Raw genomic sequence first — 144,179 nt, 5'->3', positions numbered from 1 at the left:
CCATTAACCCTATCCAGGCTATGCGATGCAAAGACATACTAGGTCAAATGTCATATGCTGAGGATACAATGCAATATGCAAATCTTAACAAGTCCATAAATACCATCAGCTATATTCAGGCTATGCGATGTAAAAGACATGGTAAGTCAAATGTCATATGCTGAGAATGCAATGCAATATGCAAATCTTGACAAGTCCATATATACCATCAGCCATATTCAGGCTATGCGATGTAAAAGACATGGTAAGTCAAATGTCATATGCTGAGGATGTAATGCAATATGCAAATCCTAACAAGTCCATAAATACCATCAGTCATATCCAGGCTATGTGATGCAAAAGGAATGACAAAGCTAGTGTGTGTAGTCAAGATGATAGTACGTGGTATCGCAAGTTGTGGGGTTCATCACAAGGGACTTCTATCCAAATCAGCCTCATACTTGATTTGGATAGCTACACTCAATGTGGTAAACTCCTGATCTCAGGTTAGTCGCGTACCTAACCAAAATCATGGCCATTACGAATGTGCACATAATGATTTAGTTACGCACCACCAGCCTGAGTGGATAGTGAATGAATGAGTCAAATGTTGAACATGCAATTCCTACTCAGTAAGTCCACATTTCAGTACAGTTATCATCACCAGGGTCTAGTACACACCAACATCGGTTGCTGCCCCATCGGGTGCATGACCAAGTGAGTGGAAGAGACATCACTATTCACCTTGCCAGTGGTATGCCAATGCCCAACCGGCTCGTCGATAGCAAACCCATTTACGAGCTGGTCAAACTCAACCTAGCTTACAGCCCCCTACCCTCGGGCAGATAAGGTCACACCCCTTTCCAACTGACCACGAACAGCGGGAGACGCAGCCTACTGGTATTTGACACTCGGACGCTCATGTTATCCACTCGATCTCGACGTTGAAGCATCCTGTTAGCCCTCAGGGTTTAGGGACTTTCACTCAAGGACATCCTTAGCGCCCCAATGCTAGAACAGATATTTTTGATGTCCAGTCTGGCCACCTACGATATGCCAGTGGAGGCCACAACCCTGATGTCACTAGGGTGTAATGCAAATGCATCATGCAATGCTTGAATGCATGAGTCCATCATCTGAGTCATGCAACCATGTCATGCAAGTCATACATACATGCAGGATGACCCCATATCTTATGGGTTTCCTGAAAGTGTCTCAAGCATGTAAAGTCATCAATGCGGCCTTGCCACGCATAGGCAAGCCAAAAATCATGAATTAGCCATCATCCAAGTCATGCACACATGATACGAATGAGATATGATAACATACAATCATAACCACTATGCATGAGGTGTGTAATACCATATCAAGCATAAATCAAGGCTAAATCAATATAAAGTAATGTTAACTCGAATGTAAAAGCAATGTTACATCTAACATAAAATAGTGTCACATCAATATAAAGAAAGCACTATGTCAACATAATGGAAGTGTTATAGCAATCATGAGCATAAACATCGCATAAATCACTAAGGTAATACTACATAAATTATCAAGGAAGTATTGTACCAACACACATGTAAAATATCGCACCACATGAAAATTCATCATTCATAACAGTTAGAACCTATTTGGAAACCAAGTTTATCGAGGCCCATAGGGCTATACTTAAGTGGTCTTTCGAGCTAATGGGCCCACTTAGCAAGCTTGCACCTAAGCAGCGAAAACATATAACTATCAGCATCCAAACGGGATAACAAATTATAGATTCCATAAAAAATCATAGTGGGCCCGAAATGGTCATTAAAGTGGGCCCTACAACTATCCCTAAGCAAGGCCCAAGAGGGCTGCTCGCAACCAACCAAACACAGGCCTATAATGGGCTCAATACATGGAATGTGTGGAACCTAAATGGTGGTTCAATGGTGGAAACACGAGATAAACCACAGGTTTGGCCCATGGTACGGCCACTACATATTGAAAAGGCTAAGCTATACGTCTCAGAGGGGGGGTGAATAAGACTATGCCAAATTAAAAAAATAAATGCGAAATTTAAAGAATGATAGCACAATCAAATAGGAAATAAGCACAAGTAAATAGCAACCTTAAATGTACTAGTCTTGAGAAGTTGATACAAACTTAGTTCTAAGGACAACCTAACACCAAAAACCAAAGGCTTATGGCAGGACAACCTTACTAGAACGTTTGTAAGTGTCAAAAATTCAAACCAATAAAGAGGCCAAGGAAATAGCAAATAAAATAAACTAAGTTATTACAACATTCCCACAAGTGCATAAAATAAATTACACCATTCACCACAAATGCTGAAAATAAATTACAACATTCACACACATAGGCACATTCAATCATCCACCACAACTTCAAAAATTATAGTGGTTCGCTTGTGTGTACACCAACTGTTAGAAAACAGCCACACAACTACTCCACTCCCAATATCCAATCCCTCGGGATATTAGCGTTCACTATGAAAAAGGTTTTCCAAGATTCACCTTAAAACCTTCACAATTGTGTCTTTGATTAAGCTTACACAATTCCAAAAACCCCACACTCTAAGATTTTCTGAATCACCTCAAACAAACCAAAAGGAGATTTTTCTTACATAACCTCAAAAACTTTTAAAAAAAAAAAAAAAGAATGTACAAAATGTAAATATACTTATCTGAAAATTCTCCTTTGAAGAAGCCCGGTAAAATCGATCTGATATAGACGAAGATGTTCAATGTCCAGTCTCACAGATGAAAAGGTTCTAATTCTAAATAATTTTTAAATTAAATTAACCTGGGCTAGCTTGATTTGATTTTGATCTCAAAAGGGGAAAACACAAATCCCTTCTTAAAGTAAGATTGGAATAAAGATCTCAAAATCAATTAACAAAAGCAAATTAAAGAGAATATTAAATAAACACAATATAGCTTTAAAATATCACAAAATTATCTCTCAGAGTGGTGTCTTGATTTTGCTTTAATGAATGAATAAACTCTGAAATTCGTACTCTATTTATGGGTGAAAATATTGTTCACTCGACTGGTTTAAGGGTCGGTTCGACTGATCGAAGGACCAACAAAATTTTAAATTTTCTGATGTAATAAGATAAGGTCGTTACTCAACTAGTCGAGTCGCCTGTTCGACTGGTCGAGCAATGCACTCGACTGGTCGAGTGGGACCAGAAAAGCTTATTGGACTTAATATCGAGCCTGCAGGACCGGTCGAGCACTGTTCACTCAACTGATCGAGCAGTCTCTAGGATTGGTCGAGCAGTGTCTAGGACTGGTCGAGAGTTCAACAGAAAATTCTAAAAATTAGCAACAAACCTTGATCTAGTCGAAAAAACTCTTAGACTGGTCGAGCCAGTAATTGGACTTGTCAAACAAGGTCTAAGAATAGTCGAGAAAATGACCTATAAACATAGGAAATGACCCACATACAATATGCAATGAATATGACACAATCTAGGGTCAATCTAGGGTCATCCAAACCTGTTTGTGAGTAGGAACAAATGAAACATCATTCGCTTTCAAATCTTAATATCTTGTGATTCTTGAAGCTTGAATTCGATCTCTTGAACTTGATCTTGAGTTACGCTTGATTTCTTGAATCTTTAGCGTATAGGAGTTGAACTTCAAACTTGAACTTGAGTTCTTGAGTTTGAGCTTGAACCCATGAACTTCAAAACTCTTTACTTCAACTTGAAGATGTAGGTAAGTTCGATGAAGATCCAGAGAACTTTGAAATGTACGAACCTAATCACTTCAACTCAAAGTATGATACAAATATTAAATGGTTTGGCACAACACAATTTGACAACACTACGGGTGATAGATTTATACAATAGCATTTACAATCTCCCCCTTTGTCAAATTTATGACAAAACCAAAAGAATCATGCACAATAATGAATTATGCACCATATGAGTAACAAATGATCAACAGACACAACTCCCCCTCATTCCATTACTCCCCCTCAACCCAGGAGAGGTGATTTACAGAACCTGTAAAAAAAAAAAAAAAAAGAAATTCATACATACTACACTTCATTCCACAATCACACATCTCTACAATTTCTCTTCCTTTTTGTCACAATATGACAAAGGAAAGATATATAAATAAAAGAGAAGTAAAGAAAATAAGATAGAAAATAGCATCACCATGATAATCAAAATATAAATGAAAGGCACAATACTAAAAAGTAAAAGTATGTCCAAGAAATATCCCAACACACATGATCCCAACACAAATCCAAGAGTAGAAAGTATTAATACATGTCCAAAAAGAAATAAACAGCTAATCAGATCCAGATGATGGTGCAGGAATAGAAAGATCTATCTGATGCAGTCCCTTATTAATGCGCCTAAGATATTTGTACATGTATTTAAATTGATTTTCTTAGGACACATGCATACCCTCTGCTTTCTCCTCAAGGGATCATAAACGCTCATCAAAGTCAGACAGCTGAAAATCAGGATCAGCTGCAGATTCTGACTCAATCTCATCAAATATGTCATCCATATTGACATCATCTGGAGGCAAAGCATCCTCTTCTTCAGTTGCTTCAGCTGCTCTTCCAGCACCCACATCAACTTGGCCTGGAGCCAACCTCAAATTCATCTTATTTATGTTCGAGTTGTTAAAGGAAAAATGGTTAATGGGAGCTTCTCCAACAAGCATAGCCACAAGAATATGGGTGGGTAAGACAGTCATAAGATAGGCAAATGGTATATCACTATGACCTAGATGGAGACGAAACTGAATCATGATATAACAGATAAGAGATGGAAGACATACAGAGACACCAGTAACAATAGAGTGAAGGATGCGAACCATGAAAGTAGTGAGCTCAGTCTTATTACCAGACTTAAGATAGACATTAGAGATGAAAATTCAATAGAGAACCCTATATCTGGGTAACATAAATTTGGAACTGAGCGCATTCCCGGAACTCCATTCCGCATTCATGTTGCTTAACACTCTAGTGAGCATCCTTTTCTCAGACTCAAAAGGTTTTGTTACAAGAGTAGAAATGGGAATACTGTCATTATTAACTAGAAGATCCATCAATCCAGATATTAAATGACGGTCCACTTCAATAGGACCTTCTCTAGTTGTAATTGTAACAGTTAGATTCTCAGATGAGTAGTCAGTTATGCAAGCATACATGGCCTGCGCAATGGAACGGTATGCCTGACCGCCCCAATTTAAAATGTTATCCCATCCGACAATTTGAAGGAGGGGAACAATGCCAAATGGTTCCAAGTGATTAGAGTTGATCATCCGTTCAACAATCACGTTGCGAAGACGTATATCCCTCACATACTCGGGGTCTTCTTCGGGTGACCGAAGATGGCGCACCGTGATTGGAGTGGAACAAGAAGAAGAAGGACAACGAGTGGGTTTCTTCTTATGTCGACCTTCCATAGCAACAAGAAGACAAGGAACACAAGCAATGCAAGAAAGGAAGAAAGGATTTCAAAGAAATCAGATTTTTAGCAAGAAAACCCAACAAACCACCATAAACATTGAAATAAGCTACCAAATTAAAGAAATGGAAGTGCAAAGAACTTAAATCTACAAGAAAATCGAAAATGATGCACTAACCATGAAGGAATCGAAGGTGGGTTCGACCGGTTGTGGTAGGGCTAGTTGGGGAAGATGAAACAATTGAAGAAAAAGTGCTTTTTGCACAATAAAACCCCCCAAACCCGAGTGGCTCGACTAGTCAAGTACATACGTCGAGTGTCTACTCGACTGGTCGTGCACCACAAAAATTCTGCGATGTTACATATTTTTGAAATTTAAAAATTTACAAAAATAAATAAAATAAAAACATGCAATATATTACAAATAAACACAAATATTTTAGTTCATATTGCACATACCCATATCCAATTTCAACTTAGTAAACCTATTTCTGTCAAGCGACTTTGTAAATATGTCAGCAAGTTAATTTTCAGTCTGAATATAATCCGCTGAAATAATCTTATCTTCTACTAATTCACGAATATAATGATATCTAATGTCAATATGCTTAGTTCGTGAATGTTGAATTGAATTTTTAGAAATGTTAATTGCGCTAGAATTGTCACAATACAAAATCATAGTATTTTGCGTAAATCTGTAATCACTTAACATCCTCTTCATCCACACAAGCTAGATGCAAGCATTACCGGCTGTAATATACTCAGCCTCAGCTGTGGAAAGTGATACAAGACTCTGTTTCTTACTATGCCATGAATTTAGACAGTTTCCAACATAAAAACATCCACCACTGGTAGACTTACGGTCATCAATATTACCAGTCCAATCAACATCTGAATAACTGGATAATTGAACATTAGTATCATGAGGATACCAAAGGCCAAGTTTGGCCAAACTTGCGACATATCTTAAAATGCCCTTTACAGCAATCAGGTGAGACTCTTTAGGGTCCGATTGATATCTAGCACAAATTCCAATGCTGAATGCAATATCAAGTCGGCTCGTAATTAAATATAATAAACTACCTATCATGCTGCGATACAACTTAGGATCTACACTTTTACCTGTTGAATCCTTAGAGATTTTAAGTGTCGTACTCATAAGAGTATCAAAATTTTTACCACTCTCAAATCTAAACTTTTTAACCAAGTTTAGAGTGTATTTGGTTTGAGAGATAAAGAACCCATTAGGAAGTTGTTTTACTTGCAAACCTACAAAATAGTTCAGTTCTCTAACCAAGATCATTTCAAATTTCGACTTCATTAAATCTATAAACTCAACAGTCATGTTAGAACAAGTAGATCCATAGATAATGTCATCAACATATATTTGTACTATCAGTACGTGATTTGTGTTTCTTTACAAAAAGTGTCTTATCGACACTCCCCATTATAAAGTTATGACTTAGTAAAAACTTAATCAATTTCTTATACCATGCCGTGGGAGCTTGTTTCAATCCATAGAGTGCCTTTTTCAGGCAATAAACATGATCAGAATGTTTAGGGTCTTCAAAACCAGTAGGCTGTTCGACATATACTTCTTCATATAGATCACCATTCAAGAAAGCACTCTTAACATCCATTTGGTAAATTTTGAACTTTTTATAACAAACAATGGATATAAACAGTCTGATAGATTCAAGATGAGCTACTGGGGCAAAAGTTCCATCATAATCCATGCCTTCTATTTGAGTGTACCCTTATACAACCAGTCTAGCCTTGTTTCTTATAATGTTATCAAGTTCATCAGACTTATTTTTAAAGATCCATTTAGTTCCAATAATGTGTTTATCATTAAGTCTAGGAACTAAGTACCATACATCATTCCTTACAAATTGATTAAGCTAATCTTGCATAACTACTATCCAGTTTTCATCAACAAGAGCTTCTTTTACGTTCGTCAGCTCAATCTGAGATGTGAAGCACACATAATTACAAATATTTTCTAATTATCTATGAGTGCGCACACCAGTGAGAGGATTTCCAAGAATTTGATCAGTTGGATGGTCTTTAACTGACCACAGTTCAGGGTCATTTTGACTAGATGAAGAGTCTGGTTTATCAAATAAAGAGACTTCATCATCTTCTGAACTTGAGACAGGTGTATTCAAGTGATCATCTATAACCAAATTAATGGATTCTTGAATAACACCGGTCCTCTTGTTGAGAACACAATACGCTCGACTATTTAGAGCATATCCTAGAAAAATACCCTTGTCACTTTTAGTGTCGAATTTTTCCAGATTTTTTCGATCACGTAAAATGTAGTACTTGCTGCCAAAAACTCGAAAGTATTTAATAGTAGGCTTCTTATTGAACCACAGTTCATATGCGGTCTTATTATTAGACTTTCTAGTATAAAACGTTAGTGATATAACATGTCGTGTTCACAGCTTCAGCCCAAAGATTTTTAGAAAGTTTTATACTATTTAACATCACATTGGCCATTTCTTGAAGTACTCAATTTTTCCTTTCAACTACCCATTCTGTTGAGGTGTCTTGGGTGCAAAATACTCATGTAATATTCCATAATCACTACAGAACTTCTCAAAACTGCTATTATCAAATTCGGAACCATGATCACTACGGATTTTGGTGACATGTGATTCCTTCTCAGTTTGGATACGCTTGAGTACCCTTTTCACTTCATCGAGAGTCTCAGATTTCTCTCTCATGAAAACTACCCATTTATACCTGGTAAAATCATCTATTATGACCAGTATATATTTCTTACCGCCTCGACTCTTCGTTATAGTTGGTCCAATAAGATCCATGTGGAGAAGTTCAAGGGGTTTGGATGTGGCGTTGGAGTTCACTTTCTTATAAGCACTCCTAGTTTGTTTTCCAATCTAGCATTTGCCACAAATTTTATCTAATTTCTTAATCTTTGGTAGACCTCTTATTACTTCACTTTTGCTCAGTTTATAAAGATTATGGTAGTATACATGTCCTAGGCGTTTATGCCGTAGTTCAGTCTCATCGATTTGGACCATGTAACACGATAACCTAGACGAGCTTGAATCACAGACTATATAGCAATTCTCGAATTTTCTACGACCAGTTAATATCGTAAAACCATTCTCATTAGAAATTTTACACCCTTGGGTGGTGAATTTTACGCTATGTTTATTATCACAAATTTAAGAAATGCTTAAGAGATTATGCTTAAGGCCCTCTATAAATAACACATTCTCAAATGGAGGAAGATTAAAGAGTTAAACCGTACCTTGGCCAATAATCCTGCAATTGCTACCATCACCAAATGTGACTAAGCCATTAGTCATATCTTTAAGATTGGTGAACAAATCTTTATCACCTGTCATGTGTCTAGAACAACCACTATATAGGTACCACTTTGATTGACTCGAAGCCTTGAAAGCGGTGTGAGCAACCAAACAAGCAACCTTAGGAACCCATTTCATTACCGTTTTGAGTTTTGGAGTATAATTGGTCTTTCTATGCTTGTAGTTGATGTATATTCTACCATTCGAGTTAGATTTTTGAAGCTCCTTAAACAGATCCACAATTTTCTCAGCTAAGGGGTTATGATTCTGATTTCTATAGTTGATATGGTTGTTTTTAAGTTTCAGAGCCTGAAAAGTTTTAGGATTTTTAAAACTATTTTGATTCAGACTTTTTCCTTTTGAGTTAGAGGACTCTCCTTCAACAAATTTAGGAGGAGTAGTCTTATATTTAGGAGGGGTATTTTTATCGTAGATCGATCGCCACCTTTCCTTGATCTGGATAGTAGTCTTTCTAGTTTAGGATTACCCTAGGCATACCTCCAAGTATCCTTCAAACTCAAGAGAGGAGACTTCTAGTTTTAGTTTTTCATTTTTAGATTTTAGGTTTTCAATTTGGAAAGTTTTGAAATTAAATCACACTTAGCTTTTTCAAAACAATCTGAAAAATGTAATTTTTCTAAGACTAGATTATCAAATTTTTCTTTTAATTTCAAAAACTTTTCTTTTTGAAGTTTTAATTTTACAGCTATCTTATAACTTTCCCTGTATAGGGCATCATAGGTATTTTGTAAATCTTCATCATTTTCAGGATCATTTCTCAGATTTTCTTCACTAGTTGAATCACAACTATCTAAGAAAGTGAATTTGGCTAGAGTCATTAAGGCTTTGACCTCATTAGTAGACTCAGGTTCAGAATCATTTGACTCAAAAGAGGCTTCAGAGCAAGACAATTCATCCCATGTGGCTAACATGCCTTTCTTTTTAGATTTGTCCCTCTTTGGACATTTGTTTGCTAGATGTTCGTATCCATGGCAGTTGAAACATTGGCTATCTTTCATAGATTTTTAATTTTTAAATCTAGTTCTTTTCTTTTCTGAAGGTTTTTGAAAATCTACCCTCTTTTTACTTTTGAAAATCTTATAAAACTTCTTGGCTAATAATGTCATATCATCTTCAAAGTTTTCAAAATCAGAATTACTAACATTTTCATGAGAAGTATTTTTAGAAGACTTAAGGGCGATTGACTTACCTTTAGGAGCTTTAAAGTTTAACTCGTAGGTTTGTAACGAACCAACCAGTTCTTCAACCCTCATATTATCTGTATCACGAAATTCCTGAATGGCAGTGACCTTTGAATTGAACCTTTTAGGCAATGAGCGTAGTATCTTTGCACAGACTTTGCTTTCTAGGATTCTATCACCAAGACTCCACATAGAGTTGACTATGTCATTTAACTTAGTATAAAAGTCTATGAAAGTTTCACTTTCTTCCATACGTATTTCCTCAAACTGACTGGTGAGGATTTGAAGTTTAGATTTCTTAACAATAGTCATACCCTCGCGTGTCATTTCTAGAATGTCCCAAGCTTGCTTTGTAGAATCACAAGATATAATTCTTTTAAATTCATCCGGTGATAGTGTGCAAGTAATTGCATTTAAAGCCTTTACATTGGCACTACTCTCATTTTTTTGAAGTGTGGTCTAAGAAAAATAAGGTGCAACCTTCATAGATTTAATTCCATCAGTGCATAGAACTTCAGTGGTAGGAGGGGTTCATCTAGTCACTGTGGCTTGCCACACGCTCTCAGACCTTAAAAAGATCTTTATTCTGGCTTTCCAATAGGCATAATTAGAGCCATCAAAAGGTGGAGGCCTAGTGATTGAAAGGCTATCAAAATTTGACATCTTATAAGCTCACATCAGTTAGCTTAGGAAATAAATCCAAATTTAAAATATAAAAAAAAAAAAAAGCTATTAGGCTTTAATACCACTTGAAAAGGCCGAGCTATACGTCCTAGAGGGGGGGTGAATAGGACTATACCAAATTTAAAAAATAAATGCAAAATTTAAAAAATGATAGCATAATCAAATAGTAAATTAACACAAGTAAATAGCAACTTCAAATGTACTAGTCTTGAGAGGTTGATAAAAATTTAGTTCAAAGGACAACCTAACACCAAAAACCAAAGGCTTATGGCAGGACAACCTTACTAGAACGTTTGTAAGTATCAAAAATCTAAACCAATAAAGAAGCAAAAGAAATAGCAAATAAAATAAACTAAGTTATTACAACATTCCCACAAGTGCATAAAATAAATTACACCATTCACCACAAATACTGAAAATAAATTACAACATTCACACACATAGGCACATTCAATCATCCACCACAACTCCAGAAATAATAGTGGTTTGCTTGTGTGCACACCAACTGTTAGAAAACAGCCACACAACTACTCCACTCCTAATATCCACTCCATCGGGATATTAGCATTCACTATGAAAAAGGTTTTTCAAGGTTCACCTTAAAACCTTCACAATTGTGTCTTTGATTGGGCTTACACAATTCCAAAAACTCCACACTCTAAGATTTTCTGGATCACCTCAGACAAACCAAAAAGAGATTTTTCTAGCATAACCTCAAAAACTATAAAAATAAATAAAAATAAATAAAAAGAATGTACAAAATGTAAATATACTTATCTGAAAATTCTCCTTTGAAGAAGCCCGGTAGAACCGATCCGATATAGACAAAGATGTTCAATGTCCAGTCTCACAGCTGAAAAGGTTTTAGTTCTAAATAATTTTTAAATTAAATCAACCTGGGCTAGCTTGATTTTATTTTGATCTCAAGAAAGGGGAAAACACAAATCCCTTCTTAAAGTAAGATTGGAATAAAGATCTCAAAATCAAATAACAAATGCTAATTAAAGAGAATATTAAATGAGCACAATATAGCTTAAAAATATTACAAACTTATCCCTCAGAGTAGTGCCTTGATTTTGTTTTAATAAATGAATAAACTCTAAAATTCGTACTCTATTTATAGATGAAAATACTGTTCACTCGACTGGTCTAAGGGTCAGTTCGACTGGTCGAATGATGAACAAAATTTTAAATTTTCTGGCGTGATAAGATAAGGCCATGCGATAAGATAAGGTCGTTACTCGACTGGTCAAATGGCTTGCTCGACTAGTCGAGTGGCCTGCTCGACTAGTCGAGCAATGCGCTCGATTGGTCGAGTGGGACCAGAAAAGCTTGCTGGACTTTGAATCGAGCCTGCACGACCAGTCGAGCATTGTTCACTCGACTGGTCGAGCAGTCTCCAGGACTGGTAGACAGTTCAACAGAAAATTTTAAAAATTAGCAACAAACCTTAGACTGGTCGAGAAAACTCTTAGACTGGTCGAGAAAACTCTTAGACTGGTTGAGCCAGTACTTGGATTAGTCGAACAAGGTCTAAGACTAGTCGAGAAAATGACCTACAAACATATAAAATGACCCACATACAATATGCAATGAATATGACACAATCTCGGGTCAATCTAGTGTCATCCAAACCTGTTTGTGAGTAAGAACAAATGAAACATCATTCGCTTCCAAATCTTAATATCATGTGATTCTTGAAGCTTGAATTCGATCTATTGAACTTGAGCTTGAGTTCTTAAATCTTTAGCGTATAGGAGTTGAACTTCAAACTTGAACTTGAGTTCTTGAGTTTGAGCTTGAACCCATAAACTTCAAAACTCTTCACTTCAACTTGAAGATGTAGGCAAGTTCGATGAAGATCCAGGGAACTTTAAAATATACGAACCTGATTACTTCAACTCAAAGCATGATACAAATACTAAATGGTTTGGCACAACAAAATTTGACAACACTACGGGTGATAAATTTATACAATAGTATTTACACAATAGCATTTACACATATAAATACAAGCAGGCCTAATGGACAGCCACAACATGAACAACAAGGCAACTCATGGTGTGGGCATTATTTATTCACTAAAGAGGATCTACAATTAAGTTAGATTGCAAATAAAATCACTATGGGCTCCACAAATCTAACATCGATATGACTACGTGGGATCCACTCAAATCTACCCCTAATGGGCCCTGCATGCTCCTACATAGGTGGGCCTATAGTCGAAAGGCCCACTCATAGCGAGCCATGTGGGCACATAAAGAGTCCAAGTTGGGTGTCAGTCGTAGCCTCTAATTACAACCCAAGCATGCTCATAACAGCCTAGAAAGGTGCAACATATAGGGTTCACCGACAATCATGGTGGGTCCCCTAAGTATCTCAGCCCAAAGGCATATGCTATGATCAATCATCACCCCACAACATGCATACAAATGATGCGTATGGGTATATGTCTGGGCATGATGTCATTATACTAAGCATGTTCTTAGTGTGTCCTATGAGGCCAAGTACACTAGCATGTTATTAGACATATCAAGCAATAATCGGCCTTAATCGGCACATCATATACAGAGAGTGGGAACTGAACGACATGCCCCACTAGAAGTATAGAAGTCTATATGGTGTGGCCCACGTTAAACTAACATCAGCTCCTCGTGTAGCCTGCAAGGCATGAATAAAATATATATAACAAGGCAAGGTCCACTGGGAATGACCCGGATGGACACCCACATATACAACACGTGTGTCACTAAGCTACCAATCCATTTGGGTACATGGCCCACTAATGATGTCCTGAAATAATCAGATTATCAATGACATCACTATAATTACTTTAGTAGAATGATCTGCACCATCTGATCATTGCTAACGTAAATTTATGGTTACAGATCATTGGTTAGTCACTAAGATGTGATCATATGCTCATGGCCCATCTAAGTCTTGGGATTTCATCAGTTCAAGCAAAGTATATGCTTAAATGGATTTAATAAAACCATATTTCAACATTCACACCAAGTAATTTAAGGATTTGAATCCACGATGCCAAACATAACCAAAGACCTAAGGGATCTCGATTCCAGGGATTCTCAGTCCAACGGATCCCAAAACTAGGGATTCCCAGATCCGAGGATCCCAAAACCAAGAAATCCCAAGTTTAATAGGTTTTTACCCCCACATTACCCTATGGTACGGCCCACCTGAGATCTGGATCAACTTGAGTTTTGGGCTCATGGCCTAACATGATCTGACAAGATGGATGAACGGAGTGGATAGGATACATACATCATGTAGGGTCCCACATCTGGGGGCAGCCCAAGGAGGCTTCCGCCCTGATGTCACTGGAAAAACCACCCAATAACACCTTTCCTTGGTTATTTCTTCTTCTTTTTTTTATACTTTCGATGCGGGCCCCAGGTGGATCTTCTACTCTGTTTACCGCGTAGTTCATCTCGAACGGGTCTAATGGGCACTGATTTGGGTTGATTAGGACGAACAGGGACTCCACAAAGGGGCTCGAAAGATTTCAACAGCGATGGTTCATTTCCCTCATTGCGGCCCACTTGAGACCCGAATCTGTCTCATCTTTTGGCCCATGGCTTAAAATGATCTTAATAAGTTGGTGGACGATGTGGATTCAATATAAACATCAGAATGGGGTCCCACTTGTGAAACCCAAAATTAGCAAGGAATGGGTTACCGCCCATCGTGCATGGTATTTATATATTTTATTATTATTATTATTATATATTTGTGGTATTTTTGCACACACTATTAAGGTGGGCCCCAAGTGGATAATCTAATCTGTTCACCGTCTTTCCCACCTCGAATGAGGTCAAATAGACTCTGACTAGGACTGGTTTGGATGATCAAGGACTCCAAAGCGGGCCATAGAAGGTTTCAACAGATGAGCATTAACACCCTTAGTACGGCCCACTCGATACTCAGATTTGCCTCAAAATTTGGCACATGGCCTAAAATTATATGAAGAAGATGGTGGAGGGAGTGGATTAAACAAATTCATCATGATGGGGTCCACGTGTGGGGGCAGTCCAAATAGTCTTCCGCCCCTCACGTCATTGAGCAATAATGCCCAGTGACACTTTTTGTTGTTTTTCTTTCTTCCTTTCTTATTTATTTTTTTGCCATGTGGGGTCCACTAGTGAATAATCCATTCCGTCCATCATATCGATCAGCTCTCTATGGACCAAAGAAGTCCAATGATTGGTAGGTCCACCACCTACACACACAACAATCGGCCTTAAAAAGTTCAAAAAGTGGGACTTTGTTTCTTTCGGTGCAGTCCATTAGGAACTTAGATTTGTCTCATTTTTAATCTCGTAGCTTATAATGACATGGAGAAGGTGGTGGATGGCGTGGATTAAAGAAAATACATCAAGGTGGGGTCCATGGTTGGGATGCCCCCACCCCACGTCCACATGGTTGACGTGAGTGGGTGCTCCCACCCCACCATCAGTTGCAGTGTGGTCCACCTGATGGTTGGATCAGCTGGATTTTTGGGCTCCACAACTAAAATGAGCCAGCAGATGGATGGATGGTGTGGATCTAAGAAATACATCAACATGGGTCTCACTAGTGAAAACTCACTCCAAACCTCCCATGCAAAGAAAGAGATGACGTGGGTAACCCAACCCCATAGCATTTGTGGTATGGCCCACTTGGGATTCAAGTTAGCTTCATTTTTTAGCTAAACGCCTAAAATGAGAAAGGAAATCGGATGGACGGTGTGGATGATACACACACACACACACACACACATCATGATGGGGCCCACTAAAGAAGCCCACATGGTGGCTTTATAAGGTAATTATGCCAGAGACATGTCTCTGGACATTATTGTGTCTAGGGACACGATGTCACTACCCCTCTCCCTCTCTTTTGTTTTAAAGGTGAGGTAGGGCCCACCTAGGAAATCCACTCTATCCATTTGAATGTCCAACTCATGGTGGGGCCAAGAAGTTTTTGATCACATCTATTTTTGGTGCATTTTCACCATCCAAGTATGCTTACATAATCGATTGGTTTAAATCAAAAATAAATATCACAGTGGGCCACACAAGGTAGTCCACGCTATGATAGCGTGTGGGACACGCTCTCCAATAGCGTGGTCCACTTGTGGGTCCTACAACATCACGAGAATAAGAAAAGAAATAGAAAGGAAGGGAAATAGAATCTGGCCATCGGGGTGGCCCCCTCATGACTATGGGGTCCACCACATCCTCAATACATGATTAAGGTGAGACCCACCCTTATGGGCCCACCAAAATAGAGAAATCACAAAGAAGAGAAGGATTTTAACCCTCCCATGCACCACCTAAAAGGATGGACGGTTGGATCGTCTCGAATTGGCGATCGGATGGCCCACCAAGCTCCTCTTCACCCCTAACCTCCTCTAATCACTCTTTTCTCTATTTTCTTACTCTTACTCTCTTGATCTTTCTTAATACTCTCACAAGCTCTCTTTCTTTTCTCTTAATCACTTTCTAATTTTTCTTTCTTTTCTCTCTTTCTCTCTTAATTTCTCCCTAATCTTTCTAATATTTTTCTCTCTCTTAATCCTTCTCTACTCTTGCTAGGAGAATGGTAAAAATGAGAGGGAGTTAGGTAGTTTTTATGGTAGAGATTTTAAGATAGGGAGGGAATAAGGGGAAGATGGAGGGGTGAAATGGAGAGAAAAAGAATAAGAGAATGATGGCTAGCATAGGTAGGAGTATGAGTTGCATGAGAATGGCATGGGTTTGTTTGACTAATAGGGAGAGAGTGACATGAGTAATGGATGGCTTGATTGATGGATTGATTGATTTGATAATATGGGGATTTGTGTAAGTGGGACCCGCGCGCATTGCGTGGCCCACATCGAATTGTGCCAAAATTGTAACTTCTAATTTATGGGTCAAAATGGAGCGTGTCGCATGGCGTTGGAAGCATAACGCCCCCGTGGTCGCTAGGGTACAAGTCTCGGGTTATTGCGATATAAAAATAGGGTAACAATCAAAACTCGTAGATTCGGTCCGCTGGAAACATGCCGACATCGAAAACAAAACATACAGAGGGTTAATTAGGGTACGCATCTTACATATCATTCGTCCACCAAATTAGACACTTCCTTTTGAACTAATGTGCGATGCAAGTGATTATGTCATAGGGGCTGTTTGGGGCCAAAGGAAAGATAAACAGCCCTACGTTATTCACTATGCGAGTAGAACTCTAAACTCAACCCAAGTGAACTACTCAACAACTGAAAAGGAGTTACTTGCTGTAGTTTTTACTTTGGATAAGTTTAGATCCTACTAACTGGGATCCAAAGTGGTCATTTTCACGGACCACTCGGCTTTGAAATATTTACTATCTAAGAAGGATGCAAAGCCGAGACTTTTGAGATAGATCCTCCTACTCCAGAAATTCGACTAAGAGATAAAAGATAAGAAAGGAGTAGAGACCGTAGTGGCCAATTGCCTTTCCAGATTGGTGTTAGATGATTCCACTGAGGAGATGCATATCCAAGACCCTTTTCTTGATGAACAATTATTTGTAATCTCCAAATTTCCTTGGTATGCTGATATAGTGCACTATCTTGTGACAAGAAAAATGCCATATCATTGGAAGTCACAAGATAGGAAGCATTTTGAAACTGAGGTTAGAAACTTCTTCTGGGATAACCCGTATTTATATAAATACGGGACTAATCAAATTTTTAAACGTTGTGTCCCAGAGGATGAAGTTCAGAGTGTTATTTCCTTTTGCCACACGGAAGCATGTGGTGGTCATTTTTCTGCTAAAAAAACTACTGTAAAAATCCTACAGTGTGGGTTTTACTGGCCCACCATGTTTAAAGACACCCATGTTTTCTGTGTTTCTTATAATAGATGTCAAAGATTGGGAAGAGTATCTCGGTGCAACATGATGTCTTTATCCCCTATTTTACCATTGGAAATTTTTTATTGTTGGGGTATTGATTTTATTGGCCCATTTCCATCTTCTTTTGGATTTCTTTATATATTGGTTGGTGTGGATTATGTTTCCAAGTGGATTGAGGCAATTCCAAGTAGGACCAATGACAACAAAGTGGTTATATGATTCCTCAAGGAAAATATTTTTTCTAGTTTTAAAACTCTAAATGGTCATCATTAGTGATGGCGAGTCTCACTTTTGTAATAAGACATTTGAGGCATTGATGAAGAAATATAGCATCAATCATAAAGTGAGCACCTCATACCACCCACAAACGAGTGGGCAAGCTGACATTTCTAATCGGAAAATCAAATACATTTTGAAAAAACTATAAGGCTAAATATGAAGGATTGGTCCCTTAGACTATCCGACTCTTTATGGGCTTATAAGACTGCTTATAAGACCCCGATTGGAATGTCCCCATATATATTGGTGTATGAGAAGGCTTGTCACTTGCCTGTGGAATTTAAACATAGAGCATATTGGGCAATAAAGAAGTTAAACTTTGATATGGACCAAGCAAGTGGACAAAGGAAATTAGAGTTAAATGAATTAGAGGAGCTGGGGAGAGACTCCTATGAAAACTCTAAAATTCACAAAGAGAGGACCAAAGCTTTCCATGATAAAAACATTTTGAGGAAGAATTTTGAACCTCAGCAGAAGGTCTTATTGTATAATTCCCGTCTCCAGTTCTTTCCTGAAAAGTTAAGATCAAAATGGATAGGCCCCTTCATTGTGAAGAATGTATATACTCTTGGGGCTATTGAAATTAAGAATCCATGTAATGGCAATGTGTATAAGGTAAATGGTCAAAGATTGAAGCCTTATATAGAAAACTTTCATTTGGGAGAGGAGTTCGTCCCTCTTCATGAGCCAAAATATTCGAATTGATGATCCTAGTCTAATAAAGCATTTGTGTAAGATTTGTATAATATTTAATTTTTTTTAGTGTCACCTAGCAGATGAGTTCTTCATGGCAGGTATTATCCATCATTTCTTTGATTTTTATTGTTCTCATATTTTTTGCATTACATGTATCATTACATTGGGTACGATGTAGATTTTAGGTTGGGGGGTGTGGATAGTCATCCATGTGAATTTATATTTTAGGACTAGTAAAGTCTACTTGTTTTTGGTTTATGGGAAATTTTTCAAAATTTTCAATTTTTTTAATAAAAGAATGTGAACATGATGTTATGAGGATTCCATAGGCAAAGTTAATACTTAGTCTAGGTTGATAGTAGTCAGAATTCTGATAATTGAAAATTATAGACTTAAGTTCAATTATCTAATCATTAGTTTAGAGTAAGTTGTAATTTGATGTACTGAATTCACAATACACCCTAGCTAACTAAGTGAGGAATATGATATGTGAACTAGAATAACAAACTTTGATTCAAACAAGGTTGAATGAACTAGTACCATTGATATATGCTTAAAACAGAGAATATAAATAAATTAAAAAATTTAATGACTATAACAATCGTGTCAGTAATCCGGAATAAGGATACCTAAGTATCCATTACTGTTACTATTACAATTACGATACCTTAGGTTATGACACAAACCCAGTGGGAATCTTCATCTAAGGGTGGTCTATAATAATGAAGATATGATGATAAAAGAAGAAAGGGCATGAAGGAAATGAGATAACTAGAGATTTCATATTCTTGGGATGATTAAAAGGAGTTAAGATAGGGAACATGCATATTTCTCAAAGTTAGACTAGTGTCACCGAGCACCTAAGTATATTGGATATAAATATTTTAAATTTTGATTAAGTCTCTGAACTCAAGGATGTAATGGATTGGAAAATTGAGATTCTAAATAACTTCAGACTTAGGATAAGTGTTGTTTTGTTTTGAAATTCATATGATGAATGGAGGCATAATTATATAAATTTCTGAGTTTTGAACTATTTTTCATGTTTTCAATGTTTATGGGTAGCATTTTTGGAAACCCTCACAAGACAATAACTCATCCACTAGGGGAAACCTAGGGGTTTAAAGGTTTGTTGCATATGCTAAATGCAATCGAGATTCCCTGCGAAAGTGGTTAGTTAGAATTTTTGTTTTCATTTTATTTTGTTTCTAGAATTAGTTTTTTCTTATTTTTATTTAAATTTTTTTTTTTTGCTTATTTTGCTTGAGACTAGCAAAATGCTAGTTTGGGGTGTGTTGAGACTCAAATATTGCATATTTTTCCCATTTATATCTTGGTTTTATCAACATGATAATGCTTAATGGTATATTTTATACATGTTTGTGTTGCAAGGTAAACTTAAGAGCTTAGAGTGAAAATAATGTTAAAAGTATGGATTTAATACTCGAGAATCACCAAGGCAAAAAATAGACCTTTGGAGACCAAGAATGAAGATTTTAAGACTCCAAGAGTCAAGAAAATCAAGTGGAAAAGGAAGTGCAGAAATTTGCAAGATTTGAGCTTAGATGACATCGAACGAGTCATAGATGACATCGAAGAATTACAGAAAAATAAGTTTGGTTGCTGGACAAATTGGATGCAGTTTTTGATGACGTCGAAACCAGTTCAATGACATCGAAGCCAGTTTTAGATGACATCGAAAGGAGTTCGATGTCATCGAAGGGTTTAGGTAGAGACTATACGGAGTGAGAAAATTTGAAGCAGTTTTTGGATTTTTCAAACCAGTTTAAAGGAGGGAGTTCTCCACTTATAAATAGGGATTCTCAGGGCATTCCTAAGCATCATTCAGAGCATTCGAGGGCAAGATCTAGGATTTTTTTTTAAAATTTTTAAATTTTTATTAATTTATTTTCTTACTTTCTTGTTGCTTTTTCATTCTGCAATTTAGTTATATTTTTTTAGTTCCCTCTAGGCCAAGTTAGAAGGGAAGCACATTGGTTTAATGATATCATAATTTATGATGATTAATTATTTTTAATGATGAGATGAATGGTATATGCATGTTATCAATTATCTAAGTTTAGGTTTTTGATCCTCATGTGAGATCCATATGTTTTCATCATGCGAGATCCATATTGGTGGATAGGCTTAACCTAAATGAATTAGATTCTTAGATGGGAGATGTTCTCAACCTGCTACATTTCTTTGATTCATAATTTATGATGATTAATTGTTTTTAATGATGAGATGAATGGTATATGCATGTTATCAATTATCTAGGTTTAGGTTTTTGATCCTCATGTGAGATCTATATGTTTTCATCATGCGAGATCCATATTTGTGGATAGGCTTAACCTGGATTAATTAGATTCTTAGATGGGAGATGTTCTCAACATGCTACATTTCTTTGATTCATTATCTCATAGATATTGAATGCTTAAAATCACTGGCGCTTGAGAATATATATTAATGGTGTTAATCCATGATTCTCTAATCTTTTATATCATTTATTAAAATATTTAAACTATTTTATTTTCCGATTAGGTCGACTATAGTGCTCGGATCCTAATTGTGTTATCGAAGTCATCATAATTTATTGATCATTAACTTATGTGTGGAACTTTGAAGCTTGAGTGTTGTTTTAATTCTGTTAAATTTCATACCTTCAAAACCTTCAAAATTATTTCATTTATTTAGTTTTCATTACTTAGTTAATTTTGCATTTGATTTTCTCATTTTCATAGATCATCTCCCTGTGGGATCGACCCTGTATCGACAGGATATTACTTACGAACCTCTGCTCTTTGAGGCAAGTAATCAACTCTCTCTCTCTCTCTCTCTCTCTCTCTCTCTCTCTCTCTCTCTCTTGTTTAGTTTCCATTACTTAGTTAATTTTGCATTTGATTTTCTCATTTTCATAGATCATCTCCCTGTGGGATCAACCCTGTATTGACAGGATATTACTTACGAACCTCTGCACTTTGAGGCAAGCAATCAACTCTCTCTCTCTCTCTCTCTCTCTCTCTCTCTCTCTCTCTCTCTCTCTCTCCCCCCTTGATGGAGGGATGGGATGGATAAATAGTTAAGGCCTTAAGGAATTAGGAGGCTTTTTCACACCAATTGATAATTCATTGATGCTTGAAATGGGAAGGGAAAGGGTTATTTATAGCTCACAGACCCAATTTTCTGGTATTTCTTGGTAATACAATGGGTAAAAGGTGGTTGAAGGGCTAAGATTTGAAATTGCCACGTGGCATCATCTCACGGGTTGGATGAGGTGGTAAAAGGGTAAATTTGGATAAGGATATGAGCATCGGAGTATATACACATCAGCCGTACATTTGGGTTTAGAAAAGAGAGACTCCACATGCTTGAGGGACTTCACCCCCAAAGAGGGGAGAAGGGATACCATGTGGCTAGCGATAAGCTGGTTGTTGCCAGTATCCACCTAAACTCCCTTATTTGGCACGCAACCTCTCCACTCATGTGGAGGCTCTGCCATGAAGGACGTTGCAAAGAATTTTTGCATGGTACTCCGATTGGGCTTGATTTTGGGCTTTTGCTTTAGGCTTAGTCTTAGGCTTAACTAGGTGAGTTAACTAAATTCTTGGACTAGGTAGGCTGACTAGATAAGTTGACTCAGCGATTTGATTGGGTGAGTTAACTCGTCGAGTTGACTCAAGGCTCTAGGGTTGTAGGTTCCTAGGGTTTAGTATTAAGTGGACTGGGTTGATTGGGTTGAGTTTAAGGTTTAGGATTGAGGTTTTAGTTGACCATCCACTAGTTCAAACTCAATCAGTTTATTGGCCTAGGGGGGGATGTTTAAAGATGCCACTCTATAGCAGAGGTAGTGTACAATCGAATGCTAAAACGAGTGGACACTCCACCTTTACCAGTCAGTTATGAATTGCAGTCTCAATTCATTGTTTACCTTTGTGTCCATGTTAGTTGGTTACTTGGAAGTAGATAACTCATACATATCATGAGGGTCTTAGGAAAATGTTGTTATTGTCCCTGCATGGGCCGCCAATTGCAACCCTTTCGCTCCTGATTGGCATTAACATCGGAAAGGTACAGCAAATCCCTTGTACTTTATGTAGCCTTACAAGGGTACTCACCTAAACTGAAATGTTCATTACTTCATATATCACCCCAAGAGTACTTGTTTTGCTTGATCATCAAAGTGGTTAGTTGTCATGCACTTTCTGTGGCCTTATGGGGAACTCACTACGCAGACTTAGATTTGATCAAGATCCACAAGTATCCACGCCTTGGTATGTACGTATGACATTTTTCCATAAAATCTTATAATTTTGACACTTAGGTTATAATGTCTTTTTTGTTATTTAAATGATTTCTTCTTACTAGTCTTGTCCTATCATCTTTCCTTAGCATTAGCATATGATATGATGGATCTGACACTGGAGTTCAGTCCTTGTACTTTGATGTGCATTTGGATCCCCACGAGATATCGGATCTTCATTGATTTTACGCTGGCTCCCACCTGGAGATATGGAAGATCTCTTAGTGCCTCGAAAGCCTAGCATTTTTTATTCTGAAAATATTTTTGTGTTTTTGAAGTCACCCCACTTTAAGGAGTGATACTTCATGGGGGTTTTTATTGCAAGATAATTTTGTAAATGGGTCTAGCTTAATTGGTTGTTTCCACCGAAGATGCATATGGGACTTCAAATGAGATAATTTTTATTGAAAACATGCAAGATGGTAGTGCATATGATGGTTGTGATGAAGATTGTGGATTTTCAAGATTTTGTACTTTATTGCTTGGGTTTTGGTTATCGCACTCAGGATTAAGATCAGTTGGGGATGGTTCATTTGGTGCAAGTCTGATTAGAGGTAGTGATCAAGAGTCTGATTTGCAACTAATTCGGTCTGTTGCCCCATGAATCAGCAGTCAAGATTTCGATCTACAACCAATCGAGTCCGTCGGCTCGCAAGGTTAGCGGTCAATATTCCAATCTACAACCAATCGGGTCTGTTGTCCTACGCGCTGTGGATCTCTGGAGATTTGAAAATGTTTTTGGTATTTTTGCAAGACAATCTAGTTCATTGGATCACGAGTTGATAGTCGTGATCGATGTCAGTTATTTTATTGGGAATATTTTTGTGATTTTCAAAAGATGATTCGGTCTATCGGATCGCGAATCGATAGTCGGATCGATGCTAGTTTTTATTAGAAATATTTTTGTGATTTTCGAAAGATGATCTGGTCCATCAGATCTAAATCGACAGTCGCGATTGATGTCATTTTTTATTGAAAAGTTTTTATGAGATTTTTGAAAGATGATCCGGTCCATCAGACCTAAAATTGAAGCTCGCGATCAATGTCAGTTTTTATTAAAAATATTTTATGATTTTTGAAAGATGATCTAGTCCATCAGATCACGAATCAACGGTCACAATCGATGTTGGTTTTTATTGTGACAGTTTTGAGATTTTTTAAAATGATTCGGTTCATCAAATCACGATTTGATAATCGTGATCAATGTCAGTTTTTATTGGGATAGTTTTGAGATTTTTTAAAATGATATAGTCTATCGAATCACGAATCAATGATCATGATCTATGCCGGGTTTTATTGAAAAAAATTTAAAATTTTTTGAAATGCATGGGATTTTCTCTCTTCCCCAAACTCTTTCTAATTTTCCCTCAATTTCTCATGAGATATTAGATTTTGAATTAAATTTTGAATTTTCCCACCATCTCCCTCATTTACTTTCTTTCTCTCTTCCATCACTTCAAACCGTGCAAGATTCCTTGCAGGAGGTCTTTCCAAGTTCCCTCTCTTCCCAAGGGGAGAAGGCTAGGTCAAGTCCTTTCACAAAAAGGGGGACTGGTGGCAAGCTGGCTACCGCTAGTCCCCCATTTACCCCCTGGTTTCTTCCATGTGTTGGATAATGCAATGGCTCCACTTCTTCTATATATTCTGGGCTATGGTGGCCCTTCTAGTTTACTTAATTCCCATAATTTCTCTCTTTCTTTTCCCCTTCTCAAGCCCTCTTTCTTCTTATCTTTTCCTTCCTTTTAATTTTGAGTTGGTTCCTTTGGAGTTTGGACAGCAAGGGTGGTGCTCCTTTGGTGGCAAGAGGTAAGTGTAAAGGTAAGGTCCATTCATGATTCCTTTTCCTTCCATTCATCCCTTCTTTCTACATCTTCCTTATACTTCCTTTTTTTTCTCTTCTTCTTTTATAGCTGCTCCCTTGAAGATCGAAGTGGTGGAGAGCAAGGGCTTGGTGGATGGAGTTGCAAAAGACTTTTGATTCTTTCATTTCTCCTTTTTCACTCTCATTTACTCCCACCTTCCAACATGTACAAATAATACCCCTTCCATGTACATCATGCTACATGTGAGGAATGTTATTTTTGAGAGCTTCTTATTGTGTAAAAAATGGTTCTAAAATGATTCCTTGGGCCCCATGTGTATTTGGGTGGGCCCAAGTTCAATTTTGGTTCCCCTTTTCATGCTCTTCTTTCATGCTTCCATGCTTTTTCTTTCTTTTCTTTTTTAAAGTGGTTGGGCCCATTGAAATGGGAAGGGCCCACATCAAATTTTTGGGTCCCATAATTCTCCATGATGACCCAAACTTCCTTTGGGAATCCTATGGACAAAAGGATGTAACCCACACTACCTTTATGCTCTTATGTTCAAGTGGGCTAGAAATTCCATGTTTGGCCCAAGTGAGGCAAGTGACCCATGATTATTTTGAGACTCTTGGATTTGCTTGCACTTTTAGTGTCTTTTGGGCTCAAATACCTTGGGCTAACATAGCTAAGCCCTTTGGTTTTCTTTGGTGGGCCCTAAATAGTTTTTATAACACATGTAAGAGCTTAGCTTCTTGATGTCTATGTATGGCCCAATCCCTTTTATGGGTTCACTTTGAGAAGATCGTTCACTTGGCCACCTCACATGGGTCTCGACTTGGAATTCTCAAGTTCATTTGTACATGTAAATGTGGCATGTGCCATCCTTGCTCGTAGATGGACATTGACTAGTCCATAGGAAACCACTTGTAAGTGTGACAAATGGGGCATCCTTGATCTCCCTTTTTTTACTTTTCCTTTGACATGGGCTTATGGAATCTTTGATGCTTGAACGGATTTGCACTCGACCCTTCTCATGTGCCACATTAGTATACCTTTGATTCCTGCATCATTGCCATATATTTTTAAAGATGTTGATCTTGTAATGTGGCACTTAACAAGGTTTACCATCGGTGGTGAGATGAGTCCGTCATGACTTTGGATGTTCCATTTCCCACCTTAAAACCATTTGTGGGCTCATGCTCGAAGTTTGCATCCTGAACAGGTTTTTCTTCTATCATCAAGCACCACTTTGTCCACATTACCTATCTTAAAGTGGGGCATGGGACAAACTCCTGTGAGATGTGTTTGGATTTGATATGTCTTGTGGAACCTTTTTCATGTCCCACCTAAGCTAGTCGTTTGAATGTCTGAAGGAGATGAAATGGGATACTTACCTCGACCCATTTCCATGTAGATATGCCTGACAGAACCTACGATCACAATAGTTCTTCTTTCTCGTCCAAGCTCGATTCCACTCATATTTCCCATGAAAATAATCATCTTTAATCTGGGGCTCATCCTAGTTTATCATTGCCTTCTATCAGGGGTTGGGGGGGACCCGTGAGAACTAGGAACACTAGTTTCTTGGCCCTTAACCCCAACTGGATGCCATCTTGGAGGCCTCTCCCTTCATTGGATTTCTCACCATCCGATTTCCTCAAGCCAATAGGATGTTGGTTGCTACCGTTTGTGGGTGTTGGTGGGACAACACTCACACTTTTCAGCTACCTTTTGGTGAGTGGGGGATTACCCCATTAGACGTCTTTATGCATGTGGATCTCCCTTCCTGTGGTGCATGCATGCCAAGTACTGAGATCCAACCAGCCGTCAAAGATGACTTCTGGCTGAACCTTCTTAGTGTTATCCCTCCCAAATCAAAATTCTATTATAATCAACTGAAGCTTTGATGGTTGATAGCTACCTTTGCTCACATCATACTCGAGGATGATCAAACGACCGTTTTCAAGGCCAAAGCCACGGTGATGCTTCTCTTGGGGTCCCTTATATTCTGCCACAAAAATGAAATGATGAACCCCAAATTGATCTTCTTGCTGGAGGATTTGTTGTTCCCATATAATTGGAACGTTGCTCTATTGGCTCATCTATATCATGACTTGGACAAGGTTAGCCACGACAGTCGCTCTCTCATCAAATTTTGGTCGCTCCTTGAGGTGATTTTCATGTCTCTAGCCTTGATCTCTTGCTCCTCTGAAATATGACCGTGCTCATCTCCTTTTTTATGTTGACCCTTAAACTTGCTTTTATGACTATTTCCCTCATCTAGCCCCACCATTGAGAGATCTGGACCCGCCTTGCTGCCGTTTTATGCTGTGGTACATAGAAAATTGATATCTCACCCCTCAGATCTCAGAAGAAAACTAGGGGGCTAACATCGATGGCCTCACTATGAATGATGCATGGATTGGTCTTTAGCTACAAACTGTTGATTTCTGATTGCTTGTCAACTGACCGATGATTCTCGCCCCTTGCATAGTTTCAGATGACATTATACACTCGTCTTCATATGTTCTTGACTTTGTCAGCCATAATGGCATTTGAGGCGTCTCACCAGCGTCGCTTCCTATATAATCCTGACACTTACGGGTGGTATCTAGGCTAGCGACTATTTGGTTAGCTTACCATGGTTCCTTGTGTCCACCTTTTGCCACCTCTGAAGCCTGTATGTTTGGGTCCTATTGCAGCGGACAACTTTACTAGGATGCTTGCTCGAGACTTCACCATGCCCAATAGAGATTATGCTTCATGATATCAGTAGTTTAGCCAAGAGCCGATCTTTCCTCCTCGATGGGCATATCGATACGCTAGCATTTCGGTGATAACGCCCCTAGCGGATGGGTTTCATACAGGGTAGAGGGAAAGAGGTGATAATGATGAGTACATATGCCACCCTGTCCTTCTTTTCATCATATGCATCCTCTTGATATTTCTTGTATTCCTCCTTAAAGGACCATGCACTTGTTCTTATTTTATACGGTTCTAATGGTCTTTATTAATGAAATTTGCATTTCTGCTTCATATCTCAATCATTTGATGCTTGCTTCTAATATTTTTGGGCTTGAGGAAGTTGATTGGTGGCACGGATCGTGTTTTTGTGTCGCTTCAATGATCTAGATCATCCAGTGTCCTCCTTGATCATCAATTGAGCAATTTCGAGTCTGACAAGCCTATTTTGGGTCCAAATCTTCATGATTGGTCACTTGGGGAAGGATCTGGACGATGTTGATCACATTTTGGCCAAATGAGAGGTCCATTTGAAGTATTGGCGGCGACTGGGGTGCCTCTGACTGATGTCACATGTCATTATCACCTTCCTGAGCTCCAGAGCCAATCCCACGTGAGTGGGGTCAGAATGTATAGACCGATGGTAAGTTAGCAGCCGTCGGTTTCCCTTTTGGCGAGATTTCTTGTCCTGTTCTACTTCAGACAATGCCAACACTCCCCTGTTGTTGTCCCCATCATTCCCTGTATTACGAAGCTTCGATTCCTACGCGAATTCTCCCCTTGTCTCCTTCTTTCTCTTTGTCCTTTCTTTATCTTAGCCACCCCTTTCATGGGCCACCCAAGATGGGTTGTTGAACGCTCTTATTGTTAGAGTAGGTGGAGCCTCATCATTATATTGGTTAATGGCCTTGAATGGAAGTGATACCTCTCTCATTGATAGTTTAAATGATGCCTTGTTTGGAGATTTTAATGGTAGAGTTAATGAAGGCTTAGAAACAGTGGTTGGGGCTTAATTAAGTGCCTCAATTAATGGAGGATTTGTTGTACTTTTCACCATTAATGGGGAGGCCATTGATAAAGGATTTGATGGTGGAGATGGCCTTGAGATAACAACTATGGGTGCTTTGGGGATGGTCCATGAGGAAGTGAATTTAGATGGGCAGGATGAAACCATGATTGATGTAGAGGAGCAGATTTACCCTTTAGATGGTTTAGATAGCATGAAGACCACTTTGGATGGGTCCGATCATTGTATGGATGGTCAGGATGGGGGATCTTTTTATCTGGGTTGTTTTGATGCAATCCCGACCATGATGGATGGTGAGGGGGTTGTTCTTCTGACATTGGACAGTGTAGATGATTTTGTGGATCTTTTGGATGGTTTGGATGTTGATTAGATGCCCACCTTTACTCAGGAGGAGCTGATGCTCTTGGCTGGTTCAGATTATCATTTGTCAGCTTTAATGGATCATGGCACAGCTTTGAACGGTCGGATCGGCCCGACAAGGTTATTATGTTACGCAGTCTTTAGTGACATTTCGATGGTCAGCGTTGACGGTGGCGATCGTCTGTTGTCTTGGCTCCTCTTCCTTTTGAGCTATCATCTGTAGTGGTTGACATATCCGATCGAGATATGGTGTGGTCCACCTGTGAGATAAGTGAATCCTCCCGGGCTATCAAGGAGAGAGTTGTGTTGTTAACCATGTCTCGTGGAGTGCTTGATGATGCGGCTGTAGGGCAGGGCAGCATGGTGCCATTTGATGTCAACATTCTCCTTGGTTCGTTCCCATCTTCAAAGACTATGTTTACCGAATTCCTTCAGGAGGATGTTATCATTAACCTTCACGATGAGGGGATGCCTCACTTTGACTTGTCGTTGGTTTCATCTAAGATGACAGTTATCAAGTGCGTACCCATGCACACTTGTTGACCTGTTCGTGTTTGGTCTGCTTTGACTGTTTGTGGTCCTGGGTTGGGAGTTTGCCAGACTTTAAGCTTCATGAGATGAGGTATTACAACTTTGGCAGGGTCCTTCAGCTGATTCAGGTAGATGTTTACTAGAGGATGTTATGGGTAGCCTTAGATGGTTGGGTTCAACGATGACAACTCATTTTTCTCGATCCATTCATTGCGCTAACATTCCTTGCTATATCACAAGGAGGCTTTATCGTACTGCAAGTATGAGTGAGTCTTTGTACCATTAGATGTTTGCACAGTTGCGGAGTTTGGAGATCCGTTGGGAGTCTTCCTGGCTCGTGATTCCACTGTTCATATATAGTGCCCATAGACAGTATCTGATCATTGTCGGGTTACAGTTATATTTTTCATATCACCCGATCAAATTCTTGTGCTAGTTCAGATTCTGGCAAGAGATTCCGGCTTTCGCCTTCTCAGGCTTTGGCCGTTGTCCCCTTCCACGGATGACCCAGGTTCTTAGCTCTCGGGTCCAGTTACTCTAAGATGGTTGTTTGATGTCTGATGCGCTCGGATTAGATTCATGGGGACCACCTTTAACGACCGTTCCATATCTTCGATGGGTGGCAAGCAGTCCCTTTAACGACGTCTTCTGGGTTAGCTTCTGACTGACAAGATCGAGGAGCTTGATTTTCCTAATGTCGGATCAATTTTCAGTTTATACGAGTCAGCGATCATTTGATCATGATTTCCTCACATTCAACCATGGTCATTTTTTGTTTGAGATCTCCTTGTTGCGCTACCTGTATGATGAGATGTCTCAGTGGCTTTCGACTTCCCACCAGGGGGATGAAGAGGAGAGAGTCGCTCGACAGTCTAAGAGGGAGGAGTTGTACTACCTGCGCATGGAGATCAGCAAGCTAAGAGAGAGGTTAGCTAAGCATAAGGCTAGGGAGTGGTACTTACCAAGTGAAGATGAGAGCTAAGAGTTTATTTTCTGATTTGGGTCGTTCATACGCTCCTTTTGTCTAGTACATGAATGGCTTGGGAAAACTTTTGTATTTTGTTTTTTTTTCAAAAAAAGAAAGACATGCACGTAAGTACAATTTAATGAAATGGAAAAAAATATTTTGAAAAACTTTGCGCCTTGTATCATTTGTGTGTGTTTGTGTCTAGATTTTTGTGATAGGGTGTAAGAATCAGAACTATGGCTCAACTAGTGTTTTGACTTGTGACTTAGGGTAATGTCTTAAGAGAATCCTTTATTCCCTAGGGGAGTATATAGTTGAAACCCTTGCCTTCATATACCTGTCCGATGTTATAGAATCCTTATTTCTGACTGTATTTCCTCTTGTTCTTGACTAAGGCTGCTTGTTGAGCTGTCTTGGACTTGTCTTCTGATACCTGCTGTTTTATTTTTCTTTTCTTGAGCCATTTTTACATGTAGTGCTCTTTTGCGTTTTCACTACAGCCAGCTTTTCCCATCATTTTTTCCCATGGCATCCTTTTGGGTTTTCAACCAGATATTTGATCTTGCCTACCCCTTTGGTAGATATGTTGTTTTTACCCTTGGTGCCTTTTCGGGTTTTCACCAAGTCCCTCTACGTACCCATTGTTTTTACATGTAGGCACATTTCTTTTTTCTTTTCTTTTTCTTTTTTTGCAGCAGCTATGGGGTCAAAGTTCCATCATTATCAATCGACTGGCAGCTACTCCAACCTTATCTTGAGTTATAATGGCAACGTTTTTTTTTTTTTTTTTTTTTAGCTTGTTAGTCCACACCCCACTGTCAGTATACACTTCACTATTAACCACCCCAACTAGGGAATCGATACCATGACCTCAATGTTGCAACGAGGTATATTCACTCAGTCTACCACTTGAGTTATAATGGCAAAATTGTTTATGCTTTAGGGGTCGATTTCCAACTTTCTTTTGGATTGTGCGCTCTTTATTTTGCCTTTATTTCCTTTTTCTATGTATTCTCACTCCTTTTTTCTCATTTGTTTTTTTTTCAACCCTCTATTCAAAGCACTTTTTGGTGGATAGGAAGGGGCAATTTTCAAGATAACTAGCCCTAGTCTTTTTTTATTTTAGCTTTACTAATGTAATTATAAATGAGATTAGATTGGCTTATTCATGAAAGATTTTCACATTGTCGATGCTGATTGGCTTCGGAAGATCCTTTCCCTTCATGTTAGTGAGTCGGAGGGCACCTCCCGGAAGTACTTCTTTAATGATCAGCAATCCTTCCCACGAGGGTTTGAATTTTCCTTGAGGATCTAGGAGATGCAATTGTAGAATGCACTTCATGATCATCTCACCCACCTTGAGCGCTTCTCTTTTGGATTCTCTTGTTATAGGGTCGAGTGATCCTTTTCTGATAACATTGGGAATGACTTAGCGCATGCATGCCCTTTTCATTTATAAGGTGTAGTTGATCGTATCTAGCTTTGAGCCATTCCCCTTCCTCAACTTCACTCTCACGTATCACTCAAAAAGATGGTACTTCTACTTCAACTGGTAGAACTGCTTCCATTACATATATAAGCTCAAAAGGAGATACACTTGTAATGAACCGTACAGATGTCCGATAGGCCCAAAGTGCGTATGGGAGCATCTCATATCAATCTTTGTATGTCTTGACCATCTTCTTGAGTATCCTTATAAATGTCTGGTTGGCAGCTTCCACTCATCCATTCATCTGGGGTCAATTGTCGGTGTTGAATCTTGAACCTTTTGAGGAATTCATCCATCTTTTTGTTGACAAAAAGCGAACCATTGTCGGTGATGATGGTGTGTGGAATCTCATATCGGCTGATGATATTGTTCTTTATAAACTTAATTACTTGAGACGATGTTATGGTAGTGTAAGATGTTGCTTTTATCCACTTGGTGAAGTAGTCGACTGCCACGAGTACATACTTGTGACCGTTTGAAGCTTTCAGGTTTACCTTTCTGATGATGTCGATACCCCACATAGAGAAAAGTCACGGCATAGTCAAGTTGTATAGCTTTGAGGTTGGGGCATGTATTTGATTTGCATGCTCTTGACACTTGAAACACTTCCTAACATGTCGACAGTAGTCTGTCTCCATCGTCATCCAGTGGTAGCCGAGTCGTAAAATCTTCTATGTCATCATATGTCCGTTCATGTGCAAGTCACACACTCCGTCGTAGATTTCTTCCATAATCTTTGTAACTGCATATTTGTCAATGCATCGGAGGAGAACTTGATTATAGGATCTCTGGTAGAGAATTTCACCACTGATTGTGAATTGCCCCACAAAACGTTAGATGGTTTAGCAGTCGGTCGATGTAGCCTCTTCCGGATACTCCTAGCTTTCCAGATATCGATTAATGTCGGCATATCAGGGTTTGTTGATAGGAGTGGCTTCAACCTCTTTAATTTGTAGGTAGAAGATAGGTTCATCTTGAAGTTCAACTGTGAGCTCCCATTCTAAAGCTCCTCTTGGAATTACCAGCATCGATGCTAGGGTGGCAAGAGCATCTGTAGATCGATTCTTTACTCGTGACATGTATGAGAAGGTGACTTCTTTGAATTCTTTGATCAAATTCTTGAGGTATTTGTGATATGGTATCAACTTCTCATCTTTAGTCTTTTATTCGTCATTTGTTTGGTTAATGATAAGTTGTGAGTCTCCAAACACTCATAGCTTCTTTACGCCCAAGATTATGGCTTCTTTTAGACCGACAATGAAAGCTTCGTGCTCCATCATGTTATTGGTGCACTCAAATACTATATGCTTGGAGATAGGAATTAGGACATCGTCGGGAGAGTAGAGGATAGCTCCGATTCCACTTCCCTTGGAATTTGTTGCGCCATCAAAGAATAACATCCACTCATCTTCCTTTCTTCATTCTTCTTCCTCGATGAGTAAGCAATTTCATCATGGAAGAAGGTCTTCAGTGGCAGATAATCTAGCAGTGAGTGGGCAACAAGGTGATTAGCTAGGGCTTGCCTCTTGATTGCCTTCTGAGTGACATATGTGATGTCAAACTCATACAGAAGTAGTTACCATTTGGTTATCCTTCCAATAAGTATTGACTTCTTGAATAGGTATTTGAGCGGATCCATACGAGTAAGGAGAAGGATAAGATATGTATCAGGTATTACCGAAGTCACTAAGTTACCCAGACTAAGGCCAAGCATGTCATCTCAAGTACCGAATATCCAGTTTCATAATCAGTAAACTTGTGACTTCGATAATATATTACTTATTCTTTCCTTCATGTTTCATCATGTTGCCCGAAGACGCAACCGATGGCGTCTGTAGCTACCGAGATGTGTAATAGTAGAGGTCGTCCGAGAGTTGGTGGCACTAGAACTAGTAGATTCATGAGATATCTTCTGATGCAGTCGAAAGCAACTTGACAATTGTCATTCCATTCCTTGGGTGAATTTTTTCGAAGGCTTAAATATCGATTCACAGATGGGAGTGAGTTGTGTAATGGAATGACCGATGTACTGAATTTTTTGGAGAAAGCCATGAATTTCCTTTTCTATTCTTGGAGGTGGCATTTCGATGATGGATCTTGTCTTTATTTTGTCAACCCTGATGCCTTCATCACTAACAACAAAGCCGAGAATTTTTCCACTCGTTGCACTGAAGACATATTTCTAATGGTTAAACGGGGCTTATACTTTTCCAACCTATCGAAGAGCTTTTCCATGTCTTCAAAGTGTCCTTTAATCATGCGAGACTTAACAACCATGTCATCTACATATACTTCCATTTTCTTGTTCATCACATCATGGAACAAGCCTATCATTACTCGTTGGTATGTAGCTCTTGCATTCTTCAAACCGGATGGCATAAACCTATAGCAAAATGTTGCCCATGGCATGATAAACGAAATATTCTTGCAATCTTCGACGACCATCTTGATTTGATTGTAGTCCGAGAAACCATTCATGAACGAGAAGATCTTGATCCATACGATGTTGTTGACCAAAGTGTCGATTTGTGGTAGGGGAAGTCACCATTAGGACTATCCTTATTGCAATCTCAGAAATTGATGTACAGCCAGACTTTGCCATCCTTCTTTGGCGTTGGTACAATGTTAGTGAGCCATTCGGGGTAGTCAGGGACTACCAAGAATCCCGCGTTGTATTGTTTGATGACTTCATTATGAACTTTCAGGGGCCATTTTGGCTTCATTCTTCTAAGCTTCTACTATACTGGCTTCATCTTTGGTTTAGTCGGCAGATGGTATGCAACAATTTCTTCATCGAGCCCTGCCATGTATTCCTATGAGAATGCAAAATTGGATAGTCTCGGACTCAAGAATTCTATCATTCGTTGCTTGAATTCTAGTTGGGGACTTTAGGAGTTCCTAAGTTTACTACCTCGAAGTCGTCGACTACGACATTGGCTTTGGTTTTGAATTTCTTAAGAAAATTCTCAAGTTTAAGGTTCGAATCATCATCTTCCCCACATTGGACTTCGTCTATACCCATAAGTTCAAAGTCCAACTCGATGTTGGAATCATATGTGTCAACTTCAAACTTAAGTGGCACTTCAGATGAACCAGGCACATTATTGAATGAAGAATTGAAAAGTTTTTTATTTTTAAAATTTTCAAGAAATCGGAATGCTTATTGTTTTTGGTTTTTGAAGATGTTTTTTTCTTTTTTAGATTTTTGGGTTCCAAGGGACCCTAATTAGGCCGATATTGTGAACCATGACTGATTCTAACCTAGCTCAGGGTGTCAAATGCTATTTAAATTGGTTTTTTTAGATCGGAGCCCTTGTATGGCTCACTGCCTGATTTTATGGTTATGGGAGTAGTTGTCCAATTGAGACCCCGTATTCCCTACCCTGAAGAGGCGGGGTTTGATGTATTGAATGGAGGGTTATGGTCTGGCATGATGACCATGATTTCCCCTTGGTCAGGTTCAGGATTTGGGTTGTACTCAGTCTCTCCCGGATCATTTATTTGGCATTAGAGCTCTTCCGGCTCCGTTATCCGGTATTGCTTTTAGATTTACACATCGAACCAATCTAGGGTTGGCCATTTCCACTTCTTGGTCCAATAAATTAGATTGCCGCAGTCATGACTGGATGATGGGGATCTCTGCCCCTGAATGTTAGTGGATGTTGTTGGTGTAGTTGATAGTGTAAGTGGCGTGGGCAAGGCATGCCCTTGGTTGATTGTTGAAGCGAGGAGGTTGTCCCCTTGATTGAATGAAGTTGAGACGAGCAAGGTGAGCCCCTTGTTGGTTGTTGAAGTAGGGAGGTTGACCCCTTAATTGATTGATGTTGAAACAGGCAGGGTGTGCCCCTAGTTGATTGCTTGAGCAGGGAGGTTGTTCCCTCGATCGATTGATGCTGAGACGGGTAAGGTGTGCACTTGGTTGATTCTTGAAGCAGGGAGGTTGTCCCCTGAGATAGGGAGGGTGTACCCCTAGTTGATTATTGGAGCAGGGATGTTGTCCCCTCGATTGATTAATGCTGAGACAGGCAAGGTATGTCACTGGTTGATTGTTAGAGTGGGAAAGTTGTCCCCTTGGTTGATTGATGCTAAGACTAGCAGAATGTGCCCCTGGTTAATTGCTAGAGCAGGGAAGTGTCCCCTCAATTGATTAATGTTGAGACAGGCAGGGTGTGCCCCCGGTTTATTGTTGAAGTAGTTGTGATGATGGGTATCAAGGCATCCTGATGATCCTCGAGGTGTTGCACTTGATTTTTCTTTTGGTCCGATGCTTCTTCTTTTAATATAGGCAGTTCATTCTCCACTGGTCCTAGGATTATTTCCCAACTGATAGGAGGCCATAAAGCCTAGCTCATGCATAAAGGAAGGCCTTTATGTAGTGCGGTCAATCCTTTTGATGTTTCATCCTTGTAATGAGCCCCAGGTCTGATGAAGTTGATTGGCGTGCATCAAAATTTCCTCTTCTTCCATTTCTCTTTGAGAGCAGGCATGTATCCCAGTCCCCACTTTCTTTTGTTGTAAGCCATCTTCCACTGTCCTTATTCTAAAGTGATTATTTGTATGGTACTTAAAGCTTTATCTCTCTTCCAGTGAGAAGACATACTCAACACTCATTAACAATGGATTGGTGATTGTATTCACTGTCCCGATCTCGAAACTGTGGTAAGGAATGTCTTCCTTTAAGTGTTGGATGTCAATGACTGGGACATCTAGTTCTTGTGTACCATAACTACTTAGAATGATAAACTCAGATTCAGTCAAGACGGAGATTACCTTATCGTCTGGGATATATTTTACCTAATGATGGAGAGTAGAAGGGACGGCACCGACTTTGTGAAGCCATGGCCTTCCCAGTAGCATGTTGAATGATGCAGATATATCCAAGAATTTGAAAGTGATGACTGAAATATTTGGACCGATTTGCACCTTAATATCTACTTCTCCCTCCACAATTCGGTGAGAGTTGTTGAAGGCTCTAATGCTCATGTTGCTTGGCCAGAAGGATGAGGGTTTGATTATGAGACGAACTGTAGTTCTGAGTGGGCACACATTCAAGTTTGAGCCTTTATCAAGGTGGACCAGTGGAACTCATAGGATCTTATAATGCAAAGCTATGTTGAGAGACCTTCCATGATTTTGGCCTTTAGGAGGAAGCTCCTCGTCCATAAAGGTGATGGCCCTGTGAGCAAGGAGTTACCCAATCGTTAGCGCGATCATCTTAGGCGGAGTGTCTGAGGTGATATGAGCGTTGGTCAATATTTTGGCAAAGAGCTCCTGGTGCATTAGTGATGTGCATAATAGCTCCATTCAGATATCTATGTAGGGATGGTCTTAAGCTGAGTTGTTACATCATATGTTGTCTCTCGTCCTAGCCCTCACAGAGCACCTTTGGGGTCTCCTTTATTCCTCGTTGTCTCTTTAAACACAATGTCCGTTAAGGTTCATGTTCCCCACTTCGTCGCACTCCGGATAGTGCCAAGGAATCGACTTGTAGCATGGAGGCTCTTTTTCTTGAGTGTCACTAGTTCTTCGGACGTTGGTGGTTGTGCTGATGTTATAAGGATAATCACCATCTTCTTTTCATATGGAACTCTTTCTTGTAAGACCACTCTATTGCCTATGTTAAATGGGATATGGTGAGGTTCATCCTCATAGATGATATGAGGCCCGGGCTCTAGCTTGACTGCTCTTGTGGTCAGAGGCTGCCATGGGATGAAGAAAGGTCTTTTCTCCATTACCGAGGGTTAGTGGGGAGGCCTCCTGTCATGAGCTAGCTAATATGGTATGCGGAGAGGTGCCCCAAGTGATCTATCGGTGATTGTTTGGGTTGCCCCTGGTAAGACAACTGGCTCATATGATGAGGGTGCTCCTTCCAAGACTGTCGACTCCTGATGCGTTCTTCTACGAGCTCCCTCTTGCCTAAAAGGTGGGAATGACGATGGATGTGGGGAGAAGGCCCCCTCCAAGACTATCGGTCTGTGGCTCGAGGGTGCCTCTTGCAAAATGACTAGTTCGAAGTTGGAGGGTGGCCTTCCAATACCACCAGTTCCCATAGTTGATTGCTGATAGGAGACGGTGAGGGGAAATAGTGAGTGTTCCTTCCTTGAATGATGACTAGCTTCGCTACTAGGAGAGGGGTCTGGGATGCCCCTTGTAAGACCAACGGTGCACTTGAGTAATCCTCCAAGATGGCATAGATATATCATATAGGAGAGAAGAAGCGATTGATGCTTTCCTTTTCGACGAAGTTGATGGTTGGACCGCTTAATGAATTAGGGTCCGACCGATGCTGTGGCAGGGGATTCTAGATAATGTTTATGAGAGATGATGGAGCAGTTCCAAGAGTTGAGATGGAAATCTTTTGATTGTCAATGAGATCTTGGATCGCATGCTTTAGGGAGAAGCATCGTTCTGTCGATTAAACTCATCTCTGGTGGAACGCTCAGTACTCGTTCACATCGTAGTTCAGCAGCAGAGGATTCAGAGGTGTTTTGGGTTATAGGGGAGTGAGGAGTTGTTTTTGCACTAGCATCGCCATGATCTGGTTGTACGTTCATGTAAGAGGGGTGAATCTCCTAAACTCCCTGATCATTTGTCGGTTTTGTTAAGGGTACTAGGCATTTCTCATGGGTTACTGTTGTTACTACTCCTATTGTGGTTGTGGAGGTTGTGGCTGCGATTTTACTATGGTGGAGGTGCTGGTTGATATCTTTGTTGTTGTTGGTGATGTTGAGGGCAGTACTGTTGGCATCCTTGTTGAGGTGCATGATCGGTTCCTTAAGTTGTGGTGGTGATGTTATTTGTTTTTGTTAGGCAATGGGTAGAACCATTACCATTTTCGTTCCCGTATCCCACAACTCTTCCTTCATTTTTATTACGTTTGGCTAAAGTAACTTGATGAGGCCATGAGAAGATCGTCCCCGCCCGTAGTCCCGCTTCTACTTGCTCTCCATTGCTGATTAGTTGAGCAAAATTCACATAAGGATGCGAGATCATATATGCAAAGATGCACGGGTTCGTTGAATGGACAATCATAGAGATTTGCTCCTCGTTGTCGATTAGGGTGCACATTCTGATGGCTATTGCTCACCATCGTCCCACATATGCAGATAACATTTCCTTACCTCGCTGTCTTAAGGTTGCCAGGTCTGCTCTCCTAGGAGCCATGTTCAGGTTATAGGCAAACCTGTCGATGAACGCTTGTGAGAGCTGCTCCCAAGTCTTAATTTAGTGATAATACAAGGAAATGTACCAGTCCACGACATTGCCATTTAAAGACTTTTGAAATATGCAGATCAGGGCTCCTTCATTCCCTATTACCACATTCAAATCCCCAAAGAATGCCTTGAGATGTGCCATAAGACACTCATTGTCATCGTATCTCTTGAATTTGGGTACCTTAAAGTTCTGAGGTACTTGTACATCTGGGAAGGGACACAAGTCCTTGAACTTTGTTAAGGGGAGATCTACCCCTTGCTGTCTTCAAAGTCAGTTTTACATAGTTTGGAGCTGCTCCTGCAACTCTATTTCTATGTGGCTCATTTAAGGAACTGACGTCTCTCGCAGTAAGTCTTGTTCCACTTCTTCGGCATAGTGATCGATTTCTTCAATCATATGGCTCCCGTGAGGGGGAGCTTGTTGAAATATAACCATGTTCACAATTGTGGGAAATTGAAATTGAAAAGATTCCCAATCAGGGAAGTCTAAGATGATGGGAAGTGACCCCCTTGTTGGGTATTCGTCATGCTCCACTGGTTGAACAGGACTTAACATTGACCCCCATTATGGGCATTCATCAGTGCTATCATTGGGCTTCTCGTCGGGGAAGCTGTTGCAAAAATTTGATTTGAGATCCGATTCGCGTGATGTGCTAGAAATTAACTGGAGATCATGTTTGTAAGATCGGCTTGAAACCCCAACTGCAAGGTAGGCTGGAATTTGATTGGAGACCCTGTTTGCAAGATCGATTTGAAATTGATTTAAAACCCCAGTTGTGAGGTTGGCTGAAAATTGATTGGAAGCCCCGACTATGAGGATGTTTTGAAATTAACTGTGAATCCTGGTTGCAAGATTGTTTTAAGATTGACTCCCGGATGCAGGAAAGTACTAAAAGAAATGCCCCATGGTTGAGGGCTATGCTGGCTGGTGTCAGTGGTCCTATGTGGACTCCGATGGTTGTGCTTGATTTGAACTAGGAGTTAGACAGAGTCTTTTAAACTAGGCTAGCTTGGTTACTAGTTGTGTGGCTTGCGCCTACATGAATTACAAGAACATTTCCTGCATTGCTTTTACGCCTTGTGTCAATTCCTGCATGCAAGCCATTGGCGTGGCTTCTACATGCAGCAGCTGTGTAGGTTGAGCTTCTGCAAGATCGAGAGTGTAGAAGGGTTAAACATCTTCCTCATGTTGGGCATAGCAATTTGTGATTTAGTGTGGATTATGCTGCGATAAGAGGGTTTTTTTTAGGACTCCTGACTCGTAGAGGCATAATTTTGTTATTCTTTTTTTAATGAATGTCAATGCAAATGCAAATGTAAATGTGCGAGGAATGATATTCCTCAGGTATTTGTAAGATCTTATTTTTCAAGTCAGGTTGAGACTATCGTCACTAGTTAATCCATAATAGAGTCGTTATACTGTGAATATTGGATTCCGAGTGGTGGAATCGAATCACTTTTCACAAGTTGCCTCGCTCGAAGACTTTTTTAAGGATTAAGAGGGTGTTATGTTTGACTAGAGTCACCACTAACCAATTATTTCGATCCTACAGTCGGTTAAACCCTGTAAAAATGCTTAGGATTGAGAATTTGAAGATTCCTAACCCTAAGATGACTCTTGAGTGTGTGTTCTAGAGATTCCAAGTAAGGGACCACAGTTACAAAGAGGGAAGGTGTTAGGCAGCTACTTTGTCCGTACAGATATACGGTCTCTACTTCATAAGATCTGACTAATTACTAAGGAATAAGATTAATTTTCACATACAAAATATGTAATGCAATGTAATGTTAATATTGGCTAATCAATTTGAATTTCTGATGGGTGGGATCTGATCATATCAACAAACTACAGAGCAGGCGTTCGAATTAACCAAGTGTAGGGTACAAAGTATGTAGAAATGTGATGCATGGAATGCTTGATAATATGTTAATGTTTATTACAAAACGAAGGCTAACTAACTAGGTTTCTGGTGAGCAGGCTACGATTATATCGACAAGCCATAAAGCATACACCCGCCAGTCAGATACGAATAAATGATGAAATGCAATGCAGTAATGATGAATTTGAGAAGCAAAGGTATTAAGAAGGGAATGAGTATTACATGATGTTAATGCTTAGGCACAGATAAATTGATTGAACCTTAAATGGATGAATGAATGGTGGTGTCGCAAAGGGTAGATCGAGTGGCTCGGATTAGGCCTTAGGTGGCTCATGAGACTCAGGTTTTAGCTAGGCTAGGTTAGACCAAGGCTGGACTCTCTCTCTCTCTCTCTCTCTCTCTCTCTCTCTCCTTTATGGAGGGATGGGATGGCTAAATAGCTAAGGCTTTAACGGATGAGGAGGATTTTTCACACCACTTGATTATTCCTGGATGCTTGAAATGGGATGGGGAGGGAGCTAGTTATAGCTCCCAGACCCAATTTTTTGGTAATTCTTGGTAATCTTAAGGGCAAAAGGTGGTTGAAGGGTTAGGATTGGAGATCGCCACATGGCATTATCTCATGGGTTGGATGAGGTGGTAAAAGGGTAAATTTGGGTAAGGAGATGGGCATCGGAGTATATACACATCAGTCGCAAACTTGGGGTTTGAAAAAGAGGGGCTCCACAAGCTTGAAAGAAGCCAACCTAAAGAGGGTGTTACCACATGGTTGGCTGCAAGCTGGTTTCCACCAATCCCCACCTAGACTCCCTGCTTTGGTAGGAAGCCTCCCTCACTTATGTGGAGGATCTGTAGTGAAGGACGTTGCGTTGAGGTTTTCCATAGTACTCCGATTGGGCATGATTATGGGCTTTGGTTTGGGCTTGGTTTTGGACTGAGTTGTTGGACTAGGTAGGCTGACCGGATGAGTTGACTAGGTGAGTTGACTCAAGGCTCTAGGTGTAAGGCATATATCCTAGTTCGTACTGTTTCGTCGACTCCCGCGATCCTTCATGTCGAATTTCGACAATCCGTGACCTATAATCAATGTTTGCGCGCGACCCTAAGTCGTATCTCGTAGATCTGAGTCAACTCAATCCGAGACTTGTATCATTGCAACCGCACCATCGTCGCGGTTCCAACGCCACGTCTTGCATACCGATCTGGTACCCTAGCAGGGAGATGTGGACCAGCGTTCAGTTCGAGGAAAACACCACACGTTGTAATCCCAAGAGAATATCCCATCAATCACATCAAATGTCAAGTACTTCATCCCATCTTATGTCAAGTACACATTACCTTTCACCCCATCCCTAAGCAACCTCAAAGTCAAAGCAACCCATCCCTCTGTGGACCCCCATCATTCGTATGTATGTTGTGAAGAATGATTAATTAAAGCAGATGTCATTGGGCTAAGATGTTTATGGGACTCCTTGTGAGACGAAGTTATCCCCACATGATCGCGCGATACGTGCAGGTTTGATGTATGGCCTAGATGAGGTTGATGGTATTCGTGGCTCGTCAGGATTTGTATATTGCATTGTATCCTCGGCATTTATTATTCTCTTATGATGTTTTGCATCACATAACCTTGATATGGCCGTTAGCATTCATGTCTTATATTGCATAGCCTTGATACGGCTGATGGCACTCATGGACTTACCAGTATATTTTCGCTTACTCTGATATCGTATGATTCATGATCTTATCAGTATTTTCGCTTACTCTGATTACTCTGATATTACTTACTTGGCACTTACCTTGTGCACACACTTTCACCACCCACTAAGTTTTCTATAAGCTTATGCACGATAGATGCGTGCAGGTGGTGTTAGGTTGCAGCAGCGTGGAGCTTGGAGCGTACAGCAGACCTTTGGAGCTTTAATTTTTGATATATGTATTTCTCTTTCAGCACTGTATTCAAATGATTATATTAGTGGATATGTGATGATAATGTTGCTTTTGTGATTTAGGTAAACTTGTGGTTATGCTTATTACGAGACAAATGTACGTTAGAAAATCCTCCTTGTAGGATCCCAGGATCAAAATTTGGCATATGCGTGTTGGGAGTCGAGAATGGGATACTACGGAGGCTGTCGGCACCGGATTCGATAATCGAAAATTTTGTAAGCCTGGTTTCCAAGTTTGGGGTATGACAGAAGTTGGTATAAGAGCATAACTTGGGAATACCTGAAAATAACATCACATATCTGCTGATAGCTATCCTACACCATATGATTCATAAGAACTTAGAATGGTTAGATCCCCGAATTCGAATAACTTAGAGATTTTCTACTATAGCTCCCTTCTGTTGAGACTGTGAGGCTGTATAGTATTCCAGTTTCAATCATTTTCGATCTAGGATCTGAGGTTCAGTAGAATCATCATAGTGTTGATGAGGCGTTTTGGGAGCAGGAGCTGAGATTCACAGGCGTTGTCCCCATCTCTTAGGTGTTTGATTATGTTGGCATGTTGTGTTCGGATAGGATTTCTCTCACTTGGTGAGCTCTGTATTGGTTGTGTTGTAGTTTAAATTTCAAGGATGAAATTTTTATTACGTGGGGAGAGCTGTAAGGCCCGTATCGTAGTCCGTACTGTTTCGTCGACTCCCACGATCCTTCCTGTCGAATTTCGACAATCCGCGACCCTAAGTTGTATCCCATAGATATGAGTTGGTTTAATCCGAGACTTGTATCATTACGACCACACCGTTGCCACGGTTCCAATGCCACGTCTTGCATACCGATCCAATACCCTAGCAAGGAGATGTGGACCCGCGTTCAGTTCGAGAAAAACACCGCGCATTGCAATCCCAAGAGAATATCCCATCAATTACATCAAATGTCAAGTACTCCATCCCATCTCATGTCAAGTACACATCACCTTTCACCCCATCCCCAAGCAACCTCAAAGTCAAAGCAACCGATCCCTTATATGTCAAAGTACACATCACCCATCACTCCATCACCCATCCCTCTCACTCCTTACAACCTCTCTCTCTTTCATTTCTGTCTCATTTTTCCACCCAAACACCCAACGTCCATGGCTTCCAAGAGGAGAAGCTAGTGTGGCCCACCTTCCTATCATCCATTCCCACCCTCCAAAGACCAACTCAACCGTTGAAATTGTTCCTTTGGAGCTCTAGCATGCATTGGCAAAAGAAGGAAGAAGAGATCTAAGGTGGGAGCTTTATAAGCTAGATTTTCATGTTTTGATGATGGGCCAAGTGAGGCCTACCGATTGATGGTATGGATCTCACTTTAGACCTTAGGTGTGGCCGATGGCCCACCTTGATCCTCATGATCAATCCATGATGGGGCCATTTTCCATGGACCCCATCATGATGTTTATTTTCCTTACATGGATAGGGTCATCTAGACCTTGCATTTTGGTGGAGAAGTGATCTCCACCGTTGATTTTGATCGGTGGGCCCATATGTAATGAGACCCACTTGATGTATGTTGTAAATCGTGAGAGGGCCCATAGTGCCGAGGTCCCTCCATCACTCGATCTCTCTCTCTCTCTCTCTCTCCCTCTCCCTTTCATTTTTTTATTGTGTGTGATGATGTGGCCGTGTGGCCCACCCGGATGTAACCCACTTGTTGTATGTCTTATCTACACCATCCAGCCATTTGGTGGCCCACCTAAGTAGGGCCCACCTTAAACATGTGTTATGCCCAAACCGTCCAGCGTCCAGGGACGCTGGACATGAACTAAAACAAAAATATTAGCTTGATTCAACAAGCTTTGGGGTGGGGCTGTTCATGTAGGCCCCACCTTGATGTATGGCTTTAATCCACGTCGTCCATCCCGTTCCCCAGATCATTTTAGGCGTTGAGCCGAAAAATGAAGCCAATCCGACTATCTGGAGGGCCATGGCATAGAAAATAGTGTTTTTTTACCGTTGAAATCCACCTTGATGTTTCTGTACACCAAAACATATCGAATATTGGGCTTGATGGGTTTGTCTTGGGCCATAGAAACCAATGGTTAGGTTGGATTTTACTGATGCAGAACCCACTTATGAAAAACCGCAGAAAAACCATTTTTTATTAAAAAAATTATATATATATATATATATATATATATATGCAACCCTGCTGCCGCTGACGTCTAGAAGACGTCAGTAAGGTGCTGCTGCGCTACTGTGGCGTGCGCGAGCAGGGACCATGGGTCCCAGCCGTGGGCCCCATCATGATATGTGATCCACGTCAACACCGTGCATTTAATGGGCCCTTAGGGCGGTGGGCCCCCTCCCAAAAATCAACCATACCTGGAACTCAGGTGGCCCACGTCACTGGAAACAGTGGGATTGAACCGTCTGCCATTGAAATCCTTTTGGATTTACAGAATTTTTGGATCATTGTGAAATTTATTTTTACTCTTCATCCAGGTCTGTGTGACCTTATCAACAGATTGGATGGCAAATAAACGTTATGGTGGGCCCCACGTGGGACCCACTGATGTATGTATTATATTCACACCTTTCATTTATTATGCCGTCCATCCCTATGAGACCCACCATGATGCATGTGTTGCATCCAAACCGCCCATCCATTTGGTGTACTCGTCTTAAGGCTTAAGACTAAAAATAAGACAGATCTAGGATTAGGTGGACCACATTAAACAAAATAGTGGGTTTGAATGTCCACCATTAAAAACCCTTGGGCTACAGGGTTTGGACCAATATGATATTTGTTTTCCCCTCTTTATCCAGGTCTTTATAACCTTATGATTAGATTGGTTGGAAAATAAACTTTATAGTGGGCCCTATGATTTATTTAACGGTGCAAATTTACTATCTCCACTACTATTTGTGGCATGGTCGAAATGATCCTTCAATATGATTCTTTTTGGGATGTATGAGGCCCACCTATATATATATATATATATATATATATATATATATATATATATATATATATATATATAAGGCCCATGTGATGAGGCCCATCTTAATGTATTTGTGGCCCGTTGTTAAGGCCCACCTTGATGTGATGTATGAGGCCCGTTGTTGAGGCCCACCTTGATGTGTATAAGGCTCATTAGATGTATCTAAGGCCCATAGGTCGAGGCTCAATGGGATGTATATAAGGTTCATTGCAATGTGTGATTCCACCATAGTTTATATAATGATGTTTATGGCAGGTCGTGCCTTGGGAGCAATGATGGTTAAATGTCCACATTGATAGGCGATGATGGTTAAATGTCCACATTGTGACCCCTTAGGCCGATTCCGATTATCGAGGCTGATTGACGAGATCGATTATCAGTGCCGGTTATCAATACCGATTATGAGTATGTGACAGCATAGCATCATGATACCTACACCTTGGAGCCACCTTATGTATATATTGGGCCCATAGGAAAGTCTAGTTTATTGCGTGATAAAGAGGGTAAAGAAGCCCACTTATTGCACTTAGACTTGGATCTGCCCTCGGTGGGGGATATTGTGACGCTCTATCACTGTGATCACATGTGGGCAGGCGCACGTGGGCGGACACTGATGTGGGGGGGGCCTGAGGAGCCTAGGCGAGCTACTAGTGATTGGCAGGCTACTGTGCTGGCAGGCTACTATACACACAATGAAGGCAGAACTTTATCCCACATCGGTTGCATCGTCTGATGTTGTGGTGGGTATAAGTTGGATTCTTTTCTTAACTATCGTGACGCGTTTTAAATCAGTGAGCTTATCTTGATATTTGGACTAGATCCGCCGTCCTTCTATGGATCCCCATCATTCGTATGCATGTTGTGAGGGATGATTGATTAAAACAGATGTCATTGGGCTGAGATGTTTATGGGACTCCTTATGAGACGAAGTTATCCCCACATGATCGCGTGATACGCGCAGGTTTGATGCATGGCCTAGATGAGGTTAATGGTATTCGTGACTCATCCGGATTTGCATATTGCATTGCATCCTCGGCATTTGTTATTGTCTTATTATGTTTTGCATTGCATAGCCTTGATATGGCTGTTACATTCATGTCTTGCATCGCATAGCCTTGATACGGCTGATAGCACTTATGGACTTACCAATATATTTTTGTTTACTCTGATATCGCATGATTCATGATCTTGTCAATATTTCCGCTTACTCTGATTACTCTGATATTGCTTACTTAGCACTTACCTTGTGTACATACTTTCACCACCCACTAAGCTTTTTATAAGCTTATGCACGATAGAGCTTGGACAGTACAGCAGACCTTTGGAGCTTTGATTTTTGACATATGTATTTTCCTTTCAGCACTGTATTCAAATGATTATATTAGTGGATATGTGGTGATGATGTTGCCTTTGTGATTTAGGTAAACTTGTGGTTATGCTTATTACGAGACAAATGTACCTTGAAAAATCCTCCTTGTAGGATCCCAGGATCGGAATCTGGCATCTACGCGCTGGGAGCCAAGAATGGGGTACTACGAAGGCTGTCAGCACTGGATTCGGCAATTGAAAATTTTGTGAGCCCAGTTTCCGAGTTTGGGGCATAACACTAGGGTTCTAGGTTCCTAGGGTTTAGGATTAAATCAACTAGGTTGACTAGGTTGTGTTTAAGGTTTAGGATTGGGGTTTTAGTTGACTGGGTTGTGTTTAGGGTTTAGGATTGGGGTTTTAGTTGATCACCCATTGGTTCAAACTCAATCAGTTTATCATCTTGACATAGGGTGTCTACAGAGACAAGAAGCATAAGGCACTTGTTGTCGTGCCTCAGTGGTAGACTCTCTGGAGTTTCAACACGAGGTCATGAGTTCCAACATCCCTTGTGTTGCAAGTGCGTGAGAGTGTGTGGGGGTGTGAGTGCACGTGGGCATGTGGGGGGGGGTGTAAAAAAAAGTACAAGAATTTACATGATTTGGCAATATGCCTACTACATGGGACAACAACACAGAGCATTCTTCTTTATAAACAAGAGAAACAAAAATACAATACTTACCTCTCTCCCACCTATACAAGGAATCCCAAGAAGTTGAATACTATGGAATGCATCTCTTTATAAATTTAAAAAAAAAAGTGTCATCCATATATATACCATACCCATAAGAGAGAGCAGGTGGCAAAAAACTAGAAGAACTAGGCCTTCACAACAATGTACGTCCATACGTACGAACAAGCGGTGGAGAGAGAAGGAGAGAGAGAGAGAGAGAGAGAGAGAGAGAGAGAGAGAGACAGATCGTCTCTCAAAAGGAGACGTGTGGAAATCTCCACCATCTTAATATTCCCCCACTTGAAGACTAGTTTCTCTAATAGTGTGCAAAACACTCAGAATAACAGCTGCTAAACGTCACCAATCGGCAAGTAACAGCAAACCCGAGAGAAGTCATGTACCAAGCAAACTTCTCCCTTTCAATAGGCTTTGTCAGTATGTTTATTATGTTGCCATCGGTGTGAATATTCTGTAATGAGATCTAACCATCTTCCACCACATCATGAACAAAGTGATAATGAACATCGATGTGTTGAGCATGAAATACCGAATTTTTAGCCAAGTGTAACATACTCTAACTACCACAATAAATCACCACTACTTTCTACTTGAATTTTAATTATTATAGCAACCTTTTAAACTAAATAGTTTCCTTGCATACCTATGCATCTGACATATACTTTGCATCTGTATTTTTTTATTATTATTTTTTTAAAAAAAAAAAAAGGCTATCACTGAATGCAATCTTGACATCCAACTAGCCACACCACCGGCCAAAGAAAAAATTTAACATGTGGTAGATCATCATTTATCACGATATCCTACGTAATCCGCATCTACAAACCCAACCAACTCTAAATTTTTGCTGCTATAATAAATAACTGCCTCAAAAGTACCATTCAAGTAATGAAAGATCCACTTCACAGTAGTCCAATGATCTCTACCCAAGTTCATCATGTATTTATTGATTGCTCCCATTGCTTACACAATGCCTGGTATAGTGCACACAATGGCAAACATAAGACTCCCTACTGCCGATAAATATGATACTTAAGAAATATTTGCCTTCTCCGCTTGAGTGCTAGGACACTATTATAAAGACAACTTGCAACCAACAAGGAATGGAATACTGACTGGGTTAGAATTCCGCACATTAAAGCGAGGCAGGACTCTCTCAACATAACCCTTCTGGGTTATCCAGACTTTTATGTTCTTCATGTCCTTAAGTACAAACATCCCAAGAATTTAAGTAATGGCACCAAAATCCTTCATATAAAATTTTCTAGTCAAAAGATATTTTAATGTTGCAATAGTGTCTCTACTAGTACATGCAATCAATATGACATCCACATATAATAATAAGATAATAAAGTTGTCATTGCCATAGGTACGAACATAAGCACAATGGTTTACCGCACATCTCTAAAATCCCAAGCTCACAATGAAGAAATTAAACTGCATATATCAACACCATGGCACCTATTTCAAACTGCAAAGCAATCTATTCAGCCAACAAACTAGATTATTCTTATTTTCTTCAATAAAGCCCTCTAGTTGAATCATATAAATTTCTTCACCAAGATTCTCATGTAGAAAAGTAATTTTTACATTTAACTGCTCAAACTCTAAGTCAAGAACCACTGTCATACTCAACACAATACGAATAGTACTTAAATGGACAATTGGAGAAAAAAAATTTATTAAAGTTAATACATGATTTTTAAGTATACCATTTTATCACTAATCAGGCTTTATATCTTTCAACATTTTCATTAGTACCTTCTAAACTCATCTGCAACCATTAACCTTCCGCCTCTTGGGTAATTTAACTAATTCTCAAGTCTTGTTCTTATACAGAGCTTCCATCTCTTGATCCATGGACCATCTACATTAGCTAACATTCACAAATTCACATACATCTCGGTATGAACAAGGCTTGCCCTCTTCTGTCATGCAAGCGTAAGTCGTAATATAATCCTTGAGTCAAACAGAAATTTTTATAGCTCTCTTCAGTCGACCTTGATCACTTTGAGTTTCAACACCCGGTATCTCATATGCTTGCGCTTCATCGGCTTCATCTTTAGTGACATCATCAACTTGTTAATCATTTAAATAATAGGCTAATTTTGAACATTGTTCAAAATTTCTAATTTAATTATCTCTTATGACTTTGAGCTCGACAATTATATATCTTTTAACAATGAATCTTCATTAAAACCCACATCTCGGCTAATCACTAACTTGTGGTCAGTAGGGTCCCACAATCTATACACCCTTGTTCCATCTGCATAGACAAAAAAAATACACTTTTTGAACCTAACATCTAGCTTAGTCCTCTACTCTTTGAGAATCCATACATAAACATCACAACCAAAATAATGAAGAAATGAATAATTAATAGGTTATTAGACCATACATCTTCAGCGATTTTGCAATCTAGTACAGTCATAGGAAAATGATTAACTAAGTAATAAGTCGTATTAACAGCTTCCATCCAAAAACACTACTCGAACCTAGTCGAACTCGGCATGCTCCCAACAAGATTTATAAGTGTATGATTCATAGGTTCTGCAACTTCATTAAGTTGTGTAGTACCAGGGACCATGCAGTGCCTCTCAACGTCATGCTCCCTACAAAAATCCTTAATTCTTTTGAGGTGTATTCTCCTCAGTTATCAATTCTCATACACTTAATTTTCTTTTTCTTTTGATTTTCAATCAATGCTTTAAACTTGGTAAAACAAGTAAAAGCATCATTTTTTAAATATATAAACATATACCTTCCTAGAGAAATTGTCAATAAAGGAAATAAAGTACTTCAAACCTCACAAGAATTCGACTGGAGCTTCCTTAGATTCAAAATGGATTATATTTAAAACATCCTTACTTTAGAGAGTGGATGAGGGAAAACGAGCTCCATGGAGCTTTCCAAATAGATAATCCTCATAAAAAACTAAATTAACAGACTTTAAACCAGGAAGTACATTTCGATTAAGAAGTACATTTAATCATTGTTTGCTCTTGTGGCCAACCACCTATACCAGATTGTAGCAAAGTTTGTCATGGCATTAGCAACAATAGCATCGCCAACCACAGTATCTCTAATTTAACGATATAAACTGCCCATTAAATCTCATTTCACCAACACCATCGTTCCCTCTACAATTTTCAACCAACTCTTTTCACCAGAAAATTTATAGTCATCTTCATCAAACTTTTTCAATGACAAAGACTCTTTCGGAGGTACGATATGTGCCGCACACCAAAAATCGTACGCGTGATACCATCAAATATAGTAATTTTGACATCTCCAATCCCCATAATTTTACACATGCTATCATCACCCATGTAAATTGTGCCACCATCACATGATTGATATGTGGAGAAACAATCTCTATGTGAAGTTATATGAAACGAAGCTCCTGAATCAAGATCCATTTATGGCTCGATTTCTCTCCTGGAATCACTGTGGATAACACTTTCCCGTCCTCAAATAAATTGTCTTTCTTGACCAGATTTTCTGAAAACCCTTTTAATCTGATGTTTTATCATGCGAATTAGGTTTGTAATTTTTCTTATTTAATTTCTTGAGTATACGATTTTTACGCAAGTGACCCTTTTTTCCATAATTACAACACTTACCTTTTTTGTTCATCTGATCTCTCTCATTAGTGCCTTTCTCTCTAACCATCATAGCATCACTGGCAGATTCTCCATACATTTTTCTGCAAGACTCTTCAATAAGCAATGTGGGCACGACTGACTCCATAATGAGATTTAGACCATTGCTAAAATTCATAAGCAAACCATCCCACAAATCTGGCATCGAACAAAGCAGAAGTACGACTTTTTCTTCATCGTCAATCTTCACATCAACTGCCGAAATTTTCTAATTAGTGTGTTAAACCCACTAAAGTATTCTTGAAAAGAATTCCCTTCCTTCATCTTCAAGTTGTACAGTTGTCATCGAAGAAATATTTTGTTCGACATCGATTTCTCTTCATCTAAGTTTCGCAATTTCTCATGCAAACTTTTTGCAATAATTTGATCGGATGCGTTAAACAAAAACGAATCATCAAGAGCAAGAAGAAGTTACATCATAGCTAATTGATTTTTCTCCTTAAATACATCATTTTTCATATCGTCAAACTTCTTTTCTTTCCTTGATTCACAATTGCACATCCTTCATTCACCATTATCGTGTTCATTTTCAATTTTCACAACATGTAATTGAATCCATCGAACTTTAGCACCTCAAATCTAGTAGAACTCAAACCAACCATTTGAAACACGATTGTGAAACAAATGCCAACACTAATCTGATGCTAAAAGGTTTCTCAACCTATGGCTCTAATATCAATTGTTGAAGAAAAATGCCTGCACGTGATCAATGTAAGCAGACCAAAGCATAAAAGAAAAGGGCCAAACAAAAGCCAAAAATGTCAAACCAAAACAAAAGACAAGTGGCACAAGGATTTACGTGGTTCACAATATACCTACTACATGTAGCAGCAACACATAGCTTTCTTCTTTACTATAAATAGGATAAACAAAAATGCATAACTTATCTCTCTCCCACCCATACAAGGAATCTCACGAAGATAGATACTATGAAATGCATCTCTCTACTAAATGCTCTCCATATATATACCACACCCATAAGAGAGATCCGGTGATTAAAAAAACAAGGTGTACTAGGCCTTCACAAAAATGTACGTTCATACTTACAAACAAGAGGTAGAGAGAGAGAGAGAGAGAGAGAGAGAGAGAGAGAGAGAGATCGTATCTCAAAAGGAGACGTGTGGGAGTCTTCACTGCCTCCACAGGATGGACTAGATATCTGAACCACATCTCAGTTAGCCCTATATACAATCAAAGGTTTCAATGGGTGGGCATCCACTCTTAACTTTTGTTTGTGATGTGGCCCACCTAAGTCATGAATTGGACTGATTTTATGCCCATGGCCCACTAGGTGCACACACATCATGGAGGGGCCACTAAGCTCGACCGCATGGGAAGCTCCCATTAGGTTAACCATATAATACATTTCTTATAGGGTATTAGAGATCATATTTCTTCATGGTGAGGATTAAATGCAAAGAGCCCACATGCTAAGAGCCTGCCGGAAGGGCCAGTGTAAATAAACGATCTTAGGCGTGACATGTGGCAAGCACCCCTTGATACAATCACACCCCACCAAACATCTATTCACAGCTTTAACTATTGTGTTCAAATTATCAGACATTCCACAAGTGCGTTTATAGGGGGGAAGAAAGATCATCGGAGAAATGGGTGGTCAAATCGTGGAATCTCAATCCCCAAGCGCCAAAATAACCAAATTAGGACTAAGTTTATGAAAATGGGCCTGACTACTTAGCTGCCGATTAATAAGGAATCAGACAATTTATGAAGGGGAGGGCTAGCCCTTCAAGTGAATTATTTTTACCTTGAAGACAATGACGTTTATCACAACAGTAATAACTTTGTTGCATTCACAAACAAAGTAAGCACATAAAGAAAAAATAGGAAATATAAGACCAAGTATTGATTTTATTAATCTGAATGAGAATGCAAAACAATTGGCAGAAAAATAAATAAAGCAAAAGATATTACTGACGACAACTTATGCAAGCGACACGGCTATGAATGGTTAGCAATCCTCTAGACTTGAATAATTGTGAGACGGTTATCTAAATCTAGAGGGCTATAAGATGGTCGTAGTGTAGCCAACAGGCTGTGTCCTAGAGAATTACTGAGTAAAGACTAAGAGATTATGGGTCCAATGACAAAATCATAGATAACCTAAATTAAATCCAACTTATTACGGTGATATGTGGGACATAAGTGGAAAGGTTAAACTAGGCTAAGATAAGATAGATGTTCATGTTAGATGGAAAGATTTGACAAGCACCGTTGAGCTAAATAAGAGATCTGTTGAATTGGATTGGCGAGGGCCCCAAGCTCTTTATTTTCTGCTGCTTTTATAGACTTAAATTAGACAGTAGCTTTGTGTATGATCCCTTAGCTGATGGGATCAATGGTATGATCGGTTAACAACCTTGGCTTGTTACATTTCTGTTTTGAAGTTGGGCCTCTCAACTACTACATTATCTTGTATACTTACTGCACAGCTTAGTGGCCTACAGTTATGCATGTCCAATTAAATTTGGCCATGTGTCTCGGATACCACCTCCTTAATGTGATGTTGGGTTAGGCATACTCTTTTTGCATGTACGGTCATTTTGCATGTATAGCATGTATCTTCTTATCGCGTGTCACTGGGATAATGAACCTTTAGGCTTGGCTTTCAATCATACATTCTTCGTCCGTGAGTGCTATGGCATTTACATCATCTGACAGAAGTATCCTTCCTATCCTTGCTATCTTCTCTCTACGCTCCATAACTACCTTTTCTGGTTTCCATGCATTTTATTTTCTAAAGCTGGCCGTAACATGTCCCACACAAACCAATGGTCGGCATCCATCCCCATTGTTGGCTTTGGCATGGGCTACCTCACTAGTAAATCTCACTGTTTCTTTGCCCCAAGTCCTAGAATTGAGTATAGAACCTGATGGACGGAGCGAATTCTACATAAACATGGTAGGCCCCAAAAGCATGTTTTTTTACACGCTGCCCCAAAAGATGTGGCAGATGATCTGGTCTCCATCCCTGGTACAGCAGTTGTTTTTGCCTTTTTGGCACCGGGGATGCTGCACGTATATAAATCCACTGCGTCCATTAGGTGATCTACTCGATGTAAGATCATCCGGGAAAAAAAAAAAACCAGTCAGATCCACAATTTTGGTGGGCCACACCACACCGAACAATGGAGACAGATGCCAACCACCCTTTGGTTTGGACCATCTGATTTTTTTACTTCCGAGTCTGATTTGATGATTGTAGGGTAAATACAAGGGTTCCAGCTGATTGACTAAGTTGATTTTTAAGCGTACAACATGGTGGCCCCACATAGCTTCAGTGTGTAAAAGAAGTTTTGTATAGTCAAAAGAGGTGAAAGAGAGGAGAGAAACGCCTATCCAGGTCTACGGGGATTGTAGAGACAAATGAAGACCCTTGTAACAGTCGAAAAATGGGGCAACCCAACCATTGATGGCAACGCATTCAGCGTTTGTTGAGAAGAGAGATCCAATTTCTCTCAACAAAAGCTGGATGAATTTGCCACAAAGGAGCAATAAACCTGGACAAAGGAAACCAGGCTCCAACATTTCTTGCTACCAAACAGCTCCTAGTTCTTCAACAAACACAGGGGGCACGCTCTGGTGGTACAGTGCTGATATAGGACCCATGTGATATGCATGCATGATATCCAACCCGTCCATCATGTAGCAGTGCATGTTAGAAATAAGGTTTATGTGGACAAGCTCATCATATTAGAAATAAGGTTGAGAGGAGACGCCCACCCTTGAGTCCTTGATTCAATGAGGGTTCCCTCGTGCCGTTTATATGGAATCCCAACCATTCCGACCCTTCATTGGCTTGCACTAAGGGTCAGATCAAAAATGAGCCTGGTTTGCAATCAGGTGAGCTGCAGTGCAAACCAAGGGTAGACATTCCCTCCCAACTTATTCCATGTGCTGCCGCCCACCTGACTTTTGGATCGATCTGATTTTCAGGAACTACATGTAACATGAGTTCAAGCATCTAATGGAAAGGTTGGATGTTCCAAACACACCATGCACCCCACATCTCCCAGCGCCACCACAGGAGGCTGGTACCACTGGGGTCTACCCCTTACACAATGCTAACCATCATTTATCGATTTTTTGGCACAGAGAAATTCTAAGGTATATTTCAAGGAGTGTTTGGCTGCACCAAAAATTTCATGAAATATCATGAATTTCTGCACCAAATTAGACGGATTAATCGCAAAATTTCATGATACTCCGTGCAACCAAACACACCCTTAAAACATTTTCCACTATCACTGCCTTTGGGGTGCGTCCTTTGGAATGTCATCTGGGGTTACTTTGAAATGCAGCCTTAATCTATCAAGCAAATTCTAATATTTTGTGCTCGATACATTGGTTTGATATTTATGTGGACAAGCTCATCATATTAGAAAAAAGGTTTTCGCATAAAGGCCCACGTAACGTATGGTGTAGATGTTTATGGAAAGAAAAAACAGCAGCTGAGACTAATTACTGACAGTCTAATACCCATTTCACCATTTCACTAAAAGACTGGGGAACACAGACCCATCAATTTGCCTAATCATACTGGTACACCTCTATAACCTTGCCATCAGATGCACTTGGAAAACTGACAGGGAAAAAAAAAAAGGAAAGGAAAAGAAAAAACAAAAAGCCTCACGTCAGGTACTCCATCGGCAATACCAACTTGTAATAGTTCCGAAACCGTTGCATAAAACAATGCACAAGCCAATATGAAGATCAGCTGTATGTCTGGCTGCTCTCAAGTTACCTACCAAAATAGTGGAAGCCGAAATGTAGGGAGACTTGAATGAATGTGGGGCGTAAAGTGAAATCTAGGAAAAGGATTTTACCTGAACCTCTTGCAGGAGTTCTTCAAGTTCCACTGTTATCTGCGAGAAGGATGGCCGATCAGTAGGAGTTCCCTCCCAACATCTCTGCATCAAGTCTAACAGCTTGGGGTGCATGTTGTCAGGAAGTTCCGGTCGCAGACCCTAGAAAGCATATGCACCAGATCAGCCTTCTTTATGGCAGGTAGGAACGTCAAAAAAGGAAGGAAAAAAAAGGAACTACTTTGAATGTTTAGCTTTTAATCTCACAACATTGTGTTGTAAAGCTCGTGCAGTCATAGAAAGAAAGGGTAAAAAAAAAAAGAGGAACTACTTGGAATGTCTAGCTTTTATCTCACAACATTGTATTGTAAAGCTCATGCAGTCATGCTCAATACAGCCACTCGTGGGTCATCATGTGCGACACATGTACAGAGAATGTGGACTACACATCAATTTATCTCAACCATCCATTGTTTTCATACACCTGCAGCCCAGCTGACTACTAAACCTGCCTGAATCTTGGGGCATGGCACATACATGGTGGGTCCCTGAATGACCTGTATCTCACATGTGAGATCCAGATTTGGATTGCTACACCTATCCTATGATGATATAATATTTGAAGATATGTGCCAATTAGGCTGACCAATGGAACGAAGCCCCAGAATCATGTGACAAAAGGTGCATGACCTGAAAAAGAAAGTTCCTTACATGTTATGCAGCAAATGGCTTGTGCTGTACATATGTTCTCAGAAGTCCTTACTAATGCAAACTTGAGACGAGCCAGAAATTTTCAGCGATGATAACTATTGCATGGAAAATCTGATTTTTATGAAAAGAGTATAATACAAGATTCTCATAAGACAATGTGTCAGATGCGGAAAAGGCCCATCTCGTGATGCAGTATGTTCCTATTATGGTAAAATAGTTCACAAAAATTAAAGAAAATAAAAATCAATTCAATTGGATTTCAAGTCGACTCAAACAAAAACTCAAACTGATCAAGAGTCCATCCACTTGTCTGGGTTTCGCCAAGAATTACCAACAATGTTTTTTAACTATTAATTATCTTCCAACTCTTGATATTCCAGATTCAATTAAGACTTGACAGCCTTCAACAGTTTTCAGGTGACTAAACTTTTCTTTCTTTCTTTCTTTTTAAAACATAGGAACTGGATAAAATAATCCATTTGACAAAATCACAAACCTGTCTCACTCCTAAGGCAGCTTGTAAGGGTGTCAGGTTATCATAAGGGATCTGCAACATAAAATCGTAGCTCCATCATTTATCAAAGAAAGATTATTCACAGGCTTTGTTAATTGACCACTGAGTCGTTAATTAACAATGGGTGTGGGTTCTACCTTCGCTGTTGCTAGCTCCCACAGTACAATAGCAAAACTGAATACATCTGCTTTTTGATCATATGGTTGATGATTTATAACCTTGTGCAAGATGAATAGAATTCATTAATGAAATGAAAACAAGCACAGGAATATAACAATTTAGAAACATGATAAAAAGAAGGAATGAAATACAAAAGCACCACTAATGGTAGCTACGATAAGTTTTAAAGATAAATAAATAAATAAATAAAAAGGACTAGAAAAAACTATGGGGCTGTGATTTCCAACTTTTCCACCATTGCCCCACTAAATAATGACCATGACCTGCTGTGATTCATGAAACAGGAAGGGTCAAAATGTCAAGACGGAAAAATTATCTAAAGGCAGCTCTAATCATCTCGAGGTGAATTGGATGGTATTGGATTTGCACGTTTACCAAAAACCACTAAATTAAATGTTAACGTTGCAACAGTGGTTGGGCCAGTATGATTAAATAACTGCTACATGTCCTACATTTTATGTCCCCCTTTCTCCGTATCCAGCAGGAACTCTCACTCAGGAAATTAAAGCAATTTTTAATTTCAATGAGTGGGGGGGGAGAGAGAGAGAGAGAGAGAGAGAGCAACACCTCAGGTGCCATCCATCTGTATGTTCCAGTCTCTGCTGTCATTACACCCCCGTGACTTTCGAAGCGAGCAACACCAAAGTCTGCCACCTTTACAACCTTCATAAATAATTGAAATTAGATCTATTAGACCAATTTGAAGTGCCTTGTTTAATAGAACAGATTAACTATATAATGATTGTCAGTATCAAGCTTAGCCTGCAAACATTTATCCCAAACTAATAAATCCCGCCACATTCTTGACTGTCAAGTTGCCTTGACCACACTGTAGAAAATTTGCCGTTGGTTCCCACTAAGGACTGACAGTTAGATTAGATGCCATTGGTTTTCTTGAAATACTAAATCTCAGAACGGGTTTTTTTTTATAAAAAAAAAAAAACTATGCTAATGATACTTCTGGAATTACAAACTCATTCCCCGACAAAGTATAGCAGATATGCAACACTTAAATGCTTCCAGATGTTCCCCATTGTTGTTAATATAATGCAGACCTGTGTTTTATGGGACGCCATCTGAATGGTTAAATGGTTTTTCACGGACAGCCGTCAGTTCACCTTTGCAGAGTGGTAGCAAAGCTAAAAGACAATCAGGGCAGTTATCATTGATTCATTGTTGAGAATACAAACTCACCATTTTCCCAAGTTTTATTATGTCTGTGTTAGTTTCTTATGTTATTTCTTGTGGGTTTCGTCCTAACCAGTTCGCTGTAGCTTTTCTCATCATCATAACGCCTTAAGGATTTTAGGCCCATCGGCCTTTTTGGCAATGCCTATAAAATCATTGCAAAGATCCTTAGTCTTAGGCTTAGGGCTGTCCTCCTCAGGGTTATTTCCCTATTCTAAAGTGCCTTTGTTGCAGGGAAGCAGATCCTCGACAGCGCTCTTATTGCCCACGAGTGCCTTGACTCCTGCCATAGAGCTGGTAGGCAAGGTGTTCTTTGTAACCTGGATCTGCAAAAGGCATATGATCACATCAACTGGACCTTTCTTGATTATATGTTGGCCCGGTTGGGGTGGAGGTCTTGGATTAAAGCATGTGTATCCTCAGCCAAATTTTCAGTTGTTATCAATAGATCTCCATTTGGCTTCTTTAAAGCTTGGAGAGGCCTGCGCCAGGGAGATCCCTGCTCTCATTTTTATTTTTATTTTGCTTTTTGGTGGTTTCTGAAGCTCTGAGCAGGATGTGTCAGGGCCAGGCTGTTGGCCTCTTTGGAGCTTTGTGGTTGAGAATGTGTCCCCCAGCATATCAGCCATCTCCAGTTCATTGATGATACTCTGATTTTCTGTGAACTTGATGTGTCTATAGTGAACAATCTTTAAAATAAAATAATATAAAAAAAATCATTCACTGTTTTGAAGTTGTCTTGGGGCTTAAGGTCAATTTGGCCAAAAGTGAGCTCATTGGGATTCGGTTGCCTAAGAAGAGTTTGTTCGTTTGGCTGGTATTTTTGGGTGCCAAGTTGGATCCCTACCCTCCTATCTTGGTCTGCCTCTCTGTTTGGGTAAGCCTAACAAAAACCTTTTGGACAAGGTGGTTGAGAGAACGAAAAGGAAGTGGCCGCCATGGAAAAGTCGCCTTCTATCTTTTGGTGGTAGGATTACTCTGATCAAGGCAGCCCTCTCCATCCTCCCAGTCTACTTCATGTCTCTTTTCTGCTGTCCTAAATCTATCCTTGATCGGATTGATAAGCATCGAAGAGATTTCCTTTGGCAAGGGGGAGCATCAAAAGGTAAATTTCACTTGTTGAGTTGGAAGGAGGTGTGTAGACCCTTTGCCAAATGGGGTGCGGGTATCCGCCAGCTTGATGTGGTTAATTCTACCCTCTTGGGGAAATGGGTGTGGAGGTTGGGTGCAGAAGAAGGCAGCTGGTGGAGGTCAAGTATAGCAGGCAAATATGGCTATTCAGCCATGGGTTGGCGGATTAATGAATCATCACCATATAAAAGGCGCTTTTCTATGGAAAGCTATTGCTCGTACTGCAACTACAGTGCTCTCTAGGATGGGTTTCGCCATTGAGGATGGGTCAAGGGTCAGATTTTGGGATGATGCCTAGTGTGGTTAATTCTGCCCTTTTCAGCAAATGGGTGCGCGGAGGTTGTGTGCCGAAGAGGATAGCTGGTGGAGTTCAATTATAGCAGGTAAGTATGCCTATTCAGCCATGGGTTGGTGGATTAATGAATTATCACTGTATAAGGTGTCCTTTCTCTGGAAAGTTATCGCTCATATTGCTACTAAGGTGTTCTCTAGGATGGGTTTCTCAATTGGGGATGTGTCAAGGGTCAGATTTTGGGATGATGTCTGGTGTGGGGAGTCCCCCCGCTGTGCAAGGATTTTCCTGCCCTGCCTCTTGCTCTATTTCTCGATCAATTGTTGTTTCTCACATTCCGGTAACAAGGATGTGTGGGTTCCTCCGTGCCGTCGGAATCTTCATGACTTTGAAATCGATGATCTAGTTTAGCTTCTATCTCATTTGCAGGGGATCCATCCTTCTCTGGGTGCTAGCGACTCGCTGGTGTGGCTGAGGGATAAGTCAGGCTCTTTTTTGATGATGTCCTTCCATTTGTTTCTCTCAAAGGACGGGCCTTCTAGTTCTTCTCACACCAGTGTTGTTTGTTCCTACAGCATGCCTCCCAAAGTTGTTGCTTTTGCTTGGCAGGAACAGGGTCCTTACCATCAATAACCTCCGAAAAGGAGCTATGGCATTCCCAAACATCAGCCTTCTCTGCTTCAGAGATACAGAATCCATCAACCACTTGTTTATTCACTGTCCATTTGCTTCAGCTGTTTGGTCGGCCTCTCTGTCTTCCTTTAGTGTCAGTTGGGTTATGCCGTGCAACAACGAAGGTCTTTACGGATGTTGGCATGCTGGTAGTGTCAGCAAGAAGTAGGGGTGTACATGAACCGAGTTAGCTCGCTCGGTTCAACTCGGTTTGAAACTGAGTTCAAGCCGAGTTCGAGCTTGACTCGACTCGGATCGAACCCCAACTCGAATTGAACCAATTCGGTGACTTGGTTGGTTATTTTGATATTGATGTTGCTCAGCAAGTGTTTGATGAAATAACTCAACGAAGGCGAGAAAAGTATGGATATGAAACAAATACCCTTGTATCTTGATTTTTATGTTGTTTGCAGAGTGTTTGATGAAATACCTGTAAACTAATCCTGCTGCTTTACATTCTGTGAGAAATTGAAGGTGTACTCCATGTGTTTGAGAAAATGCCGCTGAGGCTCGATCTTGGCTCGACCTCGGCTGTAACTGGCCGGAGCTGCTGACCAAACCTAGCCGAGCTAAGTTTGAGCTGTGGTCAGTTAGTGGCCAAGCCGAGTCAAGCTATGCCAAGCTTGACTCGGTTCAACTTGTGTACAACCCTAGTGAGAAGGGTAGGGCCAAATAGAAGGCCTCTTTCCCTGCTACCCTGTGGTCCATTTGAGACAAAAGTAATAATCACTGCTTTTGCAACAGATCTTGCTCTATTTCTTAAGGTTATAATCGGGTTAGGTTGTATATTAGGATTGGGTGCCCTGAGCTCTAAGGTTGTTTTTGGTTTTATTTCTTTTTGTTTTCTTTGTTTGCTTGATGTTTTTCTTTGTGCCTTTTGGCCTTAATAAAATCGCACTATCTTTCAAAAAAAAAAAAAAATAGCCTTTTCCCAGCCAGATGGGTTGGGTTTACGGATATTGTTTCACCAATCATTCCTTAGTCCTAGCCTCCTGCGTCAGTTTTTGTAGAAAATGAACCGTGATCCTATCTACAAAAATGAGGCTTTGATCCTTTAAAATCTCAATTAATACAAACATAGCATCTTGCTGCCTTGAGAGATTTGTGTTAGCTCATCTCTTCTCTTATCATGGTGTCTCAGCTAGGTTAGGCCATCATCCTCTTCAAGGCCTCATTTCAATGTATCTCACTCTGCAAGATTTTTCACATCCGAAATAGGAAAATATCTCACTCTGCTATTGTTCAGCTCATATGCAAGAACAGGTTCCTTATCATAGATAACCTCCAAAAGAGCTATAGCACTCCCAAACATCAGTCTTCTATGATTCAGAGATGCAGAGTCCATTGACCACTTGTTTATTCACTGTCCATTAGCTTCAGCTGTTTGGTCGGCCTCTTTGTCTTCCTTTAATGTTTGTTGGATTATGCCATGCAACATCAAAGGTCTTCTCAGATGTTGGCATGCTGGTGGTGTTGGTAGAAAGGGTAGGGCCAGATGGAGGACCTCTTTGCCTGCTATTTTTTGCCCCATTTGGGGCGAAAGGAATAATTGCTGCTTTCGCAACAAATCTAGCACTATTTCTAGGATTATTAGTCAGGTTAAGTTGTATATTAGAAATTGGGTGTCCAGATTCTTTTTCCAAGGGTGTTTTTGGTTTTGTTTCTTGTTGTTTTTCTTTGTGCGATTTGGCCTTAATAAAATTGCATTGTCTTTCAAAATAATAATAATAATAAAAGCCTTGTTCCAGCCAGATGGGTCGGGTTTACAAATATTGTTTCGCTAATCATAATTTAGTTTTAGCCTCCTAGGTCAGTTTTTGTAGAAAATGATGTGTGATGTGATCCTATCCACGTAAATGAAGCTTTGATCCTTTGACATCTCAGTCAATAAAGAGGTAACCTCTTACGGACTCGAGAGATTTATGTGTTAGCTTGTCTCTTTTCTTATCGTGGTGTCTCAGCTAAAGGTTAGGCCAGCATCCTCTTCAAGGCCTCATTTCAATGTGTCTCCCCACCAGATGAAAGAAGAAAATTTCGGGCTCAGACTCTAACACTAGGAAATCGTATGTCATATTAAAGCATCCCGCCACACTGTTGTGTGCATGCATGAGTGGAAAAGTTGCATTTGAAATTAAACCTAGTACTCTTCCTATGTGTAGATTACTGCTTTTGAGTAACTATAGTCATCTGCAGTTTGTCAAAATCAAATCCTTTTGAAGCATTGGTTTACAACGATCTCTAATCTCACACTTACATGGAAAAAAATGTTTATCATCGTTCAAAATATGTTTGACTTTCACAAGTAACAAATTTTAATTAAAAAATAAAATAAAATAATAAAACAACTTTTCATGAAACCATAGCCACTAAAGAAATGCAAATAGCAAGCAGCAGAGAATGCTACAAACCAACACAGTCAGCAATCACAAAATGTCACATACACGATCAGTGTCCATCAGCAGGTTGGCAGTTTTCAAATCCCTGTGAATTATGTTTTTTAGGTGCAAATACTCCATCCCTTTGCATACATCAATTGCAAACTTCAGCAACATAGATAGCTCCAAGACATTATGATGTTTATGCAGAAAATCATACAGACTTCCTCCAGCCATATACTCTGCAAGCAAATAAATAACCACCTTATGTAACTGCATAGAAGAGGGATATGCAAAGCAATTAAAAAAATCCAATTTCGATGATAAATGAAAGTAAGCACATAATAGAGATTTGTCTGCTTAACGACATATCATTTACAATGCTGCAGAAAGCATGAGATCAGAAATGATATCCAAAAACAAAAGGCTCTACACAAGCTTCTAACAAAGATGAAATCAGAAGTGTGTATCTGAATTTCTTCCAACTTATTTAACAAGTAAGAGATAAGCAAAGAAAACCAGATGCTTCTTTAAATAATTCAAAAAATTTCCGTAAGCCCATATTCAAACTTGGTCAACCTACAATTTCTATTGTTTCTTTCTTTTCAACAGGTAAGCAACCCATGACCTCAATGTTGAAGCAAACAATGCTTTCCATTGAGCACTTGTGTTGCACTAAAGCCATGGAACTTTAAAGTACATCTAGGGTCAGAAAATGTACCACAATTAAATTGAGTGTTTATGTTAAATTAGAAAAGAACGTGGAGAAGGGATTACTTGCAAATCGTTGGAAATGGGAGAGGAAACAATTGCATGGTTTTCAGTATCATCCAGTGACTCAGGAGCAAATTGGGGAAGAGAGGGGAAGGGAAGCCATCACATGGTTTTAAATATCATCTGATATGACTCGGTCCAATCAGTTTGGGAACTGGTCCCAGTTAAGAACCTGGACAGCAAAATCAGGAGACTTGGCCTCAACTTGGTCTGACTCATTGGTCCATATAGGGACGAGTCAACCAAATACAGAACAAGTCAAGATAAGCATGCAGTATGGCGCATATAAATACATGTTTCGGTTTTCACCCATTTTCAGCTGTTTTTTCTTCATTCCAAAGCTTAGGAGAAGAGAAAACAATACTAAGGGGACTTGCCATTCATTGCAAGAAAAACACTTCCAAATCTTTGGATTTACAGTCCAAAATTTTTGAGGAGAAACTATTTTTGTGTTTGTCAAATCTGAAGTAAAATGTCATTTCTTTTCTTCTTTTTATCCTTTTTTTTTTGTAAATTGGTGGTTTTTAACTCAAAACCACCCCTACATCCACGGATTTGAGCTTCAAGACCATGGATCAATGATATTTAAAATATTTTTAATAAAAAATATTTAATTTACAAAAATGGTTTAGTCTTTTTTCTAGTTTTTCACGTATTTAAATTTGCTTTAACATATTATGGTAGTGACATGATTTTCACATAGATATCACCTCAGATCTATGATGCTATGAATTTATTTGCATATTTTATGGCACACTTGTCACAAGGACAGGGTTCCATAGTCATCTAGACATGTCAAAGATGGCATCTATATATAAAGCAAGATATTAAGTCAACTGATATAAAGTTTATGGAAACAAGGAAAAACCTCCTCTGGACTCCCTGCACGGCACATTCCATTGAGCTCATGCTAGAGGAAATTGGAAAGATGAATGAGTCATAGCAGTTATGCCATCAAAGGTGATCACCAACTTCATCTACAACCATACTTAGGTGAGGAACTTGATAAGGTGTTACTACCACCATCATAGCCTTGTTCCAGTTATATGGGGTCACCTTTACAAATCCTGTTTCACCAATCAATCTTATCCAAGGCCCTACTTGTAATTATCCAAGCCTTGACGTCCCTTCTCATCACCTTGATCTAATTCATTTTAGATCTCCTCCCATCCTCCTTTCTATCCCTTCAACCTGAATCAAAGTTCCCCTCCTTATCAGGCCATCTCTTTTCTTCATGGAATATGTAGAAACCATCTCAATCAGCTCTCCATCATTTATATAACCCAATGGGGTTACTCTGCGGTTGCTTCACATGACTCATTCTTGATTCTTTTCTTCTTCTTCTTCTTTTCCATACATCAATCTCAACATCCACATCTCTAAAATGCTCATCTCTACACACTCTGCCTCCTAATTGCCCAGTGAAAAGAACCTTGAAGCATAACTGTTTTCCCTGCTAGTACCGACTGATAAGAATGAATATGAATATGAAGGTATAGTATTCAATATTCATAGGCTTTTCAAGTATATCTAGAGAAATTCTAGAAACATTCTCAAGGTTGTCTAGAGAAATCCCAGAGATACTCTCAAGCTCTAGCTAAAGATTTACTACATAGGAAGCTTCTAGAATTATATTGCAAGAATTCTCTCTCTAACAGCAGCCAACCCCAATTAGTTGGGATAAGGCTTAGATGATGTTGGTGACTACATATACAAATTACAATAGGCATACAAAGAGAGAAGACAGGAGAGAGAGAGTGAGAGAGAGAGAGAGAGAGAGATTACAAGAGGCATACAGAAACAGAGACAGAGACGGACACAGAGACGTTTGGTTAGGGAGGCACCAAGAAAGAACAAAAGAAAAGGGAAAAGGGGAAGAGGAGGAAAAAGGGTTTGAGAGAAGATGACGATGAACTAACCTGGCTCTTTGAAACCAAAAAAAGAACCTTAAAGCATAGACATTGTTTCTCTATCGAATGATGAGAATGAATACAAAGGTATAGTATTTATTGCTTTCTCAAGTATGACGACAATGAATATAAAGGTATAGTATTTATTGCTTTCTCAAGTTTATCTAGGGAGATGCTACAAATCTTCTCGAATTTTAGATAGATATCTGAGAGATCTTCCCAAGCATATCTAAAAGATCTACTACCAAGGAAGCTCCTAGAATTATAGATTACAACAATACCCTTATTGTAGATGGTAATTACAAGAATATACCCATAGTACATATTATCCCACAACAAAAGAGTACATTGCACTATTTCCTGACGCCCAACACCATGTCCCATAAAGCATAGCCACTCAATAGCTACTTTAGAAATGTTCTCTTGAGTTTCATTGGCATGCAACGTTCTTACAAGGGCACATCTCCACTTGATCCACCCAACTCCAATCCCATGGGAAATATCCCTTAAATCTCTCCATCCTTTGGATTACATAACCTAGGTAAAGAGTCGCCTGGCCATCAATTTTAAGTAAAGCATTGCCTCATGCTAGAGCTTCACTCAGATACCCTGTCTTGCTTTGGTTAATTTTTACTAAACTTAAGAGCTTTCCTCCAAATGAGCTTTTGCCCCTTCTGTACTCTAGTCACCAGCAACACAACATCCACAAATAACATACACCAATGATCTCTACCTAAATACTGACAGTTAATTCATCTATAGCAAGTTCAAAAGGTACAATCTTATGCCAATTAATGTGTTGTGTATCAATATTGCACATGATATCGCAACTCCGAGAATGGGAAATATCACAGGATATATTAGGAAATATCACATATCTCGAGTAGAAGTTTCACAGTTTGAGATGAACTTCGGGCAACTTTAGGGAAATGGTGAAATTCTTCATTGAAACTAAAAATGTTAAAAGACACAACTACAAACTTAGAACTCATTTAAAAATAAAAATAATTAATTAATTAATTAATTAAAAAAAGCAATGCAGAAAAGTTTCTCCATCGTTTAGGAAAAAACCATGAAGTGTCAGCCATAGATGATGCAAATATATCAAAATGAGTTCACATCATTCAAGCAATAAAACACACGATACTACAAAAACTAAAGAAACAAAAATATACCTAAGTATCAATGCACTTGGGAGCTACCCAACCTTAGAGATTGTTTGGTATGGCTAACAAAATACATGATTCAGCTTCAAGGACAAGCATTTCATTTGCCCATTTCAAGAGGAGAGTAATGAATTGCCAATACCTTGCAAATGAGGGGATCTTTAAATTTGAAACTCTCCTCTAGAATGATGTAGCTCTTTCGATTTTATTACAAGAATCAGGTTTATCTCCCTACATTTCTGTTTACTTCTATTAGTTCTTATAATCCCATCCTCACTCAGAAAAGAAATAAGAAAATAACCAAAGAGAATATAGTGTTGAGAAACCCTTTTTTAATCAAGGAGTTCTAAATCAATATTCATGGTCCTATGCACCCCAAGAGAATATGGTGTACTGAAAGGAAATATCAAAGTAACAAATTCCTTTTTTTGCATTCAAAATTCCGAAGAAGTTACTCATAATTGTTTTTCTTATGACATAGCAAAGGGAAGGATTGAACTCAAATTGAGGAAATTAAAGAGAGAGAGAGAGAGAGAGTAGATACCAATTGTGGATTCATCACTCCGGCTTAACTACCATAGATAGAGAAGAAAATATCCAATGACGAACTGTGGAACAGGGTATCCAAAAACAATTTTGTAACAGCCATTGTGTTACAGTAACAGTGGGAACTGTAACACATTACGGGCCATTACAATTGTTTAGGAAATGGCTGTAATGGCTGTTACGAGGACCATAACTGTGCTGTAAGAGTAACAAAGGTGGCTGTTATGGCCACCATTACCTTTATTGATTACCTTGTTGTAGAATTAATTTCCAGCAGTCTAGTTTATTTGACAAGAAACAGAAGGAAGAAAACCCTCCGAATGAAGGACTGAACTCTGGATCATGGGTTGCAGGGTCATGGGAAAATATCACAAGATAGCTTGGCCAATATCATTCATATCTTGGAAAAAGTGTATTCAAAGAAGATATTATTTCGCACATGGGAAAACTGAGATCCAAGTCCAACAGATTGACAACATTTTTAAAACTTACGCCAACAATCAGTGTAGACCAACTTCTACAGAGAACTCATATGTCTCACTAGGGGCCCTGTTCGGTTTGGTAAATACCTCAGTAATGTAAGATTGTCATCATTACAAATTACAATACCCATTGGCCCTAGTCAGAGTACTTTTGACCCTTTTTTACAACATTTGGTTACCGCCCATAAATACTGGACAGGATATGATGATGCGATTACTAGAGGGTTTTCTTAGTCATCGCAACATCTCTTCCTGTGGGCCCATACCTTATGGTGCTCCGCACGCCTCTATATAAAGATTTACAGATTGACTGTTTGGGTGGGCCATGAAAGCGGACTTCAATTGCATGGTGTATTGCATGGCCCCCACTTCAGGGCTGTGTCTAGAGGCAGTCCACCGTGGGCCCCACCATTATGAATAATTTCAATCCACACCAGCCATCCTTTATCATCTCAATTCACTGCATCAACGCAATAAATGAGTATGATAGTGAGAGCCTGTTTGGTTTGGTAAATACATTAGTAATGTAAGACCGTCATCATTACAAATTACAATACCCGTTAGCCCTTGTCAGAGTACTTTTGACCCCTTTTTTTTATAACATTTGGTTACCGCCCGTAAATACTGGACAGGATAAGATCACACGATTACTACAGGGTTTGCTTAGTCATTGCAACATCTCTTCCTGTGGGCCCATACCTTATGGTGCTCCGCACCCCTCTATATAAAGATTTACAGATTGACTGTTTGGATGGGCCATGAAAGCGGACTTCAATTGTATAGTGTATTGCATGGCCCCCACTTCAGGACTGTGTAGAGGTAGTCCACTGTGGGCCCCACCATTATGAATGATGTTAATCCATGCCGACCATCCTTTATCATCTCAATTCACTGCATCGACACAATAAATGAATATGATCAAAACTTCAGGTGGACCACACCATAGGACACAGTGGTCAATGAACACTCACCAATCAAAGTTGCTTCAAGGGTTCATAATAATAGGATCAGGCTGATAATTGTCGTTTCCTTTGATCCAGATCTGTGTCACCTCATCAACAAGTCGGATGGCAAATAAACATTACAAAGGGCCCTAGGGATGTTTCAAATGGTGGGCGCCCAATGATCACTTTTCCTAGCCTGTAATACCACATTCCGAATTTGGATCTGCGACACTTTCTGGGTGGAAGGGGACCCTAAAATGGCTAGCAAAATGAAGGGACGGAGTGGAAGAAACCCCACATCACGGTCGGGTGCAACAGAGCCTTTCCAACAGCACATTGTACCCATGTTTGGGCTAACTACTACACAACACATTCGAAGTCCAATGAAAGCTTTGCAACCAAAGCACTTAGAGGAATGAGCCAGTGCTGGGGATTAAACAAGGACGGGCCCTGATTTGCATATGCACATCATCCTTTCAATGGAGGTAGAAGGTTTAAGGCCAGTGAGGATGAAGAGTACGACAGCAAGGGGATGGTGGACGAAATGGTAGAGGTCAATAGAGGAGGAAGGAAGGAGGCGGGGACTTTCTCACTGAGAGAGAGAGAGAGAGAGAGAGAGAGAGAGAGATATGCTTGTATATAGTGTTAAGCTCAGGAGGTTGCAAAATCATTTGAAGTCCGCTAGACCACCAATACCAACGAATTGTCCTCTCGTTTCAGAGGGAGTGATGCAAACCCGAAAGGGAAAGCAAATAAATCAATAAGAAAATAAAGAGGTTGCAAAAAAAGACCCAACAATCCTCTAGCCAAATGCTAGAGATCACCAATGCGAGACTATGAGCAAGCTCAACAATCTATATATATATATATATATATATATATATATATATATATATAAAGCTCAACAATCCTCTAGTCTTGAACTAGAGATCACTTTTCCCCCCCTTTCAACAACTACCGTAGAGAATAAGAAATTTCATAAAGATAATATTAATCAGCTTGTCTTATTCCATAGGCCATAGGTCCTATTTATAATCAACCTTATAATCAGTAATAAAAGATATAGAATATAAAAAACTATGAAAATAGGAAGGCACCTAAATAACAAACCATTCTAATTAAGAAAATGCCTAAAATAAGAAGATACTTAGATAAGAAAATATTTAAAATTATTCTCTGCCTAAAATAAAGATATGAAAGAAAGAACAAATTTCCTAATCTAGAAATTTGAAAGAAATGGGAAGTGATGATGGGCTAAAAAAGGAAGGTGGTCCTCTTCTTGTATACATATGCGAAGTGTGCTCGCATGAGATGCGAGCATTTCTTCGAATCTTGATCAATTGGCACAAGTGGCCATGTGGTTGCATCAATTTCACCCAGCTTCGAAAACAACTCGTCCTCGAGTTTAAATTGGTAGTCATAATCATGGTATTCCAAATCGGTTACGTAACGGTAATGGTCATAACCATTACGCGTTACGGGGTCGAAACGGCCGTTATAGAAAAACACGCCATAATGGCCCCGCAACGGTCCCGTAACAGTCCATAACGGTCCAGGAATAACATTTTTCAAAAAAAAAAAAAAAAAGGCCGTAACGGCCGATACGGGGGCTGTAACGGCCGTTCGGCCCGTATCATAACGGTAACGGTGGTGGCCGTTACGGCCACCGTTACCGTTACGGAACACCTACTCATAATCTCCTGCGAAAATCCTCGTTTGTAGCTCGTCTTCTTCGGCTTTGCTAGTAGTTGATGGTGGAGACCTACACGCGTAACGGGTAGTTGGAGCATAATATGGTGTTGAAACACGAACAATCTTTTCTTTGGCTTCTTGTTGGTCTTCCGAGTTCTAGGCATCGATTGTGGCCCCTTGGTCACAGTTGTCTTTCGATTTGCATACCTTAGTTGATATTGAGATGGTACTATTGTGACCTCTATGGAGTTTGTTGTTATGATTGTAGCATTATCCATATCTTTGACCATCAGATTGCCCATATCTGTTAAACCTTTTGTCTCTTCAATTGGATCATTCGTCAACTGATCTTTTGGTTTTACTTGAATTTCCTCCGATATAACCACTGGTCCATCAACCAATCCAAACGAGGATTCCTTTTGGGTTGCCACACTATCTATAACCACGCCATTCCATGGAATGTCAGATAAAACAGATTGAAGCCCATAAAGCTTTTCCTGTTCAATCAAGGGCTTACAGCAAGCTCTCACAAACTCCTTGAATTCCTTGAATTCATTTGCAATATCTTCCTTGAATGCTTTAATCTCCTTCTTGACCTCCTGTAAGTTCTCCTTCCGCATCTTTTGAATATTCTTAAGCGTCACTGACATTTCCGTGCGATAAGATGCTTTTGGATAACCGACATGTGGGGAAGGGTGTTGAAAGCAATCACCATAAGGCACATATGAAAATGGATATGACTCAAGGTGACATGAATGGCGATCTTGATCATCGAAGTAACTTGGATAAGAATAGTGTGATGGATATGGAAACACATGGGAGTCCAAATAGGGATAATTGTATGACACATGAGAACATCTTCCTATCCATGATATCTTCTTCTTCTTTCTTTCTTTCTTTTGGTAAGGAAAGAGAGGAAGGGCAACGAATTGATATGTTGGAATCGGATTAGGATGTGGTGGGATTGGAAGAGTTTTTTTTCTTTTTTAGAATTAGGGTTTGATGATTTTGAGATGGGGAAAAATGAGGAAAGAAAAGAATATGAAAGATGACGGATGAATGAAGGGGAAAGATGAAACGCTAGATTGAGATGAAAAAAAATTTACCTTATAGTTTCCCCAAGCGCAAAACTTGCTTTGATACCAATTTGATGCAAATCCGAAAGGGAAAGCAAATAAATGAATAAGAAAATAAAGAGAATGCAGAAAAAGACCCAACAATCCTCTAGCCAAATGCTAGAGATCACAAATGCAAGACTGTGAGAGCAAGCTCAACAGTACTCTAGTCTTGGACTAGAGATCACTTTTCCCCCCTTTCCACAACTACCGTAGAGTATAAGAAATTTCATAAAGAGAATATTACTCAGCTTGTCTTATTCCATAGGCCATAGGTCATATTTATAATCAACCTTGTAATCTATAATAAAAGATATGGAATCTAAAAATCTATGAAAATAGGAAAGCACGTAAATAACAAAGCATTCTAATTAAGAAAATGCCTAAAATAAAAAGATACTTAGATATAAAAAATATATATATTTAAAATTATTCTCTGCCTAAAATAAAAATATGAAAGAAAGAGCAGATTTCCTAATCTAGAAATTTGAAAGAAATGGGAAGTGATGATGGGCTAAAAAAGGAAGGTGGTCCTCTTCTTGTATACATGTGTGAAGTGTGCTCACATGAGATGCGAGCATTTTCTTCAAATCTTGATCAATCGGCACATGTGGCCATTTGGTTGCATCAGGGAGATTTACTATATTTTCATCGACAACTTACGCTGACAGCTCTGTCAGTGTATTTTGGCTGACAATGACCGAGAAATTGCTGCAGTACCTGAACAACCATATACCATCATCATTGCCCACTTAGCTGTATTTACAGCTGCATTTAGTTAACCAGACAGGCCCTAGAAGCCCCCCCACTTGTAATTGCACCCTCATGCATAATGTTGATGTATCTCTGAGGGACCCCTTCCCTCCTCAAATCTGACCAAGTAACCTCTTTAAGTACACCATGTTGTATTCTGTCCAAAGATTGGAATTTGCATGCTCATGTAACATTGTCGGTAAATGGAATTTGCATGCCTAAAAGAAACCAAAATTTTGAACATAAAAGCCAAAATTAAACTAACATAACATATTCTAAGAGCAAACCTGTTACTATACACAGCTCTGGAAGCTTTGTACACGCACCAATAAATCGAACAACATTCTTGTGTTGAACTTCCCTGCATACCAACATAAATTTAAGTTTCCAGGATCTGACAAACTAGTTGAGGCCTACTATATTTATATCTCATTGAAAATTGAAAGAGAGAACAATTTAAGTTGTGACATATATTAAAATTCACTAGTGAAAGAAAATATACAAGTATCAGAAACAAACTATATTCAGCATTCAGTTCTTGAAATTCATCATCTGAAATACAGAAATCAGTAAAAGATCGACAGTTTACATAATATAAGTTGTCTTTTTTGACAAGTACATTACATTGTAGGTTAACAAATTTAAATTGCTTCCTAAAGTTCACATAACCTAAACTGGTAAAAAGACATTCAAAAATATTATTCAAAGGTAAGAATAAAGAAGAAAATAGCAACAAAAATTAATCATGCACCTTAATTATATCCACTATAGAATAGAAAATGTTAGCAGTTGGCTTGAAATGCTCCATTAATTTATCAGCATCAGAAGAGCTTAGGTTGTCCATGCCTAGCAAGCTTGTCTGGCATATACTTGTATGAAGTGTGAAGCAAAGCGGCAACCAAGGTATCCCGTATCGGTATCGGTTGGCGTAACGGTGCCCTCCAAAACCGATACGGATACGGGGGCGTAACGGCGATACGAGGGCGTAACGGCGCAAATTTTTTTTTTGCCAAAAAATATGAAAAAATATGGATTAAATCCGGAATATTCTAAGCATTCCAAATATGCATTCATTTATAAATTGGAACATGTTTATGGTGGTGTAACGGTCCACTCTTTGGTGAGAAGTTGTATCGGACTGTCTGATGAATTTATGAACCAAATAACCTGAATTTGACTACAAAATTCATATATTTAATTTTCTAACTATCTACTATCAATGATAGATATATTAGAATGAATGTAATATGAAAATATCTTACATTTAGGTGTTTGCAATTATTTTTGAGGGCCAAAATTCATGCGTAAATAGAAAAAAATATATAAAAAAAATATAAAATGGCACCCCAAATATGTAAAATGCACATTAACATGTTCTACTATGATTAACACATCATATGACATCATTAAAACAGCAAAAGAATCATTAAAAATGATTTTTTGAATTTTCAAAAAACGGGCAAAATTCATGAGTAAATAGAAAAAAAAAATATTAAAAAATATAAAATGGCACCCCAAATATGTAAAATGCACATTAACATGTTCTACTATGATTAACACATCATATGACATCATTAAAACAGCAAAAGAATCATTAAAAAATGATTTTTCGAATTTTCAAAAAAAGGGCCGAAATAAATGCGTAAATAGAAAAAAATATTAAAAAAATATAAAATGGCACCCCAAATATGTAAAATGCACATTAACATGTTCTACTATGATTAACACATCATATGGCATCATTAAAACAACAAAAGAATCATTAAAAAATGATTTTTCGAATTTTCAAAAAAAGGGCCAAAATAAATGCGTAAATAGAAAAAAATATAAAAAATATATAAAATGGCACCCCAAATCTGTAAAATGCACATTAACATGTTCTACTATGAATGATTAACACATCATATGACGTCATTAAAACAGCAAAAGAATCATTAAAAAATGATTTTTTGAATTTTCAAAAAAAGGGCCAAAATAAATGCGTAAATAGAAAAAAATATTAAAAAAATATAAAATGGCACCCCAAATCTGTAAAATGCACATTAACATGTTCTACTATGATTGACACATCAAATGGCATGATTAAAACAGCAAAACAACCATTAAAATTTGATTTTTCGAATTTTAAAAAAAGGGGCCAAAATTCATGCGTAAATAGAAAAAAATATTAAAAAATTATTAAATGGCACCCCAAATCTGTAAAATGTACATTAACATGTTCTACTATGATTAACACATCATATGACATGATTAAAACAGCAAAACATATTAAAAAAAGTATAAATACCTATTTTTGACGAATTTCTGAAAAATGGCCCACCGAGCTTTGATTCAAAAAAATCTGTAATATAATGTGTTTTTATCTCAAATACCTAGCTAAGGTTGGTCGAAATTAGTAGTAGAAGGAGTGAAAAACAGTTTGGAAGCAAGAGGTTTCAAAAAAACAGCAAAAAATGAGCTAAAAATGAAAGAAAAAAAAGTTACCGTTACAGGCCCGTTACGGCCGTTACACCCCGTAACGGGCCGGTATCGGCTTGAAATGCTCCATTAATTTATCAGCATCAGAAGAGCTTAGGTTGTCCATGCCTAGCAAGCTTGTCTGGCATATACTTGTATGAAGTGTGAAGCAAAGCGGCAACAGATTCAAGTGTGAGAGCAAGGAAGCATCTGTTTCAAAACGTAAACAAGTATAAATGGACAGGAAGCGGGAGCAGGGGCAGGAGTCCGAAGCGGGATTCTGAGAGGAAACGGCACCTGATCAGAAGGATCCTGCAATTCCAACATCGGATGCTAGAGATCTTAATTTTTTGATAATTTGACTTCTCCAGTAACTAGCAGTAGGCAGTGTTTTAAGCATCGACAATATCGGTCGATATATCCCATGATATATCTTGTATCCCACCTATGTGATATGAAACGCACAAGCAGTGGGATATATCCCACATGCTCAATCCATTGAGCATTTTTTATTTTCGATCTTTTTTTCTATAAATCATATTAAATTAGTGTCAAATTGTTACAAATCCATGAAAAATCATAGATTGGGAGCTTCAATTTCAAGATTTGGAGGAGATGGGCCAAGTTGTAGAAATATTAAAAAATCAAAATTTTCCCAATTTCTCGCAAATAGGTTGTAATCTATATCCAAACATAAAAATCAAACATGTATGTAACCTGATCTAGTGATTCTTCTTTTGCTTTTGAATGTGTTGCTTGTGTTTCCACACATCTTCTTACATCTATAAATTATATGAATAGACTTTGAATATACTTGCATCGACTCACTTAGACAGCGCATAGATTGGGACCCCATACAAAGAAAACATATTGTGTGCACTTGTTTTTCGTAATGCTTTGATTTATAAGTGTGTGTTGATGTCTTTTTTAACAATCACTAAAGTTTCATTGAAAAATTCGACCAATTTCCCAATGTTTCCCCATGTTTCCAACAACAGTGATACATTGTGCGATAGAACCGATATATCCCAAGCAATAACAGATATGTATCCATATCCCAAGGGTGCGATACATAATGCGATACCAATATTTCGAACAGTGGCAGTAGGTAGGCTCAAGTGCAGTGGTGGACATGATTGTGTTGGCATGTGTGTAGTGTCTGGTAAAATGTATAGGTAAGATCCCTACTAATTCATGCAGCCAACTACTTCAGCATGTCCAATCAACTTTCAATTCGATGGAGGGATATTTGTGTACCTCAGTTCCAACTTAGTGCATGTGCTTACCTGCTATGAGTGATGTCAAGATGAGTCTCTGCCATAGGTGATTACAAGAGCTCGAGTAAAACTGGAAGGGAGATAATATCTCATTGGTAACAGATGGTCAAACTTTTCACCAACATACCAGTTAAAAGCCATCCCCAAACTGTTGGGAGAAAAGATAAGATTATGGTTAAGAGCTCATGTTGCAAATACCTAAGCCCATAGGTCCCTGGGAAGAAAGAAAAGCGAAATCTTCTTGCACCAATATGGGGAATAGTATTTCATCGTTAAACCATAGAACCCTGGAACCAGGAAATAGATATGATATACATATACATAAATGGATATGGGAGCATGCATGACTCTCCATTGTCCAAAATACAGGATATGATATGGGTTATGGTCAGTGTTCGAAATATCGATACTATCGGCCAATATATCGGCCGATATTATCGGTATCGCAGTCCAGCGATATGATATCCTTCGAAAGAGACCGAAAAGTTTTTTTTTTTTTAAGGCCAAATATCGTTCAAGATAGCGTCATTATCCGAAAAAATCAGGAAAAAAAAAAAAAACAGTTGATGGATTTCAGTACCTATAGAAGAGATCACCAATATCGGAAGCTTCCATTTGGTGGGTCATTCGAATCGAAGCGTCGTTCGTAGGTTACTACAGATAAAATCTCCGATTTTGAAGAGAAATCTGTCGAAATCCTCGCCGATACTTGAGATATGGGAGAAATTTTAGGGTTCTCTGCTTTAAAAAAAGGAGTGCTCGAGCCCTTTTTAAGGAAATGGGGTACCGTACCGCACACGACTGAGCTGGTGTGTTCACGTCACAAAGTTTTGTGGGTCCCACCATGAGGTATGTGTTATATCCAGACCGTTCTTCCATTTGGCGAGCTCTTCGTAAGGCTTGAGCCGAAAAATAAGACAGATCCAAATATCAAGTGGACCACACTGCAAACAGCAATGGGAGATTGAACGTCTACCATTGAAACCCTTTTGGGGATCATAGAAGTTTTGGATCAATATGATATTTATTTTTCCTCTTCATCTAGGTCTGTGTGACCAAAGTAACAGATTGGATGGAAAATAAACGTTATGGTGGGCCCTACGAATGTTTTAACGGTGAGAATCAATCCCCATTGTTATTTGTGGTGTGGTCCACTTGAGCTTTCGATATGACTCATTTTTTATTTCATGATCTAAAATGATTTCTCCAAATGCATGAACGGTGTAGATATAATAAATACATTATTGTGGGGCCATGTAACATTGAAACGTTCGTACAACTCAAGCTTGAGCAGCGTCAGTGCCGGACGCGGATTTCCTGTTAAAGCCTTTCGAAGGAAGTCCCTACTATTGAAATCTTAGGTGGGGCCTACTATGATGTTTGCGAGGAATCCACTCCGTCCATCTATTTTGTGAGATTATTTTAGGACATGGGGTCAAAAATGAGCAAGATCTGATACTCGAGTGCGCCAAAAACGTGAGGATTGAACGTTAACACTTGAAATATTCGTGGGGCCACAGAGGTTTTGAATCAGACTAATATTTGTATTTTCAATTCATCCCAATAGGAATGGCGTTATGAACAGTACGGATGGCATGTAAACATCACTATTGACCCCAGGGAGGTTTCAATGATAGGAATTTCCCTACCCACCTTTTCCTTTAGTGCGGCCCACTTTAGTCTTGGATTCTACTCACTTTTGCTCTCAAGTTCTAAAATGAGCTCAAAAAACGGATGGACAGGGTGGATTTCTTACAAACATCACAATGGGCCCCACCTAGGTTTCGAGCGCAGGAACATTGCAGGAAATCTGCATCCGTCACCGCCTGTATTCGAGTGTGGTGGGAAGAGGATCGTGTAGTGAGCAGTGTACTTTGTAAACTTTGTGGGGCCCGCTATAGTTCATGTATTTTATCCACTCCATCCATCCATTTTACCAGATAATTTTATGGTTTTAGCCTAAAAATGAAGCATATCCAAAGCTCAAGTGGACCACACCATAGAAAACGGTGCAAATTGAACATTTACCGTTAACAAATCCTTAGGGGCCAAAGAAGTTTTGGATCAAGCTGATATTTTTTCTTTTTCTTCATCCATGTCTTTGTGATCTTATGAATAGGTTAGATGAAAAATAAACATCACTGTAGGTCCTAAGAAGGTTTCAACGGTGGAAATCATTATTCCTACTGTTTTGTGTGGTCCATTTGAGCTTTGGATATGTTTCAAATTTGTGCTCAAATGGATGGACGACGTGGATAAACCATGTACATTCACGATCGGCCCAATAGAGTTTATTCAATACTATAAGAGCGTATTTAAGTGCAAAACTTTTATGGCCCACTAATGGTCAATCACCATTGTTTCTTATGGTATCGTCTACCTAATTATTGGATCTACTTTATTTTTTGGATAATATCTTGAAATGATATGGAAAAATGGATGGACGGGGTGGATACTGAATATAGTTGTATTAGTTCAATCGAACAACGCATAGCTTAGGACCCTATACAAAGGAAACCTATTATGTGCACTTCTTTTATGAGACTTTATGATTTTAAAATGTGTATTAAGATCTTTTTTAATAATCCCTGAAGTTTCATTGAAAAATTCAACCATTTTCCCAATGTTTCCCCATGTTTACCAAAAAAGTGCGATAAATTACGCGATACAAACGATATATCCTGTGCGATAACCGATACGTATTTGTATCCCAAGGGTGAGATACATTGCGCGATATCGATATTTCGAACACTGGTTATGGTAGCCCATTCATAACATACTATTCAAATTTAGTGATGTGAATTTTTAGCAAAAACATGTCACCTATTCTATTAATTGGTAGTTTTATCAAACGGAGTTTTTTAATCTTTCTAGCATGATAAATTCAACAAAATTGTTGATGTTTATAACTCTTACAGTATGCACATACCATATATACATTAGGACAAGAATTTAAGAAAATTGTCAAGATTTCAAATAATGAATCTAATAATAGGCTTTAGTTAAAACACATCCTAGAACTATTCTACATGTCAACAGTACCACTATCAGTCTCGTGTCACATCAAAAATCATAATGTGCCATAGGAAGACAAGATGAAACAATGAGCCAATAATACTATGACGGTTGTGCATCTATTCACCTTAAAATCGTGACTTCTTGAGCAAATTCGACCTCTAAAGTTTCATTTAAGTGTTCTGATCTGAGAACTTTCACAGCAACATCAAGTCCCAGATAGATTCCACGATACCTGTACAAAAACAAAGCAAGGAATTCATAAATCTTAAGTTTTGACAGAAACTAAGAAGAGTAGGGTGAGGTAAGAAGAGGAAGAATGGGAATAGCATGTTATAGTTCCTGACTCACAAATCTCCACAAGATCCTGATGCAATTTTCTCTCCTATCTTCAATAATCTCCTGTCAATTTCCCAATCACCAAGTTTTGGTTGGATGGTGAGTGCCTTCTCTATGGCAGAACGAGAAGGGGACGAGCCAGACCAGGAGCCCTGCATTTTTCAACAGAACAGTGGTGATTACATTGCTATCAACAATGTTAAAATCATATCATGACAGACAGAAAAGAAACATCGACATTCTTACAACCAAACTCAAGTTGTAATAAGAAAAAATGTTTGCAACATACTATTCTAAGAAAAGTAGAATACACAATAGACATGAACCCATAGATATAAAGTGCTACCAAATAGTTATTTATGTTTAACAATTGTTGTGTAATTCATATGAGTGTATTTTATGTAAATTCTATATACTACGAGGGTATTCTTGTACTATGTATCTTTTATGTAGGATTGAAGTGAGATGTAAATCTCACAGAGGAACAGAAAAACAAAGAAAGGATGCTTGAATGAAGAAGATTCTTGTATCATGTTTCACTCCTCAGGAAGGTTACTACTTCTAGGGAGAGGCTATTCTAACTTCAGAATATACAGGATGAGACCTAATTAATACATGACAAGGATGAATTTAAATACACGGGAATGGTACATTGAGGAGTAGAAAGGATACCCAAATCTGTATAGTACTCTGAAGGAGTATGCACAAGGTGAACTCCTTCAACACTCCCCTCAAGCACGAGTGTATGCATCAATCATGCCCAGCTTGCTTGTAATAGAAGACAGTTGATCCTTATGGAGAGATTTTGTAAACATATCTGCAAACTGCTCTTTTGAGCGGATATGTGAAGTAATGATTTCTTTTGCAGCAATCTTCACCCCTAATAGTTCGCTCATGAAAGATAGGGTTTGTGGAGATATATATATATATATATTGCGGCATAGTTGTCACACCACATCTCCCTTTTTGTAAGACAGCGACTTTATTATAAAAGGCCAAAGCCTGAAAGAATACAATTTACCACAAAAAAAAACAAAAAAAGGAATACAACCAAGCAGCTTCAAAAGACCTTCACACATTCCCGTTACAAACATTTTAGCCCTTCTGAATACACACCCCATGGTCCCCATCTCCATAGGATCCTTATCATAATTCTATCAGCAACTTTTTAGCTAGAGAAACTCAAATGTAGTGTGGGTCATTTGTCAATATTCTGCTTCTGCTTTGGACCAAGCCACTATTGTCTGCTTTTCACTTTTCCCAGTGATAAGATTTCCACGAATAACACGAATAAAAGTACAATATCCAGAAGTTGATCATCTGTCATCCGAATTTCCTGCCCAATATGCATCTGAATAAGTTGTGACCCATAAGTATCCTTCATCTGAGTAAAGAATCTCATGCCCTGGTACTCCTTCGATGTGGCGAATAATGGTTCAGTTGCCCGAACGTGGGTTGAGCAAGGGGCATGCATGAATTGGCTTATAACTCCAAAGACAGGTAATTGTGAGGTATATCAGCTTTCCAACTATCTTCTAAAACACTCGAGGATCTAGAAGAGGTTCACTATCATCCAACTGGATTTTACAGCCGGGATCAAGAGGGGTATCAATAGTTTGTAGCTAAGATTGCCCGTCTCCTGAAGTAGATCAAGAGCATACTAAAGTTGGGAAAGAACTATTCCTTTTTTTGACCGAGAAACTTCAATCCCAAGAAAATACTTCAATGGACCGAGATCTTTGATGTCAAAACATCAACGCAAATGATCCTCTTAGTCTTTAATGTCGTCCTCAACACTCCATGATATCACGATATCATCCGCATATACTACAAAAAACATTTTTTCACCATGACGTTTAACAAAGATCGAATAACCAGAACACCAAAAAACACCGAATTTAAGAAGAGCATTGCTGAATTTCTCAAACCAAGCTCTCGACGATTGTTTCAAACCTTCAATAGCTTTTTCAGGCGAGAAAAAAGGTGAGAAAGCAATACTTCCATCCCAATGATGGTTAACAGAGAATACCCATTGGCAGCAGACTGGACATTTTCCTTCAAGTAATACAGTCATCTCCCACGTCTGATTTTTCTCCATGGCTGCCATTTCCTCTTCCTTGGCTAGTTTCCATGATGGATGTTTAAGTGTCATTTCAACCCTTATGGGAATGGCAATAAAGGTGAAAGATGTAAGAAAGGACCTGTAAAATGGAGACAATCTCTAATAGGACACAAACCGAGTAATATGGTAAGTTATGCAACTACATACTCCTTTCCTTAATGCAATTGGAAGATCAAAATACAATTGTTTAGATGCATCAGTACCTGAGCTCTCAGAAGGGTTATGGTGATGAATCACAGAATCAGTGGGTAGTTCTCTTCTATCTCCTTTCATATACCAACATTTCTTTACCGTGATTAGTTAAACTAAGAGAATCCATTGTGATCGTTAGATGAGGGCCAGGATTATTGAGAGGAATAGGCAAAACCAGGCTATCACTATTTTTTGTTGTGAACCATGGAGACACTCTTTTTTGCATGATAGGAAATTTCTTCAAAAAAAAAAAAAAGTTACATCCATAGTTACATAACTTTTGTTGGTGATAGGGTTCACACACTTGTATTCTTTTCATGGTATCAAAGCGATCTTCTAATCCAACCCTCTTCTTCACTCGAGTGGCCCGCTAAAATAAACTACTTCATCCTCTGCCACTCACAATTCGTCAATCTATGAACCCATGACCTACTAAGCTCATTCCATAGTTGGTTTTCTTCCTCTATCCACTCCCTTCCTTAAATATCTTCTTCCATTAGTTATGCTTCCCCAATGTTTTTCTCTCTGCTCAAAATCTCAATCTCTTTTCAATCGTCTTCATATTTTTCTCTCAAATAAATTCCTCTTTATTGACACCTTTTTAATGTGGCATGTGGGAGGCATGGGCCTGAAAGGGTAAATTCTACAGCGTCTCTCTCTTCTCAAGGGCTTGTGGTCCATTTGGCCAAAATGCAATAATAGATGCTTTTGCAATCACTCCGGCACTCCTGGTGAAGTGTTCAGGAAAGCCAAATTGAATGTGGTTGCTTCGGCTTTAATCCTAAAGCAATTTGCCAATTGTTCTTTTGAGTCTTTCAATTCCTTTTGGTCTTGCTAATTTTATTTCTAAGGCATCGATTTCTCATCTTCATTTTGCTTCTCTTTCAATAAACTATGGTACTTCTAGAAAAAATGTTAGACACCAACCTTTTCATCTCTTCCTTCTTCTTTTTTCTCTTCCTCTCTTTTCTTGATTTAAATTTTTTATAATAAAAAAACTCCTCTCTACTTCCTTTCTACGATAGTTCTCCAATTCCTTTCCAGCCACACGGCCCAGAGAGTCACCATGAGGGTGAGGCGCCATATTGCGGTCTTTTCCTTCCTGAAACTCCTTCCATGCCAAGCCAAAAGGAGATTTCGATCGAACTCGGCATAATCTAAGAGATGTGAAAGAGCGCGAGAAAGGCAGTCCAGACTTCATGAGCCAATAGATGATATTTCCAATTCTCCAATCCTGCTATTGAGTCCTCTCCTTTCCAACTGATTGACCACATAATGGGTGCACCTAAATCACCATCATCATCCAAGCCTTATAACGATTAAATTGGGTCAGTTATACGAATCTCATTCTGCCCATTCCACTCTATCAAGGGCAATATCCTCAACTAAATTGTAGGTAAAGCAGATAAAGTTGCCTTAGCGAGAGTTATACACACACCCCAAGATAGGTATTTCATTATCCAGGATGACAGTTGTCGTGCACCAATGTGCCATTGGTTCTTGTTAGCTTCTAGATTGTTTTCTGATGCATGGCGGCATATACTGAGATAAGTGGTTGGAGGGGCACCAGCATTGCAACACCCTTGCCAACTCTACTATGTCACAATCCTCAAGACTGACACCCATAATCTTGCTTCCACTTTTTTTCTAGATTAATTGTGAGACCTAAGACTAACTCAACGCATCTTAAGATGCATTTTATATTTAACAATTTATGAGGATACATATCACATAAAATAAAAGTAGCAACTGCAAACCAAAATAAGAAATCTTGATATCTAAGTCCACATTATCGTAAGCTTTCTCTAAGTCAACTCTGCATAGCATGTACCCAAATACAGTCTGGCATGCGGTGGTAATGGCACCCTCTTCTTCGAAATAAGGGCGATAAAAGAAAGCTCCCATCTCTTTCAAAATAAAACCCCTATGGTAGAAGACATTTATAAATCCCATCAAATCATCTCTAAGTTCCTCCCATAATGTCTTGAAAAATGCCAAAGGGTACCCATCTGGTCCAAGTGCCTTGTCTTGACCCAAAGATCGATTCCAGCCTTAACTTCTTCAACTTCCATCGGCCTTTCCGAGAAAGCTGCATTTTCTTCGGTTATACAATCAAATTCAATATTAAGAAGTGGGTCTTCTACAATCCTCTCTCTGTGCAGCTTTTGATAGAAATCCATGATCACCATCACATCTATCATTAGGTTTATCCAATGTCATGCCGTTCCCTCCAATTATTTAATCATGTTCACCCATCTTCCAGCAGTTAGCCATCTGGAGAAAATTTAGTGTTTGCCCCCATCTTTTAAGTGAAGGAGCTCTAAACTTGTCTCCACAAAATTTCTTCCTTCACATTTTGCTTATGTTCTGTCTAGAGTCCACTTTTTACAAGATGGATTGCTATCAGACATCATTCCCATTTGTAAATCTCCAAGAATTTTAGCAATCATTGCTTCCACCTTTCCGTAGTGATTCATGTTCCGTTTGAGTTTTCAATAAAGGAGTCTCCACCTCCCAAAAATGATTCTTCATCTTCCATTCTTTGAGTTTTGCATCAAGGAGTCCAAGTTGGGGCGATAGTTGCTGATCTTTGCTTCGATCCACTTTGATTTCATTCCACCATTTCTCTAATTTTTTATCAAATCTCTCTTCCAAGAACATTATTCAAATCGGAAGGGAATGAGTCCCCAAAGAACCATATCAGATGAAAGAGTTATCAAGCAATGGTCCAAGCCTGAACAGGGGCCCGCAACTTGCAGCACTTCTGAATAAAATTCTTTTCAATCCCCTAAAATGAGGAATCTAGTGATCCTTGACATTACTAGATTAGCTTAATTGTTAGACCACATATAAGACTCTCCTATAAGCAGTAGATCAATGAGAGAGTTCCTTGAGATCCAATCAGAAGACTTCTTCATGCTTCTCATAGTACACTGCTACAGCCAAACTTTTCTCATGAAAATCTGACATCAAAATCGGAAGTTTCTGATCTTCCATTCTTTGAGTTTTGCATCAAGGAGTCCAAGTTTGGGCGATAGTTTCTGATCTTTGCTTCGATCCACTTTGATTTCATTCCACCATTTCTCTAATTTTTTATCAAATCTCTCTTCCAGGAACATTATTCAAATCGGAAGGGAATGAGTCCCCAAAGAACCATATCAGACAAAAGAGTTAACAAGCAATGGCCCAAGCCTAAACAGGGGCCCGCAACTTGCAACACTTCTGAATAAAATTCTTTTCAATCCCCTAAAATGAGGAATCTGGTGATCCTTGACATTACTAGATTAGCTTAATTATTAGACCACATATAAGACTCTCCTATAAGCAGTTAATCAATGAGAGAGTTCCTTAAGATCCAATCAAAAGACTTCTTCATGCTTCTCATAGTACTGCTACAGCCAAACTTTTCTTATGAAAATCTAACATCAAAATCCCCCTCCCCCTCCCCCTCCCCCCCCCCCAAAAAAAAAAGAGTAGATACCCATTTTCTATCTGCAATAAAGCAACTTTCATTAAAAGGAGAAAACAAGATATTCTGTATCGGTAACAGTGGTCATAACGGCCACCACCATTATCGATGCATGGGCGTAACAACCGTTACAACCCCTATAACGGTTGAAAAAAAATTGCTCAAAAAATTTATTTCGAAAATCCAGAATAATGTAAATATTCCAAATATGTATTCTTTTTTTAAAACATGTTTATAGTAGTGTAATGGTCCACTCTTTGGTAAGAGTGTTGCATTTGGTTGTCTGGTGAATTTATGAACACGATTATGTATCTCTAATATTTACACATCATGATCAAGCATTAGAACTAGAAATTGGAAAAAAAAAAAAAGATAGTATAAATACCGCTTTTTTCGATTTTTTGAAAGAAAAAAAAGGCCCTCGGAGCTTCTATTCGCCCAAATCGCTTCAATCTATGGTTTTTATCCTAAAAACTAAAGTAAGAGTGCCAGAAATCTGCTGTAGAATAATCTAGGAAAGTTTTTGGAATGAGAAAAGTGAAAATTTGAAAAAATGGATTTAAATAGAAAAAAAGAAGTGGTTGTTTTTACGGGGGTAATGCCCGTTATGCCCCATAACGGTTGATACGATCCCAAAAGACAAACCGCCCCGTTACCTATATGTATCAGCCTTTATGGCCATACCGTAACGGATACGGAACACCTTGGGAGAAAAGGATGGAAGGCCCTATACATCCCAGCAAAAACAAAGAAACGGGGAGAAACATCCCCAAATACAATATGGGGGGAGTATCCTGCCATTTCCACCCTAAAGCAAGACGTTTGACTCTAGTTGAGCTATTTGTAGCCGTCAAGGAAATTCAATTGAAGATGCGATAGTTTCATTCCTACCAAATTTTCCCAAAGGGTTGCCACCAACCTCATGTACCATAGATTTTTCCTAACTAATTTTCCACGCATCAAATAACTAATGAATTTAATGCGGCATGGACCAGACCATATGAAATTGTTTCAGCACCAAACCCCAAATCAAGTACAAGAACCCACAGGAGATGCCATTTGTTAGCAACCTCGAATGGCCTTCACCGTAGGTTTGCTCCCTATAGGTGAGGGTTCGATTCCCCTCCTTGGCTTTACCCGATACACGTGATTGTGGGCGATTGCGTGTATCCGCAGGGATTAGGCTCACTTCAAAAAAGAGGTGGGGACACCCTGTGTCATCAAAAAAAAAATGTAGAATTTGTTCTTCTATAGTCTTGCAGTCCTTGTTTAGTCAGGCAAAGTACCATATTGGACTCCCTTCTTATTTATCAGGTATATTAACAATTTGAAAGATAAGTAATTTTAGCCTTAATACATCTCTCTTCCCTTTCTTCTCTCTCCTTTCTTTCCTTCTTCTCTTTTCCTCCTTTTTCTTTTCTATATGGTATCGAGCAAGTTGAGCTACTGATCGAGGTGAAGATTGCGTAGGACCACTGTTGCCATCATCATGACATGCAGCTAGTGTAGCTCCGAACAAAGATGGTCCCCTTGATGGGGAAAAAGAAACTACGTATCTTAAGATATCTCAATTTTAGGAATTAATGGTGATTTTTTGAAGATTTTTTGCGAGTCTATGGTGGTGTTTTTCCATATCTAAAGAAAAATCAAGAAACAAGTCCTTTCCAATTTCTATGGCGTATTATCATCTAAGTGGGGCTTTTTTTTCGTGGCTTTAGCTGCATCTATTTGGTTCATAGATTTGTTATAGAACTCCTGGAACATATTCTACAATAGTCCAAGTCCTTCCAAAGGTCTTGCCTCAAGCTGAGATTATTGGGGCCATAAACAGATGTTGTCGCCCATTTAGCATTGTTGCCAAGTCTCTAAAAACCACTAAAATGAAAAACTCTCCTTTCCACTAATCCTCATTTTGGACATCCAAGACATCCCATATCATCACTATTCCCCTTAAAGCCCTTACATGTCAATCTATGTAGGTCTTTTAGATAGGATTGAGTAGACTCCAGCATCTCTGGATAAGCTTGAAAGGATTTCTGGAATCTTCAAAGTTAGACTCGAGAAGCCTATATATACCATAATTTTGTACTCATTCCATTCATTCAATAGAGAAAACAATTCATATACTTCAATTTCTTTTCATAAAGCATTGGAAAGTGGAGATAAACTATGGTACAAAAGAATTTGTTTTTGCAAATATACTAGCATACTCACTCAAATAATGATCCAAGCAAACAATAGAAACTAGAAAATGATTTCTTCTCATAATCATTAGCAGTTTTGAGTATGCAAATATCTAGGACTGATTTGTAAATTCAACAGTAAGGGAAAATTATAATAATTGGCATAGAAATTGAACATAGATGTCTAACCACTAAGCAATTAATGATCATCAATAACCGTGATGTTTGAGTTTTTGATGGTAGTGCAGTAGCTTGTACAGCCATTATAATGACTGCATAACCTCCTGAAGATGTCTATGGAGAATAGGGCTATAACCAGTGTTCGAATTATCTCCGATATTATCTTTATCTCCGGCTCAACAATACCGATAACACTGGTAGCGATACCGATGACGCTGGTAATATCAGATATTCCAGGTATTAGCATTGTATCGCCAATATTTTCAACTATGTAAATTCTAGGTATCGCTTGTATTGCCCATGCATCAATATTGCCAATGTATTGTCAATATTTTCGACTATGTAAATTCTAGGTAATGCTTGTATCATAAGTGTATCGATGATATTTCAACAAAATCGGCAACGTATTGATATCATCAAAATTTTATTTATTAATTTCAATTTTTTTTCATGGGCACATGGTTGTATGTAGTGTTTAATTTGTCATTGATAATATCGATAATATCTTGATATTATCGAGCAGATGGTTGTATGTAGTGTTTAATTTGTCATTGATAATATCTTGATATTATCGATATCGCAACATGCGCTATATTAAGACCACAATCTTTCATTTCATTTCCAATCGTTGATGATTTCTTGGTGAAATATCATGTGTTGTTGATATTTGCAATATCGATGGATGTTTGGACGTAAGGTTGGATGGTTAAATAGGCCGGTTGGGATGGTTGGACTGATTTCTTACAACAGCACATACTTTTAAGGCCTCATTAAATGGAAACTTGTAATGTATGCATTCTTTTTGCAATTTTTTTATTTCTAAATATGCAAATATATACATTTTAACATCTCCTGAAGTTTCATTAAAAATTCCACTGTTTTCCCATGTTTCCTCGCATTTCCGGTTATCAACGATATTATCGACGATATCAATATTGTTTCCGTATCCCTTGCCAGTGAAACTTGTAGCGATACCGATACTTCGAACACTGGCTATAACAAACATTCAATGACATAAAGCCCACAAAGACTGAACAAAAATTGAAGGTAAAAGTGGACCAATAACTCAGCCTGTAAATCAGCTAGTCAACAAAAGTAGGGAAAAATTAAACAACCGGGCAAAGGAGGGTCGATGTTAGGCAGGCAACAGGTCAGTTAGCTTTTATCAAGATGCTAATAAAAAGAAGCCAATGCCAAAGATGGGGATGAGTTTAACAAATAACTATATTCTAAATTAATAAATAAAAATTGCATCATCATCAAAATCAACAAAAAATATACTCACCTCACTTCCAGCAACTGCTTTCTCCAATGCTTTGTGTAAACCATCTGTGTCCTGACCACATCATTGCAAAGTCAGCAACATTTGGGCTCGGCATAGATCCCTGTCATATGAAATAGAATTACAATGCTCCTTAATGATTTGTAAAGTAACTTTTTCTTGAAGATACCCATGCAGCACCCATACTAACAATAGCCAACAAATTGACTATCAGATCCAAAGAGAAAGAAAGGAAGCAAATAACATGCCAAATTGTACAAATGTATTTAGGAGAATGGGAAGGATTTCTCAGGCATTTAAAGTGTTCTAGAGGCCATTTGAGCCCATTCTAAGAAAGGCCAATGAGAGCATCTAAGTTTGTTTTATGAGTATCCAACTCACAATGGACGAGCGGGTCAAATGCAGAAGCCCTTATGTGGATCGATAATACCACGATAAAAGAGACTATTTCACTCACATAACGTTGTGAGACATATCATATGCAAACATTAGGCAGGGAACATCAATCATGCTTCTAATAGGATTGGAAGTCATGATAACCAACAAGCTAAGTGTTTAGAAAAATGGGAAGAATTCCTCAAGCATACAGCTGCTTTCTAACATATTCCCTTTCTCCTGGGATAAAAAAAATGAAGAAAGCATCTATACTGCCATGTTGACGCATCTAAGTCTGTTTTGCGAGCACTCAAATCATAATCAGTAAGCAGGTCATATGAAACTTATGAGGACAGAAAATATCAACATAAAGAGACATCCACTCATACAAGGTATGAAGCAGATATAACGTGAACATTACGCAGATGCCATCACTGACAACTACCATGCTCCTTATAGAATAGGAAGTTGTGATCAACCAACAATTGCAGGAAATCATGTGACACAGAGAACCTTGAGTTTTCACATGCTAGTTATACATTTGTATAAGGGCAGCTTAGTTAAATTCCGGTGTTATACATTTTACCTGGTTAAATTTTATGGTTACCCATTTTATCAGAAGATACAAAAATGCTAAAAGGAGGCTGTTGAATGACAACTCAGCAAGGGGAGGGAACAAGCAAAAGTGTCGGACCCTAGGATTGGGAGGCATGTAATACCATAGAATTCAGGCAAGTAAAGGTAGCTCAAGCAAGGATACAAAAACAGACAATATACAGCATACTGGTAAGATCGTATTAGTCTGGTTAACGAGTCTTTTGAACAAAATTTTATAGACAGAAGCATGTTGAGTGAAGGAGAACAATTGCTATACTCGTTTACACAAACAATGGAATGCAGCAACAACCAGGGTATCAAACTTATGAGCCATAAAACGAAGCTCTGGAAGAAGATGGTGGAGCAAAGAAACATATTTCAGAGACTCAATTTGGCTGCATGCCAATGAGATCAGCATTCTAATACAGATATTGAAGCCTGCATCCTGGAATCCTTTCTGGATTTTAAATTCATCCAGCCATCATCCTCCAACGATAAGCCATTCTCCATCTCCAGGACGCATTAAAAAGAATCCATAAATGTTTCTAGCAGTCTTTACTTTTCTTTTTAACTAAACAGCATTTTTTAAAAAAAAATAATAATAATAATGGATAAAACAATTAGTTTCTTGTCATCAGGCATCATACAATCCACAAACCAGGGTTCCAAAACAGGAAAGCAGGAATGCAAGAGAACTAAATCAGTTTCATACTTTCATTTACTTCGCATGTTCCAAAGATTTCAAGCATGGTCTCCAAAAACAGTTACGGTTACGTAGCGGCCATTACGTAATCGTAATGGTGGATACCTCTACGCCCACTGTTAACATTACAGGGCCATAATGGCCGTTACAGAAAAAACGGCCCGTAACGGTTTTTATGTCACCGAAGCAGTCTGTTACAGCCCCATAATGGCCAGTTACAGGGCCACTACAGTTAAAAACTGACAGTAATTGCTGTTACGGGGTAACAACAGTGGCCATAACAGCCACTGTGACTGTTATTAAATACCTAGTACGTAAACTGGCACAAACAATGAACAGGATGCACTCTTATATTCTAGATGGTGCCTCCCAGTTGGTCACTGAGTTGGAAATAAAAGGAGAAAACAAAGGGAGGAAAAAGAAGAAAGAGGACGAGAACTTAGAAGAATGGCTGTACAATCTGGTTGTTCAATTACAATGAAAAATTGCGAGAATGCCCTTCACTTGTGTAATGAGATAAAAATTAAAAAACAAAAGTAAAAGCCTAAAATCCCTTAATTATGAATCCAATATTTAAAAATGTGAGAGTTGTCTCTGCAAGCAGCTCATTCTTATTTATCAAATAGAATTAAGTTTAGACAGTCCGGTTTAAATACAATACACCATGAACAACTGCTACACAATCCATGTGAAAATTTCAACTTATGTTCAACATTTGAATTTCTTTCTGAAGTAGACAGTCCGGCAGTTGAATTTAAATTTCTATGTCAGGCCCCTAGATCAGGTGATGCCTTTATCCAACTAGAGTCTTAGATGATTTAATCCGTAACAATTACAAGCAAAAATGTTATGGTTTTGACTATCACTGTTAAATAGAAAATAGGATCGGATTAGAAAAATGTAAGTTGCAGAACAGAAATACTGCGCTAATAAACAAAAAAAAAAAATATTGCTTTTATTAATATTTTGCAGTGGTTGATTCGCAAGAAAGAAAGAAAAAGGAAAAACAAAGCACATGTCAGAATATGTCATTTTACATATAGAAACCCACCTCAACAGGCCATCCGTCGACCACAAACACGTCCAAAGAGTAGCCATCTGTTGTCGAGAAAACATGCGCTTCACGGATGTTGAGACCTATATCAGAAAGCAAAGCAGAGAGCTAGGAAAACCATGTCACACTGTTAGAAGCTTCATATAAAGTTTGAAAATCAAGCAACAAAATATTTGGGAAATTAAGAACATGACCACATTTGAATTAAAACATAATCAAGAGATGTTGAAAGTACTTGAGTGACAGAATACAAAGGGCCATGAAATTTCAAATAAGCAAAAGAAAATCATCAAAACAAGGAAAGCTGGAAGGAAAGGCAGAAAGTAATAGGAAATTCGTCCACAGGGCTTGTTAATTGAAAGTGCATAGTATTCTCCCATTTTCAAAGTAATACTGTTAGTATTTGCTTTAACGCAGAAAATTCGAAGAACAACACCATTTAGTGAGGAAATCTGTTAACTGAAATTGAAAAAAGGTGTGAAAATCTTTTTCCACCTACCTGACTAAGAAGCTTGGGCTTGTCAATGGAAGAAAATATAATTTCATGTACTGGAACATGTGACACGTCCTGCCTGCATCATTAGTTTTCTGTAAATTATTTATTTACTGGTATCCATGCATGGAACTACACACATAATATGATCTTGCTAGAGAATTTGTTCATAAGAACATAAATTATGGAAGATGTGTAAGTCATGATGGATTAAAACAGAAATACATGAAACTGCACCAGGCCATGTTCTTTTTTACATATAAAACCTGGAAGAAGTACAAAATGCAAATTACTATCCACTTTCACCAAAACCAGTCAATATGCCTGATGTATATTAGACTTTGTAAACAAGACCATCATCACACAAATGAAACAGCACAAGCTCATCAAACGCCCAAAATAGACATAAGGGCTGACAATCTGCACCTAGGAGATAGCCCAGTGAACAGGGCATGAGACATTCAACCATCGAAGTGTTGAATTTTATGCGATACAAATAAGAGCACCATAATACTTACGTCGTAGACCATAAATCTCATATTTTTCTCATTTCCTAGGTATCACTCAGGGGTAGATTAGTAATTCGCACATTCTTTCTGACACATGTTTATTATGCAACAGAACTAGGTCTGCTGCCTCTAGATCGGTAGGTAACTTGAACGAATCACATCAACTACTGCATTGTTTGTGCACATTTTGATACTAAAATAATTGTTGCCCCAAACAGCTGTTATGATGCCCAGGGTGTATGAAAGAGAGGAAGGGAGAGAGAAATCACGGAGAGATTGGAGAGAAAACAATGGGAATTTCCTCTAACCCCATACACTGAAGGCAGAAGCTCTATGAGCCCCACTGCAATGTTCATGTCACATCCACAATATCCATCAGTGTCGCCAGTTCATTTTAGTATACAGCCCCAAAAATGACTGTTCCAAAACTGAAGTGGGCCACACCTTATGATATAGTGGGAATGGAAACCCCCACCATTGAAGCCTTCCAGCAGACCACTGATGTTTTTATGCCATCCAACCTGTTCACAAGGTTATCCCAACAGGATTAATGGAAGACCCAAATACCAGCCTGATCCAAAACTTGTGGCCCCCAAGAAGTTTTCAATTGTGAGTGTTCAATCCCATTGTTTTTTTATGGTGTGGCCCAGTTGATCTGCCTCATTTTGGGCTGATGTCTTAACATGACCTGGTAAAACAGATGGACTGAGTGGATTTTACACGGACGTCACAGTGGACCCCAAGAGCTTCTGCAGGCTCTCTTGAGCAAGGTAATAGGAAATTCACATCCCGAGGGATGGGGGAGAGCTTTTCAAAGGGAGAGAAGTGAGGGGAAAGATTTTCAGAAGGTGCCGATAAAATCTAAACACTTGCCGGCTGCGCTTTTTGGTCAATAGAGGAGATGTTAGCTCCAAAGCAATCTTCAATTACAGAATGCTTCATCTATGTCCAAGGTAGAGAAAAATGGTGCCATTCTAATGTGGTTTGCAATGAAGGGGCTTGGATCCGGGTTTTTTTTTTTTTTTTGGGTTTCCAGCACACGCTTGGACCGATTCGGCCTTCGTTAAACTAGGTTCTCACTTTGGGAAGGTGCTGGAGATTGACAGTATGACGTCAGAGAGATCCTTCTTATCGTTTGCTCGGATAAAGGTTCTCCTGAAGGAAGATGTCGTCTGGGGTAAGATTCTGAATTTGGAGTTTGACGAGCCAGCTTTTCCAATGAGGGCTGTTTTGTAATTCCATAATCCATGCTCCCCTCAAGTAGAGTGGTGGAGGTGCAAAGAAGAGGAGCCACCACCAAGAATCGTCACAGGGGGTCGTGTCCATTAGATCAGGTGTTCCCTGGGCGATTAGTGGCCCTCCGATTGCGCAATTTGCAGGCTGAAGTTGTTAGAGAAGGTGTCAATGGTGCGTCAGGCCTACATGGAGGCATGGGTGATCTTCGACGTGGTATTGGGTGGCCCCTAATTCAAGTTTATAGTTCAACTAGACAATAGCGTGGCATTTCAAGCAAGAGCAAGCACGTCGGTGATTTAGCTAGTGTTTCCAATGGACTTTAGCCCCTTTTAATTGGGAGAGGCATGAAGCTCAAGGGCACGGCGTTTTGTCATTTGTTCGGCTAGCAAGGTACAAGTGGAAAATAGTTGCGACTAGCCACCTAGCTCGAAGGAGTGGTCAGAGTCGTCCCAACCACACGTCATTGGGAGTGTATGCCAACATGCTCTTCAAGGTTCGGAGATGTCTTGTCAAGGGTAGATGGTGGCATATCTGATTCTCCCTACACGGATCCTGAGGTAGCGCCTTCAAGGGTTGCTATGTGTCTAATTTTGAGAGAAGATGTCAAAGAACTAGTTTGAGGCCATCATCATCATGGAAGTCTTGTAAAACTAGGGGCGATAAACTCAAAATCTCCCCTTAGCCCCACAACCAACCAGTTTCTTCCACACTCCTTCCTATTCCCATTCTGATTTCATATGCCCTGTTTCGATTTGCAGTATGTCCAAGCACCACAAAATATCAATATGGTCTCTGTTAATTGCCCAGGTGCCCTAGCCATGGCCACTTGAATGGTGGTCTCTTCCAATCCCGAATACTTGTTTTGACTTCGACTCTCAGCCAATCAAGGCACAGCGCCCATTAGATCCAATGCTTTCAGGACTAGCGATGTCCAAGGTAGTAGCTGAGACGGGCTAACAAAGTTATGGAAGCATCAAATGGTGCAATGATCACTTGTCATCAAGGTGTACCACATTGGTTACATATCGGTCATAACGGCTGATACGTTATGGTAATGGCCGAGTCCGTTACGAGATATGGGGGTCGAAACGATGACCCCACGGTTTTTTGCTAGGATCAGCCGTTACACCCCATGACGACCGTTACTACCTCGTAACGGTCAGGGCGTGACGACCATAAACGGCTAGTTCATCTTTTTAAGTTGCAACTTTTCTCATTTTTTGGCATTTTTCTCTTCCAAATTTTTTTCTAAACTATTCTACTACAAATTTTGACCACTCTTAGCTTGAATTTGATTATCAACACAAGTTATTTCAAATATTTGTTGAATCGAAGCTCCACGCGCCATTTTTTGAAAAATCTTCGAAAATAGGTATTTATACCTTCTATTTTTTTAAATCTATGTTGTTATAGTTGAATATGATGCGTTATTCAAATTAGAACATATGAATGTGAATTTTACAGATTATACAACTGATTTTCTTTTTTCTTTTTTTGCTTTTTTTTTTTTTGGACTATTTTCGATCAATTTTAAAAAATTAGCAAACACAAATATTTTGATATTAAATTCATTCTAATATATTTATCATTGGTATTAGATAGTTAGAAAATTAAATCTATGAATTTTGTAGTCAATTACAGGCTATCAAGTTCATAAATTCATTAAACCACCCGATACAGCTCTCACACCAAAGAGTGGACCATTAAACCCCCATAAACACGTTCAAAATTATAAATGAATGCATATTTGGAAAATTTAGAATTTTTTGAATTTAATGGAAAAAATTTTGGATTTTTTTTAGACAAAAAAATTTATGACTGCTACAGGGTGGAAAGTGTCAGTTGTAGAAGGGGAGGTGTCGTTTGATGATTATGTATATGTAGCTTTGGGTGGCAGAGACCGCGCTTGTTACAGACTTATAGTCATCGACCATGTTGCTTCATCTTATGGGGGGAAGATCCTCGAATGATTCCCCTTGGGTCAAAAGTAGTTAGAGAAGTTTGTTGAGTTGATTTGTGAATATAGAGTCCAAGGAAGAACACTCGGGATGACCCTCAGTCACATGGAGAGTAAGAAGAATTTTAGTCCAGCAGTGATCAAGTTATCATGAAAAAAAAAAAAACAAAGGGCATCAAGGAGCTCAAAAACCTAAAGTCCAGTACAAATTATGACCACAACAGGGTCTATTGGAGGGTTAGAGGAGAGAACAATCCTGTGTTAGAGTATGATAATTAGCGGAATATAAGAGGTATGGGTTGCATACATGAGGATTGTGATCAAAGGGCTAGTGATATCTAACAAAATTGTGTTTCAAGAAACTAAGAATTATCTACCAATTTCATATGTTGGGCACATCAGGGTTGGTCCTGATTTTGGTTGCGAATGTGTAAGATGCATTTGGTAGATCTAGTGGTATCATGGTCGTTAGGAATTCTAAATCCCTGAAGTGTGCCGCGTCATCTTCTATATGCTAGGCACTTCCCATTCTGTTCTAGCCAATGGTGGTGTGATGCAGTGGGGTCTTTCTGCGGTGTACAGCCCTAACAATTGAAGGCTTCATCTAAATGTTGGGACAAGCTAAGCAATAATCTAGGCCATCGAAATGTCTAATGATGCCTCAATAGGGACTCAATGTCATCAGATTCAATCACAAGAAGCGTGGGGGTTTAAGGATTATAACAAGCATGAAGTGCTTTATGACTTTGTTGATATCTCCCTCTCCCGGGGAAAAACACACTTGGTCCAATAGATTCCTCGCATCTATGTCATGGAAGGATATTTTTTTGGAGTCAACCAACAAGCTTTTCCTCGTAGCGTCAACCCCAAACCCATTTGCATTTCGTAAAGCTTGAGTTATGGGTCCTAGACCCTTTCAGTTCAAGGAGATGTGGCTGGACCACTCCGAGTTTGTGCCCACAGTGAAAGATTGGTGGCTCTTATTCCGTGTTGCAGTGATTGCCGGTGTTTGTTTTTGTTCTAACTTCTAAGTTGCACTATCGAAAAAGAAGCTGAGAGATTGGAACAAAACCATGTTTGGTGATCTAGGAGTGGCAAAAGCAACTCTCACTCAAGAGCAAGAAACTCTTGAATGTGTTAAGGAGGGATCATGAATGCTATCTCCATGTGATGCAGCCAAGAGGATTGAGTTGAGTCCCTTCTCAGTGTCCAACGGAGAGGATGTGTTTTGGAGATGAAAAGCTCGTGATGAATGTATAAAGGAGGGTAGTTGCAATACAGCATATTTCCATAAGGTTGCAAGTACCAATAGAAGAATCCCCTTCATTTCTTCTGCCAGCGACACAAAGTAAGAGATTTACCACCACTTTGTTAATCACTTTCTGACAACATTTTCTGAGGAATTTCCGTAAAGACCTATGCTCAGAGGTGTTCTCTTTAATACCATATCATCAGAGCAGTCATCCAAGATGGAGGCTGGTTATTCTACAATGTAAGTGGAACTGGAAGCAGCAATTTTTTATTCTAATGGTGATCATGCCCTGGTCCAGATGGTTCTCCTCTAGTATTTTTGAAAAAAATGCAGGTAGATTTATTGGAGGTGTTTAAGGAATCTCATGACAAAGTGGAAGTCTGTATATAAATGAATCTCATTCATTTCTCCCATCACAAAGAAGGATATGGTTGAATCTATTTCAAAATACAGATTTATAAGCCTATTGGCAGTTCTTATCACAAAACATCGCTGAAGTATTGACTGGTAGATTGAATAAGGTTGCTAGTTTCTATTATTCGGTAGGCCCAAAGTGTCTGTGCCGGGCAGATCTATATCCAATGGGCCTTTGGTTGCTTCTGAACTTATTGATGAATACTCCAAAGGGGTTAAAAGGGTTTCTAGTTAATGTCAACGTGGAGAAGGCATACGGCTGTGTCAACAAGAAGTTCCAATCTACCCCTTGGGGTGTGTGGCTTTGGCAGCATGCAGCAGTGCTTGATCAAGGCCTGCATTTCATCTTCTTAGTTTTCTATCCTCCTCAATCAGACCCCCAAGGGTTACTTCAAAAGCAAGTATCAAGGAGAGCAATCCATTTTCTCCCCTGATATTTTCTATCATAATTCAATCATTATTGAAGTTCATCGGGAATGTTGTCAACTGCAATCATATCAGAGGAATGATGATGGGGGGAAGGTCAGGTTGGAGTGATCCCTGTTCAGTATGCAGACAACACAATGCTATCTGGTGATGGGTTGGTTAGGTCGGCATAATTGTTTAGAAACATCTTGTTTCATTTCGAAATCATTTTGGGGTTGAATGTTGATGTCCATAAAATCAGTGTCACAAATGTCAATTAGATGGCAGTTCTGTGCGGTCTGTCGCTGTGTAAATTGGGTGCATCCATTTATCAGATTTTCTGGTTAAACAACTAGGCATCCCACTGACCCCAAAAAAGAGCTGCCCTGGAGGAATAGGATGCAATGATCAAGAAGTTTACAGAGCACCTAGCTATGAGGAAGGGCACGCTTTTATTGCTGGGAAGAAAGATTATGCTCTTAAGTCTGCACTAGCTAGCCTTCCAGTCTACCTACCCTTGTACTTCAGGTACCCGATCAAAGTAGCCAATAAGATCGAGTCCATTCAAAGGAGATTCTTGTCAAATGACTCTGATGAGGCTCATAAATTTCACTTGGTGTCATGGAATGAGGTGTGTGGACAGATTAAGAGAGGTAATTTGGGGCTCAGGGATGTTCGCACCACTATTAGGAGAATGGAAGTGGAATTTGAGTTCCTGTGATTCCTCACTCCTGAGATCAATATTGGTTGAGAAATATGGCATGACTGAGAACGGTTGGGAATGTGGTGGCAGCCCCCACAAGATTCAGTTCCCCCATTCGGAGAGGTGATATTGGCACAATTTTTATGTGGCAGCACTTCCACATTCCAACTTGGGGATGGCTCAAAGGTCTGCTTCTAGGAAGACACTAGATGCACTAGTTCTCCTCTTTGTGATATGTTTGAAGCCTATACTTGGCTGCTGTTAACAAAGGGTCCATTATCATGCACGGGTTCCAACATTTAGGCAACAAAATTTTTTAGTATCCTCCTCCGATTTTGAAGGGCATCTACATTCCCTGTAGGGACCCGGATAGGAGAGTGTAGACTATGGAAATGGATTGGTGCTTCTTGGTTAACTCGCTTTCTAACTTCCTGGTTGGAGATGATAAGTCAAATTTCCCACCTTTTTTGAAAGTATGGCACACCATTGTCCCAATGATAGTCAGAGCTTTCGTGTGGACTGTGTGCCTTGATAAGATTTTAACCATTGACCACCTCAGGAGCCATAGGGATGGCAATACCAAATTTCCTGGTGTATGTACTGCAATAGTGAAGAAAACATGAATCACCTGCTGATCCACTGAGTTGTTGCCTTTCAGTTTTGTGGCCCTGTCTCGTTTTTTGTTTCCTTCACTATCTACTCTATTGTTGAGAGCATAGCATGTTTGTAGCTCTGTTTTCCTCCTAATAAAATTTCATATTGCATAAGGGTGTCAATGAGACAGGTGCACCCAATGGGTGCCCAAGCCCAGCCCAACATGGATCGGGTATGCATATAGCTAAACGAGTGCGGGTGTGGGTTTGGGTATCTTCTTGAGCCTGATTAATAAATGGGCCGGGTGTGGGTATACCTAAACCCATACCAGAATCCCACCCAAACCCGATAATAGAAAAACTAAATAATATATATTTCATGTATTAAAATAGTGTACCATCTAGGTCAAACCTACGAACTATCTATTTTGGCATAGACATGTGGCCCACCTGAGATATAAAACAGTTGTGGTACAACTGTTGGCATGTAGGACCCATATAGAATTATATAACCAAATCAAAAGTCTCCCTGCAGAATTTACGTACCAAATCAAGAGTCGTTACAAAATCGGGAGTCATTTGGATACGCAGGCTGTGTATGATGCTTAATATGCTGGCATTCAAAAATTATGCGCATGGTAAATAATATCTCAAATTAAACCAAATAAATTGCATTAATCACTATTGCTAAGTAACAGTCCCAGAATCAGATTGGTGGAACAGCCCTAATCTCCAATTCCTAGAGATTTGTTTGTTGAAGTAGGACCATTGGATTTTTATTTTTTTTTACCGTCCAAAAATGTCCACCAATCCAATGAACAAATGATCAAGCAAGCTTAACTTTTGGTTTATTCTACATCTAATTTGGGGCCTACAATTTAGACGGTTAACATTTTAATTACCAGTACTCCCAGTGTGCAATTTCACTTTAATAGTTTTTAGCTTTGAACCATGTGATGGAGTAAAAGAGAAAAAAGAAATCCAAAATTTCATGCCATTGTGTTATATTTTATATTTTTTCTAAAGAAAAATCAATTTTTATTCTACCATAACATTCAATCTTTTGAGTTAATTTTGTGTGTGGGTGGATGGATGTGTTTGGGGGGGGTGGTGAGCTACAAGTATGGGCACCCCTATACCCAGCCTGTTGACAACCTGATATTATCGATAAATAGGAACAAAAAAAAAAAAAACTTCGCCCTCTTATCAGTTTAAAGTGGACCAGTGCATTATTAAATCTTTAACCTTCTAGTATGCCACAAGTTTTTAGAGTTAAGACCTTTCAATCTAGAAAGTTTTAAGCCATCCACATCTACAAGAGAACCTGCTAAATAAGCAATTTGGATCACTACACGATGGACCCCACTTTCACAAATTGGGTGTTCCACAAGTTTTTCTCTTCTAATGCTCTTTACAAAGTACAACAAAATGTTGGTTATTGATCTAAAAAACATTAACAAAAAAAAAGGAGAGGAAAAAGAAGAAAGAAGAATCAGTTAAACATGGAACATTCCAAGCACAAAAATATTACGCACGTTGAATGTGTTATATAGTACAAGAACTTTGTATAAACTGAAAGAATTAGATGGACGCTTGACCCACCCACCCCGAAAAAAAAAAGCTCATTAGGTGCCTTCTGTTGGAAATTTTCAGGGTGGCAATACAAACACAACTTTCATCCACTTTTAGCCAATTAAAACCTTTTGATATGGATACAAACACAGATGTAATCATTTAATTGAAAACAGAGAGGCAACTTCCATCCATTGTTAGTGCAGCTTCAAGTCTCATACCAAGTAATTTCTAATCATCAAGATTCACAAAGGATCCACAAGAATTTTGAATACAACCACTGGCTTAAGTGCTGAAAGAGATACCTTCCAGAAAAGGTCCCTGCGAGATTTCTCTCCTCAATGTCCTCGGCATTCTTTCTTACATCCAGATTCAAGTCCTCAAGCTTCGAGCAAGGTTCAAAGTCAATCTCACAATCCCTATTTCTACTCAGAGAAGCGCAATCAATGATCAAACAAGAAAGAATTCCTCCAACACATGAGCAGAGTAAATAAGCACACATAGAAAACTTCATAAGAAACAGCATGCATGTAGAAAGAGAATATTAACATTGCCATCAACACTCAATTGAAAAGTTTTTTCGGCGATGGAAACCTGATATTTGATGGCATATCTCCTTCATGTTCAGTATTATTGCACCCTCTTGAAGTAGACAGGACTCCTATGGATTCTTGTACACCATTTCCATCAGCTCTAGTCCGAATGTGCTACCCAGCATAACAAAAAATAACTGAGAGAACATAAATATGACAGAATGATGGGGACACCAGTAGATCAAAAAAGGATTGATATTTCTATGGCTTGGGAGAAAATGTGTGTGCATTACAATTAAGATTGCAGTAGGCTCCTATAGGCAGATACCCGGAATTTCTGTTACATAAATTGAATACTCAAAACCAAAAGATGACATTGCAGTAAATTTCTCGGAAGTTTAACAAATAAAAGGATGTCATAGTACTATCAAAGGTTTGGTTAAGCTCACACTCAGGTAGAGCCCTTCCCATCTACACACAGGCACACATTCCAATACAGCACACACATGAGATCCAAACTTTCCAACATGTGGACAAAATGCTTTGATCTTCTAGTATGAAAATGAAGCCATCACACTCCTCAAGTGGGCCATGGTGTACAAAACAAACAGATGGCTAGAAAGAATTATCTTAGCTGTCCATTTGATTTGCACATCATGTCCCACCTGAGTTAAGCGGAACGTTGAAAATTCGTCCGAGAGTAGCTCCACCGACTGGAACACTTAAGAGGAGCTCCCGTGTCAATCACTTCCATCCCCCCCACACAAAAAGGGAACAAATGATAAGCTTGGCTCTCATATATGTGTGCCATATTGGCATATGTCATATGTGTTCGCATGTCAATGGGCAGGTTCCTACAAGAGTGTCGGCTGAGCAAACCTCAACTTGTCAACCTTATGAGGAAGATCCTGAAGACCTTCAAATACTGCCCACAGCATGCTAGGTTTCTAAGGGCGTGTTTGGATTCAAGTTTGGGAGTGTATAGTATCATATTAAGACCCTTGATGGGACATGTCCTTTGTTTGTTTTCGAACGGCCGGGTGACGTATTCCACGCGCGTGAATACGCCCTAGAACCACTTTTCGTCATTGATTGGATAGTACCCACTGACGGCTATTCAGTGTCCGGTCCGTCTCTTCACTCGATCGTATTGAAGAGGGATTGAAGTCGAAAATACACCATATCAAAGCCGCCTCAGTCTTTATCAAAAAAAAAAAAAAAAAACAATCGGAACCCGGAGGATAGTCGCCAACAGTCACCGATGTTGATCCGGCTGCACTGCTGCACGACAATCTAGCCATTAGCTACACCGCCAATGTCGCTGATGCTTTGGACAGCAGCTAACAGAGATGGCCCTGACTCTGCCTTCTTCTCCAAAGATGGCAACAGAGAAGATGGCAAGGCCATTGCTGCCCGAAATCATAGATGGGTTGCTCCAGGTGCGGTACCCATTAATGGCTTTCGGCGGTGCTGGAAGGTATGGATGGGCAAGCAAGGGGCGTGCACTGCTATTGGCCATGGTTGATGGAGTTTTTCGTTATGGTAATCAGTCACCAGCAACACCAGGAAACAAATGTGTGTTCCGCCATTCATTGCGGTCAGCGGCAATGGAAGAGGATGATGGGTAGAAGTTCGCCGTTATCGGCCATGGCAACCGGCATCGCTATGATCCAATCTGATGGGTAGATTCTTACATCCCATGTCGTAACATGATCTGAGAAAACTGATGAATGGAGTTGATTCCACGAACATCAAGATGGGTCACACCTAGCTTCCTGTCGCGGGCAATCCGAGTCCTGACAAAGCCCGCAATTCCGGCCCTTGTGGTGAAAGAAACCCACAAAATCAAGACCATATAACTCAGTTCAGCATCTATATCGCCACACTGATTGTGTAGTACGATGACCAAGGTTGCCCTATGGCCATCAACTCACAGTCAGTGCAGGCTGGTGTCCCAGACCCTCATACGTCGTTTCCAAACATTGATCTAACATGAAATTGTATACATGCTAGGATAATACGTCCTATCCAAACATTGGTTAGTGGTATGTTTCTGATGGATGTATTCTGAATATCGCCCAACGTATACGTGAACCATATCGGAATACAATACAATACACCCAAAACGTGAATCCAAACAGGCCCTAAACAAAAAGAGTACACAGCGGACAAACCCACCTCCCCCCCCCCCCCCCAAAAAAAGGACAGAAAAAGAAAACACACTAACCTCATAACTCTCTCCTTTGCAGAAGCGACCACCATAACAAAAGAATTTCCAAGAACATGCTTAAAAGGAAATGTTTGAACTGGAAGAAAGATCCCCGATACAATTGAAGATGAAAGAAGGCTTGGCATTATATTCACAGCAAGGACAAGCTTAATGAAATTGTTCTTGAACGGAATGAAACTATGATTTACGGAATGCTTAATACTGGTCCTTTTAAGTCCATGAGTGCCAACATGCCATTTCAGACCATACATTTGCCAATTGATTAGAAATTTGAACAGGATTTAGCTTTAGATGAGATAAGGTAACTTCTCTTGAGAATTTTCTGCCATTTACTAAGCTGGTACTGACTGGCATCCAGGAAGCTGATCCTTCTAAGAAAAGTTTATGCTGTGAGGTCAATGCTACTGTCCAGTTTCAGTTTCGTAACATGTTTTATGAGTTGTGGAAGGAACTCGTTGATCAACTAATTGGGTTTGCCTCTAGAGCATGGAAGAACTTGAGCTCAAAATTGAGCAGCACCAAGAGAGGCAATTATCCTTTTGAGGAACGTAATGTGGCTATCGTGCGAGCTAATCCATTGCTACTTATTCATGTTCTGGTTCTCTCTTAATTTTCATGGTGCCCCACTTTGAAAACCACTTCTGCATTAGATCCTACACTGGGACAAAAGCACCGCCATGCACAATGATAAATCCAAGCACTAACCTCACCAGTTTATACTGTATTTCCTCTACTGATGACGAATAAATATTGTAAAAGCAAGCAAAGAAGAAAGGATACAAAATTCAACAAGGCAATGGGTAAGAGTCCCCTAAAATGTATTATTAAATTCATAGTCCACAAAAAGTTGCTTCATCACAAAGGAAGATGTTGGATCCATAAGATAACTGCCTCAAATTGGCTGTAGGGGCACCACAACCAGTATCGCATTAGCAATCAAACCATAAACTGATTGAGTACAAATGTACAATCATACATTGATAGCAGTGCAAGATAATTTAGATAATTTTCCTAAGGACCCTCAACCAGTTTATTGCATGACCATTAACAAGATGAGGTTTCAGATACACTAAAAACTATGTACCTTCAATACATGCATATGTATCAGTGTCAAACAAGGTCAAAAGATATCAAATATGGCAACAGAAACCAGCACGCTAACATATCACACACGTCACTGCTGATCTTCCATGAACATGAAGTCATAATTGTAGAAAAAATGTTCCCGGCAAGTGGAAACATACATTGTCCTACATATTTGGGGTCAGCTCATGAATCCTGTTTCGCCAATCCGGATGAGAAACAGTTATCTCATGATTATTGGCAAAAGTTTTAGGACCAAATGTTCACCTGGCATCGACCTTCCTCCTTTGCCGGAGTTTGAATAAATGAAAATACAATGAAACTATGTAAAATATGTATACAAAAGAATCAATTAAGATTCTCTCTTGCTATCTATGTCATTCACGTGTCCAATGGCAGGCAAAAAAAAAAGGATAAAAAGATAAAAATAAAAAGTATCCTACTTCCAAAGTCTAGAAATTTCAAACAAAAAATATAGAAAGGAATTTACATGTTAATTGCAAAAAGTGTGAAAAGGAAATGGAATTGATTGCAATGCTGGAGTGGGGAAACAGTTGTTCTCAATTGTTATAAACTGTACAAAGTGTGGCAGAAGCAAGAGCAAGAGCAACACCTCATGTAGAAGGTTCTCTAAAGATCCAACTAGATTTACAACAGAATGCACTACAGTATGCAGGGAATTTCTACACATCAAATCGATGGGTCTAGCAAGAGATTAGAAACCCGGTCTTCAACACTGAAGAATGCCACCCAAAATTTTGACAAAGTATAGAAGCCACACGCTAAGGGCTTTTGCGGAAATTCTCAATGCAATCTAGGTTGCGAAGGGTGGGTTGCATTAATGAATCATTAGGGACAATTTTGACATGGGCTTCCATCCACCTCATCATTATTTCCATGTTAGCTTAACATATGCCAAACCATGATAATAATATGCCCATATCGCCAAATATCACGACTAATTCAAAATTATTTGTAGTAGATAGTAATGGTACCTCCACAAAACGAACATGGAAGACAGGTCTTTTCTCAGGATCCTTTGCCTCTGAGAGAAGCTTTTGATGCAACAAAACATCCTCCACCCTATCCATATTCACATCCAGTCCATAACTGAAACACAAGGAAACCAGTTTAATGGTATACCAGCAAAGGAAGCATGCCCCCAAAACTTAAGCAAAAGAACATGCAACAACAAATATGGTTTTAAAACAAAAATGACGATCATACCACTTCAGGTTATGACTTATGAGTTGTAGCTCTCTCTCTCTCTCTCTCTCTCTCTAGAAGAGTAAAAGAAAAGTAATTAAAGAAAGGAGAAGAAAATTACAAAATCAGATGGGAGTCTCCAACCACAAGACTCTTGAGATCAGAACCCTTCTAGGCTAGGTCATCAGCCACACCATTAGAAGGCTGCCAAGATAAGCCACTTCATAGCCCTAACTATAGTTACACAGAGCAAATTGAAGTGATAACAGATTCAGTGTACGAGCAAGAAGCGTTTGTTTCAAAATGTGAGCAAGTATGAACAGCTAGGAAGCAGGAGCGGGAACGTGAGTCTGAAGCATGTCAAAGTAGGAGCATCACCTAGTTAGAAGGATCGTGCAACTAAGGCCGTAAGTTCTCTATCTGACGAGATAGACACCATGTATAGTCAATCAATGACAAACACATCGAATGGCATTAGCTGAGTCTCCCTCAATAATGGAAGGTGAAGCATGGATAACGGATGGGCTCACCAAATAAACCACCAAACCACAGGAAGAGTAAACTGCCACAAGACTTCCCCCTTTCAGGTTTGAACCCAGGACTACACGCTTCCAACAATTTCCCGATCTAATCTGATATCCGCAGGACCTCAAACAATCCGAGAATGGAGTTTCAAAAAATCTAAGCAAAAAAGCAGTGACGCACCATATGGCTAACAGATTAGCTTGAACACATGAAACATGTTCGTAGTTATATATCCAACATGAAAATCTTATAGAGTGAATGCGGTTCTTCTACCTGGCCAATGCACCCCATGAAAATACTTGGTATTTTTGCCACCCCCCTTCAGCAATTTGTTACGAGAATGTTGCTTCCATCTGATTTCTTCACGCCTCACTTTGCTTTTGAAATTCTCATTCAAGACCACCTGTTTGGATTTTTTTCATTTTCCGGCAACTCCTGCAAATCCTCAGTATGATCGAAGCATTAAATCGCTTCTAAAAGGGTAGCTTTTGCTTCTTCTATCTCACAAAAATTATTCTTCCACCATTCTTTGATTTTTTAAGCTTCAAATTTTTCATCTTTTGGGCAAGTCTTTGACTTGCATTTCCCATCAGGTTGAAATAATGCCACCATTCTTTGACATTTTCTACAAACACGTGTTCCATCCACAGAGACTCCATGACCTATGATCTAACTGATTTTATGGCCCTAGATGGTGGAATGGCAAAACACGATTCATGTAGCCGACCCCAACTAGTTGGGATCAGGCCTAGATGATGAATAATGGTGGTGGTGGCGGCGGCGGCGGCTGCAAAACTTCTTTCATCCACGTCAGTTGATATCTGAACAGCTTTGGGATCCATCATTCCATAATAAAGTCGAGAATAATAGGGCACCCATCTGACGTACCTTCTTTTTTTTTCTCTTGGAGTAGAAATCAAAACAATTTTTGACATCAAAGGCACCCATCTGACGTACTGTGAAGCAAGTTCCACTCATAGGTAAATCAATCATCCCATTCCCGGCCACCTAATCTAAAAACTTCGGCATACTTCTAATGATCGTGCTACTGCTTCTCCCTTCTCTCCAACTGAATCCGATAACACTAAAGTCTTGGCTCAGACACCATGGAAGTCCTCATTTTTTTAACCACTGAATCCAGCTCCTCCAAAAAAAAAAAAAAATCCCCTAGTCATCACATCAGATTGTTTGGCCAATAAAAGCCAAGGGAAACCATCTTGAACAGAATTGAATAGAACATAAACAAAAAAACATACCAACTCAGTTTTTTTTAATAAGGCTACATACCAACTCAGTTATCCTCAAATAACAAATCTGAGTTCCCTACCAAGACCATTCCTCCTGAGGCACACTTCTAAACCAAGACCTACCCACTTCAAATTGCCTCTGCCACCCTAGACCAATCTGACAAAAGCATCGGACAGCTCATTTATTTTGGTTCCTTGCAGCCCAGCAATCTAGACTTTCTGAAACCACGGCGTTTGCGCCACAATGGCTCATTTAAGATGGCAGCCAAGACCCCTCATGTTCCTCACAAACACTTTCTCAGTAAGCACAAACTTGGTTTCTTGTAGGAATACAAATCATCACTTTCTCCCTCTTTTTGCTTCTTCAAGAATTACACATATGCTGGACTTCCCCTTCCACCGGTGCTACTGGTACATCCACAGCCCTTACTATGAAGACCACCTTTTGACTAACCCATTAAAGTCTATGAAGCTAGCTTCCTCTTATAAATTGTTAATCACATGGCCCTTCAAAATTCCCTCTTCCTCTTATTTTGATTCTTTCACCCAATTAAGGTGGCCCATAGACGACCTCAAGTTGATTTAAAGGGGGTTTGTTCTAGAAGCTCAGAAACAGCAGTTGCCATCTTCCTACATCATCGAGGTCCTCTCATTGCCATTACAAAAGACCGCCAACCTAGAGTCCTCCAAACTGCCAGCAAGACTAGCTTCCCATTGGAAGATATTATCCATTGTTGTCAAATAGCATAAGTGATTATATGTGACCCAAGGGGCCTATGCGCATATGCGATCGCATAATCGCATGTGCCATCACACAGCCCTCCAAAAAATTTACATTTTTTCAGCACATAAATAATGGCATAATGGCATATTTAATTGCATGAGCGATCACATATGCCATGGCATAATGACTAATGGTCATAAAACCACATATGCAACTATGGCATATGCAATTTGTGCTCCCAAAATGGCATATGCGATCGCATATAACAACACTGATATTATCATTTTCAAACATCACTGTTTGAAGAAAAAGATCCCCTTCCCCCATTCTCTTCAAATCCAATTTAGAAAATTTTACTTCAATTCCCCTGAAAGAGCTTGACTCAATCCCTGATCTCACCGGCTTGCCTTTCCTTCCATTGAAAAGAATATGCATATAGCAAGCAATCACTAAGAGATGAGCGTGCTTCAATGAGGTGAAAGCATGATGTCACAAACCTGCAAGAGGCTACTCCAAGGACTTAGGCAAATTTGTTTTCTTGTAGATTAAGAGGATTGTGAATAGCATTTAGAGAATTTTGGAGAACGTTTGAAAATGGTAGAAGCATGTAGAGTGCTATAGAGATCTCTAAAATATTCTAAAGTCCCCTTGCGGAAGGTTTTAATAGGGTAGTCATGGTAGTTGGTAGATGGACTCACGACACCATCATATCCAGTGTTTTAAGTATCGACGATATCGGTCGATATATCCCACGATATATCTTGCATCCCACCTGTGCGATACGAAACGTACAAGTAGTGGGATATATCCCACGTGTTCGATCTAGTGAGCATTTTCAATTTTCAATCTTTTTTTCTGTAAATCATGTTAAATCAATGTCAAATTGTTACAAAGCATGAAAAATCATAGATTGGGAGCTTCAATTTCGAGATTTGGAGGAGATGGGCTGAGTTGCGGAAATATTTTTAAAAAAATCAAAATTTCACAATTTCTCGCAAATTGGTAGCAATTTGTATCCAAACATAAAAATCAAACATGTATGTAACCTGGTCTAGTGATTCTTCTTTTGCTGTTGAATGTATTGCTTGTGTTTCCACATATCTTCTTACATTTATAAATTATATTAATAGACTTTGAATATACTTGCATCGATTCACTCAGCGCATAGATTAGGACCCCATAAAAAGAAAACATACTATGTGCACTTGTTGTTTGTAATGTTTTGATTTATAAGTGTGTATTGATGCTTTTTTTAACGATCACTAAAGTTTTATTGAAAAATTCGACCAATTTCCCAATGTTTCCACATGTTTCCAAAAACAGCAATACAACCGATATATCCCATGCGATAATCGATACGTATCTGTATCTTGAGGGTGCGATACGTAACAAAATATTGATATTTTGAACAGTGATCATATCTATTAAAGTAAATAGAAGGTCCCTCCCTAGCCCTATATGAGGAGCGGTCCTCATTTGTAACTAACCTCGGAAGGTGTGCCCTAAAGTCTCTCGTGTTCTTTTCTCTTCCAAGTATCTTAGCTACATTTTGGGCGATGGCCGACTCGTTGACAAAAGGGGTGGGTATTAAGCATCACACAATGTACTTGCACTTGGGGAAACACTCGGGATGTGACATCCTCGGCTGATAGTTGTCAAGGCAATTTTGAAATTTAAAAGGGAAAAGGCTTAAATGATTAAAAGACAATAAAAAATCGTCTAACTCGGCGCCATTAAAATAGGCTTCGACGATTCACTATCAATTCACAGTCAATTTTTACAAATTCAAAGCCACAAAACCAATGCATTGGAACTCATTAAGAACAAGAGCCGAAACCAAAAATGCATGCACCAAATCTTGAATCTATTACAATGTCATACTTGGAAATTCCATCAAATCTAGACAGTGTGGATGTGTTTTGATAGGATGTAAAGCCCTGCCTCCAGCTACCATGAGGGGCCTTGTCACCACCTTCAGATGGCTTACATTACTTGTATCGATCTGGACCATTCATCGGGTAGTGAACATGCCATAAACCAAAAATTGGGGAAGTATGCTCATCAGATGAGCCACACATGAATGTCCAATTTGGGTGGTCATTGGACCTTTCTTTAACCGCCCATTTCATACAGGTGTGACCTTTTGCCTGCTCTGTGGACCATCCTTATTTTTCAACCACGAGCATGTTCACAGTTTACAATGTGTAATAAATTACCCAGATCTTACACAGTAAGTGTAGGCGGAGCCGCGTGTTCCATCAAAACCCCAACACATATAAGGAAAAACACTAAGGGGTCGTTTGGATGCATGTAAAGGGTTGTTTGGTAGGGGTGAATTCACGTGCATTGGAAGAAGTATGGTCGTTTGGTTGGTGTGAATTGGTGTTAAATGGAATTGGTGGTAAATGAGTCACTTTTTGGTGTGTTTTGAAATGATTATGTTTTGTTGTAGATTAGTGTAAATTGGTGGTAAATGGAAAGATGGCTTCCTTTTTAAAGGTAAGAGAGTCGCACAAGTAACAAAGATGTCACTAGGCTACTAATCTGCCCTACACGTGGCACGCTAGCTGCATTGCTAAAATCACACTAATAGACTTATCCAAAATGTCTAAATGTTGGCCATGTAATGGAGGGTTTAAAAACATTGGCAAGTCACATCATCTGAGATCCTTATGTTTGAGGCCCACTTGAGGCTCGAAATTTTCTCATTTTTTGCCAAAGTATATATTTCAATGGGCTTATTACAATAATTATGTCAAATGTCACGTATCTACACAAGCTTAGGGCATTAAAGCTGATTTACTTAATCAAATTCAGGTTCGTGTAAATATACTACAAAATTCCAATGCATTCTAATTACAAGTTGCCGAACACAATTTTTAGATTCCAGTGGATTCCAATTACAGGCTGCCAAACACGACCAACGATTCCAAATCACATGGATTCCATGGTAATTGTGTGTGTGTGCGTTTTTTGTTTGTTTTTTTTTTTAAGGATGATGGTAATTGTGATTTGGAATTCAATTCACACCAATTCAAATTCACACCCCCATGAAGTTGAATTTCAATTCACACCAGTTCAATTCAAATCCAAATGGTAATTGTGATTTGGATTTCAATTCACACTCGCCAAATGACCCATAAGTTCTTAAGTTGTAAGTGACTTTCATCCATAAGTCTCTCACAGGGAAGTGACTTCTATTTCCCAAGCATCCAAGCGACCCTAAATTCCAACCGACACCAAAAACACCAGAATCATGAAATGTCCAGCTACTGCATTTACACAAGATCCAACAGTGAAAATACCCGAATCATGAAATGCCAAAAAACGCCCTGATCTCTAGCATGCATGCCATCCAAGCCTCACATGATAACTGCACGGCAGACCCCCACATTCCATCAAAACCCCAGCACAGATATGAACAAACATTATATCCAATCATATGCCAAAAAACACCCCAATCATGAAATTTCCAAGTACTGCATTTGCACAGGATTCAGGATCAAACTCAAAGATTGGACTTAAGAATCCGCTACAAACAAAGCAGATTCAAGAACCCACAAATTCCACAAGAAGAGGCCATCAAGAAAGCAAAACATACCTCGGCGGCAACCGACTGAAGTGAGCATCCAACAGCTCGCGAAACCCTGGATTCGACGCAACATCCTCAGTCCCATTCTCCACCAACCGATTATAGACATCATTCCTGACATCATAGTAATTGAAGCCCCCGAAAGCCCGCGGGGGCGACGAGCTCTCCCCAACGCCTTCCGTCAACTCCATCGACAATTCTCCTTGTTTCCAAAACCAACAGTTGACTAAAACCCTACAATCTCCAAAACCCAGATAAGGAAAAGAGGGAAAAACTCATACCCAGAACAGAAAAAAGGGAACTCGAGAGGAAGAAGGAAAGACTAGAAACGATACTATATAGAGGAAAAGATCAACGGTCGGTCAGATAGAGGAAGGTGGGGCCAGACAGAAGGGGGATCTTGGACTGTGGAGTGGAATCTGAGAAGATTCGAGGGCAAAATCGTCAATCGGCCATGGCTGTAGCAGAGAATGGAAAGGAGAGAGAGAAGCTAGAGAAGAAAGTGGAATGTTCGTAGAATGTCAGGAGAGGGAAAGAGAAGCCGACAAAGAGATACAGAGACTTTTCTTGCGCTCTCGACTGCGCAAATAAAAGCGGAATCGGATAGGGTTTGGATTAAAAAAAAAAAGTGCCTGCGATAAATGAGTAAACACAGTAGGGAAAGCCGATTGCGTACTGAGTTACTCGGTACGCTTAGGTGTACTGAGTAAACTCTGTGGGGCCAACTATAGATGTATTCGTATTATCCACGCCGTACATTCGTTTTTAAAGATCACCTTAGATCTTGGGACAAAAATTGAATCATATCCAAATCTAATGTGGATCACGCGACAGGAAACAGTAGAAATAGTGATGTTCACGGTTGAAACCTTCTTAGGCCTTACAGTGATGTTTATTTGTCATCCAACCTGATCATAAGGTCAAGCAGGCATGGATGAAGTGAAAAAAAGAATATATAGGCTTTGTTCCAAGTCTTCTGTGGCCCCCGAGAGTTTTTTAACTGTAGGTGTTCAATCTACACTTGTAGTGTGGTCCATTCTAGTCTTGGATATACTTTAATTTTGGTCTAATGCACTAAAATGATCTGTTAAGACAGATGTACGGTATGGATAAAATATTTAGGTCACAGTTGATCCCACAAATTTTACTCAGGGCATGTAACTGTATTGAGTTAATACACCGTCACCTTCCTGAGCGGGAACCGTACGATGTGCAGGTGCACACGTGTGGAAGCATGTGAATCGCATAACCTTTGTGCGAGATCAGGCTGCTATTGGCCTGCCCTAGTGTTCATCTCTCTTGATTAAAAATCCGATGATAGTTTGGCCATGTATTCATGAAAGAAGCAACATGAATTTGGTGCCAAGGAGAAATTAGAAACTCCGTGGGATCCACCGTGGCATTGGTGTAACAACTAGGGCGTATTTGGTTTTACAAGCCAATGATAAATACCATGGAAGTAAGCAATGATTATTTCCTCTCCTATGTACGTCCCTCTTACCAATGTTTGATTCAACCACTTCTTTTTTACACAAAAATCAAGAAGGCCACAGCATATTTGTGGTCCCACCGTGATGCATGTCGCTTATCCGCACCGTTTATCTATTATGCCTGATGAATTTATGGCATAAGCCAGAAAATGAGACAATTCTACACCATGGGAAAAAGGGAATCTAACACTTACCATTAAAAACATCTTTGGGCTGCTGATTTTTTTGGTGTGGGCCTTTTGAGTGTTGGATCATCCTCATTTTTTGGCTAATGGCTCCAAATATTGTGGTAAAACATATGGACAAAATTGATATATCATATACATTACCTTGAGGTTCAAAATTTTTAAATAGCTATTTTGAACCAGCTCTCGGTTCAACAATTTTCCTAAACTTTCAAAAGGGTAAAATGGTAATAATGACCCATTTCCTAGGTATTTACCCAAGCTCTTGAAAATCAAACACGCCCCTACTCTCTCTATTAGTTTCGCCGGGACGTAACTCAAAAACGAGGTAAATCTAAAACTGAAGTGAGCCAAACCACGCGAAATGTTGGGGATGGAATCGCTTGCCGACCGTTGAAACCCTTGTGGGCTGTGATGGTGTTTATTTGCCTTCCAACACGTTTGTAAGGCAATCACTGCCATAGATAAAAGGAGACGCACACCTATCCAAAGCTTCTGTGGGCCTCTATCTCCATTATTTCTTTTGTGTGGCTCACTTGAGTTTATTATCAGCTTAATTAATTAAATTGATGTGTGTAGAATAAATGTCACGTACATAAACCTTCTAGTAAACTTTGTTGTAGAATTTTGTGTGGAAATTCCTCACAACCAGTTCAGTTTTTGGCAGACTAGCAAGTTTTGGAAAGGATCTCACCTTTGACATAGTAGCTTAATAACTTGAAAGTTATGTGTAATAATAACTCTCTCTCATCTCCCCTAGTGATGGAAGGTCCATATCAAAAGTGGCCCCGCATGGTGGATGGTCCATATTGAAGGTCGAGCCCACACAAATGATGGTCTACAAAAAGGCGGGCCCCACATGATGGGTGACCCACATTAATGTAGGTCCACATAATGGATGGCCCATATCAAGAGATGGCCTCTAATGATGAGAGGCCCACATTCAAAGTGGGCGCCTGTGATGGAAAACCCACTTCGAAGGTGAGCCACACTTGATAGATAACCCAAATCCAAGTGGGCCCCATATAGTGGATGGTCCCCATTAAAGGTTAACCTCTGATGATGAATAGCTCACATCCAAGGTGGGTCGTACATGATTGACAACCCACTTCAAAGGTGGGGCCCACATGATAGATGGTCTGCATCCAAGGTGGGGTCTACGCGATGGGCGATGACCACTAAAGGTGGGCCCCATGTGATGGACAATTGACATTGAAGGTTGGCCCCACGTGATGGATGTCCCACATTAAGGTGGACTCTAGACGAACAATCTACATCAAAGGTCTGCCCCTTATGATGAATGGTCCACATCTAAGGCGAGCCCTACATTAATAGGGGCCCACTTGGAAGTTAGACCCTACATGATAGAAAATCCACATTAAAGGCAAGCCCTTATGATGGATGATACACATCTAATGTTCGACATAATGGATAACCCACATCCAAGGTAGCCCCGTGTAATGTATAGCCCATAAAAGTGCGTGAAACAAGGTGGATGTCCATATTAAAGGTAAAGCCACACCCAATGAAGGTTCGCATTCAAGATAGGGATAAGTGGGCCAAACATAATGAAAATTTTAAATCTAAGGTTGACTTCATATGATGATCGATGGTATTGAAGGTGAAACTCATATGAATAAGTAAAAAATGTAAAAAAAATTAATGGAGTATATTTAAAAAATGAAGAGAGATAAAAAAAAAAAAAAAAGGTTTAAAATTTACTTATATAATGTTGAAAACCAAACACCAAACAAACTTTTTTATTGATAAGTGTTATAGTTTGATTTACAATTTCGGTCACGTGATAAATAAGAACGTACAAGAATTAAATGTGCGATTCAATCCAAACCGAACAACTATGACCCCAAGCACCAATATAGGTAGATATGTAGTAAGTAATTAATATTAACTAAAATTAGTCGCCTATTCAGCCACTCGCACAATATATTAAATGATAAGGCAATAGTTAGAGTACAGGGTTCGTCCTCTGATAATGGGTTACACATTTGCCTTTAGTATGAAAGCACTTATCGATACAGATAAAATAACAACAATAAATGAATTCTTACAGTCAATCATAGAGAACAGCTGCAAAACACCTTCCTGCATGAAGAACTCTGATTGATGCTTGAACTAAATCTAGGTATCCAAAGTATGAGCGTAGACTATAATTATAGGTAAAGTTAACAACTACTTGATTTTCATTTTGGATTATACTAGTGAATATAAATAACGGGTAAAAGTAAAGGATTACACTACAAAATGTAATTGGCTGACAAACAATAAAAGATTACTCTAAGGAATGTAAATGATAGATCATCGACTCTACTGCATTCCACTTGACTGGTTGATTGACTTTGTGAATGACTCTCTGCTTCTTATTTTACTTTTAAATTCCTTTCAATTGTTCACTGTCTCGTCATCCTGTAAGCATTTGAAACATCCTTGAATATCTTTAGCATGTCATATATTTCTCTTGCTATAAGTGTCATTTTTAATTGTGTTTCTCAAAAACAGTCATCTTGATCGAAAAACATTAAAGCCAGCCAACTTCGCCATCTTAATCGAAAAATATCAAAGTGGGCCAACTCGGCCGAACTCGACCATCTAGATCGAAAAACGGTAAAATCGACAGTCCTGGCTAAACTTGACTATCTTGATCGAAATACCGCAAAATCAGCCATGCTGGTCGAACTCGGTCATCTTAATTGAGAGGCAACAAATTCAATAACATTAGACGAACTTGGCTATCGTGATCAAAAAATGGCAAATTCAGTCGTCCCGGTCGAACTCGGCCATCTTAATCGAGAGAGCAAAATCAGCCTTCTTGGTCGAACTTGGTTGTCCTAATCGAAAAATAGTAAAATCAACCATGACAATGGAGATTGTTGGTCAATCCATTTCAAATAGGACTCATGGTTGAGAGAGGCAGTAATACGGCCACAAAAAACAACCTGCTACTTTATAAACTAGTTGAATAATTTGGTCACAATTTAAACGGCGTGATTCGGGCATTGAAGGTGGTTCAAAGCCTATCTAGTTTTGTATTCCGTGATACGATGGATTCCTAGGGAATGGTTGCCCCCCCACCCCCACCACCCCAAGCAATATCCTAATTTCATTCTTTATATATGAAATTCCTGACCTCCCGTTCTGGTCACTTGAACTCGGCGGACAGTGGAGCATTTCATATCTCCTCTACTAGAGCTAGATGAATATTCTGTTGTGAAAGAGGTAATTGCGATGCTGGCAATACTGACGCTGAATTTCCAACGGAACTAATATCAACAATTAGTTAAGGCATATTTTGTTGTGTCACGGTAGGTGTTCTTTCAAAAAACATCATATTCAGGCTTCCCTCATGGCTGACCATCCACTTGTTCAAGGTCTTGGCTTTGAGATTGCTCAGCCTGAGCTCACAACTGCTCTGCTATATGTTAATTAGCCATTTGCATATCACATAGCCCAACCATCATTATCTAACAAAAAAAATATCTATCATCTCACTTTCTCAATATTTTCATATCGGCTCATGTTGTTTGTTCCACTGGGTGTACTAAAAGTTGTTAGTTTACACAATTCGTGTGAAATGAATATTAATGATAGCCAAGTAGCTTTTAGTCCAACCGGTCGTGCCAAAAGTTGCTGTTGGCACTAGCCAAAATTGTTGCATGACCGGTACATAATAAATATTCATGGCTACCAAGTATATTCAAGTCTCATCAAGTGTGTAAAAATTTTGTTGTCGTTTGAATTACAGATTCGGTCCTATGATAGTGTGGGCGTGCCATGATTGAAATGTGCGACTCAATTTAAACCGAACAACTATGACCCCGAGTGCCAAGATAGGCGGATACGTAGTATGTGACCGAGATCAAATAAGATCGATCGCTTATAAAGCCAACCGCACAGTATGTTAAAATAATTAGGCGATAGTCGTAGGGTAAGGTTCATCCTCTGATAATGAGTTATACATTTGTCTTCCATATGAAATGACTTTTCAATACAAATAAACTAACAATAAGAAAGGAATTCTTATAGTCAATCACATAGAACTGCTACAAAACACATTCCCGGGTGCAAAACTCTGCTTAATGCTTGAAATGAATTCAATGTATAAGCGTAGACTCATATTACAACTAAGGTTTAATAGCTACCTGATTACAGTTACAGATTATACTAAGGAATCTAAATAGCAGGCAAAAATAATGATTACACTACGAAATGGAATTGACTGGCAAAAGTAAACGGGTTACACTAAGGAATGTAAATGATAATTGACCGAAAGGATAGTTGAAAGATAGATTTGATTTACTTTGGTTGCTATGAGACCATTTTTATTGCTGAATTACTTTGCTATTTATAGCTTTAAGTTGATCATATAGACGTTTCCCAAGTTCTGACGATTGTAATAACTATTTGGCACTACTAACCTTCTGCATGTTTCCCACGTTTTGATAGTTGTCATAATTGTTTAACACTACATGACCTTCTGAAAACTTCATTCTAAACTTGCCACATATCATAGTAACCGCTCCAGTCCTCATTGTTGACTTGACCGCATTTCACTAGGTCACTCAGTCAATTTCCTAGATGACTCATGACTCTCGGCCGCATGATTTGCTTTTGAATTCCTTTCAACTGTTCTTTGTATTGTCATCCTGACAGCTGTGATTTTGTAAAAAGCACTCAAAGCATTCTTAAATATCTTTAGGATGTTATATATCTCTCTTGTTATAACACGTGTCATTTCTAATTGAGTTTCCCGATAACGGTCATAAATAGGGCACAACAATAAGTATATTGTTTACAAAACACACTTATCTATTGGATAGGTGATTGCTTGCCTCAAAGTGTAGTGGTTCATAAGTAATATTTTGTAAATACAAGGTCGATCCCACAAGGAGATGAATTACGATAATGAAAAAATCAAATGCAAAACAAACTAAGTAATAAAAACTAATCTGATGATTTGATTTTGATAGTTTTAAATGGATGTAATTCAACTGAATTAAAACAACATCCAAGCTTCAAAGTTCTACACATAGGTTAATGTTCCAAAATCATGATGACTTGGATAACACAACCAGGATCCAAGCACTATGGTCGGCCTAATCGGAAAATAAAACAATTTAAATATTTTAAATAAATGATATAAAAGATTAGAAAATAATGGATTTGCATCATTAATATATATTCTCAAGCGCCCGTGATTTTAAACATTCAATATCCATGAGATAATGAATCAAAGAAATATAGCAGGTTGAGAACCTCTCCTATCTAGGAAATATAATTGATTCAGAGTAAGCCTGTCCATCAATGTGGATATCATATGGATCTCACACGAGGATAAAAAACTAAACCTAAATAATTGATAACATGCATGCGTCATTTTCCTCATCATTAAAATAATCAATCATCATAACTATGAAAACATTAAACCAATGTTCTTCCCTTCTAGCTTGGGCTAGAGGAAACTTAGAAAAACATAATTAATTTGCAGAAATAAAAAGCAACAATAAAGAATAAAAAGTCTGTAAATAAAAACAAATTAAAATTATAAATTTTTTAAAAAACCCTAGATAAAACCCTTTAAAAACTCTATATTTTTCTTTGGAATGCCTTGAATGATGCTTAGGAATGCCCTGGGAAGCCCTATTTATAAGCGGGAAATTCCCTCCTTCAAACTGGTGTTAAAAATCCGGAAACTGCTTCAAAACTGCTCACTCCCTCGTAGGGTCTGCGTAAACCATTCAATGACATCGAACTGCCTTCGATGTCATCTAAAACTGGCTTCGATTCATCGAAACTCTTTCGATGAATCTAAAACTGCATCCAATTTGTCCAGCAACTAAACTTGATTTTTTTGTAAATATTCGATGTCATTTAAGGGCTTCAATGTCATTAAAGATTGGCTTCAATGTCATCTAAACTCAAATCTTGCAAATTCCTGCATTAATTTATGCACTTTCTCCTTTTTCACCTGGTTTTCTTGACTTTTGTGATTTTGAAATCTTCAATCTTGGTCTCCAAATGTCCATTCCTTAGTGATTCTTGAGCATCAAATCCATGCTTTTAACATTTTTTTCACTTTAAACTCTCAAGTTCACCTTGCAACATAAACATATATAAAATATACCATTAAACAGTATCATGTTCATAAAATCAAGATATAAATGAGGAAAAAAATGCAATATTTGACACTCAACAATATATATAAACAAAGATAAGTTACTTGCGGTATAAACAGCTCGAGCAAAATGATTTGCAGTCCAAACGAGCTCTTAGAGGTTAGATGAAGTCTTTAAAACCAAGCATCCTTTGTGGTCATTGTCACATGTGTATAATTTTTTAAATTATTTGTGTTTCCATCTCAAATATTATTATTCCTTACCCTCTTCTCTTTGTTACAACTTGAAGTAGTGGTTGTTGCACATAGAGATGAGAAAAGGAGATAGGGACACAAGCTTAGGGGGGAGGGGGAGATTGCACATAAGTGAATATACACTTAGGTAAAGTATGAGAAAATAGAAAAGTGTTTAACTATGAGCAACCTATCACATCCTTTTTAAATTCCATGGCCTACTTGAGATTTTGATATTCTTTGTTTTTTTACCAACATACTAACATGAGTCAAGAGTAAATGTATAAAGTGAAGTACATATATTTATCATCGTGGGCCTCACATAGTCATTATAGCATAAGCTCCCTGGTAATACATCTTCTTAATACATACACAGAAAGAATGAGAGGTGGGCACTAGCTACTTGTACCAACGAATTGAAACGACAAATATGCTATAGGTTTGATTAATGTAAAAGATAAATATATCTAAAAGTTGCTCATGTTATATATAACATAGATGTAAAAATAAAAATAAATAAAAAAAGGAGAAAATAAAAAAATATCAAACAAAAAGGCTCCTAAGGCCATGACCTAAAGGTCCTTGGCTTCAGTATATAAGTTTGGTAATTCCACAAACGTGAGAGAGTCGTACACATCATACGCACGTACATAGGTTAAAATGTAATACATGTGTGAGATTCTAATTTTCCGTCACATGAGTGTGAACATTGGGATTGCGCCCACGAAACCCTTTTTCAGGCTTTGATTACATGCTCTCGTGCTTTGACTATGGAATATGAAATGTCAAACTTGGAGCCTGTAAAACCCGTATCCTAGTCCGTACCGTTCCGTAAGCTTCCACGGTCATCCGGTCGAATTCCGACGACTCACAATCTGTTATCAGCGTTTGCTCGCGATCCTGAGTCGTATCCCATATATCAAAGTCGGTTCGACCCGAGACTTATACCCTATTGATCGCGTTGTCGCCGAGGCGATACCTGGGCAGATTGTAATGACCAAGAAAATTTCGTGCAAAGACTCGAGTACTACCTCAAAGCCTTTAGAAGATAATGTGGGTTAATTAGCGCTAAACTCAATTGCTTGTGAAATTAGCACCAATCACTTTAAATTTGATCTGCAGGACCCAAAACCTATAAAATCGTTAGCGCTATGTTACCCTAAAATGTAGGATTCAACGCTAAATCCAGATGCTCTCGGGAGTACTTGGAAACTTTGTATTGGACCTGGACCGCGCATCGAAAGTCCGATAGCAATGATCTTAAAAAATTATAATCACCTTGTTGGGCTTGACCATCACCTCAAAAATCAAGTCCAGATGATGTCCTGAGTCGATTTGCTTGAGTCCAGAGTAAAGAGTGTGAGAAAGCTGAGAAATTGAATATGGATTTATGAAATCTGAGTCGTGTCACTTGCGCGCCGATTCTAAGCTTTCTGACCGTTAGATTCTGACCCAAATTTACCCTCGGATCAGGGAAGATGGCCTAGGCATGTCAAAGTGCTTGTGGCCCTGATCAAGTTTCGGTGACCGTTGAGTTGAGATTGGTCCGCTACGGCTGATCTGTAAATTCGATCGGTACGAAAACTCAGCTTGACCTAGATCCATGGTCAGTGAGCTTAAGTCCGACCGCAGGTGGAGAAAGGACCACCAGAAGTTCTCCATTGGATCGGAAAAGTCCCGATTTGGTTATAACCTAAGTATATCTTGGCCATGGGGCTATTTTCATCCATTTTAGGCCTATATAAAGACCTTTAAACCCTCACTTTCAATTCCATACGAATTTTCTAACCCTAGTTAAGAGAAAGAGAGGAAAAGAGAGAGAAAGTGAGAGTGAAGTTGGTGAATCATCTTGAGATTCTTCCCTGTTATTCTGCGTCCCTAAACCATCACTTCTGAATCGTTATTTCGGTGATTCTAAGTTCATTCTTATGTAAGTCAACCAAACTCTAGTCTGTTTTAGAGCTTAAAATAGTCTAAGTGTTGATGTAGCTCTTTTATTCATGCCTTATGTTATCTAGTCGTCGTTGACGAAGACTTATCGTCTAAATTAGATCTGTTGCGCACTTTCTGGTTTAAGGTACGGACTATATTCGTATAGGTTATGGTTTTCAAGGCTTTCAATGTTGGTTAATGGTTTATTATTGTTGTGGGTGTAATTTCACATGCTAATTGCGATGTTTATATTGCGTTCCTGATATATATGAGATATATTGAGATTTCTGTATTCCTTGTATATGTAGAAAGTATCGTGTACGTATAAAATACGAACATGTGTTTGCCATGATTAATTGTCGTGTATTTGTGCTAGTTGTATGTGTGTCAACTCCTTGGCGAAAGGAATTGTCCAAATGTGTGTTATCACCAACATACGTCATGTATGTTGGAATATGTAGTCTAACTGTTTGTAGAAATGTCTGAATGATCTAGTGTGTGAGATATTATCCTGTTTACGGGCGTTGAGAAGAGATTCTCAACTATCCTATTGGTGTGTATGATTTCCTACATGTAATTTACATTCTTTGTTGTTTAACTTCAAGTATACTTATGCGTAAATCCATGTTAAGTTGATATTCATCAAATGCTCACATACTGTATGATTAGAATTGTTGCTCCATTACTGTTCTACATTATTAGTGTGAATATCTGATATAATTGAAGATGTTTGGGACTATGAAATAGTCCAAGGAATCGGTAACAAACCTTGAGTTCGTGGCCGAGGTTATTTTCGCCACGTAGGACGTGTTTGACGAACCCGAGTCGTATTAGAGTTGTCGGTAGTGGTTTGGCCACACAGAGTGTTTGCGCACTCTATGTCGTTCAACTCAACGTGCGCTCATGCTAGTCGAGCTCGTCAAGTAACCCGATTGTCCTGATGGATGTATACCATGTATAGACGCTATTGTTTGAATCTAGGGTACCAAACTTACCAATGCAATCCTGTTAACCATTGTACCTAGATCCACTAAGACTCATGAGCCGGGCATGGTAGTATGGGACACCTGGTCGGGCTGTCGGCCAACACTGGGGTGACGAGACTCCCCATAGTGGCCAATGAGCACACCAGACTCATGAGCCGATTATGGTGGAATGGGACACTATATTCGTGTTGTCGGCCTACATTGATTGGTGACAAGCCCTTTGTAGTGACCTCGAGCATACCTTGATACTGCATTAAGGCGACGACCCTTAGGGTAGTAACTAAGGTATGATAGGCATGCATTGATTGGTGACGAGCCCTTTGCAGCGACCTAAAACTATATGATCGTATGAGATTGTCTAGGACTGACGACCCTAGGATGGATCACCGTTTGGGAATTAATATGAGGAAGGTACCTTAGCTTCCCAATCCTGCTGTATGAAAAGGACTAATAACAACTTGGTAATCATGTTCATGCACCGCATTTCATGTGCTTTGGCGTCGTTAGCACTGCGGGAGGTTGTCATGCGTACCGTAAGATGAAGACGCTGAGGGAGTGCTGGCGAGATCATGCATCATTTCTACATACATCCTTGCATTAACAAGAGTAATTAGGACGTGCTTGATTGTATTGCCTTATCATTACTGCTTGATTGATTTGATAACATGTTAACTTTTACTGTATAGTTCCACTGAGTTGATCACTCACTCTCACGTTCTGGGGCGGTGTTTCAACACCAACCAGATTCTATCTTAGATGCAGATGATGACGCGACCCCTGAGGCAGAGCAGGAGTATGAGGATGACGAGGACGCATTTTCTTTTATACAGTTCTTAGGCGGGTTCATGTGAACCATGTCCTGGTCTACGGGGATTCTGGGTTTTCTTTGTAATAGATGATTTCATTTTGATGCATATATTTTTGAAACAAACACTTGTAATTATGACCTGGTAGAGCATACATATCACAGGGACTTGCACATGTTCACATATATTTCTTTAAGTCTTCCACTTACGTCTTTCACTTATCCCTGAATTATGTTTGCAGTTTAGCTTAATCTATTCCATATTTTATGCACTCGTACAGGCAACATACATCCATCATTACATATGTTACATAAGTGATGTTCTGAAACTCACAATCTGTTATCAGCGTTTGCTCGCGATCCTGAGTCGTATCCCATATATCAAAGTCGGTTCGACCCGAGACTTATACCCTATTGATCGCGTTGTCGCCGAGGCGATACCTGGGCCAAGAGATGTGGGCCCGCGTTCAGTTTGAGGAAAACACCGCACTTTACAATCCCAAGATAATACCCCATCAATCACATCAAATGTCAAATACATGTCCCATCCTCAAAAGCAACCCCAAAGTCTCTCTCATTCTCCCAAGCAACCCCATGAGAGTCCATCGTCTAACCTTCATGAGAGAAGCTTTGTGTGGCCCACTCCTTACACCCAATCCAACCCTTCAAAGCCGATCTCAATCATTAGATCGACCCCCTTGGAGCTTTAAAGATTATAGGTAGAAGGAGGAAGGCAGGAATTCGAGGTGGGTGATTTTATGATTTTTCAACCATTGATTATTGTGTATTTGAGGGCCCACATATGGTGGGACCCATCTTGATGTATGCATTGTATAGGGAGGGCCCATAGTGGCGGGGTTCCTCCCCTTCTCACGTTTATCTCTCTCTCTCTCTCTGTTTTTCCTGTTGATGGACCCATGATGTATGTATCTTATCCATGCCGTCCACCTTCGTGGGACCCACCTGACGAGGAGTGGATTGGCTGGTGTACGCCACTCACCAGCAATGGAGGGTGGATATTCCACCGTCCTATACAACTGTTGGAATTGACATCAGCAGTTTTATGGGTCTGTGTTATCCACACCATCCATTAACGGTGGGACCCACCCCTTTTGTATGTGTTTCTTACACACCATCCGTCCATGCAGATCATGTGGACCCCACGATGTATGGGTTTTATCTTGGCCATCCATCCCAGAAGATGTGGGACCCACATTATTCAAGTGTTTTGTCTAGGCCGCCTGTCTAGGGGCCTGGATGTGTATGTATTTTATATATACATATATATAATGTTATATTATGGTGGGCCCCACGTAGGACCCACCTTTACTTCATGCATTCCATCCATCCATGGATCCCATCCACGTGGCCCACCATTTCATGGGACATGATCCACACCGTCCCATCTGTGAGAGGTGTAGGGTGGTTTATATTCACGTCTCCCATCTGTTGTAGGTGTGGGCCTACCCCACATGTGTGACACGTGTGGGCAAGTGAGACCCACCTTGATATATGTATTCTATATCCACACCGTCTATCTGGATGGTGTGGTGAGTGGGGTCCGTTGTGATGTATGTATTGCACCCACCTGCCATGTGGGACTTCCATGAAGTATGTGTTTTATACACATCGTCCAACCATCATCCAGAGCGTCCAGATCTTGGGCGTGGGCCCCACACATGATGTATGGGTTGATCCCCACCGTCCGTGTAGTGGACCTCATCATGATTTACGTATTTTATGCACACCGTCCAACAGTCTGGACGATGGAAACCACCGTGATTTATGTATTATATCCAAGCCGCCTATTGGTGTGTCCCATCTGTATGTGCAGGGCACACTTGGTGTATGTGAGGCTTATACGATGAGGCCCAATGTGATGTATTTATGACCTATTAATGAGGCCCAATGTGACGTATTTATAGCCCATGGTTTGTGGCCCATTGTGATGCATTCGAGGCCCATGGGCAAGGCCCAATGTGATATATATGTGGCCAATGAATGCAACTTAATGCGATGTATTCAAGGCTCAAGTAATGAGGCCCATTATGATGAATATGCGGCCATGTTTAGGGCCCAGTGAGATGCATCTGAGGCCGATTCCGATTGTCAAGGCCGATTTCGATTCTCGAGGCCGATTCCAATTGTCGAAGCCGATTCCAATTACCGAGGCCGATTGTCAAGGCCCATGTGATGTAGCCTATAGTGATGTGTGTTAAGCCCTTATGATGTGGCCCCATAGTGATATGTGTTAGGCCCATGTGAGTGGCCCATAATGATGTGTGTTAGGCCCATCTGATATGACCCATAGTGATGTGTGTTAGGCCCGTGTGAGCGGCCCATAGTGATGTGTGTTAGGCCCATGTGACGTGGCCCATGGTGATGTATATTAAGCCCATGTGATGCGGCCCATAGTGATGTGTATTAGGCCCATGTGAGTGGCCCATAGTGATGTGTTAGGCCCATGTGAGCGGCTCATAGTGATGTGTATTAAGCCCATTGTGATTGTATGGGACCCGATGTGATGTATAAGGCCCATATGATGCGGCCCACTTGATGTATGAGACCCTTATATAAGGCCCATTGAGATTGTAGGTGGCCCATTGTGATTGTATGGGGCATGTTGTGATGGTATACGGCTCATCGTGATTGTGTAAGGCCCATTGAGATTGTATGTGGCCCATTGAAATTGTTTGGGACCGTTGTGATGTAATTGTGGCCATTGATGAGGCCTGATGTGATGTATTTATGGCCCAACGTGATGTATATTAGGCCCTTTTGTGAGGCCATGGGTAGACTGATTATCGATGCCGGTTATCGATACCGATTATGAGTATGTGACCGCATAACATCATGATACATGCCCATATGCATCATCTACATATTTGTTATGCGATATGGGCATGTATCATGATGTTATGCGATAGGGCAGGTTGTTCATAAAACTCCCTGATAGGCGGAGTTGCCCTATATGAGCGCACGGTATGCATAGGATTGATGCATGATTGGACTGTGTGACTCATGCATCTCGCATTGTGTGATTATGATTACCGTACGCCTTAGCGACATCAGGGCCATAGCCTCCACAGGCATATCGTGGATGGCCACATGGGACACTGAAAATCTATTTTACATGGGATGTTATAGATATCCCTGGGTAAAATTTTCTAAACTCTCTTGGTTCCAAAGGTTGCTCTAGCGTCTAGACCGAGTGGATGCATGAGCGCATGAGGGCCATATATGTTAGGCCGCGTCTCTCATTGTATCATGGTCGGTTGGAATGAGGTGTGGCCTTACTTGCCCGAGAGGAGGGGGCAAAGTCAGGCTGAGTTTAACCAGCTCGAGGAATGGGTCCGCTATCGACAAGCTGGGCCAGATATTGGCAGGCGATAGTGAGGCCTCTTTTACTCACATTGTTGCGTACGATTGGGCAGCAATCTAGTTTGGAGTGTACTAGACTCCGGTAATTTCTCAGAGAGGAACCGTACTGATATGCGGACTTATTGAGTAGGAGTTACATACTCATTCATTCATTCACTATCCACTCGGGCTGGTGGTGCGCAACTAATTGTTGTGTACCTTCGTAATGACAACGATTTCGATTGGGGGCGCGTAACTAACCTGAGATTAGGAGTATATTACATTGAGTCTGGCTATCTAAAGTTAGGTATGGGATTGGTTTGGATAAAAGTCCCTTGTGATGGATCATTTCATTCGCACCGCATATTGTATTGCATCTGCAGCATTTAACATTTTGGGTTGTTATGTTTCTGCATTGATATGGCCGTTAACATTCATGTCTTGCATCGCATAGCCTTGCTACGGCTGATAGCACACATGAACTTACCAATATATTTTCGCTTACTCTGATATCGTATGATTCATGAACTTACTAGTATAATTTCGCTTGCTCTGATATCGTATGATTCATGATCTTACCAGTATATTTCCACTTACTCTGATATCGTATGATTCATGATATTGCCAGTATATTTCCACTTACTCTAATATCGTATGATTCATGATATTGCCAGTATATTTCCGCTTACTCTAATATCGTATGATTCATAATGTTACCAGTATTTTCGATATTGTATGATTATGACATTGTATTGAATACTTGGTACTTATCTTGAGCACACGCTTTCACCATCCTCTAAGCTTTTTATAAGCTTATAATGATAGATGCGTGCAGGTGATGTTAGGTTGCAGTAACATTGAGCTTGGAGCATGCAGTAGTCTTCTGGAGCTTTGATTTTCGATATATGTATTTCCCTTTCAGCATTGTATTCAAATGTTTATATTAGTGGATATGTGATGATGATGTTGCCTTTGTGATTCAGGTAAACTTGTGGTTATGCTTCTTACGAGATAAATGTACATTGAAAAAATCCCCCCTGTAGGATCCCAGGATCGGAATCTGACGTATAGGCGCTGGGAGCCAAGAATGGGGTACTACGGAGGCTGTCGGCATCGGATTCGGCAATCGAAAATTTTATAAGCCCGGTTTCTGAGTTTGGGACATGACAGAGCCACAATTAGCCAATTAACTAATGTCTTAGCAGTCGACTAGACCCTACAAAATTCATAAAAGTTAGAGAATCTAAAGATTTTCTACTTTATAATGACTCCTAATTTGTGACTTAAGATTCCAAGTAAACCACCTCGGTGATGAAGAATGAATGTTTTAAACACTTTCTCTAACCGTACGTGGGTGTGGTCTTTACTTTGTGGGATTAAACATATTTTAAAGGATTGATTGGCCTGATTTATGTATGCAGAAAGAAATGAAAATTTGACCTAATTTCATTAGTTAGTTGCGGACAAACACTCCACTGCTACTAAAGTCTAATTCAATAGATGTGAGGAAACAAGGCGAGCCATCAACATTCCGTGTACCTAAGTAAAAAATAATAGAAACATGAACTCATTTTCTAATTTGTTAACTGCAAGATAACACCTTGTAATTGTGGATGTTTAACTTAGAATTGGTAGTGAGGGATCGTCAAAGCAATTTGACAGCTCCCATTTACTTAAAAGAAACAAAAAAAGAAATAGAAAAATGGACCAAGTGAGCATAGATTTTTGATGTAGCAGGATATGAGAAGTTAGCAAGTCATTTAGCGTACATCCAAAAAATATTTAGAGAAGAAAGGGATTAGAGAGAGAATAAATGTTGTGACTAATTACATGCAAAATAAAAGAAAACAGTAAATATACCACTTGAGGTGACCTACAAATGACGATGTGGGAGAGGAAAGAAAAGACCTAGCACTCTTCGTATAAGAGATTGTTTGATATTTTAAATCCCGACTCTACTCCACAGGATTTAAACCGTTGATATGATTTGCTTTGGTTAGATGATGACTTTGAATGAATTTCATTTGCTTAGATATCAATTGGGGTTTGGATGAGTGACTTGAATTTAGTAGATTGGGTTGAAGGGCGTGAATGGGCTAAATGGATTGGGTTAGTTGGGTAGGATTGGGATTGTCAATGGGCTAGGCTTGGGTTGGAACACAACGTTCGAGGGTCGGGTTTGGGCTTGAAGCTCGAGGTTATTTCTGAAGTGAGTCGGGCTTAACTTAGCTCTCCAAAATCCCGTCAGCCCAGTTTGGCCCATTATTTTTTAAATTTAAAATTTAAATAAAAATTCCCCCTCTTCTTAAAATTCAAAATAACAAAAGAACTTCTAAATTTAAAAGGATCTCTCTCTCTCTCTCTCTCTCTCTTAAAAAGGTTAACTCTCTATTCTTGAAAAACCCTTAGAAATCTTTGAATCTCTGGAAAACACAAAATGGTACAGAGCACACATCTCTCTCTTCTCTCCCCTAAATGCATCCAAATAAAAGATAATTAAACCGTGCATTTGCTATTAGCTTCATTTCTCTCCATATCTCTCCTCATCTTTTCAACCTTTTGATACGGAAAACCATCACAGTTGTTCGTTCTCTCAAATCCATCTATCGATGCCATCATCTGATTGCCAAGGTTAAATAACATAACATAAAAAGGTCTACATATAAGATATCATCCCTACTCATTTCCATAATTGTCCATCTATTAAGCTTGCAAAAAGAGACAGCTTCAAACTGTTAATCATTGCATGAGCAACAACATGACCGTAGTCTCTCTCTCTCTCTGGAATGGTTCGGGTTCAAGCTCGGGCCAGACCTTATGAATTTAACTGTTGTATATTATTGGTCTAAGTTATTGAATAAATGGTCAGCTAAACTTGTAACTTGGACATTTCGTAACAGTTAGGTTGTTAAGTATGATGAACGGTTTAGATTATTGATCACCGATCATGATCATGCACCTTGTACTTTTTAAAATCCACACACTCGTGTGGCTAATACATATGGGTGTTTTATTTGTTTTATTAAAAAAATTATTTATAACATACACTTTAATTAAAATAGAAATGTTTAATGCATGCTCTTAACCATATATGCTTTTAATATACATTCATGCTACATGCATGCAAATAAGTGAGTTATATCATAAATGGGTGGACAGTTGTGATATATTTGGTTGGTCGATCATGTGGGCTATAAAAGGATGGGTAAATGGGTGATCACATACCTTGATCACGTGTGTGGTGGATAATAGGGTGAGAGAAATGCATGTGTATATGGTGGATGGTCACACGTGCATTAAAAAATTGAGTTATTACATTCTACCCCCTTAATGAAAATTTCATCCCCAAAATTTAATGTACCTATGGTATAAAAAGAATTAAGTATTTCTTTCAAATTTCTTCTTCACACTCCCATGATGCTTATTCTTCTCCATAATTTCCCCACTACACTTTTACGAGTGGTATGATATTGGTTCGAAGTACCTAATCCTTTATGTTGAAGATACGAACTGATTGTTATATGTACGTGACATCTTCGTGAATTTCTAGTGGTTGTCAGTGTTCACAACCCCAAGTGTAGGGTCTCGATGTAGTAATAATTCTCAAAAGACCGAGGTTGAATCCATAAGGACTAATCTCGTGTGTATTCTAAAAGCAATTATAAGTAGAATCAGAAAAAGATGTAAATCTAAATCTGAAATTGTAGAAAGATTAATTATGAATAAAGTGATAAAAACTATTAAATTTAAAGGTGAAAACTAGGGTTTCCAAGGATCCACTCATTGCAATCAGGGAGATCTATTACTTGATTCAACTAACACAATTGGAATTGGAGTCTCATCCTATCCAATTGGAAGATACAACAATTAAGATCACATCTGAACTTCCTTTGACCTAATTCTCAAAAGAGAAGAATTATGATAATTGACAGGGATTCCATCACTAAACCATGCCCATGAGACAATGGCAAATAACAGGATTTACCAATCACATAATCTCGAAATAGGAAAAGAAGATACTCAAAGCTACTACAGATCTACTGTAATTTGAGTCACAATAAACCATTAAAAATTGAAAGTATTCCTTTAAAATCAAAGTAAAATCAAAGAAGGTTTAACATATACTTGAATCAAAGTAATAGAAACATCTCGTCATGCTACAAGCTTCACCTCTTAGCCCTTGCTAAGAGGTTTAGTCAACCATAGACATGATTGGATTTAAAATCATAGAAGAAAAGAAGAAAAACACTTGGCAATGGCTCTCCACCCTTATGCTTTGCTCCTCCAAACCCTAAATGATGCCCAGGGATGTTCTGAGGACTCCTATTTATAATTGGGGAACTCCAAGCTTTAAACCAACCTTGAAAATTTTGGAAACCGCCTTAAATTTATACACTCCGCGCAACTCTGCGTAAGTCATTTGATGTCATTGAACTGTCTTCGATATCATTGAATGTGCCTTGAATACGTGTATTTTTCGCGATGTTGTAACTTCATTCGGACTTTGTAACCTTTTAAGTTATCGAACCTACCTTCGATGTCATCGAATGGTGTTCAAGGAATCAATAATGCATCCAAAACAGTCCAGCGAGTTATTTCAATTTGATGTCATCGAATAGGCTTTTGATGTCATCGAACATGTCTTAATTCGATGCCATTGAATAGGGCTTTAATGTCATCGAACATGTCTTCGATTTCATCGAGGATGACTTTGAGTAATCGATCCTTGTGCTCAATATGTCTTGCGCGTTTTACCGAAAATTCACAAAAAATTCGATGTCATTGAACTGACTTTGATGCAATCGAGCAGATCTTCAAGTCATCGAACAGGTCCTCGAGTCTTCAAGTCTCCCAACTTCCATTCATAAATTCGATGTCATCAACCTGTATTCGATGTCATCGAAAGGTGATCGATAACATAGTCAATGTGAATTCTGCACTTGTTCTTTCTACTTATTTCTCCACTTGGTTTTCTTGAATTTTGGGACCTTAAAATCTTCAATCTTTGTCTCTTAAGATCCATTCTTTGCCTTGGTGATCTTTGAGCATCAAATCCATGCTTTTAGCACATTTTCCAATCTAAGCTCTTAAATTTACCTTGCAACACAAACATAAGTAGAATAAGACATTAAGCAGCATCATATTCATAAAACCAAGATATTAAGTAGAATAAGACATTATACAATATTTGACCCTCAACAGTCGATCAATAATGTGCGACACGTCCATCTCGTATTTTCGTAACATTAATACATGAAATACATTGTGAATGCCAGATAGCTATGGGGGTAGAGCTAGTTTGTAGGCTACGACGCTTACTCGCTGTAAGATCTCGAACAGCCCGATGTAACGCGGCGCTAACTTTCCTTTCTTACCGAGTCGCATGACTCCCTTAATCGGTGATACATTGAGTAGTATGCGATCACCAATAAAGAACTCAAAATCTTTTCTTCAATTATCTGTGTAGCTCTTCTGTCGACTTTGTGCAGGACGTAGGCGATACTTAATGATATATTTCCTCTTGGTCGTTTCATGTACAATCTCTAGTTTAAGCATGCTTCTTTCACAAACTTTAGTCCAACAGTTTGGTGATTTATACGGTCTTCCATACAACGTCTTCCATACAACGCTTCATGTGGTGCCATACTAATGCTAGCCTGAAAACTGTTATTATACACAAACTTGATCAATGGTAGATGATCGTCCTAATTTCCTTTAAATTCGATGATACAAGTATGAAACATATCTTAAATGATCTAATTCACTCGTTTAGTTTATCCGCTTGTCTGCGAATGAAAAATAGTGCTATATCGAGTGATGTCCCAAGAGCGTCCTGAAAGCTCATCTAAAACCGCGATGTGAATCTGGAGTCTCGATCGGATACAAAAGATATGAGGATACCATGCAGTTTAACGATCTCCTTGATGCAAAACTTACTCAGTTCATTTAGGGATGAAGAACTATAAATAAGGAGAAAATGTGCAGACTTGGTTATTCGGTCAACAATCTCCCAAATGATATTGTAATTGCGTCTAGTCCTCAAAAATTCCATAAAAAAAATCTATAGCAATGTACTCCCACTTTTATTCTACAACTGGCAAGGGCTGAAGTAACCTTGAAGGTTTTTTATGCTCAACTTTGACTTGTTGATAGACATAGCATCTAAACACTTAGTTGTCAATTTCTATATTCATGTTATTCTACCAATATTGTCGTCGAACGTCGCGGTACATTTTCAACCCTCTCGGGTGAGCTATGAACTTCAAGTGGCGTGCTTCGTCTAAAATTTCATTCTTCAATTCGGGAATGTATGGAACACATAATCATTCTCGAAGTCTGATTCCATTGTCGGAGCCTATTTGCCATTATGAGTTATCATTTCCTATCACTTCCATTATTCTTGCTTGTAGCCACGTGTCATTCTTTTGTGCTTTTATCACTTGACACACCAGAGTTGGTTGTTCCACTATGTTGCTGAAATAAGCCCATGGACTATCTGCTCTAAGTTGAAGATTAAAATATTCTATTTTATCATGCATCTTCCACTCTTGAATCATTAGAAATATCATAAGTTTATGTGTCTTCATACTTAATGTATCGCCCATAAGATTAGACTTACCCAGATGATAACAAATGTTAAAATCGTAATCTTTTAAGAATTTCATACATCTCCTCTGCCACACATTTAATTCTTTTTATTAAAAAAATATTTTAAACTCTTGTAATCATGATATAATTCAAACTGCTCGCCATATAAATAATGTCTCAAAATCTTTAGGGCAAATATCATCGTTACTAGTTCTAGTTCATGCGTAATATAGTTCTGTTCATGAGTTTTTAAATGCCTTAATGTATATTCTATTATTCTACCGCCTTGCATAAGAACACATCCCAACCATTTGTATGACACATCACTATACACTACAAATCTTTTTCCTTCGGCCGATAATGTTAGAATTGGAGCCAAAGTTAATCAAAATTTTCAATTCGAAGAAAGCTAAGTTACAATTTTCATTCCATTTAAAATGCATGCCTTTTCTTATCAACAAAGTTAACGGTCTAGCGATTTTAGAAAATCCTTTGATAAATTTCTTATAATATTCAGTTAAACCAACGAAACTACGCACCTCGGTCACATTCTTGGGCTGCTCCCATTTCATTACTGCCTTGACCATTGATGGATCTACAGACACTTCTTTCTTTGAAACCACGTGACCCAAGAATTTCACATCATCTTTCCAAAAATCACGCTTCATCAACTAAGCATACAACTAATTTTATTTTAATACTTGTAAAGTGATCCTTAGGTGTCTAGAATAATCCTCTTGGGTCTTAGAATATATTAAGATGTCATCTATAAATACTGTTATGAATTGAGCCAAATACGGTTTAAAGACCCTATTCATAAGATTCATAAATACTGTCGGGGCACTCATCAGACCAAAGGGCATCACAACAAATTTGTAGTGGCCATATCGTGTCCTAAAAGTAGTCTTAAGTATATCCTCGTCTTTAATCATCGAATGGTAATATCCAGATTATATGTCCATCTTAAAGAAATATCATGATCCCTTCAATTGATCAAATAAGTCATCTATCATTGGTAATGAGTACTTGTTCTTAATGGTCATCTTATTAAGTTATCGGTAGTTGTTGCACAAATTCATAAAATCGTCATTTTTCCTCATGAATAAAACCAGTGCACCCCACGATGATATCTTGGCCTAATAAAACCTTGATATATGAGTTATTGAATTTGTTCATTTAGTTCTTTCAATTCGACCGGAGTCATGTGATATTGTGCTCTATAAATTGGTGCGGTCCCCGGTACAAGATCGATACAAAAATCATTTTCCTTAATGGAGGTAATCTTGGAATATTCCAAAATATTTTCAGAGATTTGTAAATGATTGAGATTTGTTTTATTCTTTCTTCCTACAAGTTCACTTCCGAAAGAACTGATAGGCTAACTAGTGCTTCTCTTCTTCGCATCCTAAAGAATTGTAGCGGCGGTCACCCAACAACGTTTAAAGTTACTGTATTCTTGAAGTAATCTATTTTATTCTGATATAAGGACAAGTAATCCATTCGTTTGTGAGGTAATCACTGCCATAGATAAAAGGAGACGCACACCTTTCTCAAGCATAATTGGGTAAGATTTACATATCCGACTTGGATTTATTGATTTACCCAAAAGAGTCACAACTACTAACTTTTTATTTAATGAAAAATGAGATAATCCCAATGAGCATATGAGGCAATATGAGATAAATGAATATGGCGCTTCATAATCGAATAATACTCTAATTAAATATGTGAATATAACAGTGGTACCTTCGACTACATCCCCGGTAACTTCGGCGTCTAGTAACGTGGTCAAGTCTGTCAATAGTGTTGGATCCTCACATAGGGGTGTTGGGTTATCGAATTCATGCATTGTGTCATCATATGGTTGAATAGAGTCATCATATCCTCATGTTGGGTCATCATACTATTGTGTAAAGTCATCGTACGCCTTAGTCGTGCCATCACTAGGTTACACTAAGGCATAAACGTAACCTTGAGCCTGAGGAGAAAGTGCTTGGCCTCCCTGTCTCTGCTTCTGAAATTGCAAAGATCCATGTTTTTATTGTGGCTAATAGGGTGGTATCTGATATGACGACGGTGGCCCTTGTTGAGGTGGTCTCGGATATAGTTGAGGATGTTTTTACTAGTATAGATGAGGCGATCTTGGATCCAACTGAAATAGTTTTAGCACTACTTTTTAATCCCTCTTCTGATCGCAGTTCCTTCAAAATTCATTAATATTTTTTTCTACCGCCAAGGACGCTCCAAAGCTTCTTCATAGTTTTTAATTGTAAAAGAGACTAATCTACGTCGAATAGATGCTCTCAGACCACACTTAAACTTTTGTGCTTTACAAGTTTCGTCGGACACTAGAAAAATTGCAAATTGTGACGACTCCATAAACTTGGTGTCATATTGACTCATTGTCATATTACCTTACTCCAAACTAATGAACTCTTCTGTCTTATAGTTTTATACATAAAGAGGAAAATATTTTTCATCGAATTCTTTATAGAACGAGGTTTATGTCCATACTTCAACTCCTGGATTCGCCTTAACGACTGAATCCCACTGGTGCTCTGTCTCCTCATCTAATATGTAAATGATTAGCTCCGCTTTCTGGTATTCATTGCGCTTCATAGTCGTAAAGATCTTTTCATTTTGCTTCTCCCACCCTTCCGCCTCGCTTAAATCAGGCCTGCCCTTGAATATAAGCGGCCTCTGCATTTTAAATCTTTATAATAAGGCTCCAGTCTCTTCATAGGCAACATGCGTCGGTGGGTTCAAATTTTGCGCCTAAGTTTGCCTGACCTAATGTTCGACGAGGGTCATAAGTTCTCCTATAGCCCTAAGAATCTCGCCAATAAGTGGTCCATTTTCAACAACAATGGGAGTGGGTGTGCCTGATGAGGCTCCATCATTCAAGTTGAATTCTACCATGACCTATGCTTATTTAAACAAATAAGCTTTAGTACACTAACATCTAAGCGAGACACGACATGTTAAGTTTTTTCCCAAGGATATCGTTAAGGTTTCTATGTTAAAATATTCATTAAATCCTCAGTTTGATCTTAAACAAGGGCTCTAATACGAACTTGTTACGCCCCAAAATTCGGGTACCCGAGTATGGCATTCGGGACCCAAATACGAAGTTCATGAGTTTTAATATATTGATATTCATTATAATTTACATAATTCCATCAAATTTAATAGATATTTAGAGTCATCTAAATAGAAAATACCGCCGAAATAATATAATATTTTTTAAATATACTCTTAAGTTGTAACGCCTAATTTTTAGAACCCGAGTATATGACTCTCCCTCCAAAAACCCGAGTGTTAACCTTTAAAGATAGTTAAGTTCAGGTATTTTTCTCTTCTTTTTTTTTTTCTTTCAGAGTTAGCAGTTTAGCAAAAGATAGACAAATCAAACATAAAATAAAATTTGCATTACATCCAAAATATACAAGCGGCTGCCCATAATGACTTATATAAATTAATGTCTTAGTATTAACAAATACAAGAATTATGTAATTTACAAAAGAGAAATAATAAAATGTATATAAACTTGGGCCGCAAGATCGTGCAGCTTCTCCTGACAGATACATCCATGTATCCATGATAATGGTACCATGTACTTTATCACTCTGGACATGAGTGTCTTTTAAGCCACCTGTGTTACATGTATGGTTATATATTTGATGGATGAGTGGCTAACTCAGTATGAATTCCTCTCAAGATTACAGACCGCTGCCTTAGCTAAGCATAGTTAAAAATAACAAGGCATTCAAAACAATACATGACGCAGTCTTGCTTAGATACATGGATGCGTGAATGCACATCGACCTGGGGATGCTCATCCAACCAGACTTGGGCTTGTCACCCATACATAAGACTGGTCACCAGCGTAGTATATCTTGTACGGCATAGTGACCAAGACATCATACATCACGTATATAGGTCGATAGTCGATGATCTGGGAGCTATCGAAACGATATCCTACTAAACTTAAGAGTACATGCTACAACATCCAAAATTAGCCACCCTTCATCGTCAATATACTATGAATGCATGATTAGCCAAACCATTATTATTCCTATTACAATCAGCTGGTTTAAGTAACTTAATGGTCACTACGAGGGGCTCGTCACCCAGCGTAGGCTGACAGCTCGGGCATAGTCTCTCATGACCACCATCCCTGACTAATGAGGTTTTCCCCATCTTAGGATGTTTAATGGATGTCCGTCAACCAAGGACCAATCAAATTCAATAAGTAGGGATCACCATCGCATGGGCATAGGCCATCAAAGCCACGCAACACAACCATCAAAATGTGGGACAAATATTAAATCGCAGTGGTTAAAGGGTGCTCGGATCATTAAACGAGACGATAAAGGGGCCGGGTAAGGTTAAATGAGAGTGGTTAAAGATGTCATTTATAAGCCATTCCAGCTGTATGACCAGTGGATGGTAAATCCCACATTAATGTTTTATGTCCCATATAATCTCCAAATCGAGGGTCCATTTCTTACCACATTATATCTTGTTACATCCTAAGCATGGGTTCACATATACAAGAGGGATCACTCACTATTAAGTATAGTGAATAGAGATCCATAAGCGACTTACAATAATCTATGATAAAGCATATAGTTATGGCATGCCAGACATAAGTTAATTAATAATAATCGCAATAAATCATACTAAGAACTATCAATTTAAATTTAAATGAAAACCATCATGTAAGTAGTTATTATATGAAATCATGGTCCACAACTGTCAACTATAAGCCCTGCCTTAAGAATTGATAAAAGATCGCATTCTATAAGATAACATCTGTGATTTTAATAAAGACTATTACTTAAACTAATTTGGAAATGGAAAAAAATCATCACCTTATAAAGTTGGATCACCAACTAATGTTGCTGGGAAGCACGTGTGCCCTTAACATCAAATCGTACGATGAATTGTAAAATTGTATGGTCAGATATAAGTTTTATACGCTTCCTATGGCTAAGATCATAACCTAGGGTTCGGATAACTTAGATTTAGGGTTTTATCCTAGGGTTTTGTTCTAGGCTTAGATTTAAGATTTTAGTGCTAATCGATGTACATTTGACCATAATGCTAATAATATTAATAATTTCATGGTGATCATTAACATTGATGATATAATTAATATTAGTCGATGTGATCTTAATAATTACTATGATTAAAATAAGTAGTATGCTTTACTATCCATGATAATAATTAAGAATGAATAATAAAACACTTATATTTAATAATTGTAATTTGTCTGCAATAACTAATTTTGGTATAGGTAATTTACCAATGGTTAATCATGCTCAATATTAATAATCCTATTAATGATAATAATGGTAACATTGATAACTATAATCGAACTAATTTTAATTTGGAAGGAGAAGGTGGACTCACCTTGGTCAACTCAGTAGTTCAAGTCAGCCTCAATTCGAACCGACAACCTGCTCCGCGACTCAACCCGACTCGACTCAACTTAACTAAGTTGACCCAACTCCACGCAACTTGACAGAGTTAACTCGGTAGAAATGGTAGTCGAGTCGACTCGACATCACACTTTCTCCTCTTCTTCTTCCTTCTTCCTCTCTTCTTTCTTCTTCTTCTGTTAGACCAGGCCAACACTCAACTGAGCCCGAACACAGTCCAGACTCGTCAGCCAGCACCCTGGTGGAGAGTCGACCCACAACAGCCCATGAGTTAGTGACTTAGTTAGGCCGGGTAGATGCCGCACATGCACACACTTTCTTTATTCTCTTCATCTCTCTTTTCTTCACTCCATGCATGACCAGGTGAGTCTGGACTTAACTCAAATGTAGTCCAAACTAAACAGACTCGGTTTGACTCGGCCAAATCTCGGGCGAGATTGTGGCAGTGACCCACTCTCTCTCTCTCTTGGTGTTCCCTCTTTCGCAATCTTCTACTTTCCTTTCTTTTCTTCCTTTTTCCACTTTTCTACTTCTTTGAAGGCCTAGTAGAGCCCCTGGCCTGAACCCGACTCAAACCAAATTCAGTCCAGATGCACTCGGTTCAGTGAGTCAATGTCTCGGTTCGAGTCAGTGTAGTGGCCACCACAAGCAACAACTCTCTTCTACACTGCCTCCTTCTACTTCTTACCTTCTCCTTTTCTCTCCCTGGCCTTTCACAGGATCTGGAATGGACTAGACCCATCTCCAATTCGGGCCGCTCTCAGCCCAATGAGTCGATCTCACTCAACCCGATAGTCACCTCTCGCTCTCACTCTCATTTTCTCTCTCTCTCATCTACACCAGCTCTTTCCTTTCTTCTCTCTCTACCTTTGGATTCACGGTGGGGAATCCCAAGGAAAACGCTGTCTTTTATAAGTCAAGGGTTGGCTTTCGAATTGCATCCAACGGCCAGTATTTCGTGCCACAATGTTGGGTTGAGGAGCTTGCACCCACTGTTATCATTCGCATGGTGCTAATCCAACACGTGGGATGGACTCACACCACCATGGCCCACCATATAAGTGTTTTTTGATCAAAGATGGGGCCCACACCATCAGGGTGTGTTTTACAGCTGGACTGGGAAGATGAAGAGGCCACTAATGGCCGATCTCCAGTCATGGGTTATCAGGGTGATCTGGACCATTTGGATGGGTCAGATGGGACCATTGATCTGTGTGGGGTCCACTTTCCTTGTCCCATTTCGCCCAAGTGTAGTAACTCGCGAAATATTTCGTCGTAGCTTCTCTTCTCGCGTGGAGGGAGATTTTTTTTCCGGATGGAGCCGTTTCTGCTATAGCTCGGGCGATCGAGATGGTGCTGATGTGTCTGGTCATGAGGTCTAGATCGAGTCAAGCATGCTTTCTCGAATAAGAAAGCTCTCGACCACCTTTCTTTTTTAGTAGGATGATTTTCTACCTTTTCTGACACTGGACATGGGGCGGGGATTAACACGAGGAGAACGGGTGGGATCGAAGGAGAGGAGATCACGCGGATTTCCAGCTTGGCAGCAGCAGAGCGGGATTTCCATTTTTGGAAAGATCCACCACAGGCCACTCCCTTGCACGTGTTTCTGTGTGTGCACACGTGTGCATGGATGCGCATGAATAACGTGGCTTGGGTCGAATGGGAGTGCTCCACTTGATGGACGGTCTATACTAGCTTAAGGTAACCCCCATTAATCACGGCGGGTTGGTTTTGAAGGGGCAGAAAACACACTTCCGTCCGCACGTTAGTCTTGTTCAGTTTGTGGGTTTCAACATGCCAAAGTGCTGAGTTTTGGCATAATTTGAGGGCTACACCAGATGAACGGTCTGGATCATCCGATCAGTGAATGGTAGGCCACAAACTAAATACACAGAAGGTGTCCGTTTTGAAAGTTTCGTAGGTGGGAAACGTAAGAGGAAGGAGTCTTTGAGAAATTGTCGGGTCAACACGGTTTGACCGTGTTGACAGTTATGGTGCACATCGGTTGCACACCTTCTATGTACGCATGCTGCCCTAAAATGGGGCCCACAGAGGTGGTTAGATAAGTCGTGCATAATAGAATCAGTAGGTCAACCACATAGTAGTAGGCCGAGCATTCGACAGAAGGACTTTCTTCCCTTAAATTGAGGGAAGTCCTTGTTATCGATCATATGGCTCATACAGTTAGGATAATAATGTTAAAGGAAATTCTCTTCCCCTGACCTGGAGAAGTTCTTTTATTGTAGAATTCATAAAATAGTAGAGGATAAACAATAGTAGTATCACTTGCACCTCTTTCCCTTTTACAAAGGAAGGTCACTCACAGCTGAACACGTAGATAAAATAGCGAAAATAAATGGGAGAACCTTCTTCCTTTTAACTGAGGGAGGTTTCTTCTAGTCTAACACAAGTAGCTTCTACCAAGGCGATCAATCGAGTACGGTCATTTCACCCGTTGGAATTCCTCGTGGGTAGTAGATCTTTGGATGATCGACATTCCATGGGTGATGTAAGATCTTACCCTCCATGTCTTTTAGTCGATACATCCCTCGGTATTTGAGGTCGAGGTTGAGGTTGGTCGATGAGCGTTTTTACTGAGCTTGCTTGACTGGTTCAGCTCAACTTCCTTGAGTACCTATTCCAACTTGGTATTCATGGGAGCGTACCGATGAAAGAGACTTTTCAGATGTCGGTTGGTACGTTGGCCTCAGTTTTAGTCATCCTCTTTCTTTCTTTTGGCATTAGAAATAAAGGGATCCCCTTCTCCCTTTGCTTCTTATCATTAGCCAAGTTGTTTCCTCCTCAGGTGGCTCTTCGTGAACCAAAGAGATCCTCAATATTATAATATTTTTTAGCTCGGTTAAGTAGGTCAACGAGGGTAGTCGGAAGGTTCCCACCAATAGAGAAGATGAACTTTCATTGTTTAAGGTTGGATACCATGAGAGCTATCTGGTCGGAATAATCATTGACCTACACTGCTTCTGCATTGAATCGAATGATACAATCCATTAACAACTCGTCCTCCCTCCATGTGACTGTGAGAAGATGAGTTAATGGCTTTCTTTTATCTTTTCCACCGATGAACTGTGTCATGAAGACTTTGCTAAGTTGAGTGAATGAGCTGATGGACTTCAACTTTAATTGCGTGTACCATTTTCATGCAATTCCCAACAAAGTTAGGGAAAATGTTATGCACATCACGGACTCACAGTCGTCGTAAAGTTCCATCGAAGCTTTGAAGGATTTCAGGTGTTCGGCCAGGTCTTCGGATTCATAGTAGGGGGTGATCTGGGGCATTCATAACATATACGATAGCTGATATCTCATGATTTTGTCAGTAAATGGGGGCTCGACTTCCTCAAGCATGGCTTCAACGGAGGCCGGAGCTTTCGCTCGGTTTGCCCATTGAATGTTGTCGAGTTGATCTCGAATCTCTTTTAGCTCTTCCCTCATGGGACATCACTCTCTACGACGACCTCAGGAGTCTTTCCACGCCTTCTCTTCTCTAGAGCATGGTATAGGTTGGACTCGGCGAGCTCGGTTGTTCCTATTGTTTACGTGAGGACTAGCATGTATCGTGTTCGTTGGTCCTTTACCACATACGAACTGTGAGGTACCCGTGGAGGTCGTGATTGCTCGGTTGTTGCCTCCACTTCTATGCCTTAGTCGAGAAACGGTTGTTGTCTCTCCAATATTCGCATTATTCGATCCATGTTATAGGTCAGGGCCTCGACTTGATTCTCCAGGGAGTTGAGTCGTCCAACTATGTTACGGGGCCTAATCGAGGACACCGCTGGAATGGGGTCGGTATGATGTTCCAAATGCGACTCCTCAGGCTGCTGATATGGTGTGGGGATTGCACAATAACGGCTGCCAAAGCCCACTTTCTTCCTTTAGCCATTATAGGGCAGAAGGGGAAGAAATATGAATTTTGGAATGACCTAACTTGTCATTCCTACAGATAATGTCAAACTATTGATGTTGAAATCTGGTCGATCCTGCCACACCTCGGGGGGGGGGTGAATAGGACAATGCCAAATAAAACTTATAACAGTGGAATTAAAAAGATAGCCAAAATAAATCACAATGCAAGAAAGTAAAATAACCTCAAAATTCAGATATTGAGAGGTTGATACAAATGTTGTTCTAAGGACAACCTTACACCAAAAACCGAGTTTATGGTAGGACAACCTTATTTCTAGAAAGATCTTTGTATCAAATCTCAAACCGAAGAGGAATACAGAAATAAATACAAACTGAATTAAAATAAATTGTAATCACAAATGTATTGTTCTAGGGACAGCCATACACTATAAAAATGGCAGGGCAACCTTGCTGGAACAACTTTTAAAGGAAATTGAATATCAAGCTGATAAAGGAATAGCAGAAAATAAATTCTAAACTATTACAAAATTCTCACAATGCTTGAATTAAATGATTACAACATTCACCACCATACATACATCTCACAAAAGAATAATTAAAGATCAGAAGTATAAATCATTCAACCACAACACAAGGGATTATAGTGGTTCGCCTGTGTGTTCACCAACTGTTAAACAACAGCCACACAGAATGCTACTCCAGTCCTAATATCCTCACACAGGGGATATTAGCGTTTACGAACAAAATAGGTTTTTCCAGGTTCACCCAAAACCTTTACAATTGTGTCTTTGTCTGTGGGCTTACACAATTAAAAAACCCCACTTCTGAGTTTTCCTGGCTCTCCTCAGATAACCAATACAACAAGATTTTTCCGCAAATCTTAAAAGAAACCAA

General features: G+C 39.2%; 1 protein-coding gene across 7 annotated transcripts; it reads right to left on the bottom strand.

Moving 5' to 3' along the window:
- Positions 1-55,850: 55,850 nt before the first annotated feature.
- On the bottom strand, positions 55,851-112,850 carry LOC131234800 (serine/threonine-protein kinase STY46-like). Of its 7 annotated transcripts, none has more exons than XM_058231763.1 (16): positions 112,253-112,848; positions 105,945-106,059; positions 101,699-101,810; positions 101,409-101,544; positions 92,469-92,541; positions 91,967-92,077; positions 89,244-89,294; positions 79,825-79,964; positions 79,601-79,708; positions 73,012-73,085; positions 63,409-63,584; positions 58,252-58,347; positions 57,642-57,722; positions 57,487-57,537; positions 56,301-56,441; positions 55,851-56,056 (listed from the first exon to the last, which is right to left on the bottom strand). In XM_058231763.1, the coding sequence occupies exons 1-16, from the start codon at positions 112,432-112,434 to the stop codon at positions 56,039-56,041; spliced, it is 1,665 nt and encodes a 554-aa protein (XP_058087746.1). In that variant the 5' UTR covers positions 112,435-112,848; the 3' UTR covers positions 55,851-56,038. The 7 variants fall into 7 exon arrangements, with proteins under 7 accessions (XP_058087746.1, XP_058087748.1, XP_058087747.1 ...); XM_058231765.1 differs by having other exon boundaries at positions 55,851-56,218; positions 112,253-112,847; XM_058231764.1 differs by lacking the exon at positions 55,851-56,056 and having other exon boundaries at positions 56,225-56,441; positions 112,253-112,477; positions 112,579-112,848.
- Positions 112,851-144,179: the final 31,329 nt, after the last annotated feature.

Source organism: Magnolia sinica, chromosome 19, assembly GCF_029962835.1.
Source record: "Magnolia sinica isolate HGM2019 chromosome 19, MsV1, whole genome shotgun sequence".
In the NCBI taxonomy this organism is placed as follows: domain Eukaryota; kingdom Viridiplantae; phylum Streptophyta; class Magnoliopsida; order Magnoliales; family Magnoliaceae; genus Magnolia; species Magnolia sinica.
Note: the sequence above shows the minus strand (reverse complement) of the source record. Positions and strands in the feature narration are given on the sequence as shown.

Bases quoted from the DNA above. Each gene is read 5' to 3' on its own strand.
- LOC131234800 (XM_058231763.1), bottom strand. From the start codon at position 112,434: ATGGAGTTGACGGAAGGCGTTGGGGAGAGCTCGTCGCCCCCGCGGGCT. The intron at 106,060-112,252 runs GTATGTTTTGCT...CTTGTGTTTCAG, and splicing joins TTCAGTCGGTTGCCGCCGAG to TTATGGACTGGATGTGAATA. The intron at 101,545-101,698 runs GGTTTCCATCGC...TGATCATTGATT, and splicing joins AGATATGCCATCAAATATCA to GCGCTTCTCTGAGTAGAAAT.